This window comes from Homo sapiens, chromosome 14 (genome assembly GCF_000001405.40).
Source record: "Homo sapiens chromosome 14, GRCh38.p14 Primary Assembly".
NCBI lineage: Eukaryota > Metazoa > Chordata > Mammalia > Primates > Hominidae > Homo > Homo sapiens.
The window spans coordinates 19,864,173-20,008,351 of NC_000014.9; the positions used below are offsets into that span (position 1 = coordinate 19,864,173).

The following is a 144,179-nucleotide window of genomic DNA, read 5'->3' on the forward strand; positions in this document are numbered from 1 at the left end:
ATAGCTTTGATTAGACCAACAACTCTTGGAGTTTAAGACATAGCATCTTGAAATTATACTTAATAGTCCCTTAAAGTGTTTGCTAGGTACGTCTTTAACAATGAACCATGGACACTCAGTGTTAGGCTTTTCTGTGACTATGAGAATCAAAGATTAAAGAGCATGCTCAGATAAGTGATTGTCAATAGACAATATGAGGCAGGGAAAGAGAGGACTCCATCAATGGATGGATTAGAATGGGAACTGGAATACGCCTTTACTCAAATTTTCTTAGGTTGGTGATTATATGACCTATCTGTATTTTTTCCTTAGGGTTAATTTCCCAGGTTGCTTTCCTAAGGCTTAGAACTGATGGCTTTACTTTACAGCATATGCAAACTTTAATATAATGGAAACCATGACATTTATTTGGTTATAATTCCGGTAATGTATATATTAAGATGCTGAACAGGCACACAAAATTCATAGCCTGATAAGGAAACAATTATACTATATTCTCAACCTCAATCAGCCAACCATCGAACATTGACTAAAACAAAATATGAACAACCCAACTTAAGAGATTTGGTCTTATTACAAGGACTGAGAAGGCAGGTTTATAATGTTCCGAGAGCCATATAAATAAAGAACATTATTACTATTTTTTGTTTAACCTTTATTCATTATTAGATCTCTCCAGTAATCATTAAACACATTCATAAATTGAATTGGCTGTACTTCATCACAAGAAACACTTTTAAGATTACGTCTTTTTAACTATGCCAACTTCCTTAACTTTTACAGCAATTTTAAACAAGTAAGGCAGTTTACAGTTGGTACAGGCTCAATATAAACCCATAGAAACTATTGAGTCAGTATAGTAAGATGTATATTCATTTCTTTATCGTTGTTAAATTATCTATCCACCTATATTGCCATATGTATATATATGTATCCACCCATCCATCAACTTATTAATCTATCTGCCCATATACTTACCTATTGGCTATTTTATCTATTCGACTCCTTAAAATCTATTCATCAGTCATCTAAATATCCATCTGTATTTATACTCAGGCTAAGGAAATATTACTCAGAATATTATGTAAATTTTGACAATTCTAGGGAATTGGCTAATTATTAGTGATTACAATAGCTCAGTTTTATACATTAAACATTTCTTCTACATGTAGCTCTCAGAATGACAATGACCAAAATGCTCTTGGAGATAATCTGGCCCTAGTTCAATAGAGAGGAAAAGGAAGAGAGAGACAGAGAGAGAGAGAGCATCTTTTATGCTAGATTCTTTCATTGAATAGCTTACTTGGGAAAGTAACATCATTCCCTGGTTCTCAATTTCATCATCTGTAGAATAAATAGATTTGACTAGATGATTTGTATTTTCTAAAACCTCCACTTATTAGATATATATGTTGAGGAACCTCTGTTTAATGAAGTCCTTACATCAAATACTGTGTTTAACCATAGGGAGAATGGCTCAGATCCTTTAAACCCCACTATTTACAATGTGGCTTTGGATTAAAAAATGGTACAGTAGCGCCCTCACCCTCGCCCTCGCCCTCTTTGCACGGTCTCCCTCTGATGCCCAGCCGAGGCTGGACTGTACTGCCGCCATCTCGGCTCACTGCAACCTCCCTGCCTGATTCTCCTGCCTCAGCCTGCCGAGTGCCTGGGATTGCAGGCGCACGCCGCCACGCCTGACTGGTTTTTGTATTTTTTGGTGGAGACGGGGTTTCGCCGTGTTGGCCGGGCTGGTCTCCAGATCCTGACCGCGAGTGATCTGCCAGCCTCGGCCTCCCGAGGTGCCGGGATTGCAGACGGAGTCTCACTCACTCAGTGCTCAATGTTGCCCAGGCTGGAGTGCAGTGGCGTGATCTCGGCTCGCTACAACCTCCACCTCCCAGCCGCCTGCCTTGGCCTCCCAAAGTGCCGAGATTGCAGCATCTGCCCGGCCGCCACCCCGTCTGGGATGTGAGGAGCGTCTCTGCCTGGCCGCCCATCGTCTGGGAAGTGAGGAGCATCTCTGCCCGGCAGCCATCCCGTCTAGGAAGTGAGGAGCGCCTCTTCCCGGCCGCCATCCTGTCTAGGAAGTGAGGAGCGTCTCTGCCTGGCCACCCATCGTCTGGGATGTGAGGAGCCCCTCTGCCTGGCCGCCCAGTCTGGGAAGTGAGGAGCGCCTCTGCCCAGCCGCCACCCCGTCTAGGAAGTGAGGAGCGTCTCTTCCATGCCGCCCATCGTCGGGGATGTGAGGAGCCCCTCTGCCTGGCCGCCCAGTCTGGGAAGTGAGGAGCACCTTTGCCCGGCTGCGACCCCGTCTGGGAACTGAGGAGTGTCTCTGCCCCGCCGCCACCCCGTCTGGGAGGTGAGGAGCGTCTCTGACCAGCCGCCCAGTCTGGGAAGTGAGGAGCCCCTCCGCCTGGCAGCCGCCCTATCTGGGAAGTGAGGAGCGTCTCCACCCGGCAGCCGCCCCGTCCAGGAGGTGGGGGGCAGCCCCCGCCCGGCCAGCCGCCCCGTCCGGGAGGTGGGGGGCGCCTCTGCCTGGCCGCCCCATCTGAAAAGTGAGGAGCCCCTCTGCCCGGCCGCCGCCCCGTCTGGGAGGTGCACCCAACAGCTCATTGAGAACGGGCCATGATGACGATGGCGGTTTTGTCAAATAGAAAAGGGAGAAATGTGGGGAAAAGAAAGAGAGATCAGATTGTTACTGTGTTTGCTACAAAGAAGTAGACATAGGAGACTCCATTTTGTTCTATACTAAGAAAAATTCTTCTGCCTTGGGATGCTGTTAATCTATAACCTTACCCCCAACCCCGTGCTCTCTGAAACATGTGCTGTGTCCACTCAGGGTTAAATGGATTAAGGGAGGTGCAAGATGTGCTTTGTTAAACAGATGCTTGAAGGCAGCAAGCTCGTTAAGAGTCATCACCACTCCCTAATCTCAAGTACCCAGCGACACAAACACTGCGGAAGGCGGCAGGGCCCTCTTCCTAGGAAAACCAGAGACCTTTGTTCACATGTTTATCTGCTGACTTTCCCTCCACTATTGTCCTATGACCCTGCCAAATCCCCCTCTCCGAGAAACACCCAAGAATGATCAATAAATACTAAAAAAATTTTTAAAAAAATGGTACAGTAAACATCATGACACCAAAACAATTTGTTACTGCTTAGGAAATAAATATCTATATTTTTAAGTGAATGATGTAGATTTTGTCTCTAATTAGCATGATTTTGAAAAACCTAGTGTATCATTGGGTCTTATTTTTATCTTTTGTAGAACAGGGCTATGGATGAGATTTGTTGTATAGTACTCTAGGTTCCTTTTAATCTTTTAGATAGATAGATAGATAGACAGATAGCTAGATGTGATAGATACACATAGATATAGATATGACTATAAGAATTTGCATGGAGTTTCCTATACTGTTTTAAAACTATGAAGTCCACTCTAGGGAACGTAGGGACTAAAGATAAGTAAGATACATTCCTATTCTTACCCACAATGGGTTACAAACATATTAAATGGCAAATATTTTTACTTACCAAAAACCCTCTATTGCCTTCTGAATTTTGAGCTACAAAAAACCCACATTCATTAGCTTCTTGTCAGCAATAAACATTCTATTGCTACTTTAGTGTATAGGGTACTATACTAGGTGCTGCTGCTTTTATACTTGTCTTTTTTATTAGAGACTATTGCTAGAGATAGGGAGGAAATCTACTCTTTCTTAAAACATGTGAAAGTCTCAAAGGAAATTATATTCAGATAGATCTGAAAAAAATAAATATTAGACATTGTGGGTCCTTTCACACTAAAATGTTAAGTATACATTTTATAATGCTCTATAGTAAATGTTAGGTTGTGTAAGAAACAATTAATATGACCAGAACTTCATGACAGCTGAGGCTGATTACAGAAACAGTTCTACCATGAACTAATTGAGTTCTTGCAATAGCATCAATATGTTGACCAACTGAATGAGGGGGATAAATGCTGAACAGGTATTTTATTTTCCTATGAGGAAAATTAAGGAGTATGATCAGTCTTCCTAGATTTAAAGATATGGCTGCTTAGTTTCCTCATGGAATACTTGACATCTTTATTCCTAACGGTATAGATCACTGGATTCAAGAGGGGAGTGTATATGGTATAAAATACTGAGAGTACTTTGTCTATTGGGAAATTTGTGAAAGGCCACACATAAATGAAAGTGCATGGGCCAAAGAAAAGGGTCACAACAGTAAAGTGGGCACTGCACGTGGAGAGGGCTTTGGAGGATCCACCAGAGGAACGCTGCCGAACGGTGACCAGGATGATAGTGTAAGAGATCACCAAGAGGATGAAGCACACCAGGCAATCATGCCACTGGTTGAGATCATGAACACCCCCAGAATATATGTGTCAACACAAGCAAGTTTAATCACCAAAGGGAGGTCACAAAAGAAACTGTCTACTTCATTGGGTCCACAGAAGGGCAGATTCACTGTAAATGCTAACTGACTCAGAGCATGGAAGATGCCGACAATCCAGGAAAGTATCACAAGCCCAACACACATTCTTCGGCTCATGATTGTTAGGTAATGTAGAGGCTTACAGATAGCCACGTACCTATCAAAGGACATGGAGATCAGCAGTACAATCTCAGCACCCCCTAAGAGATGTAGGAAGAACATCTGGGTCATGCAGCCTTCAAAAGAGATGGCTTTGTGTTCTCTAAGGAAGTCTGCAATCATTTTGGGGGTGGCAAATGAGGCCAGGGACATGTCAATGAAGGAGAGATTGCCCAGCAGAAAGTACATAGGGGAATGAAGGTGTGGCTCTGATGCAATGGTGACCACAATAAGAAGGTTCCCCAGCACAGTGGCTGCATAGACTATGGAGAAAAACAGGAAGTAGAAAATCTGGAGTTCTAAAGAACTGGACAGACCCCGTAGTATGAATTCGGTTACCGCAGACTGATTGCTCCAGGCCATTTGCTCTGATTTCTGGAAGGACTCTAGCATTTCCAGTTGGGAGGAGAACTAGGAAAAAATATAGCAATCAAACTCAAAGTGGGATTTTTGCACAGACTAATTTAGTGGCAGCCTACCATCAGATAGTTCCCTATTGTCTCTTTTCCAGACTCACAGTGGCCAAAAATTTTTCCCAATGGCCTTCCTAGATATTTCAAATGATTCAATTACATATTATTTTTTATGACTTAGCAATTTGTTTTACAAGTAAAATACAAATATTCATAAAAGAAGTAAAAATTAATGGTTTCAAATATTTACTCCTCAGTTTGTGAAATACTTTTTAAATTTCACAGCTTGCTGACAGCAGCCTTTTGTAAGAAAAGGGAGTAAAAACCTTTTTCAAACATCATGAAGGGTGAAAGACGGAGGAGGAATATTTGAGGATCAAAGCTTATTATTAGTGGGAAGGATATGGGCACTGGTCTCTTGCAGTGGCTAGGAAAAAGGAATCAAACATGAGGGAAGGAGGATGGCTACAGAGAAACATCATCTGTTTCAATTTTCCAGTGGAGATTGTCTAGAATAAAAGTGAAATGGCTGGGCTCGGTGGCTCACACCTGTAATCCCAGCACTTTGGGAGGTCGAGGTGTGCAGATCACGAGGTCAGTAGTTCGAGACGAGCCTGACCAACATGGCGAAACCCTGTCTCTACTAAAAATACAAAAATTAGCTGGGCAGGGTGACATGCGCCTGTAATCCCAGCTACTCAGGAGGCTGAGGTAGGAGAATCGCTTGAACCCGGGAGGCAGAGGATGCAGTGAGCCAAGATCGTGCCACTGCACTCCAGCCTGGTGACAGAGTGAGACTCTGCCTCAAAAAAAAAAAAAAAAAAAAAAGTGAAATCACCTCTAATTATTTGTCCTTTATTTTAGTTATGCAGATATTATGAATGACACTTGATGTATGTCACCAATGCCATACATTTTTCAGAGGCTAATGAACATGTTCTGGTTAAAGCCTGAAGTACTCATACATTTCTAAGTACATTTTAAATAGAAAGACTGTTAAATACCATGCTGCCAGAAGCCAGGCAATTTTTAAATGCTAGAAATTATTGATTTCACAGAAGCTGTTTGAAACAAAAAACACTCTTCCTGTTTCCAGAGTTTACATGGAGCAACTGTTGAGACAAGTTTACATCAGACAGAAGAGAGTAATGAATTTATAAGTTATGTAATATAACGCACCTCAAAAGTTGTAACTTGGCTGATTAAGGAAATCTCTGTCTCACTGAGATCTGAGATTTACAAAGTGCACTGAAAGCCAATTGAAATGATGTGTACTCAAAATTCATAACAAAACTTTTTCATCTTTCTACTAATCCAAGCATTTGTTTTTCTTTTCTTCTCAAACCTCTGTTACAACTATATATTCTAAACAAATTGTTCTAAGACCAAACCCAATTTACTCATTCAACTACCTATTGTTCTTTCGCTTTCTATTAAAAATGCTGTGGCCTTTGAAAAACAAATAAACAAAAAACCTTCACATTGTTCTTCTAGCTTTACCCATCCCAGAAACTTTTAAATTTCTTTTGTACTCACCTACCTGATTTTTAAATAGAAGTCTCTAGCACAGCACTCATTTAAATTGGTGTACCAGAAATAACAGTGACCTGAGAGTCAGAAAATGGGAATTGAAATCTTGTCCTAGGAGTGTGGGATCAAGTAATTTACTGAGTCAACCGATGCTTCCAAGTCTTCATATGTAAAATAGGGGTGTTGATCTAGATAATTTTAAGATCCTTTCCACACATGTAATATAATAACCAACTCCTGAAAGCAGGGACAACTGCGTCACAGTGAAGTTAGGTGAATCCCTTGCCTAATTTCTGGGGAAAGGAGGCTCACAGTCCTTGAGACCTTTGTATTTATGACAGTTGTATTGATATGAAATAATTTTGTGAATTACATGGCAAGAAAAAGACCAGCTGCTGCTTGGGGAATAAACAAATGTTCAAGTTGCAGTGGGAGTTATTAAAACTTTCTAGTTGGTTTGGCCATATTTAAAGGTGAATTACAGAATGCATGATTGCTCGTAAATGTTTCATGTACAGGACATGGATGTGATTGGCTGGGAAAATATAAAGAATAACGCGTATCTTGGACCACAGCAAAGACAAGACAAATAGTATCTATTATTTGACTTATGAGACTACAAGTGTTATCTCCCAGTTCCTCCATTAACAAATGAGTATAAGGCCTGTGTATCCCCATTTGGAAAAAAACTGATACAGAAAATAATAAAATGAATGTTCGAGAATTTAAATTTTGTACTATTCACTTGAATCATTATGGAGTAATGGAAGAAAAAAGTGAAAAGTGAAAAAATTCTGGTTTATAAATTCTAACTATGTAAAGAATGTGAAGTAATCATCAAAATTTTAATATCTGCTAAAAATCAGAATAACAATCAATAAAATTTAAATGCCACCCATACTTAAATATTTCTCTATTAACAAGAAAGTTTTGACTATATTTCACAGAGCTTGTATTCATAAGATGAAAAGAAATAACTTGATGAAACTGCATTATATGCCTCTAGTGTAATATAAAGAACATTGAATCTCAGATTTGGAGGCCTGAGTTTACATCACAGTACAAGACTTTATTATATTATACTGAGTACATCACCACATTATCATAAATCTCAATCTCCTCATTTGCACTGAGAGATAAAAAAACAAAGCACTGGTATATCAGTACATAAAAAGCTATTAAATTAGACAATAAAAAGACCAAGAACCCTGCATAAAATGGGAAAAAAGCGCAAATAGCTATTTTCTATAGAAAAGATGCTCAAACTCTTTTTTATATGAACATATGTTGAAATTCATTGAGATACCACATATCAACTATCATATGGTAAATGTTTCTATCAGGCAGCAAAATTCTAGCAGCTTGAACACCTGCTCTAGATGACACTACAGTGAGGTAATGCCAGAAGGAATATAAAATAATAAAATCCCATGGAGGAACATTTAAATATATTAAATATACACATATATATTTAAATAGGTATATATATGTGTGTGTGTGTGTGTGTATATATATATAAATACACATATATATACCTATCTATATATATACACATATATATACCTATTTATATATATATACATATATATACCTATTTATATATATATACACATATATATACCTATTTATATATATATACACATATATATACCTATTTATATATATATACACATATATATACCTATTTATATATATATACACATATATATACCTATTTATATATATATACACATATATATACCTATTTATATATATATATACACATATATATACCTATTTATATATATATACACATATATATACCTATTTATATATATATATACACATATATATACCTATTTATATATATATACACATATATATACCTATTTATATATATATACACATATATATACCTATTTATATATATATACACATATATATACCTATTTATATATATATACACATATATATACCTATTTTTATATATATACACATATATATACCTATTTATATATATATATATATATATATATTTACCTCTAAGGAGAGGGAGATGATAGGGGACAATAGGATTGACATGTTGGAATGTCAGGGATAAAATCAAAACATCTCTGATTTTATCTACATTGTTAGTTTTGACTTAGGTTAAGAAATAGAGTTCAACTTAGAAAGCAGAGCTACCATGCACTGTAGGATAAGGCATTTACCATAGGAATTAGACCTTAAACAATTCTGGAAGGACTTAGGAAAGCAAAGACATGAAACAGGGAGCTGCAGAATCAGAGGCAGCAATAGCCAGTCAATCGAGAAACCAAGCCCATCTAGCCAATGAAGTAGAGGTCATGAAAGGAGCAAAATTTAGAAAATTTTGCTGGTAGAAAAATTTTTGTTCAGTTGCTGCTTCTGAGGATCTGCAGGCAGGCAGCCTGAGGCTTCTGTTGATCCTCCAATTCAGAAGTTGGGAAAAAGGTGGACGCAGAGTGAAGTGGCTGAGAACAAAACAAGCTAGAAGCTGTTGGCACCTCTGCATCTGTATAGCCACAAAGATCAGAGAGTAATGGCTGGTGCTTTGGGCTGCTTTTCAAATTCCAAACACATTTATTTTTAGACAACTCCAATACGGAAAGACGTGTAGAAAAGAATTCTGGGAACTGTAGTTCTCAGCTTAACCACTTTGACAATAGAAAGATGTAAGGTGCCACTCTCCGGTCTGTAGGAAAGACTCATGCACTTGCATTATTTACCTGGGAGCTCCGCTGGTACTGGAACTTTCAGAACGGATTTCCTAACATATCTTGTGCCTCACCTGGAGTGTATCAGATGGCTAGGGTCTGGCTGGTACTCCATATTTACATATAATATCTCATCATTCTGTATTCCTCCCGTGTGTGTGTGTGTGTGTGTGTGTGTGTGTGTGCGCGCGCGCGCGCGCGCACATGTGTGTCTATCTCTCAATGTTTCTTTGTATTTATTCTATTTATCCTAAGACCCTGATGAGTTAAAAAATAAAATATATAAACAGTGCTGGAGTCACGCATTGACTTTTAAAACTTCTGCTCATGTGTGGCATATGATACTTCTAGTCACATTACATTGAACAAAGTCATGTATCCAAGGTTCTGGTAGATAAAGTGAGGGTTATACTCCTTCCACAGCATGTGAAGGTCCCTGAAGGGATGAGCCATATACAAAAAGGTAATCAATTTTGATTTTCTAAAATTCAGTCGGCTGGGTATGGTGGCTCACTGTTCATCCCAGCACTTTGCGAGGTGGAGGTGGGCTGATCACTTGAGGTCAGGAGTTCGAGACCAGCCTGGCCAACACGGTGAAACCCCGCCTCTACTGAAAATATAATTAGCAGGGCATGGTGGCACATGCCTGTAATCTCAGCTACTCTGGAGGCTGAGACAGGAGAATCGCTTCAACCAGGTGGCGGAGGTTGCTGTGAGCCAAGATTGTACCATTGCACTCCTGGCTGGGTGACAAGAGTGAAACTCTGTCTGAAAAAAAAAAAAAATTCAGTCTACTACATAGACTGCACAGGAGAATAATCATATTATTAGTATTCAATAAATAAAAATATTCATAATGACAGTTACTTGGATGTCTCATTTAATTAATTACAATCACATTCACATTTCTGGTAACTTAGTCAAAATTATCTCCTTATATCCATTTCATTAAATGATCTGTATTAAATTTCTCCCTTCTCCAAACTATCTAAATAAATGCTTACATAATACTGCTTTCAAATAATCATAATTCTGCCCCTGACATTAAAATGACCCGTTATCTTTTATATCAAGTTAAATTTTTAGAAAGGCAGTCTTGCTCTTCTAAACTGCTAACTAAATATCCTGTTTCATGGCAAATAAGCTGCACTGTTTTCCTTCCCCGTGCATTTTTTTTCTTCTGCCAATTAATATTTTAGTTTTCATTCTAAGTCAAGTTCATGACATGTCTCCTGCAAGAACACTTGCTTGATTGATTCTGCACATTACCAGTTTTGTTTGTTTGTTTGTTTTTGTTTTTAACTAAAGTCTAGTTCATCCATGGTCTCTGAGAATTGACTGAACATGAGGTTTATTTGGTGGTATTTTTCACCAATTGTTTTATTTATAGGTGTTTAATATTTCCAAATAACTGTAAATTACTTGAAGCAGAGATGAATGTTTGGATTTTGTTCTCCGTTGCTTCTAATATAGCATTAGAGAACCAAGAGTGCTTATTAGAATTAGTTGATTTGATATTTCCTGCTGCTTTTTGAAATTAGGACTTTCCCAACTTCTAGTCCCTGACTCTCTCAGGTCCAGGTGAAAACAATCTTTGTAAATTCCCATAAGATTCTTGAAATATCTTTCCTTTGTCAACTCAATAATGCCATCTTTGTTGTTTAATAAATCCCATTGCAAGGTGATTTCTTGTTCAATTCCCATGTCCCTACAACATCCATTTTATCCACAGCTGATACACAACTAATGATTCAACTAGGTCATTTATTTATATTTTAAATTGCCTTCGATGCTCTGTCAGAAGCCTACTTAACACTGAATAATCTAAAGCCCTGGTTCTTCTATAGATCTGATAAGTAAAAGTGTTTTACAAATGAGTTCTACTGAAATATTTTAAATGTTTGCCCTTCCCACTCCCATTTCCTAATCCCTATTCCATGAAGCTTAGGTCAATACAACAGTTTACATATGTTAACATTTACAGAAGAAGAATTCAAACAGAGGTGAAATGAAAGAGACTGATCTTTGAGCACTTTCCCATGAAAATGTTGTTATATATCCTTTGTGATATAAAATTTTAAATCATAGAATTATAAATATTTATAAGGAACACAGTCATATTTTAATTAAAAAGAAAGGACCAAAAGAAGTTAAATGCCTTTCCTTTGTCTGTATGACTGTATTGTAATAAATTAGTCTCTCTGGATGAATATCAGCAAAACTAACTTTCTATGTATTTCTTTTGAGTTTCAAACAGGAAACTTTATCTGGGAATACTTTAACAGTTCATCTCTGGAAATTTACAAGAGCTCTACAACTGTCCATCGAAACTTCACTATAATGTGCTTAAGAGCCCTTATATGTGATATAATTTTTATATGTTTTCATCAGTAAGGATATCTTTATGGACAAATTCCAAATGACTAAACATGTATGTGTATGTGTGTTTCACACATTGTCAGCATAAAGTAAGTTCTTACTGTTATCGTTAGACTTACACAGATGAATAGATGGACAAATAGGTAGGTATGTCTGTTCAGAATGATATTATCTTGGTTGGATTGCCATTAGTATCAGAAAAGAAAGTGTTCTTTTCAATACCTATGATTTAAGGAACATTTTGCTATAAGCTCTAATATTTCATAATTTCCATTCAAAACAATATACCAAATGAGAAGGATGGAAAGAATAGTCAAGGTAAGTTTTATGAGAAGATAAAATTTCTGAAAGTAGATAATTGGAAATGAATCTTTTGCTTCTATTGAATCTGACTTTCCTTTTTTTTTTTTTTTTTTTTCGTGATACAGGCTTCTGCCTATGAATCAAGACAATGGATGTGGGCAATAAGTCTACCATGTCTGAATTTGTTTTGCTGGGGCTCTCTAATTCCTGGGAACTACAGATGTTTTTCTTTATGGTGTTTTCATTGCTTTATGTGGCAACAATGGTGGGTAACAGCCTCATAGTCATCACAGTTATAGTGGACCCTCACCTACACTCTCCTATGTATTTCCTGCTTACCAATCTTTCAATCATTGATATGTCTCTTGCTTCTTTCGCCACCCCAAAGATGATTACAGATTACCTAACAGGTCACAAAACCATCTCTTTTGATGGCTGCCTTACCCAGATATTCTTTCTCCACCTTTTCACTGGAACTGAGATCATCTTACTCATGGCCATGTCCTTTGATAGGTATATTGCAATATGCAAGCCCCTGCACTATGCTTCTGTCATTAGTCCCCAGGTGTGTGTTGCTCTCGTGGTGGCTTCCTGGATTATGGGAGTTATGCATTCAATGAGTCAGGTCATATTTGCCCTCACGTTACCATTCTGTGGTCCCTATGAGGTAGACAGCTTTTTCTGTGACCTTCCTGTGGTGTTCCAGTTGGCTTGTGTGGATACTTATGTTCTGGGCCTCTTTATGATCTCAACAAGTGGCATAATTGCGTTGTCCTGTTTTATTGTTTTATTTAATTCATATGTTATTGTCCTGGTTACTGTGAAGCATCATTCTTCCAGAGGATCATCTAAGGCCCTTTCTACTTGTACAGCTCATTTCATTGTTGTCTTCTTGTTCTTTGGGCCATGCATCTTCATCTACATGTGGCCACTAAGCAGCTTTCTCACAGACAAGATTCTGTCTGTGTTTTATACCATCTTTACTCCCACTCTGAACCCAATAATCTATACTTTGAGGAATCAAGAAGTAAAGATAGCCATGAGGAAACTGAAAAATAGGTTTCTAAATTTTAATAAGGCAATGCCTTCATAGTTTTTGTGACACAGAACATTAGACACAATGCTGTGTTAGGCTTTTCTTTCTAGAGGGTTCTTACCAAATTGTAATTGCCAAGAATTTGTGAGGGCTCAAGTTCAGTGCATTTTGAAACTATTCTCATGAATGTGAATGTGTTCAAAATACATTTGAAATTTCAGAAAAGCAAGTTAAAAGAAATAAAGACTATAAAAATGTCAGGAGTGACAGTTCCAGTTAGGACATTCAATATCAATAATCAATTTATTGGAAAAGAGGACCAAGGAATGAGGAGAAGAAATATAGATTAAAGCAGAACTAGGAGATAATGACAATTACCCACAGTGAGCAACTGAGTCACTTAGTGAGATGCTCCTAAAGTATGACAAGCTAGCAAGATTCCTATAATCCTTAGGAACTCCATACTGCTGTAGGATCTTAGCCTCTGACAGAGAAGCAATGATTTTCCACATACGTTCCCAAGCCACTCCTACTTAACATTTAAACCAATTTGTGATCTCTTCTATTAAAGAAAACTCTAGATATATTTTATTTCGAATGTTAATGACGTCCATAAAATTGCCGTAAGTGTAGCAATCTTTACCAACCACTTTTAGTTCATCATCAAAGCAATACAGTCATGATATTTCTTTCTGATAATGCGGAATGAGTAGGGAGGCTGGAGAATTCTGCAAATCAGAAAATATGAAATGAGTTGCAGATCAGTACACTTTGTTTTGTGCAGACACGATGGTTGCTTAGTTCCTAAGAAGTTAAAACTAGAATTGAGAGACACAGTTTATAACAGTTGAATTTATGGGGAGTCCATGCTTTCATTTTAAAGTGTTATATTGCTTTCCATTTTGGTTATTTTTTTCTTGAAATATTTGGATGTAAAAATAATGAATCTGCATTTAGTAATACATTGTCAATGTAATAAGTATGTTTTTGTACACAAATAGGTTTTATTACTGTTATAAATAAATCTGGTAGGTTCAATATTAGCTTTAATGTATACAAAGTATTACTACCACCTGCTGGTACTAACTGGAATTGCAAGTATTGAAAGAGGAAAAATAATTGTGTATACCCTACTTTGCAAATCATCTTTAAATGATGGCAAACATTCATGAGTTAACTCTTATTTAGAATTTTCTAAATGATATTGATAAAATATAGTGTCTTATATATGATCCAACATGTATCCACAAAGGGAAAGATATGTTGCAACCACAGTATTTGATAATATCAAGTTGTTATTTTCTGGTATGATTGAGTAAATGGAGAAAACAAATGAAATGCATTAATTATCATTTATGAAAGATAATTAAAACAGAAAATCCTTAGATGTTCATATTAAACCAAGTTATAAAAGGAATTTATTTTTTCTTCATCAGTTTGTGTTTTATTTCTTCATTAATGTACTAAGCAAATAAGGAAAAAACTTACAGCTTGAAAGTCTGTGATACTGTGTTTAAAGCCTGAGCAGTTTTGAAATTATTAGATAATAACGTCTACAGTATTAACATAAAATAAAACATGCTTCTGTAAGCACAAGATTAGCATAATTCTATTTTAAATAGGGATACAAATAGGCCAATTTAGGTTTTGAGTGTGAACTTTCTCTTGGTTGCAGTTATATGTACAAATATGTTCATATTCAAGGACTTCGTTTATGTAGAATGTTTTAGCTGGTGCTTAAAAATGCTAGAAATAATTCTTTTACTTGACATATTTCTTTGTCCAGGGAATATTTTCAAAACTGTGCTGCTTTTTGCAATATAAAACTGTGGAATCTTTTGGAAGAGACGCTATTGATTTTCTGTGCTTTTGTGGAGAATTCTAAAACTCAAGAACATTTGCCAAAATACCCTCAAAGGTGTAGCTGATCAGCAGACAACTCTATAAGGCAAGTCAATAATGAGATTAAGTAGTTGGATTGATAGTAAAATTCTGTGGCTGATAATAAAAAGGATTACAGAAAGCCTTTGGAGGGCTTACATATATAAATGGAACTATCACATTTCTCGGTGGCTTAGTGTGAGGAGTCAATATTCATGGTACCTCTGCATGTTATATAAACACTTAAAAATCTTAGTTAGGACTTTAGGACTCATGGTGGTTGGTTTTATCGATATATCTCTTAGACAAGATGCTGACACTCTTTCACCAAGGATAACTGCAGTGACATGGCCATGGACTCGTTAAGCAATAGTAAGGATGGTGCCAGCTGCCACCAGAGTTTCCAGAGACAGAGATAATGTTCTGCAGAGAATACAAGATAAGCAGGCAAGTATAATTTTAAGTGATCTGCACTATCTGCAATAACACAACTGAGGGAGTTCTGGAGCATTTATAAGAAGAGTGTGTTGACAAGCAACTTCATCTTCCTCTACGTGTTTAGGAAGCTGTGAAGCTTGACAACAATTGAATGCAGATGGAAAAACTGTTAAAAATCAGGTATAGATAAAAACAGATAAAGTGTAAATTTTAATATGTGAAGGAACTGGATATATGTAATAGCAATAAAAACTACAAATTATGTTTGTTTCTAAAAATGCTTAAGAAAACTTTTAGAATACTATATGGTATAATGATGGTGGATTTACCATAAAGCTTGTAAAGCTTAGGTTTTATAACTCCTCCTTTGCATGGATTTCCTCGAAGGCCCTAGAATGGAAACTAACAACCTTTTATTAGTTATTTCGATTTTTTTTTCCTGAAACAGGTGTCCTCAAACTGTATAAGCTTTAAGCCTAGCTTGTCCAACCCATGACCTGCAGGTTGCATGCGGCTCAGGAGATGGCTTTAAATTCAGCCCAACACAAATTCATAAGCTTTCTTGAAACATTATAAGATTTTCTTGTGATTTTTTTGTAAAGCTCATCAGCTATCTTTAGTATCAGTGTATTTTATGTGTGGCCCAACACAATTCTTCTTCCAATGTGGCCCAGAGAAGCCAAAACTTTGGACACCCCTGCATTAAAAGGCTCTGCAGAATCTGAAGTCTAATGTGTAGTTTTAAAAGTCTTAGACTCTGGTATCTTTTTTTTTTTTAAACAGTGTTTAATACTACTTCTACTACTAGTGGTGTAAACTTAAGCTAAGTACTTAATACCTCTTAGCCTCAGTTTCTACATATGTTAAAGGAGATAATAGTGGTCTCTACACCACAGAGTTATTTGAGGCATAAAAGAAGCAAATAATATGAAGCATATGGTTGTCAATAAATGTTAGTCATTGTATCATTCTGGGTGATAACCTCTGGATATCTTTGTTTATGGGACTTGATAGTCTCTTGAGCTAACACTTGACTTGTTTAATTTAAAAGGTAAATTTTCATTTATATGTTTTAAATATTCATGTCTGTATATGTGTGTCAGTATTAATTTGAAAAATTAAAAGTAACTTCCACTAGAAAATTACACTGGTTCTTACATTAATTAAAGCTTCTGGAAACTTGTTTTTCTGTCTGTTCACAACTGTCATTAATCAAGAGAAGTATCAAGTTGTTGCTTAATCATTATGCTATTGCTTCTTTACAATGAATAAATATTAAATTGGTTTATTGATTTTAGGATGAATTCACATTACAATTGTTGTCAGAATAAGAATGATGTTTGACTCATATTATTAAGGTGAAGAGATAGGCAGATGGATAGATTAGTAGATAGATGAAGTTTTGTATTATATGAGCTGTCTTATGTGAAGTATTTTTCTGCATTGATAAGGGTTTAGGATAATGTGATCACTGGATTATGCTGCTATATAGAAGTTCTTGGTAAAATGCTGTTATTTGTGCATATCCAGACTCCTTATGAAAGTATTTTCAAATTTAAAAAACTACCAGTGAATCTATTCTCTACATGTGAGTTTTTAAACAACTCAGTTATAGCAAAATTTGTTGAGAGAGTTGGAGTAATCCTCCTATTTCCCTATTCTTTCCCTGATATTATTTTGCATGATTTTTGGATGTATATGTCAATTGAAAAACGGGGAGAAGAAAACAGCCAGGGAAATCTAATTCATGTGAACTTCTTGCATGTACTCTCAGATGCCAATGAAATCCGCTAAGCAACTTGATAGTTTTTTGGTTTATAAGTTTCTGTTGTGCTTTGTTGTTTGGAATTATTTTTAATGCTCTTGGTTACACCATGAGGTAAATATGCACAAATTATTCTGGAGCGTGTAGGACCAACACTCAAATGAGACTGGAAATGTGACTGGGATCATTGATTCATGTATTCTGTCTCTATTGTTGCTAATATAACTCAATTGACATGTTATTTTTTCTCTTTGATTTTTGTAAAACAAACAAATAAATTCCAATATCTAGTATGCACTAAAATACTATAGTTTCATTTTTATTTTTTACTCTGATAATTTACACTGCCAATATAAGGAGATGAATACCTATTTTTTAAATTAAAAAATGTTCTCGGGCTGGAGGCTCCAGGTTTTTTTCCCCCATTAGCCTTTTTATGACTACTAAATGCAAGACCACTGTTAATTCGCCTTTTTTCTTTGTGTTTTAACTGTACTAGGAATCTGAAGCCATCAACAAAAGCCAGATTTTTCTCCCTTTGCTCACTTGCCACCTGTTAAAGAAAATTTAAAGGAGAGATTTTTTTTTTTAGTTTGAGACTAGAAATAGCAATTTAATTAGTAATTTGTTTTTATATAATAATATATTTATATCAATTTTTTCTTCTTGTTTGAGTGTACTTATATTGGTTGTCCTACAGTTAAGAAAACGGAAACCATTGGGTAAATTAAGCAGATTTAATACAATGTATTAAATGCTTGTGAATAATTCAAAGACTTACAGGAACATGCATTGGAGGCTGCAACTGGAGCTATTGTGTTCCAGAGCACATTACCCCAGTAATGTGATGTAAGGGCAAAAGGCAAAAAGCCTTGGTGTCATTGCCACTCCTTCATCACCCTCAGCACTCTTGAAGGTGGTGAATAGTCACTGGACACAGGTATGGCTGCCACAGTTGCTTTCCCTCACATCTCATCATCATCTTGCTCACCAGCGGCAATTATATCAGTAGATCCCTCTGCCTCACTTGTGCTTTCTAAAGCTCATTTGGTGCATCTAATTGGTGGAATCTATTTTGCACAGAGAAACTTGGCTTCAAAAATCAATTTGTAGATTTCAAGATTCTTATGCAACAGAAAACATGCTAATAGAGGGTGGATTGGAGGGAGACTCCGTCAATCAATCAATATCCATTACTTTAATTTTTTTATTATAACCTTTTTATTGCAGTGTAAAAGCAAGGTAAAGAAAAATACACAAACATGTTTAGCTTAATGAAATATTACAAGGCAAACACCATTATAATCACATTTCAAGTCACAAAATAGAACTTCGCCAGCCACCCCTGAAGTCCTCAAGTTTGTTCATCTCGATGACAACTCTCTCCTCCAAAATTAACCATTACCCTGACTTAATAAATTATTTGCATTTCTTTTCAGTTTCATGAATACATATATACTCAAATATACATCCATACACACTCAAACTTGGCCTCACCAACTTTGTTTCCTTTTCTTGTAGCCTACAAGTCTCACTATCACTATCTCTTCAATTTCTGTATAATTTATCTTTCTTTTTCTTTTTTTTTTCTTTTTTTTTTTTTTTTGAGACGGAGTCTTGCTCTGTCGCCCAGGCTGGAGTGCAGTAGCGTGATCTCCGCTCATTGCAAACTCTGCCTTCCGGATTCACGCCATTCTCCTGCCTCAGCCTCCTGAGTAGCTGGGACTACAGGCGCCCGCCACCACGCCCAGCTAATTTTTTGTATTTTTAGTAGAGAAGGGGTTATAATTTATCTTTTGAAAAACCTGAGTTATTTACCATCTAGGGTCTCCCAGAGTCTGAAATATGCTGATTGCATGCTCATGGTACAGTTCAACATGGACTTCTGTCACTGCATTTTCTGCAAATTGCCTATCCAGCAGCTTAATCATATTTAGTTTGATACTTTTTGCAAGACAAATGACAGATGATGTTATATTTTTTCATCCAAAAGATCTTGATGTCTTGCTTTATCTCTTTGGGAATGATAGTGCTGTTGTTGCTGTAGTAGTTGATATCTCTAACCATTTTTGTTGGCTGAAGCTTATTCTCTACTATATTCCTCAGGAAGTCTTCTTGAAGACCCTATTCTCTGAATTCTGGCGTGTTGGCAAGTTTCTTTGAAACATTTATGTACTGTAATTTCATTGGCTATTCCTTTATTTTCTTGATTATCTTAAATTGAAATAATGACTCTCTTTGTAAGCACTTTGTCTGGAGTCTGCAAAGCCTGTATTTTTCTTCACTCACCCTAGCATACCATATAATTAGAAGTTTGGAACTGATCTTTTAATTTTTGGAGGGAGGTATTAATAATCCTTCTGATATTTATATTAGTAGTTAAATAATTAAATAGTAGTTAAAGTAATTAAATAGGACTCTATTGCACTCAAGAGATTTTAAAACGTTTAAATTTCTAAATTTCCTTTAAGTATATTAAAATGTACCTAAATAAAATTGTTCTTCAAGAGTAACATGTAATTGAATCATCAACATCTTTATATAACTTTTCCAATTTTTTAAAGAAAGATACCTCTCTTGCAGCTCAATTGCTTTTTAAATAAAATAAATTTGAATCCCTGTTTGTACCTGGAGACCGTTTTGATCTGCCCTCCTCACCTCACATTTCACACATGGAGAAAAAAAGTCTGCACTTATAAAGCAATTATGCTACAAAACATGAAATGACTTCTTATCCTAAAGGAAAAGAACAAATTATGAATATATTGTAAAGTAGCTCAAATAAGATTGAGGCTGGTCTTTCTGTGTGTCTGTTTCACTTAAAACTCATGTAACATTTACAAAAACACATTAACATGTAGGCCATAACGTCTTGATAAATACCAGAAAGTCGGTAATTACGGAAGACATTATCTAATCACAAAGCAATGAAAATAATGAAATGATAAATAGTCCTTCCTTACCCACCCACTGCACCCCAAAAATAAACCCTATACCTTTGGAAATTTTAAAAAAATGCTTTGCAAGTAAGTCCATCAGTCAAAAAGATAATTCGACAAAATATGTCACTCTTGTAATCCCAGTACTTTGGGAGGCCGAGGCGGGCAGATCACGAGGTCAGGAGATCGAGATCATCCTAGCCAACAAGGTAAAACCCTGTTTCTACCAAAAATACAAAAATTAGCTGGGCATGGTGGCGCGTACCTGTAATCCCAGCTACTCAGGAGGCTGAGGCAGGAGAATCGCTTGAACCAGGGAGTCGGAGGTTGCAGTGAGCCGAGATCATGCCACTGCACTCCAGCCTGGCAGCAGAGCGAGACTCTGTTTCAAAAAAATATATATATATGGTGCAGTGCATATTGCTCAGGTGATAGGTGCACCAGGCTCTCACAAATCTCTACTGAAGAACTTACTCATGTAACAAAATACCACCTGTGCCCCAATAACTTATGGAAAAATAAAATTTAAAAATAACATTTCGAACTGAGTAATACAAATAGACTTAATATCAACACTTGTGAAGCAAATGTCTATTCATAAATGTGCAAGTTAAAACATAAGAGAAAAAACAGTAAGCTTAGTGTTCTATATACGAAATTAGAAAAAATTACTAAACAGGAATAAGGGAAGAGAAGGAGAAAAATCATAAACATAAAGCAGAATATAATGACATTTTCTCCAGCTGTCTTTATGGGCGTAGCTTAAGCTTAATGTCAAAACCCTGTGAAGATGCTAGAATAAGGAGAGTTTTTAGACAATTTTGTTTTTGAATGTAGTACACGTATCTGTTAGGATTTGATTAGGAAAGCTGAACCACTAAGGGTGACACGTAATAAAGAATTGATTATACGGATTAGACATTACACAATAATAAGAATCAGTGGAGAACTCTAGGCAAAGCTGTTGCTTCTGAAGCTGGTGGTGTACCTGAAGTTGCTTATAGGTTAGCAAGGTAGTGGCTGAAAGAAAAACTAGATATGAAATCTGAAGTTTATCTAGTTGATATTTTCTAGTGAACAAGTCTAATTTCTTTCTTGGTTTTTAACTGTAATTTTTTGAGTTATTTTGTTTTGTGGCAGCTCCAGGGATCACAACCTGCATGCTGACTTATCACAATTTACTTCATATTAATACTAATTTAGTCCCAGTAAAATATAGAAACTTTGTTTCAGTATACCTTCATTTCCTCCCACTTCTTTGTGCTGGTATTGTCACACACATTACATCTCATATTTATAAGTAGAAAATAAAGCTTTATAATTATTTTATACAATTGATTTTCAAATCAGGTTGTAGAAAAAAAGAAAAAAGCCCATTTATATAGGATTTAATATTTACCTACATAGTTCGCTTTACTTGTGCACTTTAATTCTTTATATTGAATGAGGTTACTCCCTGGTGTCTTTTTATTTCAGCTTGAAGAATTTCCTTTCATATTCCTTGTAGAGAAGATCTAGTAATTGCTTATCATTCTCTTTGTTTGAATCCAGGACTATCTTTATTTCACCTTTATTTTTGAAGGATTTTTTTCTTTGTTGCTATTTTTCTTTCAGTAATTTCAATATGCTATCTTACTGTTTTTCAACCTCCATTGTCTTTTCCAGTGAAAAGTCACTTGTTAATTTTAATGAGGTTTCCTTATCCTATGTGTTGGCTTTCTCTTACTGACTTCAGAATTTTCTCTCTGTCTTCCAACAGTTTGAGTATGATAGTCTATAATAGGTATGGATCTTTTTGTGTTTATCTTCTTTAAAGTTTGTTAAGGTTTTCGGATCTGAAAATTAAGGTTCATCAATTTTGGGATGTCTTCAGGTATGTTTTTCAGGTATCACATGTTTTTCTGCACCTTTCTCTTTGGTCCTTCTGGGACTTCCATTTTGGTCATTTTGCTATAATTTTATTGTGTCCTGCAAGTCTGTGAAGCTCTGTTCATTATTCTTCATACTTTTTTTCTTGTTTTTTTCAGATTTCATAATTTCTATTGATCTATCTTCAGGTTTGCTGATTCTTTCTTATGGCACCTAAAATTTGGTATCAAATCCCTCTAGTGAATTTTCATTTTACATATTTTATTTTTTCTCTTTAGAATTTCTATTGTTTCTTATTTATAATTTATATTTCTTTATTTTCATTCTCTTTTTGGTGAATATTGTTATTATTCTTTCCTTTTAATTATTGTTTTCTGATCCAGTCATGTCTTTCTTCTTTTTATTTTTTTTTCCAATTTTTAAAATATTTTTATTATAGATTCAGGGGGTACATGTGCTTGTTTGTTACATAGGTATTACATGTGTAATGGTGGGGTTTGTGCTTCTAGTGTACCCATTACCCATATATTGGAAATTTTCAAACCTACCCCCTGCATGCCCCCATTTGGAATTCTGAGAGTCTATTTTCCCCATCTTTATGTCCATGTGTACCCTTTCTTTAGTCCCAACTTATAAGTGAGAACATGCAATATTATTTTATGCTTCTGTGTTAGTTTACTTAGGATAATGGCCTCCAGCTTCATCCATGTTACCGCAAATGACATTTTATTCTTTTTTTATGGCTATGTAGTAATCCATGGTGTATATATATCACATTTTCTTTATCCAGTCAGCTGTTGGTAGACACTTAGTTTGGTTCTGTGACTTTGTTGTTGTAAACAGTGCTTCCATAAATATATGAATGCAAATATATTTTTGATATAATGATTTATTTTCTTTTGGGTAGACAGCTGGTAGCTGGATTGCAGGGTTGAATGGTAGTTCTACTTTCATTTCTTTGAGATATCTCCATATTGTATTCCACAGAGATTGAAATTACATTCACACCAACAGTGTATGAGCATTCCCTTTTCTCTGCATCCACACCAACATCTGTTTTATGACTTTTAATGAAAGCCATTCTGACTAGTGTAAGATGGTATCTCTTGTGGCTTTAATTTGCATTTCTCTGATAATTGGTGTTGGGCATTTTTTCATGTGTTTGTTGGCTACTTGTGTTTCTTCTTTTGAGAATTGTTTATTCCTGTCTTTTGCCCAGTTTTTGATAAGGTTGTTTGCTTTTTTCTTGTTGAGGTGCTTGAGTTCCTGGTAGATTCTAGATATAAATCTCTGGTTAGAGGCATAATTTGTAAATATATTTTTCCCATTCTGTGGGTTGTCTGTTTATTCTGTTGATTATTTCTTTTGCTGTGCAGAAGCTTTTTAGTTTGTTTAAGTCCCATTTGCCTATTTTTGTCTTTATTGCAATTGCTTTTGGGTCTTCATCACAAACTCTTTGCTTAGGCCAATATTAAAAAGAGTTTTTCTAGGTTTTCTTCTAATATTTGTATAGTTTCAGGTCTTACATGTAGGTCTTTAATCCGTCTTGGGGTAATTTTTGTATATGGTGGGAGGTAGGGGTCTAGTTTTGTTCTTTCATATATGGCTAGCCAGTTTTCCAAGCACCATTTATTGAATATTTATTGATTAGAGTGTCCTTTCTCCATTGCTTGTCTTTGTTGACTTTACTAAAGAACAGCTGGTTACAGGTACGTGGCTTTGTTTTTGGGTTCTGTATTCTGTTCTATTGTCTATCTTTGTATCAGTACCACGCTTCTTTAGTTATTATATCCTCGTAGTATAATTTGAAGTCAGACAATGTAATACCTCCAAATTAGAACTTTTTGCTTAGGATTGCTTTGGCTCTTTGGGATTTTTTGTTTTTGTTTTTGTTTTTGTTTTTGGGTCCATATGAACTTTAGGACTTTTTTTTTCTAAATCTGTGAAAAATGACATTGGTAGTTTGATAGGAATTGCATTGAATATGTAGATTGCTTTGGTTGGATAATGAGGTCATTTTAATGATAGTTATTCTTCTAATTCATGAGCATGGAAAGTTTTTCCATTTTTTGTGGGTCATCTTCAATTTCTTTCATCAGTGTTTTGTAGTTCTCCTTGTAAAGATATTTCACCACCTTGATTAAGTGTATTTCTAGGTATTTTATTTTTGTGTGTGGCTATTGTAAATGTAATTGAGTTATTAATTTGGTTCTCAGCTTGAAGATTATTGGTGTATAGAAATGGTACTAGTTTTTGTACATTGATTTTGTATCCTGAGACTCTTCTGAAGTTGCTTATCAAGTCTAGGAATCTTCTAGAGGAGTCTTTAGGGTTTTCTAAGTATACAATCATGTTGTCAGCAAACAGAGACAATTTAACTTCCTCTTTTCCAATTTGAATGCCTTTATTTCTTTTTCTTCCCTGATAGCTCTGGAGAGGACTGCCAGTGCTATGTTGAATAAGAGTGTATGTTTATATGCATTAATTCCTTTCTTCTAGGTTTCTAGTTTGTGTGCATAGAGGTGTTCATAGTAGTCTCTTATTTTTTGTATTTCTTTGGTGTCAGTTGTAATGTCATTTTTATCATTTCTGATTGTACTTATTTGAATTTTCTCTTTTTTTCTTAGTCTAGCTAGTGGTCTGTCAATTTTGTTTATTCTTTCAAAGAAACAATTTTTTGTTGCATTGATTACACTGTGTTTTTTTGTCTCAATTTCACTTATTTCTGCTTGGATTTCAGGTATGTATTTTATTCTACTAACTTTGGGTTTGGTTTTTTATTGTTTTTTCTAGTTCCTTCAGGTGCAACATTATATTGTGAACTTTAGATATTTCCATCTTTTTGATGTAAGCATTTAACACTGTAAACTTTCCTTCTAGCACTGCCTTTGTTGTATCCCAGAGACTTTAGTATGTTGTGTTTCTATTTCATTTATTTTAAAGAATTTTTACAATTTCTGTCCTGATTTCGTTTTTTACCCAAAAGTTGTTCAGGAGCAAGTTTTTAGTTTCCATGTACTGGTGTAGTTTTGAGAGTATTTTTGGTATTAATTTCTAATTTTATTCCAGTGTGGTCCAGAAGGTACTGGATATAATCTCAGTTTTTAAAAATGTATTGAGACTTGCCTTATGCCTGAGCATATGCTTGATTTTGAAGGGTAGTCTTTGTGCAGATAAGAGAAATGTATATTCTGCAGTTGTTGGGTAAAATGTTCTGTAGATGTCTATTAGGTCCATTTGGTATATTTTTCAGTTTAAGTCCAGAGTTTCTTTGTTGATTCTCTTCTTCAATGATCTATTTAGTGATTTCAGTGAGGTATTAAAGTCCCCCACTATTATTATTATTATTTTATTATTATTATTATTTTGAGACAGAGTCTTCCTCTGTCACCCAGGCTGGAGTGCAATGGTGCGATCTTGGCTCACTGCAACCTTTGCCTCCTGGGTTCAAGTGATTTGTGTACCTCAGCCTCCTGAGTAGCTGGGATTACAGGTGCACACCACCATGCTCGGCTAGTTTTTTGTATTCTTAGTAGAGATGGGGTTTCACCATGTTGGCCAGGCTGGTCTTGAACCCCTGGCCTCAAGTGATCCACCCACCTCAGCTTCCTAAAGTTCTGGGATTACAGGCATGAGCCACTGCACCTAGCTCCCCACTATTATTTTATTTTATTTTTGAGACAGAGTCTTGCTTTGTTGCCCAGGCTGGAGTGTAGTGGAATGATCATGGCTCATTGCAGCCTTACCCTCCTGGGCTCAAACAATCCTCCCACCTCAGCCTCCCAAGTAGCCAGAACTATAGGCGTAACCACCATGCCCAGCTAATTTCTTTTTTTATGTGTAGAGGTGAGGTATTAGTTCATTCTTGCATTGCTATAAAGAAATATCTGATACTGTGTAATTTATCAAGAAAAGAGGTTTAATTGTCTCAAGATTCTGCAAGCTGTACAGACAGCATGATGCTGGCATCTGCTAAGCTTCTTGGGAGGCCTCAGGAATTTTACAATAATGGCAGAAGGCTAAAAGGGAGGTTGCATGTCACATGGCAAAAGCAGGAGCAAGAGAGAAAAGAAGGGAAGCGCTACACCCTTTTAAATAATCAGATCTCATGAAAACTCACTATCATGAGGCCAGTACCAAGAGGAATGGTGCTAAGCCATTAATGAGAAATTCACCCCCATGATCCAATCACCTCCCACCAGGCCTCACCTCTAACATTGAGAATTAGATTTCAATATGAGATTTGTGTGGGGACATACATCCAAACTATGTTATATCAAATCTCACTATGTTGCCTAGGCTGGTGTCAAACTCCTGGACTCAAGCAATCTCCCACCTTCGCCTCCTAAAGTGCTGGAATTACAGGCAAGAGGCACTGTGCCTGCCCCTTCCAACCCCCAACTATTATTGTTTTGCTATCAATTTATTTTCTTAGGCCTAATAGTATTTGTTTCATGAATCTGAGTGTTCCAGTGTTGGGTGCATATATATTTAGGATAGTTAAATCTTCTGGTTTTCAATCTTTTTCTTATAATCAATAATGCCTTTTTTTGTTACCTGTTTTTAAACTTTTTTTTTTGGTGTAAAGTGTCTTTTGTCTGATATGAGAATGGATTTTTCTGCTTGCTTTTCTTTTCCATTTGTGCAAAATATATTTTTTCCATCCTTTTAGTTTAAGGTTGAATGTGTCTTTAGTTGGTAAGTGGGTTTCTTTTATATAGAAGATGGTTGAGTTGTCTTTTTAAAATCTGATTTGTCACCATGTATCTTTTAAGCAGGGCCTTTAGGCCATTTATATTCAAGGTTAATATTGATATGTGAGATTTTGATCCTGACATAGTATTGTTAGCTAACTGTTTTGGAGTTTCAATTGTATAGTTGCTTTCTAGGATCTGGGAGCTTTGTATTTATATATCCTTTTTCTGATTATTAGTATCATCCTTTTGTTTCCATATTTAGAGCTCTTCTGAGCATTTCTTCTAAGACCAGTCTAGTGGTGACAAATTATCTTAGCTAATGCTTGTCTGGGAAAGACTTTATTTCTCCTTCATTTATGAAGTTTAGTGGCATGATATAAAATTCTTGGATAATTTTTTTTCTTTATGGAGGCTAAAAATAGGTCCTTAATATGTTTTGGCTTGTAGGGCTTCTGCTGAGAAATTTGCTTTTAGTATGATCAGTTTTTCCTTGAAGGTAACTTGTTCCTTTTTCCTAGCTGCCTTTAAGATTTGTTCTTTAGCATTGACCTTGGATAGTCTAGTGACTATATGCCTTGGTGATGTTCATTTTATATGGTATTTTGCAAGTGTTCTCTGTATTTCTTTTCTTTTCTTTTTTTCTTTTTCTTTCCTTCTTTCTTTCTTTTTTTTTTTTTTTTTTGACAGAGTCTTACTCTGTCACCCAGGCTGGAGTGCAGTGGTGCAATCTCGGCTCACTGTTACCTCCATCTCCTGGGTTCAAGCAATTCTCCTGCCTCAGTCTCCCAAGTAGCTGGGATTACAGGCACACACCACCATGCCCAGCTAATTTTTGTATTTTAGTGCAGATGGGGTTTCACCATGTTGACCAGGCTGACCTCGAACTCCTGACCTCAAGTGATCTGCCTGCCTCGGCCTCCCAAAGTGCTGGGATTACAGGCATGAGCCACTGCATCCAGCCTCTCTGTATTTCGTTATCTGGATGTCTACCTCTTTAGCAAGATTAGGACATTTTCTTAAATTATTTCTTCAAATATGTTTTCCACATTGTTTACTTTTTCTTCTTCTCTCTCAGGAAGGCCAATAATTTGTAGGCTTGGTCACTTTACATAATCCCATATTTCTTGAAGGCTTTGTTCATTTTTCTAAATTTCTTTTTCTTTATTGTTGTCTGACAGAGTTAGTTCAAAAGATCAGTCTTTATACCCTAAAATTCTTTCTTCTGCTTGGTCTAGTCTATTGATAAAGCTTTTACTTGTATTTTGCAATTCCTTTAGTGTTTTTTTTAACTCCACTAGTTCTGGTTAATTTTTTTAAAAATTCTTATCCTTTTTTTAATTTCCTGGATTGCTTTAGTATTTGGTTAGTGTTGATTTTCAACCTTTTCTTGGATCTTTTTAAGTTTCCTTGTAATTCATACTTTGAATTCTTTATCTGTCATTTCTGAGTATCCATTTTCATTAGGGCCCATTGCTGGAGAGCTATTGTGGTCCCTTGGTGGTGTCACAACATTCAGATTTTTTATGGTGCCAGAATTTTTACACTGGTTCCTTCTCATCAGGAGAGACTGCCACTTCTGATTTTTAAATTTATTTTCATATAGATAAGATTTTTTTTCTTGCCCTATTTTTCTCTCTCTCCTTTCCCCCCACCTCCCTGCAGGGTGAGACTGTAGAATATGTTGTGTGAGGTCTTTTGGCTTTGCTTCTATAGCCCTATGCACTTCTGTTGGCTCATTTTATATTGGGTTGTGCAGTTTGACCTATAGGAGCTTACAGGTAAGAGACAGCTGTGGCACAAACAAAAGAGTACATATTTATGTTAGTCCATTTTCACATTACTATAAATAACTATCATAGACAGAGTAACTTATGAAGAAAAGAGGTTTAATTGACTCACAGTTCTGCAGGCTTAACAGGAAGAATGGGAGATCTCAGGAAACTTACAATCATGACAGAAGGCAAAGGGGAAGCAAGGACCTTCTTCATATGGTAGCAGGTGAGAGACAGAGAAAGAGAGAGAGAGAGGAGGGATATGCTGTAACCAACCAATGGGTTCATGTTGCCTGCTGCCTAGACACAGCCAATTTCTGAAGACAGGGGAATTGCAATAGAGAAGGAGTAATTCATGCAGAGTTAGTTGTGTGGGAGACTGGAGTTTTATTATTACTCAAATCAGTCTCCCCAGGCATTCAGGGAGCAGAGTTTTTAAGGGCAACTTAGTGGATTGAGGGGAGTCAGTGATCCAGGAGTGCTGACCCGTTCAGTATAAAATCATAGTGAGTCGAAGCTGTCTTCTTACACTGAGTCAGTTCCTGGGTGAGGGCCACAAGATCAGATGAGCCAGTTTATCAATCCAGGTGGTGCCAGCTGATCTATCAAGTGCAGGGTCTGCAAAATATCTCAAGCAATGACCTTAGGAACAGTTTAGGGAGGGTCAGAAACTTGTAGCCTCCAGCTGCATAACTCCTAAACCTCCAATTTTTAATCTTGTGTCCTACAAAGGCAATCTAGTCCCCGGCCAAGAAGGTCTAATCTGGGAGAGGACTGTTATCATCTTTGTTTTAAACTATAAACTGCAAACTAGTTTCTCCAAAAGTTAGCTCTGCCTATGCCCAGGAATGAACAAGGACATTTTGGAGGTTAGAAGCAAGATGCAGTCAGTTAAGTTAGATCTCTTTCACTGTCTAAGTCACAATTTTGCAATGGCAGTTTCAATGCCACACTTTTAAACCATCAGATCTTGTGAGAACTCACTCACTATCATGAGAACAACATGGGGGAAATCTGCCCCCATGATTGAATCACCTCCCACCTGGTCCCTCCCCTGACACATGGGGATTATAATTTGACATGAGATTTGGGTGGGGACACAGAGCAAAACCACATCAGTACTTGATCTTCATTTATTGTGAGGTGCTCTGTGTTGTTTCTAGTGACAGGCTAGACAGTGGAGGGCTAGGCACCCTGAGCTTTCTTTTCCATGGGGTCAGGGGCCACACCTTGGCAGAGCTGGACCCCCCTGCTTGCCCACAAATACACCAATGGCAATTATGGGCACCAGCCCTGGTGAAGGTGGCTGAGGGGAGCTTCTGATAAAATGCTCTGTCTGTGTGGGGGCTGAGGGGGATTGCACCATCTCCATGTCCTAGATAGAAGGAACATTATCTGTTTCCCTATCATGCCCTTTCCTGGGGCTTGTGATTCCCAGTTCAGATGCACACTGTAGTCTATCCCCAGAATACAATGTGGTGGAGAGCCATGGGAAATACCTATCTTGTAACTCTCTATGGGAGTGGTTTGGGGGTGGAACTTCTTCACTCTGCCCAATACAGATAGCTTTATGGCTCACCTGTTCTCTTATATAGTAATGCTGCTGCTTCATGGGGATGGGGCAGGGCTCCACCTTTGGGCACATGTGGGTGGGTGTTGGTTGTGGTGATGTTGACTGGTTGGATCAGCCTGACCTCAGACCCTGGGGAAATGGTCAGGTGCCAGTAGTGTTGGAATGGGCTAAGTAATTCCCTAGTTCCCAGGCCTCTAGGTGGCCCACTGGATAGTGTGTACGAGTCCTGAAGGGGCTGGACCTAAGTCAGGTTAACCCAGAGTTCAGGTGCTGGCTGTGATGGGGAGAGGCAGGCTAGTCCCTTGATCACTGGCAGAACTCTCAGGTGAGGGCAGGTGGAACCTTTAGGCAGTGGAAGCCCAAGGGAAGATCATGTGCCTGTGGGGTTGGGTTTTCTGAAGTGATCTGGGCCACAGCTGAAATGCTCAGGAGGGGTGGGCATCTGTGCTGTGGGCATTTCACTGGTGAGGGCAGGATTCTTCAGCTGGGACAATGGAGATCGGCAGCTGTGGGGAGCATGGCACACTTGCATTTTCCTCTCACACAAGTGGCACTGGATTTCACTGTTAGGGACAAGCAAAAGTGCCAAACCTCCTTGATCCCATGCTGGCCTAGGGGTGGAAGAGGTGGAGGCAGTGGTAGGGGTGAAGGCAGTGGTAGTGACAACTGTGAAAAGCTTGTTGCTGACCTCAGAGGAACTGAGGGCTTTCAGAGGAACTGAGATGTGGCCTTAGTGTTCAGGTGGGGGCAGGGTGGGTGTGTTGGGGGCTGGAAGCCAGTGAGTCCTATTCTCCAGGGAGCAGCAGAGGCAGGGGTTTATGGACCATGCAGCAGCCCACTGCTCATCCATATCTCAGCTGTGCTGTTCATGCTGGAGGTGTAGGAAGGTACTCTGCTTCCTTGTTCCCTCCTTGACCTGGGGTTGGTAGAGACAGAGGCAGTAGTGATCACAAAAGGCCTGCCAACCACCTGTGAGAACTCCTGTGGGAGTTATGTAATCAGGAACAGAGAGCTGTGGCTACAGTGATCAGGTGTGGGTGGGGTGGGTGTGCTGGAGGCTGGAAGGTGGAAACCCCATTTGGCAGAGAGCAGTGGAGGCAGCAAGTTGTTGGGGCATAGTATGCCCACTGCTTCTTTACATCTCCATTATGGTGTCTAGTGCTAGAGGTCTGCAAATGTGCCCTACCTCCTTGATCCCCCCATAGGGGGTGGGGAAAGTGCCAGCAGAGATTGTAAAAGGCTTGTCAGCTACCTCTGGGAGTTTTGCTCCCAGAGGAATGCAGAGATGTGACCACAGTGTTCAAGTGGGGGCGGGGCAGCTGTGCTGGGGGCCTAAACCTGTGAGCACCCCCTGGTGAGAAGCAGTGGAGGGGAAGTGTCACATGGTATGCAGTCTCGCTGCTCCTCAGTACCTGGGCTATAACATCTATCCAATGGACATGCAAAAGTACCTTGCTTCCCTTCTTGGCAGGGCAGTGGCAGCTGGCACCAGGCTGTTCAGGGATCAAAGGCCAGTGAAATTCCATGTGGGCTTGAGCAGTGACTCTGCATAGACTCCAGGTGGCTCTCTGTGTTGGTCTGGAGGGTGGGGTAAGGGTGTATAGGGGACTTTCCTGTGCTCAGGATTACAAATGTCAATGGCAGAAGTGTGGATCCCCAGGGGACTCTCACTCACTCACTCTTTTCCTTTGTTAGGGAGATTCCCCCAGCTCTGCATGGTCCTGGGTGGGCAGTTACTTGGCTTCATGGCTTCACTCCTCTCTGTTCTCCATGTGTCCACTTGCTTCTCTGGTGAATCTCAGCAAGATCTCTTAGGTGATCCTAAGACTTAGTATTCACTTGCCACTTTGTTTATTCTCCATGAGATGGAATGCACTAGGTGCTTCTAGTCAGCCATCTTGAACCAGAACCTCCTTTAATTCCAAAACACGTTTTTCTTTAGTTATTTCAATATATTTTAGTATTTACTTTGAAGTGTTTGTTTGATAAATCTGTCATTTGTGACATTTTATCAATAATTTCTATCGATTATTTTTCTTCCTGTGTCTGAGTCAGTTTCCTTTTTTGGGCGGGTGGGACATTGTGGAGGCCTGTCCTGCAGATCTTGACTCAGTGATGGATGAATAACGTACACTGGCACAGATATTCTGCTTTGCCAGTCCGGCTGAGTGTCCGGGCCACTTACAGACTCCAAGAAGAGTGCTGTAAAGAGTCAGCAGCCAGCAAGACTTGCATTTATTTAGTAAAGATTAATTGACAAAGGCTTGAGTCAACACCACTAGAGGGTAATTGACATTGCAGACTTCTCAAGTAGAAAGGAATTAAGCACCCATGGTAGAACAAGTGTTAGTCTTAGGACCACATGAGTAAACAAGCTAGTTAGACAAAATCCCCCACATTCCCTTGTATTTACTTTTGTTTATCTAATTAAAGGTAAAGGGACTAGGCTGCCTTCAGCCAGATCTGTTACCAAAGTTTTGCAAACTCTCAGACCTTTCAAGAGGGTTTGTAGCTATTATAACTAAAATTTTTCCCACCAGCCTGACTGAATCCTCACAGGACATCTCTTTTTTGTTGTTTAAAGTTATACATTTTAGACAATATATTATAGCAACTCCTGATTCTTTTCTCTTTCTCTCTGAGAAGTTATTGTTGCTGCTATTACTGTTTGTATTATTTTTATTTGTTTAGTGACCTAACAAGGCTAATTCTGTAAAATCTGTTTCCCTGAAATATACGGCTGCCAGTGACTCTGTTAGGGTTTTTCTTGTTGCTAGTTCTTCTTCTTATATTTAATCTTGGTGTACTAGAGGTCACTTCTGGTTGAACATGGTTAATGGTCACTCAATGATTAGAGAGGTTATGCTGCATTATCTTGAGCCACTCAGTTTTTCATCTTTTGTCAATGACAGGCAGTTTAGAAGTTGTTCCAGCTTTTACTTTCATCCACACATCCTTGTGTCTATGCTGCTTATGTGCAAGGCTTTGTATTCATCCAGGGACAAGTAGATACTTATGGGTTTCCCTGACTTCTGAGCATTCATGCAGTCTTGTGCATGTGCATAACTGTTTGAACTTTCAGGGATATGTGGAAACTTATCAAGGCTCAGCATCACTATTTCATTTCTCCAACCTCTCTAGTAAATATCTCATAAGTGTGCCAGTTTCCTGCTTGTTCTATCCAATATGTCAATATTAGGCTAACCCCAATGCTGAATTTCATGACATTTTGACACTAAGATCATTATTATTTTAGACAATACCCCAGGCATGTGCTTTTCTGTTTCCAGCTCTAAATTACATCAGCCACCTCTGGCAGAAAAGCAGCTGACTTCCACCACTTTCCCCACCCTGCTGGAACTATTATGCTGAAGGAGTTTGTTGGGGTAGTGATAATGCAAGAAGCCATAGGCTAAGATAAGATACTGCTGTTCTTATCTGATATTCATTAGGTTTTCACAAATACAGGTTTCCCTTTCTTTTTGTCTTAATGTCAATTTGGACAGCCATCACAAAGTAGCATAGACTAGGTGGTTTATAAGCAACAGAAATTATTTCTCATAGTTTTGAAGGCTGGAAGCCTGAGATCAGACTGCCAGTCTGGATGGGTTCTGGTGAGTGCCCTCTTTCAGGTTGCAAGCCATCAACTTCTCCTTATATCCTCATGTGGCAGAAAGAGAGCTAGAAATCTCTCTAAAGTATTTTTTACAAAGGCACTGATCCCATCCATGAGGGGTCCACCCTCATGACCTGATTTATCTCCAAAAGTCTCCATTTCCTAATACCACCTCATTGGAGGTTAGGATTTCAACATATAGATTGTAGGTTGGTAGGGGGGACACAAACATTCAGTTCCTAACAGTCAATATCCAGGATTCTGAAATAGTTGTTTCCAACCACTTTTTTTTTCCAGTTTATTATTACTTTTGTTAGGAAAGACTTGATTGAATTCCTTACTCTTTCATTTCAAAATTAGGTCTTGCCTTTCTATAAATTATGTACACTCCAGATGGAGGCACACTTCAAAGATAAAAATCTTAAAATGGTACTTCCTTTAATAATGCAATGTTTCTCCCTCTGGATGGCTTTCTCTATTATTAAGATAAATTCCAAATTATGTAATTTTTTTTTTTTAAGATTTTAACCTTTTTTTTTCTCTTTTTTTTTTAATTATACTTTAAGTTTTAGGGTACATGTGCACATTGTGCAGGTTAGTTACCTATGTATACATGTGCCATGCTGGTGCGCTGCACCCACTAACTCATCATCTAGCATTAGGTATATCTCCCGATGCTATCCCTCCCCCCTCCCCCCACCCCACAACAGTCCCCAGAGTGTGATATTCCCCTTCTTGTGTCCATGTGATCTCATTGTTCAATTCCCACCTATGAGTGAGAATATGCGGTGTTTGGTTTTTTGTTCTTGCGATAGTTTACTGAGAATGATGATTTCCAATTTCATCCATGTCCCTATAAAGGACATGAACTCATCATTTTTTATGGCTGCATAGTATTCCATGGTGTATATGTGCCACATTTTCTTAATCCAGTCTATCATTGTTGGACATTTGGGTTGGTTCCAAGTCTTTGCTATTGTGAATAATGCCGCAATAAACATACGTGTGCATGTGTCTTTATAGCAACATGATTTATAGTCCTTTGGGTATATATGTAATATTTTTAAGCTAGATAAATCTTATGTACTCTAGATTTAAGCTATATTTGTTCTAGTTTTTAAACTTTGCACCTCTCACCAAATAACTTTTACCTCTTGACATACAGATACTGTTTTTTTTTTTCCCTCTGCTTAAAACTTCCTTGTCTAGAAACATAATCATACATTTAACCTGGCTAAATCTGACTCTCTTTATGTATAAGCAGAGACCTTCCACACATTTTTAAAATATAATAAAACCTTCCATACCACCCTCTACTTCCCCTATGAAAAAAAACAAGTATAATTTTACTTTAATTATTTGTCAAGGTATGTGCTTTCTGCCTTAGAATATAAATTCTATAAAGTCAGGACCTGCTATCTTGTACCTCAATGAATTTCCAACTCCTAGTTTAGTATATGTAAACTAGAGTTCCTTGATCATTCAATGAAGAAATGCAGTTATGTGCTGTTACAAAGTGATTTCAAATTAACCAGGCATTGAACACAAAAAGCTTGTAACAGGACAAGTAAGCCATGACAGAAGGCATAATTGTAGTTAAGAATAAAAGTTATTTTTTAAGCTTCCTAATTTGAACGTTTAAAATATATACAAAAGATGATAATGTGCTCACATGCTCCCATCTGTGTATTTATACCCAGGTTTCATAGTTATCAACATATGTCTAGTCTTTTCTTTTTTCCTATGGTTTCAAGTAAAATTGCTAAGTACAAGGGTCAATTGCACACATATTTTGTAGACATTGCCAAATACACTTCCTTTTTATTGCATTCTCATTTATATGAGAGTACCTCATATATATGAGTACCTCATAGACTTCTCAAGAGAGTACATTGAAATTTTAGATTTTTGTCAATGTAATATATGAAAAATTATATTTCAGTGTAGTTCTACTTTTAAACCAGAAGTTCTTAAAATTCCCCATCAAAACCCTCACAAAATTGCTCTTGGTTCCTGAGAAGAATGAGTAAGAGGATTGGCATGGTGAAGAAAGACTCTCTGTTCAGGCTTTCCTGTGCATTTTGCTGCTAAAGCATGGCTTTCTCAAAACACTGTTATAATAAACAGATGTTACCATTCTTTGCCCCCCCCCCTCAGAAAGTCAACAAACAAAATTCCTTGAGAATCCAAAAATTCTGTTGCCATAACCTTTGTTTTTGACTGGACAACTTTGATTGTACCAATACTATCTCTTGGTAGTCATTCTTTTGATTGTGCTGTGTCTTTGGGATCATACTGGTAAAGCCATGTTTCATGTTCTGTTACAATTCTTCAAAGAAATATTTCAGGATCTTGATCCCACTTGATATAGTTTGGATGTTTGTCCCCTCCAAATCTCATGTCTAAATGTGATTTCCAATGTTGGAGGTAGGGCTTGGTTGGAGGTGATTGAATCAGGAGGTGAGTCCCTCATGAATGTCTTAGTAGCATCCCCTTGATGATAAGTGAGTTTTCGTTCAGTGAGATCTGGTTGTTTAAGAATCTGAGACTCCTCTTTCTCTTTCTTGCTCCTGTTTTTGCCATGTGATGCACTTTCTCCCCACTTGTCCTCTGTCATGATTGTAAGCTCCTGAGGCCCTCATCAGAAGCAGATGCTGGCACCATTCTTCCTACCAGTTAAGGAACTGTGATCAATTAAGCCCCTTTTCTTTATAAATTACCCAGTCTCAGGTATTTCCTTATAGCAATTCAAGAATGACCTAATACAAAATTGGTAATGAGGAGTGGGACGTTGCTATAAGGATACTTGAAAATGTAGAAGTAGCTTTGGAACTGGATAATGGGCAAAGTTTGAAAAAGTTTGGAGGGCTCTGAAGAAGACAGGAAGATGAAGGAAAGTTTGGAACTTCTTAGAGACTGGTTAAATAGTTGTGACCAAGATACTAATAGAAATATGGACAGTGAAGACCACACTGATGAGGTCTCAGATAGAAATGAGAGTTTTGGGGAACTGGAGTAAAGGTCACTCATGTTACACCATAGCAAAGAACTTGTTTGCATTGTGTTCATGTTCTAGGGATCTGTGGAAGTTTTAACTTAAGAGTGATTACTTAGGGTATCTAATGGAAGAAATTTCTAAGTAGTAAAACATTCAAGATGTGGCCTGGTTGCTTATAACAGCCTATGGTCAGATATGAGAAAAAAGAAATAAATTTAGATGTATTTAAAAGGGAAGCAGAGTGTAAAACTCTGAAATATTTTTAGCCTGGACATGTGGCAGAGAAAGAATCCAATCCAAGCAGGCTGTAGGGCAATCACTTGCTAGAGAGACTAGCATGACTAAAGGGCAGCCAAGTGCCAATACTCAAGACAATGGGAAAAAGGCTCCAAATGTATTTATTTCAGAGATCTTGGAGACAGCCCCTCCCATCATAGGGACAGAGGCTTAGGAGGAAAGAACGATTTCAGGGGCCAGGCCCAAGATGGCACTGCTCTGCTCAGCCTCAAGACACTGCTCCCACATTCCGGCTGCTTCAGTTCCAGCCGCAGTTCAAAGGGTCCCAGGTACAGCTTGGGCTGCTCCTTCACAGGGTGCAAGCTGTAATCCTTGGTGCCTTCTATGTGGTGTTAATCCTGCATGTACACAGAAGAATACTGTGGCAAGGGTGAAAAAGGTTTGGCAGCTTCCACCTGTGTTTCAGGGGGTATATGAGGAAGCCTCTATTCCCAGGCAGAAGCTTGCCACAGGGGAGGAGACTTCACAGGGAACCTTTACCGGGGCAATGCTGAGGGGGCAATGTGGGGTTGGAGTCCCCACACAGAGTCCCCACTGGGGCACTGCCTAGTGGAGCTGTGGGAGGGGGGACACCACTCTCTAGACCCCAGAATGGTCAATTCACCTGCAGCTTGCACACTGTGCCTGGAAAAACCACAGGCACTTAACTCCAACTTGTGAGAGCAGCCATGGGGACTGCAACCTGCAAGGCTACATAGGCAGAGTTTCTCAAGGCCTTAAGAGTCCACCCTTTGCATCAATATGTTCTGGATGTGGGAAATGGAGTCAAAGGAGATTATTTTGGAGCTTTCATATTTAATGACTGCCCTGCTGGTTTTCAGACTTGCATGGGACCTATTATCCTTTTCTTTTAGCCAATTTTTCTCTTTCAGAATAGTAATGTTTACCTAATGCTTGTACTACTATTAGAGCTTGGGAGTAAATAACTTCTTTTGATTTTAGAGGCTCATAGGTGAAAGGAGATGAGTCTCAGATGAGACTTAAGACTTTGGATTTGATATTGGAACGAGTTAAGACGTTGGGGGACTGTTAGTAAGAGATGATTATTTTGTGATGTGAAAAAGACATGAGATTGGGAGGGCCAGGGGTAGAATGATATGGTTTACATATTTTTCCCCCCCAGATCTCATGTCGAAATGTGATCCCCAGTGTCGGAGGTGGTGCTTGGTGGGAGGTGTTTAGATCATGGGGGCGGGTCCCTTATGCATGGCTTTAGCACCATCCATTTGGTAATGAGTCGGTTCCCACGAGAACTGGTTGTTCAAAAGCATGTGGCATCTTCCTGCTCCCCTTGCTTCTGCTCTCACAATGCGATGTGCCTGCTTCCCCTTTACCTTTTGCCGTGGTTGTAAGCTTCCTGAAGTTCTTACTAGAAGCTGAGCAGATGCTTATGCTATGTTTGTACAGCCTGCAGAACCATGAGCCAATTAAACTTCTTTTTAAAATTAATTACCCAGTCTCAGGTATTGCTTTACAGTAATGCAATAACCTACTAATATATACTTGTTTAAAATTGCCATTGAAAGCTCTGCTCTCATCTGCAGCTGATCTGGGCACAATGGTTTTGACACCCATTGGGCAATATGATTGCTCAACTTTAATTTTTCAGTCGGAGTTGTGTAAGCTGAACCACTTGAGATGCTTACAGTGTTGACTATTGTTTGTGCGGTTAATAATCAGTCCACTTCAATTAGGGCTGAACAACATGAATTTTTTGCTCACAAATTGATATGGATGGTCTGCCATTGCGGGCGTCTTCTTCAACATCATCTAATTCCTTCTTGAAACAAGTTATCCATTTGCAAATACTTGATTTCTTTGGGCCATTGTACCTATAAGTTTTTAGTAAAGTTTCAATTATTTCACCATTCTTCCATTTTAGCTTCATCATAAATTTGATGTGTATTTTTGCTTCAATTTTAGCAGAATTCTTGTTGCTCTCATAGGACTTCTTTTCAAATTGATGTCTTATCCTTCTTAGTGCCTCAAACTAGATCCTGTTCAGATATATTATAAAAAAGTTATTATTAATTTATTTTGGTGCAAAAATTTGAAATACATCCATAGTCATTTTATATTTATTTTACATGAATCTTTTGAAGACCCTTCATATACATACAATGAAATACTATTCATCCTTAAAAAAGAAGAAAATACTGTCATTTGAAAAAACATGGATGAAACTGGAGGGCATTATGTTAAGTAAAATAAAGTAGGCACAAAATGACAAACACTGCATGATTTCACTTATATATGAACTGTAAAATTTGAACTCAGAGTAACGAAGTAAAATGGTGGTCACCAGAGGATGGGGGGGTGGGACAATTGGGGAGATGTTGGTCAAAGAACATAAAATTTAACTAGACAGGAGGACTATATTTAAGAGATCCATTATACTTCATAGTGACTACCGTTAATGACAGTATATTGCATATTTGAAAATTTCTAAGAAAGTAGATTTTAAGTGGTACTCATCATAGAAAACAAATGCTAAGTATGTGAGGTAATGCCCGTGATAAATAGCTTGATTTAGCCATTATGCATTGTACACAAATATCAAAACATCATGTTGTACAATAAAAATATATAGAATTTTTATTTGTCAATTAAAAAATAAGTTCTTGAAATAAAAAAACACAAATAATCTAGTGCAGCTCCTTGTGAAATCAAAAATATGGCTCTTGGAAAAGCAAAAATAACAGAAGAATAAGAAAAAAGAAAAGATCAGTACTGATGAAAATTAAAGTTAAAAAGAGACTGTACAATTAATTATTATAGATCAGAAAAGTGTTCATAAATTTATATGTTTAGGAAGCTAAACAACTTAAATAATGTAAAAGCATAAGACAACATTCATTGACATGAATTTTTAATTTTTTCAGAAATCATACATTGTCAAATTTTCTAAGGAGGAGAAAATTCAAGCTGTAATCATCATGGATTACATTAAAAGAAGCTAAAAGTATCATCCTATAAAACTCACAAGCTCTCAAAGACTTGGAACCAACCCAAATGTCCATCAATGATAGACTGGATTAAGAAAATGTGGCACATATACACCATGGAATACTATGCAGCCATAATAAAGGATGAGTTCATGTCCTTTGTAGGGACATGGATGAAGCTGGAAACCATTATTCTCAGCAAACTATTGCAAGGACAAAAAACCAAACATCACATGTTCCCACTCATAGGTGGGAATTGAACGAGAACACTTGGACACAGGAAGGGGAACATCACACACGGAGGCCTGTTGTGAGGTGGGGGGAGGGGGGAGGGATAGCATTAGGAGATATACCTAATGTAAATGATGAGTTAATGGGTGCAGCACACCAACATGGCACATGTATACATATGTAACAAACTTGCACGTTGTGCACATGTACCCTAGAACTTAAAGTATAATAATAATAATTAAAAAAAACTCGCAAGCTACATTCATGTTTATGTACAATCTTTCCCAAACCATCAAAGTACAGATAATGCTAGGATATAGAAACACTTTTCTGAGCAACCCCACTAATTTTGTGAGCCTATCATTGTCTTACTACCAAAATAGGAAGTGGATAGCCCAACAAGTTAAAACTACTATAATTGTAAACCTATACGAAAAATCCTAAATAAATAATTAGCACATCAAACCAAAGTTATAATATTCTCATATAACACACCATAATTAAGTGGAGTGTATGCTAAGAATACAAATATGTTTCTATGGGATATCCTATCAATAATTTTTAACATTTAAAATTAAAACAGGAATTCATTTAACATTCGTATTGCAGTGCATCAGCTGTTCTTTGCTGAGTTTCTTCTCACTGATGTGTGGAATATCACTGAAGATTCAGTTCAATTCAATTCTTCGTATAGTGTCGCAGAAATCTCTCCATGTAAAACTCTTCCTAAATCTATTAGAAACATAGTGCGTGTAATTGGTTATAAGTAAGACAAGGGAAAGAGCTCTGGAGTTGAAAGAAAGTTGAAAGTGGTTTGGCTGTCTGGACTTGAACCCTTTTCCCTATTCAACAAGCCAGCAAATATTTAATGGCAAGGAATCATCATGGGACACATTCATACTCCCGTGGTTCCTGTTCAATCCCAAGTCCTAAATGAAATAGATAAATGATAAAATGGGAAAAGGGTGAAATAGAGTGTCAAGAAGAGGAGGTTTACCTAAGTCAATATTTATGATAGTTATAACACCTTAACTCTAAAGTATGTGCACATTTGGTGCAGGTCCCCTTCAAGAACATTTGATCTGAAAGAAGCCAAAACTTGTTTGAACTTTCTCAAAATCTGTAGATAATTGAATCAGGTAAGTCTTTTTTTAAAAAAAAATTTATGTCGACAACTTGCTTGATCCAATTGCTTGAGATTTTTTTTTTGGAAAATGGAAGTAAGACCTTTAACTAGAGAATGAAACTTGGAGCAATGGCTTATGATTCTTGGACTTACAGTTTTGTGCAAAGTCCTTTGACTCAACCACAAAATAATTATATCAATTTTAGTCCAGAGCATAAAATTTGAATTTGGGTATGATAGAAAATGACTTAAAGATCAATTTCTGTAATATTTGAGGGTTTTTTTGGTTCTATGGGTCTTTTTCTGAAATATTGAATAGAAAAGACTCTACAGAAGCATATTAACATCATTCTATACTCATCTCAGTTCAAACCAGCCCACTCTGACATCTAGACAAAAGTGGCATTCAGTAGAGGATATGGTGCCATTCTCTATGAGGATTTCTGGCATTTTTCAAATCTTCATTTTACGGCTATCATCACCTTATCTACTAATATTCTGTACTGACATGTGTACCATTTCAGTTTACATATTCTCATATAGTAAAATGTTAACTGCAAGGGAATTTACCTCAAACCCAAACCATTAACGTAACTTCAGAGACAATATGGATTAAGATTATCCATGATTTCCTTCATGAACCCAAGACTATCTCCTTTGAGGGCTGCATGGCCCAGATATTCTTGTTCCATGTCTTTGCTGGTGGTGAGATGGTGCTCCTTGTAGCCATGGCATATGACATATATGTAGCCATATGCAAACCTCTCCATTATGCAACCATCATGAACTTGTGCACATGTACAGGCCTAGTGGTAGGATCTTGGGTCACTGGAGTTATGCACTCCCTGAGCCAGTTAGCTTTCACTGTAAGTTTGCCCTTCTGTGGCCCAAACATAGTGGACAGTTATTATTGTGACCTTACTTTGGTCATCAAACTTGCCTGTACAGATACTTATATCCCTGAAGCGTTGATGCTTTTGGACAGTGGTCTTATGGGGGTGACTTCATTTTGCTTTTGCTGATCTCCTACACGGTCATTCTGATTACTGTGCAGCGACCTTCCTCAGCAGGTATGGCCAAGGCTCGCAGCACTCTGACTGCCCACGTGACTGTGGTGACCCTGTTCTTTGGGCCTTGTATCTTCATCTATGCCTGGCCTTTCAGCAACTTACCAGTGGATAACCTTTTGTCTGTATTCTCTACAGTTTTCACACCTATATTAAACCCCCTTATCTACACACTGAGAAACAAAGAGGTAAAATCAGCAATTCATAACCTGAAGACCCAGTATGTAACTTCCAGGCTGTCTTCCCAGCTCTCTCTCATAGGACCAGATTTGTTGAATTGAGTAGACAAGTGGGAACTTGAGACACAGACTTTGCCTTTTTCTTCTCACCATCAATGTTTTTAACAGTTAATTTGTTTGCTTGAAATTATAAATGTGTGCTCTTTGTTAAATACTTGTAAAGAAGCCTATACACAATTATGCATTCTTCAATCATACTTGCTATAGTTTTGTAGTTAATTTGCTTATATTTGCTAACTGAAATCAATGACAGAGTGTTTCACAAACTATTGCACAATTTAAAATATTTTGATAAGATAGGAAATTGTTTGATAAAAATTTAGGTGCATATTCATACTTGCTAAACTAAAAATGCTATGTTTCAATTATGGTTAAGATATTCTAAGTAATTTGTGAGATTTACCTTTAGCAGTAAAAACTAATTCCATTAACATTCTTTTCTTCATACATTCATTGTACATCAAAAAGTTCATGCTGTGTATTAAAAAGATCCATAGATTAATTAAGCATGTAAAAACTAATTTTACAAAAATTTAAGATAACACTTTTCAAATCTACTTTTATTTTGTTTTTTCCTCCTCACATACAAAATTTGAGGGATGTAAGAGATCACATTTTTTTTGAAGCTATATAAAATCACTTGATGTTACCAAGGTACCATTTATTCTTATCATTTTGTCACCAAAATTGTGTTAACATCAAAATATGACAGTTAACCAGTTTTAAGTCCATTCAACAGTTACATAACATAGCATATAAAGCTTTAGACACTTGGCAATAAAACCACATACAAAATAGAACAAGAAGCAAAAACAGTTCCTTCAGAACAATAAACACTATAATCTAAAAGCACATTATGATGCTGCCCCAGAGCTGTGGGCTGAATCTTTATGTCCCCCACCCCCTGTAGTGCTATAGTCTGAACATTTTATGTCCTTTTCACATATTGAAATTCTTACCACCAAGTTGATGGTATCAGGAAGTAAAACCTTTGAGAAGTGATTAGGTATTTAGGATGGAGCTCTCATGAATGTCATTAGTGGCCTCAGAGAGCTCCTTCTTTTTGGCATGTGAAGTTAGAGCAACTGCTGTCTGTGATCTAGGTAGTGGGTACTTACAGGCCACTTAATTTACCAATTTCTTTATCTTGAACTTCCTAGCCTCCAGAACTGAATTCCTATTGTTTATAAGCCACTCAGTTTGTGGCATTTTGTTATAACAGCCAGTATGAACTAAGACATCCAGTGTTAGGTAACACCCCAACTTCCTTCAAGGTGATTTCACTCTATTATATACTGTCCAGTCCCTTTGACACAAAATAAAAACAAAAAACATTTATCCAGTGGAGCTACCCTATTCATGTTATGCATTCACTGTGCTTTTAAACACATTGGTTTTATAAGTTGGGTGATTCATCAAACCATTGTAGTGTTGCTTCTTGCCTGGTATCAGCATTATGATCAAAGATTACTTAGAACTGCTATAGATACTCCACATGCATATTTTTTTCCATAATGTGCTAAATATTTTCAGTCTATAAATCCATGGTGAGAGGTTATCAGACTTATCTTGTGTTTTTTTAAACCCATTAACCTTGGTTCCACTTGAGGATTTAATCTAATTACTCTGCTAATTTTTACAAGAATAAAATGGTTTCCTTTGAAACCACAAATATCAGGATCCTCCATACCACTGCATGCTTAAAGTAAGGTAGCAGGAAATTTACACGCGTTATAAACTAGTCCCTTCTTTCAAAAAGTACTTCATCAGGATGGATTGTGAGATTCTTCTCTTCATCTAATACAGCTTTAGAAAATTATTAAAATCTACAAAGTACCTATTCTAGGAAGCTGAATCAGACATACTGAATACATATTTTAATGCCATCACTGACTCTGGAGAAATTTTAAGTCCTGAACTAGGAAGCTGCTGTTTTGGAACCCTATCTTTCAGCACCTGAAGCATAGTCCACATTGTGAACAAGAAGAGTGCAGCTAGGAACCCACAGAAGACTAGGTAGAAGAGCAGGAGCAAACCTCTTTTCCTCTCTCTCACTAGTGGTCCATGAAGTACTGTCTCCTGCTTGGTGACAGGTCAGTGTGCCTCTGCTGCTGCCGCCAACACTCATGTCACTAACATTCATCTATAGCCCTCTCTTCTATAGACAATCACTATGGGATGGAGAGTCTCACTTCCCAGAACATTTACTAAGTCATGACTCAGAATGGGAACAGGCGATTCTAAGAAAATGGCACCTCAGGGCCCCTCTGGCACTTGGTGATGTGCCCCAAATGTTCTTCACTGGCCAGGAGGTCAAGGAACTTCCACTCAGCCTGATTTGGGTTGAAGAATTTCTCCTTCTTTGTTATAGTGGGTGTGGGGAAAATGAGATGACTGGTGGCAGCAGCAATTCATGGGCAGTTACCCAGGGGATGGAGGTTTCAAGGATTGTGGAGGCCATGGCCCTGCTCAGGCAACAGCAGCTGAGAGTGGGAAACAGGCCAAGGATGCCTGATCTCTCCAGCACACACTCAGTCAACTGCAGATGCTTGGATATCATATTGTAAATATACTCATGTATTTTATGTGTCATATCATAAATATTTTCTTAAATACTAAAAATGCCTAATAATGAATTTGTATCATTGAGCATAAAATTTTAATCTGCTAATTTAATGAGAAAATAAATATAAATAAAACCATTGTTTTATTTTGTGTTACCTTAGTTTCTCATGAAGCTTAAAAAATATATTTTGTCAATTGCCCTAACACTTCATTCTCTATTACAGCGTTAATACTGTTTTAATTACCGTTTGTACTTTTGCCAGGTCGAAGAAGAGTAAAGCTGTTTCTATATTTGTGATTATCCTTAAACATATTTTAGGGTAAAATTCACTTTTAGTTCTGTATATTTCTATGGGTTTTGATATGGGTTTTGAAATGCATAGAGTTATATGTCCACCACTGCAGTTCCACACAGAATAGTTCCATCACCCAAACTTTCCTGGTGCTAGTCCCATATAGACAACTTCTTACCACCTCCTACACCTCTGGAAACCATGGATTTCTTTTTTTCTCTGTAGTTTTGCTTTTTTTCAGATATTCATATAATCCTGCAGTGTGTAGCTTTTTGGAATCTGGTTTCCTGCTGGCACTTTAGCAAAAGGCATGTGAAATTTATCCATGTTGTTTTGAGAGTCATCGTTTATTCCATTTATTGATGAAGAATGTATGGGTGGTTTGGAAATTAATAGTGAAGTTGCTACAGACGTCTCTGTATAAGGTTTTGTGTGAACCTAAGTTTTCATTTCTTGTGAGTAGATAGCTAGGAATGAGACGATTGAGTCGCATGGTAGTCATGTTTTTTTAAGATGGCTTTATTAAGGTATAATTGATATGCAATAAGCTGAATGTATTACAGAGCACAATTTGATGTTTTGATGTATGCCCATAAAACTATCTCTACAATCAAACTAATGAATGTATCCATGGTCCCCAAAATTTTCTCCCACCTCTCCCCAATCCACTACTTGTTCTATTGTTTTTCCTTGGTCTGGCTTCTTTAACTCAGTATATTTATTTGAATTTATCCATTTTTATATATGTATCAATATTATGTTCCCTTTATATTGCTTAGAAGTAGTTCATTGTATGGGAATACTACAGTTTATTGATTCGTTCACTGTTGATAGACATTTTTATTGTGCCTCTGTTTTGCCTATTACCAATATAGTTGCTTATTTGTATATAAGTCTTTATATGGCTATATATTTTATTTTTCCATTTTTAGGCAAATAATAAATTGGAATGTCTGCATCATATTGTAGGTGTACGTTTAACTTTTTAAAAGAAACTGAGAGACCCTTTTTTAAGTGCTTACATTATTTTATGTTCCTATATTCCCATGAAAATTTCACTTCCTCTACATATTTGCTAAACTTGTTATTATTTGTCATTTTAATTTTAGCTTCCTCACAAGTGTGGAGTTGCAACTAATTGTATTTTAAATTTACATTTCCCTAATGACTAATTATATTGAACATATCAGACATAATTTAAGTGAGACTATATTGCTAAAGGAAATGTTTTCCAGGATTATACTATCTTCCTAAACTTGTGCAATCCTAACGTCAGCCTCAAAATGTATAAGGTGCAAAATTACAAGGAACAAGAGAGAAACTTCATGACCATCATTAAAGATTTCAATAAAATCTTCACTTCATTCAGTGCTTGTAGAAATATGTAGCAGTCTGTGTCCAGTCAGGAGACAGAAACCATACAACAGATTAAATAGTTTGGTATAAAGAATGAACTATAATGGAAAAGTAACTATAAGATATAAGGAAACTCTACGTGGTGCCCTATAGCAAAAAGAAAGTACCCAAGGAACCACAATCTTAACAGAGGTTGTTAAGTTTCATTGGGAAATGAATGGTTCATCTCATTGGTGAGTAAAAAAGCTCACTGATTTGGCTAGGTCAGAGCTGGTCTCCCAACCACTGGGCAACTAATAGCCCACCTCTTATGCAAGCTGGGGAGGAGGTGATCAGAAACCAGTGGACTGGATGCACAAAGGAAATCAAGGTGCTGGTATGGGTAGAAACTCTTCCAAGTTGTGGGGGGACCCCGGTTTCTGTGTGAAAAGACTCCTGAAAGGTTATCACAAGACCACTGCCTTGAGGTTGTAGAGAGATCAGGTTTCAGGCCTGTGGCTGGGGCTGTCTCCATTCGTTTTCCTCACACCTGTGTTGCTGACCCCAGCGGAGGCCTGAACTGGTAAGAGGGATTCTTCCTCCTGCAATGTGCTTCTAGCACCTTTCTCTGAGAAAGCTAAATATTGTTCTCACTTTAAAGGGAGAAATACTTAAAGAAGACCAAAGGTAGATAAAACCACAAAGATGAGGAAAAAACAGAGAAGAAAAACTGGAAATTCTAAAAATCAGAGCACCTCTCCTCCTCCAAAGGAACACAGCTCCTCACCAGCAACGGAACAAAGCTGGATGGAGAATGACTTTGATGACTTGAGAGAAGAAGGCTTCAGACGATCAAACTACTCCGAGCTAAAGGAGGAAGTTCGAACCAATGGCAAAGAAGTTAAAAACCTTGGAAAAAAACTAGATGAATGGCTAACTGGAATAACCAATGCAGAGAAGTCCTTAAAGGACCTGATGGAGCTGAAAACCATGACACTAGAACTATGTGATGAATGCACAAGCCTCAGTAGCTGATTCAATCAACTGGAAGAAAGGGATCAGTGATTGAAGATCAAATGAATGAAATGAAGCGAGAAGAGAAGTTTAGAGAAAAAAGAATAAAAAGAAAGAAACAAAGCCTCCAAGAAATATGGGACTATGGGAAAAGACCAAATCTACGTCTGATTGGTGTACCTGGAAGTGACGGGGAGAATGGAACCAAGTTGGAAAACACTCTGCAGGATATTATGCAGGAGAACTTCCCCAACCTAGCAAGACGGGCCAATATTCAAATTCAGGAAATACAGAGAACACCGCAAAGATACTACTCGAGAAGAGCAACTCCAAGACACATAATTGTCAGATTCAACAAAGTTGAAATGAAGGAAAAAATGTTAAGGGCAGCCAGAGAGAAAGCTCGGGTTACCCACAAAGGGAAGCCCATCAGACTAACAGCGGATCTCTCAGCAGAAACTCTACAAGCCAGAAGAGAGTGAGGGCCAATATTCAACATTCTTAAAGAAAATAATTTTCAACCCAGAATTTCATATCCAGACAAACTAAGCTTCATAAGTGAAGGAGAAATAAAATACTTTACAGACAAGCAAATGCTGAGAGATTTTGTCACCACCAGGCCTGCCCTAAAAGAGCTCCTGAAGGAAGCACTAAACATGGAAAGGAAAAACCAGTACCAGGCACTGCAAAAACATGCCACATTGTAAAGACCGTCAAGGCTAGGAAGAAACTGCATCAACTAACAAGCAAAATAACCAGCTAACATCATAATGACAGGATCAAATTCACACATAATAATAGTAACCTTAAATGTAAATGGGCTAAATGCTCCAATTAAAAGACACAGACTGGCAAATTATCAACAGAATATACTTTCTTTTCAGCACCACACCACACCTATTCCAAAATTGACCACATACTTGGAAGTAAAGCACTCCTCAGCAAATGTAAAAGAACAGAAATTATAACAAACTGTCTCTCAGACCACAGTGCAATCAAACTAGAACTCAGGATTAAGAAACTCACTCAAAACTGCTCAACTACATGGAAACTGAACAACCTGCTACTGAATGACTACTGGGTACATAATGAAATGAAGACAGAAATAAAGATATTCTTTGAAACCAACAAGAACAAAGACACAACATACCAGAATCTCTGGGACACATTCAAAGCAGTGTGTAGAGGGAAATTTATAGCACTAAATGCCCACAAGAGAAAGCAGGAAAGATCTAAAATTGACACCCTAACATCACAATTAAAAGAACTAGAGAAGCAAGAGCAAACACATTCAAAAGCTAGCAGAAGGCAAGAAATAACTAAGATCAGAGCAGAACTGAAGGAAATAGAGACACAAAAAATCCTTCAAAAAATCAATGAATCCAGGAGCTAGTTTTTTGAAAAGATCAATAAAGTTGATAGTCTGCTAGCAAGACTAATAAAGAAGAAAAGAGAGAAGAATCAAATAGACGCAGTAAAAAATGCTAAAGGGGATATCACCACCGATCCCACAGAAATACAAACTACCATCGGAGAATATTATAAACACCTCTATGCAAGTAAACTAGAAAATCTAGAAGAAATGGATAAATTCCTCAACACATACACCCTCCCAAGACTAAACCAGGAAGAAGCTGATTCTTTGAATAGACCAATAACAGGCTCTGAAATTGAGGCAATAATTAATAGATTACCAACCAATAAAAGTCCAGGACCCGATGGATTCACAGCCAAATTCTACCAGAGGTACAAGGAGAAGCTGGTACCATTCCTTCTGAAACTATTCCAATCAATAGAAAAAGAGGGAATCCTCCCTAACTCATTTTATGAGGCCAGGATCATCCTGATACCAAAGCCGGGCAGAGACACAACCAAAAAAGAGAATTTTAGACCAATATCCCTGATGAACATCGATGCAAAAATCCTCAATAAAATACTGGCAAACCGAACCTAGCAGCACATCAAAAAGCTTATCCACCATGATCAAGTGGGCTTCCTCCCTGGGATGCAAGGCTGGTTCAGCATACACAAATAAATAAACATAATCCAGCATATAAACAGAACCAAAGACAAAAACCACATGATTATCTCAATAGATGCAGAAAAGGCCTTTGACAAAATTCAACAACGCTTCATGCTAAAAACTCTCAATAAATTAGGTATTGATGGGACGTATCTCAAAATAATAAGAGTTATCTATGACAAACCCACAGCCAATATCATACTGAATGGGCAAAAACTGGAAGCATTCCCTTTGAAAACTGGCACAAGACAGGGATGCCCTCTCTCAACCACTCCTATTCAACATAGTGTTGGAAGTTCTGGCAAGGGTAATCAGGCAGGAGAAAGAAATAAAGGGTATTCAATTAGGAAAAGAGGAAGTCAAATTGTCCCTGCTTGCCATGATTGTATATCTAGAAAACCCCATCAACTCAGCCCAAAATCTCCTTAAGTTGATAGGCAACTTCAGCAAAATCTCAGGATACAAAATCAATGTACAAAAATCACAAGCATTCATTCTTATACACCAATAACAGACAAACAGAGAGCCAAATCATGAGTGAACTCCCATTCACAATTGCTTCAAAGAGAATAAACTACCTAGGAATCCAACTTACAAGGGATGTGAAGGACCTCTTCAAGGAGAACTACAAACCACTGCTCAATGAAATAAAAGAGGATACAAACAAATGGAAGAACATTCCATGCTCATGGGTAGGAAGAATCAATATCGTGAAAAAGGCCATACTGCCCAAGGTGATTTATAGATTGAATGTCATCCCCATCAAGCTACCAATGACTTTCTTCACAGAATTGGAAAAAACTACTTTAAAGTTCACATGGAACCAAAAAAGAGCCCACATTGCCAAGTCAATGCTAAGCCAAAAGAACAAAGCTGGAGGCATCACGCTACCTGACTTCAAACTATACTACAAGCCTACAGTAACCAAAACAGCATGATACTGGTACCAAAACAGAGATATAGACCAATGAAACAGAACAGAGCCCTCAGAAATAATGCCGCATATCTACCTTGCTTGAATGAGAATATCTGGTGAAACATATTAATTTCCATTGGAAGATGAACCTTGGCTATTTAATACTAAATCTTAAAAGCTGCAATTGGTCACTTAGATAAATTCATGGTACTCTTACAATTTGACAAAAGAAAAAGGTACTAACCACCTGTACCCTGATAACTTATGGAAAAAATAAATAATTAATTTAAAAAAGATTAGGATGTTCATGTGTCTGTGTCTGAGCGTGCTAGGGATAACTTGTGAGAAATTATGTACAGAGATGAAGTATACTTGGGGAGACACTTGGGAAAATTATGAAAAACTCTGACTGCACCTAGGAAAATCCATCATGACACTCTTACCTATTACCTAAAGAAATTAAATAGGCATGCAAATCAAGGCTATATATTACTTTGTAGAGTAAAACTACACAAAAAAGTTATGAGAATGTTAAATACAAAACTCATGTTATAGGTCTGTAGTTATAGTATAATCCATAATTTATTTTTATTTGCACTTAAAGTATATAACAGGATTTATTTAACCCTACACAATAAAATGCAAATTTATTCTTCTTAAAGCATCTCGTTATTTCTATAACTTTAAAAAGTTGGTAACTAAAGTATGGTTTACTTCCAATATAACAGATAAACTATTTTCTCTATGCTTCAACTCAAACCAGTTATGTCATTCTTTTTGCATTAGCTGGTTGATTGTTGGCACTTGTTTTTATTACTTAATTAGGACATTGTATTACCAATTAGATGAAATATTTTTGCTCCATGTAAAGATGGAGTTTATGTAGGTGGTATATGGTTTGCAGAGTTCTAGGCCATTCACTGGGAAGGAGTCTATGCACAGGAAAGTAAGAAGGTAAAACTATTCAGTGAAAGACAAATACAGGGTGAAATATATTTCCATTAATACTATAACACATTTATGGACAAAGTACTTTTGGCATGTCTCTCTACCAAATCCTGTGAATCATTCATAAGGAGCACAATAATTCAAGAAGTTTCAGTGTGGAAGAGAAATAATAGAGTTAGCTATCATAATAATATTTCTCTTCCACACTGGGAGTCTTACCTTATGTTTTGAGAGTCCCCAGCTAAATTGGGGTTCCATACCAGAGTGGCTAGCAATCCTGTCCTAATGAGAAATGAAAATGAGCTTGTTCTGGGTGTTTCCAGTGTGTCTTTATGGGATATGTCTTTTACCTGGTGAAAGGCTTAATGCCTAGTTGTCATGACCAGGGAGTTCCTCACACAGGAAATTTTATACTGGCAGATGCCCCTGCAGCTTTTGTCTGACCTATGTCTAGCTGATGTCTACCAGACCAGCACTCTGGAGGCTGGAAGCCTGATCTTGTGTTCTCCCAAGCATTCCAGGGAAAACTCAGCCTGGGCCAGCCCCTGATTCTTCAGGTGGGTGATGCAAATTCAATACATCACTGCAATAGAAAAAAAGTTCAATGATTTTTATTTAGCGATCAGGCAGGGAGAGTGCAATAAGTTGGGAGGGCAGTCCTTCATCTCAGTGTCATGTAGGACAGGAATGAAGAGTCAAGCAAAGGGATGGTGAGAAAGCCTGGCATTTAGCAGTACACCTGAGGGAACAGGGTATGGGTTACTTTAAGTTCACCAGAAAATGACTGAAGGGTCCATTTAAAGAAAGCTACAGGAAAGCAGGGAGCCCAGTTGGCCAGGTGGGAGAGATGCCTCTAGTTTTTATCTCTGGCCAACAGCTTGAACCATTTGAATGTACTGTAGAACTGGAAACTGTGTCAAGGGTAACTGAGCTCGGCTTCTGGTATGAGAAAGTGGAATTTGTATTCAAAATGTATGCCAAGCCAACATAATTCACTATACCTTGGGAGAAGATATAACGCATATGCAAGCAAAGTGCTACAGAAACATTAGGACATAGAAATTTCAACTTAAGCCTCTAGGAAGGCTTTTAGAGGTGGTAACATTTGTGTTGGAATAGACATCTGTGAAGGACACGAAAAAATGGATAAGGAATTGTTTATCAGCTTAATAAATGTTGAGTAGTCTGTTATTTTTTGCTAGAGAGCAGTGTATGGCATAGGTAAAAGCAGGTTCTATATTCTTGGCTCTCATGCTAAGGACATTCAATTTTATATATATATATGTGTGTATATATATATGTGTATATATATGTGTGTATATATGTGTATATATATGTGTGTATATATATGTATATATATGTGTGTATATATATGTGTATATATATGTGTGTATATATATATGTATATATATATGTGTGTGTATATATATGTATATATATATGTGTGTGTATATATATGTATATATATATATATATATATATGCTTAAGGAATGATAAGATGTTTCAAGTGGAAGAGTGAGGTCCAGGAGAAAGGTAGGTTTTCCCTTACAGTTAATTCAGACAAGTTTGAAGGAAAAGAGTTGAGTTGAGTTGGGAAATTGTGAGAGCTGAGCTTTGAGATGGCTATGTATAGTCACATTCAAAAACTGTCAGAAACAGATTGGAATATTGGAATGTGGGGGCGGCGGGGGGAACAGTACTGCAAAATTAGAGATCATAATACAGAGGAAATGACTGATGCCAAGGAGATGAATGGAATGCCGAAGAAAGGGAGATAACAAGGAGCAGAAATAGATTAATAAGGACATAAAGAGATAAAGAAGAGTTCAAGAAATGCAGAGGGAAAAGGAAAAAAAATTGGAATGCCAGAGGCTAAGACCTCTTGGAATCTACTTTTAAGGGGCAGTAGCATGGATAAAGGAAGCTAACATTAAAAATTATGAAAGGAAAACCAAGAGGCATTCTGTTTAAGAATTAGCTATCATTACCAGGTCTTTGGGGACATTTGATAAAGTAGTTTTCCTGACTGTGGCAGCAAAAGGCATAGTTAAGCATGTTAAAAGTCTGAGTAGTAAAAAAGATTTGGAGAGAAACATGTAGACACTACTACACAAAATTTCTTTTTTTAAAAAAAAGAAAAATTAAGAGAAAAAACAATCAAAGATAATAGAAGAGTTTAGGAGAGTTCTTTTTCTTATTTCTTTGATGAGTGAATCCGAGCAACTGTCAGTAGATGAAAAGATTAAATGAAAAGTTAAATGAAACAGGGAGAGACTAAAAAGGCAAGCCAAAGACAACTTAACACAGTAGCACAGTGGTTCTCAACTGGGAGTCATTTTTCACCTCCTCAAGTGGACATTTTGTAATGTTTGGAGACATTTTTGTTGGCATAACTGGGGGGAAAGTGTAGCTGGCATCTAATGGGTAATGCCAGAGATGCTCCTGAACACCCTACAGTAGTCACATGACAGTCTGTTTCAACAAAGTAATTCAACCCCAAATGTCAATAATGCCAAAGTTGGGAAACTCTGGCTCAACTGATGAATGAATGCCTCATAGCAGGTGAAAAGATTAGAATCATGAGCATATATTGAGGGAATTTCCAGTTGTAACATAGTGTCAATGGCATGAGTTTTATATTCAGATCTGAAACAGGATGTTGTAATGTGGCAAGACCTGGCCTTGGAGTCAAATACCAGGGTTCAGATTCTAGTTTAATGGCTCTCCAGCTATGGAACTTCAGGGAAACTGCTTATCATCTCCGTATCTCTGACTTCTTATTGTAAGATAGAATTAGTAAGTGCATTTACCATGCAGTGTTATGGGAAGATTCAATTACTATACATTAAGAGCTCAGAACAGTGCCTAACACTTTGATGCTTAGTAAATGTTAAATATTATTTTTATTATCTGATTTCAAATCCCCACTGAGATGTTCTGACCCTTACTAGATGTCTGACCACAGATTAGTAAACATGTCTAATCTTTGTTTTTCTCTTCTGCAGTTTAGTAACCCCTTTTCCAAAGGTCTGTTGTAAAGATCACCTGATAAAACATGTATACACAGTAGATGCTATCTAGCAGCGTCTGAACAAATGCAAGCTCTCTTTGCCCTTCATTTGTAAATTTTAAAATTATGATTCATCATTCACTATATTTAAATCTGCCTCAATTTTTAGCTTAATACATTACATTCATACAATAAACATTTTCGTTAGGTAGAGTTAATCATTTTATGTAATAAATACATGAACTTGAGCAAGGACACTTTTATTTTAGAAATGGGGGAACAAAATGAGTCACACATGGCATAAAGTGATTACATCATATTTCAGAATCCTCTTAGTTATTGCCTTCTTGTATATTATAGACACTGATTTGTTGTTACTAATGCTTTAAACAATTATAATGAGTCATCTTTTTGTTTGCCGTAGTTCCAGAGTTTACAATAATGTATATCCAAAATGTGGCCCAGTGGAATGCTTCTCTGAACCTTCTTCCAATAGAGTACACAATATGATTGTTTACTGTGGGGCTTCCCGGTGTGGATTGCAACTGCATTCATCTAAATGAGAGACTAGGTCTGTAGCCTAGAGACAAAGGAAAGACTCTGGCTTCTTGTATGAAATAAATTAGCAGAAAAAGATGTTCATGTTCTCACATGGGACTAGAATTAGATCATTACTCTCTCAGGCCTCTTACTATGACTGTTGTCAACAGTTAATTGTCAGAACTAATATGGTTTCCTAAAACAGCACTTCTTTAAAGTTTTTCCAGTTCAACTGAACTAGATTTATACAGTAGGGGTATGTCTTTACAGGGTGAAAAACATACGATGCAAATTTTTAGATATTTTCAAGAGCATGAGAGGTTTATAATCATTTTTACTTCTCTATCCAGAAATTTTTTTTAAACTTCATTTTCCAGCATTAATTATAAAGATGTTTTAAGAAGATCATGGAGAACTCTAGCAGGGAGAATGTAAGTGGGCTGAAATCTAATTCTGATAGGCAAAGAAAATGAAAAATTTAGGTTCCACTCTTGGATAATCAACAGAAAATAGGATTTAGATAATTCAGGTAAGCCATAATATGTGTTTTAAGAAATTATTGGATAACTAATTGACAAACTCAGTTGGAACTATAGGCCAGTATAATATACATTCAATAGTATCTGTTTAGCAGGAATTGCCTAATTGTAAATGACTCCTGCAGGAGCACGAAGGTAAATTTCTATTAATATAGGGTGTTTAATGTATTAAGATCATATGTTGCAATACAATTACTTTGATGGTAGAATGTCATGAGTTATTCTGCTTAAACTCTAAAGTTTTCTGTAAAGTAGGTATTTTTATACCTCCCATCTTTTTTAAGGTGTGGAATTAAAGCTCAGATAAAATAATTGGCCAAAAGTTAATCTGTGTGACTTTACATCATGTAATAATAATCAAGCCATGAATATCTCTTCAAAAGTTAAGAATGTTGTATAATTGATGATGTAAGATGACCACAAGACAAGCAAATGTAAACACTTTTTGTCAACCTATGAGGCTTGTGGAGCTGGACTCTAGGTCACTCCTCTAGTCTTGTTGTCATGAGTCAGCTCCTGGGTAAGCTCATTTCCTACTGTATAAAAGACAAGGACTATCCAAAAACTCAAGGGGTTCTAATTATACTGATTAAATTATTAAGCATTATTTAGACATTTACATAAGTTCTTTCCTATTATCCACCTATCCAGACATACTATTATGGCCTCTTCAAAATTTTTGCATTCAGCAAATGCACATTATATCTGAGATCTCAGAATCCCTCACCTTAAAAGTATTCTTAATTCAAATTCTGATTCCTTTCTATTTATCCTCCTTTAGAGTTGTTTCAGAACAAGTTTGCAGCTTGGAACCATGGATAAGTCCAATTCTTCAGTGGTGTCTGAATTTGTACTGTTGGGACTCTGTAGTTCTCAAAAACTCCAGCTTTTCTATTTTTGTTTCTTCTCTGTGTTGTATACAGTCATTGTGCTGGGAAATCTTCTCATTATCCTCACAGTGACTTCTGATACCAGCCTGCACTCCCCTATGTACTTTCTCTTGGGAAACCTTTCCTTTGTTGACATTTGTCAGGCTTCTTTTGCTACCCCTAAAATGATTGCAGATTTTCTGAGTGCACACGAGACCATATCTTTCAGTGGCTGCATAGCCCAAATTTTCTTTATTCACCTTTTTACTGGAGGGGAGATGGTGCTACTTGTTTCGATGGCCTATGACAGGTATGTAGCCATATGCAAACCCTTATACTATGTGGTCATCATGAGCCGAAGGACATGCACTGTCTTGGTAATGATCTCCTGGGCTGTGAGCTTGGTGCACACATTAAGCCAGTTATCATTTACTGTGAACCTGCCTTTTTGTGGACCTAATGTAGTAGACAGCTTTTTTTGTGATCTTCCTCGAGTCACCAAACTTGCCTGCCTGGACTCTTACATCATTGAAATACTAATTGTGGTCAATAGTGGAATTCTTTCCCTAAGCACTTTCTCTCTCTTGGTCAGCTCCTACATCATTATTCTTGTTACAGTTTGGCTCAAGTCTTCAGCTGCAATGGCAAAGGCATTTTCTACGCTGGCTTCCCATATTGCAGTAGTAATATTATTCTTTGGACCTTGCATCTTCATCTATGTGTGGCCCTTTACCATCTCTCCTTTGGATAAATTTCTTGCCATATTTTACACTGTTTTCACCCCCGTCCTAAACCCCATTATTTATACACTAAGGAATAGGGATATGAAGGCTGCCGTAAGGAAAATTGTGAACCATTACCTGAGGCCAAGGAGAATTTCTGAAATGTCACTAGTAGTGAGAACTTCCTTTCATTAAGACAAAACTCCTTCAAATTCCTCAGGTCAATACACTGTTTAATATTTTAATGTATTTTTGTGGTGTATCTCAATTGTGGGGAAAGTAGTGAAGAAGATAATATAGAGAACATTTAATGAATATTAACAAGTCTTTTTCTAGGTATCAAGTGAAAGTTAAATATAAAAACATGGAAAAATCTCTGTTTAGATTACTGGTTCTAGAAATAAAATATGGGCACTAGATGGATAATATGTATGCATTTACTGCTTTTGTTACGGGGTAAATGTAAATATCAAGAAAAAAATCAATGAGAACCTAATTCTCTGGTGGGCATACATTCAAACATTTGTCAGGTTTTAAGAGTTTTCTTAACAACATGCCTAAAACTTCTATGTGGATGAATAGTATTTAAGAATCTGAAACTGAATTTTGCCAACTTCAGGGAATAGCCAAACTACAATTTAATATAACTGCTTAAGTTCAAGTGGAGATTATTAGGTTATGAGACTCCCCCCCCCAAAAATCAATTATGCCTATCCCATACGGTTTTCAAATAGCTAAAATGCTTTAAAATATGGAATGATACATACTCAGAAGCTTCCATTTTAAACCTTTCATTTAAAGGGCTGCCTCTGATTGGCTAGATAATTCCAATTTCCTTTTAGATTATGAGTTGCAGAAAAGAGAGGAGAATCTAGAAAGCTGAACTATTTCAACACCAAGATTTTCGTTTGTGCCACTTCTCTTCTTGTTCCTACAGTGCAGCTGCCAGTGGCTTATGTTCAGGCACCCAGTGGTACTCATCCTCCAGCAAGTTTTATTGCCAGCCTTGGCCTTAAATTCTCTGATCCCCATCTTCACTTCACCTTCTGTGGACTAGATCTGGTCCAGTGCAACCCAGAGAACCTCTCTCCATCTAGGGGGCCTCACTCATATTCTCTCCAAAGAGTTCTGAAACTCAACCTTGGGCAGGGCATCACCCTTCCACATTTATTTCTTCTTTGGTTTCTCTCCTTTAGGCCTATGGTATTTTTTTTTTTCAAAGTAAACTGAAGACGATTCAGATTCAGATTTAATCAGTTTTTACATGTACTCTTTTTTTTTTTACTATTGCTTTATAGTATTATGAAATATCATTGCATAAATAGATTCATGTAGTCACAACAGCCACAATAAGGACATAGACCTCTTCCGTCACTTCAAAGAAACTTTCCTGTGCTGTCTCCCCTGTGATCTTAACCCTGGCAACCAATGATCTGTTCCCCATCACTCTATTTTATTTTTTCATTTCAAGAGTGTTGTAAAATTTATCAGCTGTTCAAATGGCCTTTGTAATAATTTTTAGAAAATTTAATGTGGTTGGATTTGTGAATCATTTTTGGTATCTTTTTTTGTGTGTATGTGTCTGATTTAAGAAATCCTTCTCTCTGTCAAGATCATAAAGACATTATTTAGATTTTCTTCTGTAAATTAAAACATATATTGCTTTTTATACTTAAGAATTTCATCGCTTTGTAACTCATTTTGTACATTTTGGGAGCTAGGCATCTATTTTTATATATTTGTAAATATGTAGAAATCAGACTTGGTGTCATTTATTTAATTGTTCATTATTTCCCTCAATTTGCAATACTACCTCTCTTACATTTTCAGCTTCAGTGTATGTATGGATTTGTTACTAGACTCTATTCTGTTTCGTTAATGCATGTGTTTAGCCCTGCACCCATATTACGCTGTTTTAATTTACTACAGTTTTAAAATAAATCTTGATGTCTGATAGATTAAGTTCTCTCATCTCTTATTTTTCAGTGTCTTTGTTAGTTTATCCCCTTTATGTTCTATAAACATTTTACAACCAGCTCGTCAGATTTCTTAAAATATTATTTCAGGATTTTGTTGTAATTGCATTGGATTCATGTGTTAATTGACATACAAAGATATTTATTATATTCATTGTATATAACATATTTATTAACTTATAGAGAATGACATCTTTTACAAATAAATGTTGAAAAAGAAAAAATATGTCAACAAAAAATTACAATTATTTATGTAAAAAATGTAACTTGCAAAACAACAAATACTCTAAGCTTATGTACAAATTTAAAGATGTGCATTTAGAGAAAATTATAAAATTTAACAAAAGGTAGTAATGAAGAGTGTATTAGTAAATCAAACTTAAATAAGTGAAGATAGACACTATATTAATAAATAGAAAAACAGTATGGTAAAAGATGTCAGTTCTCTCTTAGGGTATTTTTTTAGAGTTACTTTTTATTCTCCTTGTAGTAGCTAATTCCTATTACCAGTTGCTAATTCTTTATATTAAGTATTCTCTGTTCAAATTACTCATGTGGGTTCTGTCTCCTGACTAGACTCTGACAGATACAGATACTTTTAAGTATTTTGAAGGTATCGAAAAATCAGAAGCATCTCATCAAATATGTTAATGAGAGAAATCAGGAGCCAGTTGAATAAAAAAAAGTCAGTAGCTTCATCTATTTATGCACTAAAGTGAAATTCATCTATGACATGCTTGAAAATATAAAAAATGATAGGGCTGGGTGCGGTGGCTCACGCCTGTAATCCTAGCACTTTGGGAGGCCGAAGTGGGCGGATAACCTGAGGTCAGGAATTCAAGACCAGCCTGACCAACATAGAGAAAACCCCTCTCTACTAAAAATACAAAATTAGCCGGGCATGGTGGCACATGCCTATAGTCCCAGCTACTCGGGAGGCTGAGGCAGGAGAATCGCTTGAACTTGGGAGGCGGAGGTTGTGGTGAGCCGAGATCGCGCCATTGCACTCCAGCCTGGGCAACAAGAGCAAAACTCCGTATCAAAAAAAAAAAAAAAAAAAAAAAAAAAGATAGCATTTATAAAGTGAATGCTATCATTTGGTAAACTCAAATTTATTTCTTGACTTTTTAATAATCGCCATCCTGACTGGTGTGAGATGGTATTTCATTGTGGTTTTGATTTGCATTAGATGCTGGTGAAACTGTGGAGAAATAGGAATGCTTTTACACTGTTGGTGAGAGTGTAAATTAGTTCAATCATCGTGGAAGACGGTGTAGCTATTCCTCAAAGATCTAGAGCCAGAAATACCATTTGACCCAGCAAACCCATTACTGGTTATATACCCAAAGGAATATAAATCATTCTATTCTAAAGACACATGCACATGTATGTTTATTGCAGCACTATTTCCACAAATTTTTCAAATTACTCTAGTTCCAATAAAAACAAGGGACATTCCTAATGCTAAGAGCAATGAATTTCTAATTTAATTAATTCTTATTTAAGGGAAACTATTAAAGGCACATAGCATCGTATTTCGGTTAGGATTGTGATATTATGTACTGTAGAATCCCACCTTAAATTTTGTTTAAAATATAAAAAATAGAAAAATAAATAAAAAAATAAAGCAACTATTAATATAACTTGGTAATCAACTTTTTAATACACACATTTCAAAGTAATAGGATAGTATTAAAAATTCTTTTTTTTTCCTCTGGTTTACAGATCCTATAGACTTTCCCTGCACTGCTGACAAATTGACAGAGAAATATCATTAACTGAATAAAATGGCAGAAGAAGTGAACATTTTAGTAAATGTGGAAATAACTCTAGTCAATTGAAAAAGTGTAAAGGAAAGTGTCTTGAGTTGGCTGTCAAAAACTGGGATTTGAACATTGATTATATTACTATTTTTGACATTGAACAGATTACTTAGCTTTTGATCAAGTCACCAATCTCTTCAGTCTTTTAATTTTCAGCTATTTCTCTCAGAATAAAGAAAAGAAAAAAAAAACTACCTTTTTGGTTCACACAGGCTCTGTATTATATGGCTTCTTCTTCACGATAACCCATACAATGAGTTAATTAACATATTTCTCCCTGGCTAAGCCAAACTCTACCTTATTAGGGGATTTGTTTATGGTAGATGAATATATTCCTAAATTGCTTTTGATAATCTGAATATTTTAAAAAGTAAGAAGGGATGCTACCAAACCCAGGGCAGACTTTTATTTGTTTCCTGAGATCTCACAATTTAAGCTACTTCTGCTATGCTTATGAACTAAGTTGATGAGCAGTCCTTCTGACAAGGAACAGTCCTTCAGACAATGCCCAGCACAGAAGCTGTTCGAAAGAGCTGATGTGATGCCTCAGACTTTACAGAGAGACGGTGTCATGGCTCGTGGGGAGAGTACCCCAAAAGGCCAACGGGATAAAGGATGAAGAAGCTTTAGTTCCATTGACTAAATAGAGACAACTGGCAATAGTATGAGTCAAGTTAGTCACAGGACAAGGAGGAAAGTATCAGAGGTACACTTTCCAGGAATGCAGAGTAACAGAGTCCTCCAGGAAAAAACAGAGTAGGTGATTGCAAAGGCACTTCAGGGTGGTCTTTAGAGGAACATAAAGGTGGGGTGTGGGTGGAATGGATCTGTCAGCAGAGCCAAGATCCAGTATTTCACCATAGGTGTTTTACTTTTTAAACAAATCTACATTTCATCATAAATACTTTTCCATGGAGAAGATCCTTGCCATATTATATGTTGTATTTGCAATATCTTGAAATTCAAATAGATTTAACCTCATATTGAGTACATGAAGGATATAATAAAACTACCAACATGTCAACAAAAAGTTGTAGAAAACCTCTCGTCTTTGTCTTGTGATGGAGTTCTCACCCTTAAAAAGTCACATTTCTTACACCATAACTTTCTGAACATTTATAGTTTGTTCAGCTTTTTCAAACTCTTTTACTCTCTGTCATAATATTGTCCTGAGGGAACTTAATGGTCATGATAATCTATAGAACATCATTTTAGTCACACATTGAAGGCATGCACTGATTAGACCTGTGAGTAGGAAGTGACATACAAGAAGGTTAGCAATAACCCTTAGATATTTTCAGAATTCTGCTAAATCATTTAGGTGTTGAGTCCAATACGCTAGGGCAGGCTAGACTATCCTCTCATTACATAAAATACACATTATTTTGTTTTATATTCTTTACCACTGAGAAAGAGGCACAGTTCTCTCAAGATCATTGAATGTTATAGGCAGCATAAAAACTGCTTCATAAATACTACTTTAGATCAATTTTAGGTTGATTCATAGTATTTCCAGTTTTCAGTGGGTCCCCGTACTAACTCTGGTCTTCAGTGCAAACTGCCCAGCCATTCAGGCTATGTCGACCAGAAATCCAATGAAATGGAGATATCCATGATAAATAAGGACATTGTGTAGATTATTTACAAAAGTCAATTAGATAAATAACAATACTTTTAGGATTCCAGAAAAAAAGCTCTGCAGAAGCCAACTGCTTACTATTTAAAAATAGATCTTAGTATGCTGTTGGGTCTTATCAGGGACTAAGTACCTGACCATTGATTTCCAAGTGACTGCCTACATGAAAAGCACTGCTCATCATGAACTGTTATCAGATTTATTAAATCATAATTTCTAGCTGCCACAGCAGCAAGCCATCACACATTGGAAATGGCATGTGTAGGACCACGCTGAAGCAGGTATAAAGGCACTAGGAATTGGTATGAACAGATAGTCTAAATCCCTTATCAAGTATTTCTGTGGCATTAATATATTTTCTTAAGCTCAATATTATGGCCTCATGAGAGAGTTTCTACGGATGACTTCATTCTATGCCTTGGTGCAAGCCAAAAAATGGGACTGCTGCTGCATTACTACTCACTCAGATGACCTTCATGGACACTCAGGAGGAAGAATTCTCTCATTGGCCAGAGCCATAAACATTGCACTTAGTTATCAGATTTAGATGGAGAATTGGTCATAAGTAAAAATAAACATGAATTTGTGGGCTTTGAAAAATGGCTTTGCTAGCTTGTTAGGGGTCTTGAAGATCAAAATTGAAAATTGGAGGAAAGTAGTCTGGGAGGGAAGAATGAGGATGAACGTATGTGAGTGGGCTCTAAGTGTGTAGATTTTTGTACTTTACAACAATGCCTATCAGGGACCAAAAACATGGACTCTCTTTTATCAAGGTTAGTCTCATACCACTGCTACAGCTCCTGAATGCTTGGTCTGTTGGCAGAAGGGAGTCATGCTGCAACCTTGTTATGGTGCCATTCTGCAGAAAGACCACATCCATTTGGTGGCAAATCAACTGTATCACACCCCTTCCTCTGAAGGGGGGGTAGTGATTTGTCTTTATTGGAATTCATTCCTATTCCTGATGTGAGTTTTCCCTCTCTACCTGTAGTCCTTCTCCCCAGACACAATTCCAGGGCACACAGAGTGTTTGACATATGGATATAGGATTCCACAGAGATTGTCTCTGGAATTATAGACAAAAGTATTTACAGTGAAGAAACTGGAATTTATTGAATTTACAGTGAAGAGGTGTGACAATAGAGACATATCATGGATCCATTTTTCTGGGAAGCTTCCAGCCACAAACAAGATTGGAATGACCTTTAAAAGCCTCAGATAAAAGTCTGTTGTTGAGATTATACTCACATTTTTTGAGATGGTGAACTCCAAAATGTAATATATTTGTTGAAATGACAGTTAATTTGCAATTTTGTGTCACCAGTAGCTAAAATACTCACAATCAGATAACAAGGAATAGACAAGGCATAGATTGGACTCTCTCTGCATCATTCCCATTGATCCACTTATGGATTTTGTGGTTCCTGTCCCAACAATTCTAGGATTTACTATGATCTTGCTTATTTATTTATTTTATTTATTTATTTATTTATTGCTAGTGGTTTATTGAATGTCTTGCTTCTATGGCTAGAACTATACTTCAGTTATGGAAAGCTTTTAGCCAGGATCTCTTCAGCTATTGTTTTAGTCTTGTGCTCTCTTCTTCTGTGACTTCAATTATGTTTATCTTTCTCCAATGTGTCGCTAATTCATGTCTTGTCTTTGCCACCTTTGCCAATTTAACTGACAATAGAAAGCTTTTTTTTAAAATTCCTATTTGTTTATTTTACATTTCTCTAAATAATAAATAGGGTTTTTATTTTTAATTGGGCATATTTTTTGCCTCTTAAATTAAAATGTTACCTGTTTTCTACTTTAAGTATGTTTACTAAGTATAAAATGTATGTTTCTATTTAGATTTTCATTGACAAATAATTAACATATTTTCTCCCCAAATTACTCCAAATTATGTTGACATTTTTTCAATCTGTAAGGTAAAGATGTCTTATTATTGTCATAGAGTTGCAGAGTATTTCTGTTCTTTTGAACTCCTTGTGCATCTGCTCATTTTTCTACTTATTGATATTTCTTTATTTTAATTACTAATAATATTTTGATTTACAAGGAATTAGTCTCATTGGTCATATATGTTGCACATATTTTATAGTTTGCTTTTTTATTTAATGTTGATTGTGGGTTTTTTTGATATATCAAATCTAAAAATGATTAAGTCAATCAATTCTATCCATTACATAGCCATATATTTATGGCTTCTTTAACATCATGCTTTAGAGGCCTTACCAACTCCAAGATTATAAAAAAATCTTCACGTGCTTTTTTCTAATTTTTAAAACTTAATCTTTGATCCAATTAAAATTTATTTTGCTTTTATAACTGTATGCAGATAGAAATTTACTTTTTCCCATGAATTTCATTTATATAGTAATCTACATTTCTTTAAATTATTATAAATATTATTATATAGTTTATACATATATATTTGGTTATATTTCTGGATACTATTCTGTTTCATTTATTTTTTATATATAGATATATATAATTAAAATAATATAATATGTGCATTTTATACATATCACACTCTGTGTGTGTGTGTGTGTGTGTGTGTGTGTGTGTGTGTGTGTGTGTGCGTATGGGGGGAGAGAGAGAGAGACAGAGACAGAGAGCATGGACCAAAATATTTCACCTTGGAGCTTTTCTTATTTTTTTTGGTAAAGTTACTTCTGGTTATTTTTCTCTTGCAAATATTTCTTGTCTACTGTCACACAATTTATCTCCTAGTAATCTTTGTAGGCTATTTTAATAATGGTTATTTTATGCAATCAAAAGAAATGATTTCTAATCATCCTGAGCAAAATGGAATTATTAGGAGGATTTGGCATTATCTGCATATTTGATAGTACATTTAGAGAAGCAGCCTCATAAAATGAGCAGAACCATTAGAAGCCAGACAGCACGAAAAACAGTCAAGATTATGCTTGTCTGGTAAAAACAAATGCTTGTTGACACTGGGTCTTCCCTGAATCATTGCTGCTGAAATCTAACATTATTTTACTATTGTGATAGTCCCTTAACTGTCTGTTTGTCATTGTATATCTCCCTTAAGATGCTAAATTAGGCTTTATGCTTTTGAATTTTTCTTTGTAGTCTGGATATTTTAAAACTTTAATTCATAAGTGTGTCCATTGATTTGGTTTATAAAAGTTCGAACATAATTTTACAATCTTTAACTTTTTTTCCCTCAACATTATGTTTTTAACCATACATATTCATGTACAAAATATTATTTAACAATTTTAATTATTGAATGTATTTCATCACACTAAAATATTATATTTCCCCACTCTCAAATTTATATATATATATGTACTTAGGTTTTTTCCAGTATCTCTCCTTCAGCCAGTGCTGCAATATGTGCCATTGTGCTCAAATGCTTATATATGTGAATGTTTTACTAAGGTGTACACATGCACACAGGATAGATAGGAAGATAGAAACACTAAGTAATAGGGAATCTTACCTTCAATTTTTTTACTTAAAGATGACCACTTGAAACTTACATCAGAACCTGTGGAGATCTAGAAAACTTATATAAAATATAGTTGAAAAAGACTGTTGATGTATTTTGGGAAAGAAATTTATATAGGGAATAAATGAGAGCCTCTTTAAATATTTGAAGAAACATAATACTGAAGTGCTAATAGATTTACTCTTTAAATTACAAATGGTAGAAACAGTGGAGCACAGACTGAACTGTCTTATGAAGCAGTGGGCTCCTTGTGATTGGAGGAAACACCCTGAGGCGAGGTGATAATTTTTAAGATTGTGTGATTGTTTTATTAACAGAGAGTTAGGAGTTGAATACCTGAATACTTCCTTTGCTGACTGATACTCAGTTAAAATCAAGTAATCTTTTGCTTTCATATGTATACACTAGTTGGCGAACAAACAAACAAACCTTTTTTTCTTTTCCATTTCTGGAAAATTATTTTGTAAAACATAATTACTCCCACTGGAAAGTGACCTCAGATCTCTAAAGGGTGTTTTCTTGCTTCACCAATGAAATCAGTTTTCTAGAATGAGGTTGAAAGGCTTTATATTGTATTGCCTTAAGTTATTGTAATTGCTCGGTTGAGTGCAAGGTGATCAGAGCCCTCACTACATCAGGACAGGACCTGAGGACCTGAGAGGCTTCCTTCCATACGGCATAGTGTAGGGAACCAAGTTAAAATGCATCAAGTTAAGATTATATTACAAATATTTTCAGTATGAAGACTCATAGCAGAAAGTGGGAAATGGAAACAAACCAGAGGACACCAAACTGGGAAAATAAGGAAGAAGTGAAAGACTTGGACAACTTTTTCAAAGTGTAAGTATTATACATTCATTGTGAACATATTGTTGCACTGGAGAAATAATTAATGAGATCTCTTATAGATGCAAAAACAGCAACTAGAAGATAGCAAAGTGGAAGTTATTGCTGTCTCAGACAAATTGAAAACTCCCTCTGGAAGAAGAATATTCCTGTTCTCCACTTCTCTGTCTATATCATTCTTCCACTGCACTGCTTCTGGGCAACCCTGGTAAGAAGAGGATCAGAATCTGATAAACAGAGGAACATATGTTACAACCATTATCTGTCCCTTCTCTGACCCATTTATGCTTTCTGTTCAGTGACTCTGTAGCCATTAGTTTAACAAATGTTTATTGACTACCAAAATTTGCCTCAAATGAAGAAAAGTGTAGCTATACACAGTAGAGTAATGGTCAGTAGTATATCCTTTATTGTTTGCTTCTAGGCTTATAGGTAATCAAGTATTATACATTAAAATAAAAACAAGAAAAAATTATTCATGCTTATGATTTCAGAGTTCCATTGACACATTGTATAGTAGATATTAATGCAACAGCAACCCTTTCATATCCAACTTGGCTTTACACCAAGAATAGGGAAATTTTCTTATGGTGTATTTTGGGATCTGAAAACACTCCTATCTCTGAGGTATAGTGGCAATGACAGAATGAATGATTCAATAATGAAGAAGCTTCTGGGTGCTCTGTGGACTGCTGAAGGAATGCTAACTTTTATAAACTCCATGTGTTTCCATAACTGCCTCTGCACTTAGAATTTTAGAGATGAAACTAGCTTTAGAGATAATCCAGTTCTATCTTTTAAGTTCAGTCACACAGCCAGCAAGTAGCAAATGTTATTTGTCTATACTATTGGGTAACTACCTTAATTATTAAGAAGAAAATGAGATATAATGTTGAACCTGATCTGTTCTACTTGCATTTAAAAAATCATAGGAAGTTAGTTTGGAGAGGAATTTCTAGTTGTTTCCTATATTTTGAAAAATTAAGACTAAAAACCTTATCATTTATTAGATATTGAAAAGATATAATTTGTGGGAAATTTGGATATTTTCAAAAGTATATTTTTCAAAGATAAGATGATTTTTGAAAAAGGAATAATTCCACTAACATTATTTAACAATTTTTTGTTAATCATGTTTCATTCTCTTTCTTCTTCCTTCTCCTTCTCCTTTTCCTTTTTTCTTCCTCCTCCTCCTCCTCCTCCTCTTGCTCCTTCTCTTCTCCCTCTTTCTCCCCCTTTGTCTTCTTGAGCACCCTTTTTCATCTCTTTCAATCTCCACTCCCGTGTAAATGCCTATTACGTTCCACTCTGAAATGTAACAAGTGACATCGCCATTTCACATGTTAGAAAAGGAGTTGAGAAAAGTCAAGGAACTGTTCATTCCATTAGAAATTTTAGGAGCTGAGACTAAATCCAAGACTGTCCCACTTTAGAGCCCCACCACTGTTCTATCACTCATAAGATTTAGCTTTGTTTGTCCAAAAGCATCTCCTAGTCTACTGTAGGAGTCATTACTACAAGTATACAACTTACTAGTAGTATAAACTTGGGCAATTTACTTAGCCTAAGCTTCTCTGTGCCTGAGTTCCTTCAATTATAAAATGCATATTTGAATGGTAGCTACTTTGTAAGATTATTTTGAGCATTAAATGAGTACAAATGCATGCCATATGCTTAGGGGACTGCTTAAAACATAGAAAAATGTCATTTGTGATAAGATTTGCCACTTAAATGAATCACACAGTATTTTGCACATACATCTATTATAGCAAATATTAGAAAATGTGCTTTATATAAAAATAATAATATTTATAACACTTATAAATATATATTTATAGCACTTATAAATATTATTATTTTTATATAAAGCATGTATTCTAATATTTGCTGTAATAGATGTATGTACAAAATACTGTGTGATTCATTTAAGTGGCAAATCTTATCACAAATGACATTTCAATTATGGAGTTTTTTTACTGTAATTATAATGGTTCATTATTATTACAGTATAATGAACTGGTATATATTCTATACCAATAGAAGTATAATCTAAATTTATTTGCATGCTCTGTGTAAAGGATTTTTTTTTTGCTTAATAACCTATGAAAATAAATAATTTTTTATTCCATTAAATAACTGCATTTAATAGGCTTTCCACAATGAGTCAAATGCTATAAGCAGTTCCTCATGGTGTCAAATTTTATCTTTTTAAATTCATAACTATAGCTCTTTAGGAATTTTTTTACTCTTAGGAATGGGAATATCTTTCTTTTTCAATGTTTCTTTGCTTCCTCGTTTCCCCTGCTCATGTACACACATGATTAGAGATGCCAGCATTGCCCCAAATCTTCCACATGGAAATGAGATCCCATCATGGAAACTTGTAGTTAGGTCAGTTCATGCCTCGTTGATCTGTTTACATTCTTGAGTAACTTAGGTTTCTGCATTCTTTTTTTTTTGAGATGGAGTCTCACTCCATCACCCAGGCTGGAGTGCAGTGGAATGATCTTGGCTCACTGCAACCTCCACCCCTCAGGTTCAAGCGATTCTCCTGCCTCAGCCTCCCGAGTAGCTGGGACTACAAGTGTGTGCCACCACACTAATTTTGTATTTTTAGTAGAGACGGGGTTTCACCATGATTGCCAGGCAGGTCTTGAACTCCTGACCTCGTGATCTGCCCACCTCGGCCTCCCAAAGTGCTGGGATTACAGGCATGAGCCACCATGCCCGGCCTGCATTCTTCTTAAAACCAATTCAATTCTTCATAACCAATGCAAACACGGAAAGCCCTGAAAGTGTAGGATATAGTGCTCCAACATCCAGGTTAAAACTACATAATGAAAGCTTGAAAACAGTTTAAACACTTTTTAATTTGGTTTACCATTACCTATACAATTTTAACTTTTAAAATATAAAATATTTATTATTTTGGTCATGTCTAAATAACCTGGTTCTAACAAACCACTGAAGAACATGGAGGGGTGCAGAGCTTCAGTTAGTATAAGGACAAATAAATATCTGTTGTGTACTGTTGGATACACAGAGCTAAGGTCAAAAATGTTTCCTGAACCACTTCAGGAAGGGTGTGTAGGGTTTTCTCTGTGACCAAGTGGCCACATGTATTAAGCAAAATGTCAAAAAACATTTAAGAGCAAATTTACTTACTAGTTAACTTTTCTGAGAATGTCTTATGCCTTTGAAATGAACTATATGAGATATTTCTTAAAGGACCATTCCTGAAAGGTGTTAGAGATTTTGACAAATTCAAGTTTGTCAGGTGTGTATAGAAAGATAAAACACAGTCAGAAGAAAGAGACTGAAAACATGTTGTTGGTTATTGTTTCATTTATTGTTAATTGCTTTCTATGTGACAGAAGGTGAACTTTGATTAACTATTTGTTAAAAGGTTGAAAGGAAGTGTTCTTGACCTTCAGAGAAATTTTCAGAGTGTAACCATTGGCTCTTCCTTCTCTATTATAGCAAATTGTTTCTATCATTTTCTTTTCTTTTTTCTTCTTTTAACATTTTTTTTTTTTGAGACAGAGTTTCACTCTTGTTGCCCAGGCAGGAGTGCAGTGGTGTGATCTCGGCTCACTGCAACCTCCGCCTCCCAGGTTCAAGCAATTCTCCTGCCTCAGCCTCCCAAGTAGGGGGGAATACAGGTGCCCACCACCACGCCCGGCTAATTTTTTTGTATTTTTAGTAGAGACGGGGTTTCACCATGTTGGTCAGGCTGATCTTGAACTCCTGACCTCAGGTGATCCACCTGCCTTGGCCTCTCAAAGTGCTGGGATTACAGGCATGACCCACCGTGCCTGGCCGCTTCTTTTGTTTCTTAAAATACTTCCAAGAACATTATGACTCTCAGTTCCATTTAGTCTTGTGCTTAAGGCTAATTGCATTCACGATTTGCTCCTGATCTACCATTCGTTAATTTAATTTTTATTGTTTCTTAGCACACTCTCCAGCCAGGCCACTCAACTAACAGTTTCCTGAATGAAGTACATCTTTATATTTTTACCTTTGATTCTTTATTCATGTTATTCATTTCACTTGAAATAAAAGACTTTTCCTTCACTTTTGGCTAGCAAATTTCAAACTTTAGAGAAGTTTTAGCACAAATAGAAATTATTCGAGCTAAAACTTATCTTACCACTTTGGCATAATCTCTTTAATCTTATTAACATTTATACTATTCATGTATTTCACTTATACTTTCCTGTTTCTGATTTTATATTTTCATTTCTTTAGTATGTGTAGTTTTTTCTAATTATGACAGGGATTCATATCTAATCCTCTTTTTCACACTCTTTCAACTTTCATAGCAGTCATGGATGTTAAATATTAGTCAACTGAGTATTTACATACGTAAATATATGTAACCTAATTAAATTGACTATTTCTTTTGTTTAGAATTGACTATATTTCTTTTGTTTATAAACTAGAGGTATTGTAATGCCAATCATTGTGACATTTTTCTGATTTCTTTTTTTTAGGTAACTGAATATTGGATACATGGCTCACACAAATGAATCGATGGTGTCTGAGTTTGTACTTTTGGGACTCTCTAATTCCTGGGGACTTCAACTTTTCTTTTTTGCCATCTTCTCTATAGTCTATGTGACATCAGTGCTAGGCAATGTCTTAATTATTGTCATTATTTCTTTTGACTCCCATTTGAACTCTCCTATGTACTTCTTGCTCAGTAATCTTTCTTTCATTGATATCTGTCAGTCTAACTTTGCCACCCCCAAGATGCTTGTAGACTTTTTTATTGAGCGCAAGACTATCTCCTTTGAGGGTTGCATGGCCCAGATATTCGTTCTTCACAGTTTTGTTGGGAGTGAGATGATGTTGCTTGTAGCTATGGCATATGACAGATTTATAGCCATATGTAAGCCTCTGCACTACAGTACAATTATGAACCGGAGGCTCTGTGTAATTTTTGTGTCTATTTCCTGGGCGGTGGGCGTTCTTCATTCTGTGAGCCACTTGGCTTTTACAGTGGACCTGCCATTCTGTGGTCCCAATGAGGTGGATAGCTTCTTTTGTGACCTTCCCTTGGTGATAGAGCTGGCTTGCATGGATACATATGAAATGGAAATTATGACCCTAACGAACAGTGGCCTGATATCATTGAGCTGTTTCCTGGCTTTAATTATTTCCTACACCATCATTTTGATCGGTGTCCGATGCAGGTCCTCCAGTGGGTCATCTAAGGCTCTTTCTACATTAACTGCCCACATCACAGTGGTCATTCTTTTCTTCGGGCCTTGCATTTATTTCTATATATGGCCTTTTAGCAGACTTCCTGTGGACAAATTTCTTTCTGTGTTCTACACTGTTTGTACTCCCTTGTTGAACCCCATCATCTACTCTCTGAGGAATGAAGATGTTAAAGCAGCCATGTGGAAGCTGAGAAACCGTCATGTGAACTCCTGGAAAAACTAGGGATCATTACGAAGGAGCATAATCCTGAATTAGAATGAAGACCCTCCAGTGTATCATAGTGTCATGCCAACCATCTTTGCCAGACATATGGGTTATTGAGTTACAGAATTGGCTTTTTGTTTTAAGTGCAAGGGAATTGCATCAAGTCAGTCTCTGGTTCTATTTAAATATAATGTTAACTATTTTTTCATTGTTTATAATTCAAAAGTACAAATTGTCTTGAAAATATTTAGTAATATTTTAAAATATTTTATAAAGATTTAGAGATTCCAATGTGCATAAAATGTTATTCATGTTACTAAGCTTGTGATTCTCTTCAATTGAATACATCATAAATTTAGACCTGACAATCAAAATGTACAGTCATACTGAATTTCTGATATCTTTACCCAATTTATTCATAACATTACAACATACATTGACATAGTAGAAAAAGTATCACATTTTACAACATGGATTTCACCTTACTGTTATATATTTTTAGCTTTTCTTTATCTTATGTATTATTTTAGTAATTTATAATTTGGTTATTATATATTTGTGTATTTATAGTTTTCCCTATTTACTATTTTATTCCTATTTTTTTCTGTTTTCCTTTAGATTATTTGACATAAATTTTTGCTTTTTACAAAATTTTCTAGGTATTTGGTGCCATCAACAACATATATATATATGTGTGTGTGTATATATATATATAAAATATATATAATATATATAAAAAATATATAATATATATAAAAATATATAATATATATTTGTCAGAAGCCTACTTATTTTTAAAGTAGAATAAATTGGCTATAATGAATTCCACATTATTCACAGAAAATTTCAAATATCTTTGAAACTGTTTGCAAATATGGCAGATGTTGAATATTTAAGTTCAAAGAAAAAGTAAAGTATCTAACGCATACAAATGTACAGAATGACACAAATCATTTGCTACTGAAAATCCAAAGTGAAATTTGTTCTTTCATATTTGTTTGAAAACAGAAGAGAGAAAAGTAAAATTTATGTACCTCTAATACTAGTGATTAAAAGCATCTGTTAAGTATTGTTTCATTTTCCAGCTAAAAGTTTTCTTATGTACTTCTCCCTGAGATTTGCATTACGAAAAGTCCTTGTAATAGGAAGACTAATTGTATTCTATAATAACAATGAGATAAAGAACTACTTAATGGAAAATATAAAGCCTGTGATTGTCATCACTCTAGATTCCTATTTTAATTATAAGAGTTATGTTAGTGGCTATGTGTACAGATATTAACTCTGCATGCTAAATCCTAGTGGAAGTAAAATTTTAGATATAGGCACACAGTCCTGTTAAATCATCATATTATTTAGCTGGTTTTTTATTTTTTTGAGCTTCAGATTATTTTTGGTTAACTTCATTTGTACACTGTCAAACATAATGACCTGTTAAACTTGACTACCTGTTATATTTTTTATATGGTGCCAAAACATTTTGGACACACAATAAACATGAAAGCATTGATGATATTTTTGGTAGTATTATTTTCTCCTCACTACAGTGGAAGTGAAAAGGTGTTGAATGTATACTTCACCAATGAGGTCATTTCACTGCTCTAATTCTCATATGTAAAATAAAGTTGTTAAAAATAGCTATTTTGCAGGAACTATGTGACACAAGAGGATATAATGGAAATAAAGGCACTTTATGAAGCATGAAACATACAAATAGCTTTAGTGTTATTACTTTTGAAAAGGTAATTCTGCAGGCACCTGGATGAGTATGAATTCTGTGAAGGCAGCCTTTTGCTCCTTCTGCCTGTCAGGTAAACAAAACTGATGATGCTTGGGCGCACTCTTTGTTTTCCCTTATTAAAATGTGCAAGTCTAAATTTAGAATTTTGCAGTGATCATTTATTAGCACCAACTTAGAAACCAAATTAAATATATTCAATAACAAATAAATGTATGCTGTGTACAAAATACACTATTAGAATTATACAAATATTAATCCTTTCCATCAAAATCTTAGCATCAGATACGGCAGAAATTAATTAAACATGAATAATTAAAATACAATCTAGGTTTTGATGAATGTCATAGTGGAGAAAATGTACTATGGAAATGAGAAAGAAAATTGATTTCTTACTCCCGAAGTAAAAAAGACATGGAAAGAATAGATTTGGATTTCAATGTTTGGATGTTGTATTAGTTTCCTAGGGCAGCCATAACAAATTTCTACAAAATGGGTGGCTAAAAAAAAGATTTATTATGTCACAATTCTGGAGACTATATATATCACAATTAAAATATATTTCCTTTAAGATTGAGAATGAGACAGAAAATGTTATTATCATGATTTCTATTCAATGTGCTGAAGATTCCAGACAATTTGAGACAAAATAGCAATAAAGTATGTGCTTAGAAAAAACATATTTTTAGAAAAATATTTTTTCTGTATATATGTAGAAAATATTTTAAGCTATTAAAGTTAACTAGTGCATTTAGCAATGTTGTTTGATAATGGTTAATTTTTCCCAAATTGATCCATAGATTTAATGCAATCTCAATCAAATTTCTAATAATATATTTGAGCAAATTGACATGCTGATTCTAAAATTTATATGGAAATACAAAGAGGCAAGAATATCCAAAGATATTTTGAAGGAAGACATACATTACGTATATCAAGACTTTCTTCAAATTTGAAAGAAGACACAAGAAGTCTTCATATATGGTAGAGTATGTCGTCCATTGAAACTTCCTTGACTATTCTTGCCTCTTTGCATTTCCAAAGACATGAAATTAACCTAGATGCCCATAAATGGCAGACTGGATGAAGAAAACATGGTACATATACACAATGGAATACAATGCAGCCATAAAAAGAATGAGATCATGCCCTTTTCAGCAACAGAGATGAAGCTGAAGGCCATTATCCTAAGCAAAGTAACACAGAAACAAAAAACCAAATACCACATGTAGTCACAAGTGGGAGCTAAACACTGAGTATGAATGGACACAAAAAAGAAAATAATAGACACTGGGGCCTACTACAGAGAGAAAGGTGGGAGAAGAGGGAAAATCCAAAAACCACCTGTTGAGTACTATGGTTATTACCTGGGTAACAGAATTATCTGTATAACAAACATCTGTGACATGTAATTTACCTATAAAACAAACCTGCACATATGCCCGTGAAATAAAAATAAAAGTTAAACAAAAGACTACATATTGAAATCTTGTATTGGTAAAGAAAAAAGAAACATGTTAGTGAAACACACTAGAGATTCTGGGAACAAAAAGCAAGTACATAGTCACCTGATCTATGAGAAATAGGATAATGAAGAGAAGAAACAAAAATATGAAGCTTGGCAATTGTACTCTTACCTTTAACAAACAACAACAAAAAAGCTTGGCTCTAAATTCACAAAAATAATTCAAAATAATATATATTTCTATATAAATAAAAATAAAGCTTTTAGAATATGATATAGGAGAATGTTTTCATGACTTTTATATATGCAAGGATTTCTTAAATATGACACAAATAACTTTAAACTTAACAGAGTCTATATTGGACATACAAAGACTTGAAATTAAAGCTCTTAAAAGCAGACATCTGGTAAATCTATGATTGGTAATAGTGCGTGTGTGTGTGTGAGTGTGTGTGGAGAGAGAGAGAGAAAGAGAGCAGAGGGAGAGTGCACGCACATACAACAGCTCTGTGGCTTGGATGGTCTGGGCACTTGGAGGATATACAAAGTATGAACCTACATTTTAAGAACCCTCTACCAAACTGGGAAACAAGACTCATGCAAAGAAACAATAAAGTAATACAAGAAAAAAAAGAAAAAATGACAAACTAGACTTCATTAAAATACACTATCAATCACCATTAAAGACGAGAGTGAAAATGCAGGTCCTCACAGACACCAGAAGCTGGAAATGGCAAGAAACAGATTTTTCTCCAGAGTTTCTAAAAGGAGTGTGGCTCTGTTAACATCTTGATTTTGATCCAGTGATACTGATTTTGAATTTCTGTCCTCCATAACTAAGAGAAAATAAACTTCTTTTCTTATGAGCCACCAATTGTGTAGTAATTTGTTACTATAGGAAAGAAATACATATGGTAATTCATCAATTCATCAAACTATACATTCACTTATGATTTGTGATTTTTTTATGTTTCTGTTACACCTCAGTAAAGAGTTTGCTAAACATTAAATGCATAAAGAACAGGCTTAAATGAGGTATGAATTTCTTCAACAAATATTAATAAAGTTTTTATTCTATCCAGAATTTCTGCTAACTACTGGGAATTTAATGATGAGAAAAATGAAAAATATCCCAGTCCTAGTGGAAAAGGCAGGTTAAACAAATAGCTATAGAGTCTAAATTGCTTTGATAAAGACTTAAGAGCAGGTAAGAAAAATCTGAGGTCTGAAGTATGTTAGTAGACAAAGAAGAAACGTGAAGTTCTCCCTAGTACAGAAATCTACTTACAAAGGCAACTATCTGCAAAGGATGATGAGATAACCACTACACTGGAGAAATTAAAAGCTCAGATTATAGGAGACAGGGTAAATTAAAGGGAACTAAGTATCCATCAATTTTCTTACTTCCTTTTCTAGAGTTTAGAGCTGTTACTGGAAAACAGCTCCCCTTCCGGAACTATAATTCTTAGTTACCTTTCTTCTAAGTAAGTCCATATGTCCTATTCTTACCAATAAAATATCATATTCTTACCACAAAAAGAAATAATTTGACTAAGTTCGTAATAATTAAGTCTGCCTTAACTCTTTAGTCCTTTGTCTGCCAAGAGGATGCAGAAGACTCTGGGATCCTAAAGAAATCTTAAATCAAGAAGATGCAAGAGGAAGCGACGCCAACAATATAGCTGACTAGAAGTGCCTAACACTCAACCTCCTCCCCGGCCACCACACAAAAGGACCAAAACAACAAACAAATAACCACTTTTCAACTAAAATATATGAAGGAGAGCCCTGGAGTAAAACAGGGAAATGGCAGAGACCCTGTGGATCATGGAGACTCAGGATGGCCATATAAAAAAGGGAATGGAACACTCTGCCTTTACCATCTTGTCTCTCCTAGTGGGATGAGGTCAGAGCCAGGGCGGACTCTCCTTACAGAGAAAAGGTATGCAGGAGGCCCTCAGCAATACAAATTAAAATGTGGACACCCACAATCTTTGCTCATGGAGATCACTGTAGTCCTCACAGGTCCTAGGCCCAGCCTGAGGAGTTGCCTGGAGTTCACATGACTATGTTACTCCAAACAAGGAGCCCACATTGTGTCTCCTCCTGCCCTATTATCCAAGCTGCTGCTGTGTAATGGCATCTTGAGACTGAAGCCACTGCTAGGGTGCCTTCTCATTTGGGGGTCTATAGCCACTGTATCTTCCCATACCCTAGGCTTCACTGCCACTACACCACACCTACTAATGGCAGCACACCATTCTGCAGCTGAGCAGCTACAACTTCTAACCCCATGGAAACAAACTGCCAAGGAGGCACTCCATCTTTCCATCCCAGTGACTGCAGTATCTTGGCTCTGTCTACTCAGAGCCTAGGACCAACAGAACAGCTGTAACCTTAGTACCTGAGCCCATGTGGCACCCTGTTCCCCAAGGAACAGGCACTCATGCCCAGTGATTGTACCCAAGCTAACAGAGCAGCATCACAAACTCCTGCAGCCTAAGACATTTTCTTATGAGGAAATCCCCCCGTATGGGACATCATGGCTGTATCTTGCTGCTTTAGACTATCAGCATATTTCTCAGCATATTTCTTAACCTTGCAGGCCAGGAGAGAATGGAACAATATACTCAAAGTGCCGAGAGAAAAAAATAAAACTTCTAGTCAAGAACAGTATACTCATCAAAGTTATTCTTTTTTTTAAATTTTATTATTATTATACTTTAAGTTTTAGGGTACCAGAATCTACAACGAACTCAAATTTACAAGAAAAAAGCAAAAAACCCCATCAAAGAGTGGGCGAAGGATATGAACAGACACTTCTCAAAAGTTATTCTTTAAATATGAAGGAGAAGTAAAGTCTTTCCCAGACAAGCAAAAGCTGAGGGAATTCATCACCACTAGAACAGCCGTACAAGAAATGCTTAAAAGACGGTTTCAAAGGATGTTAATTGCCACCATGAGGTGAAAGGATGTTAATTACTACCATGAAAGTATTTAAACTCACGGGTAGAAGTAAACTCATAATTAAATTCAGAGTGCTACATTATTGTAGTGGTGTATACAGTATGAAGGTTAAAAGTCAAAATGGTCAACAATAACCATAGCTACAATAAGTTTTTAAGAAATAAGCCATACAAAAGATGTGAATTAAGACAACAAAATTATAAATTGGGTTGGAGGGTCAAAGTCTAGAATATTTGCAGGCAATCAAAGTTAAATTGTTATTAGCTTAAAATAAACCTTTAGAACTATAAGATTTTTTATGTAAGCCCCAGAGTAACAACAAAGAAAAAAGTTACAGCATATATGCAAATGAAAAAAAGAATGGAATAAAACCATGAAACCACAAAAGTAAACACAAGAGAGGAAGAAAGAAACAAAGACCTACAAAATAACCAGAAAACAATGAACAAAATGGCAATAGTAAATCCGTACCTATCAATATAACTTTCAATATAAATGTATTAAATTCTGTAATTAAAAGATGGCTGAATGCATTTTAAAAACATACAACTATATCTGCTTACAGGAGACTCACTTCACCTGTAAGGACACATACTGACTAAAAATAAAGAAGAAAAAATTATATGCCATGCAAATGGAAGTCAAAAGAGAGCAAGAGTAGCTATACTTAGATCAGATAAAATGGACTTTAAGTCAAAAACTGTAAAATGAGACAAAGATGGTCATGATATAATGATGAAGGGGTCAATTCAGTAAGGGGATATACAACTACAAATATATATGAATCTCAAACCAGAATACCCAGACATATAAAGCAAATACTATTAGATGTAAAGGGAGAGATAGACTCCAATGCAATAATAATAGAGGACTTCAATATCTCACTTTCGGCAAAGGACAGATCATCTAGACAAAAATTCAGCCAAAAAAACAACAAATACAAAGCGCACTCTAGATCATGTGGACCTACCAGATAGTCACAGAACATCCCACTCAACAGCTGAAGAGTATGCATTCTCCTCATCAGCACATGGAAGTGTCTTCAGGGTAGATCAGATGTTAGGCCACAAAACAAACCTCAGCAAATCTGCAAAAATCAAAATCAAGTATCTCTTTTGACCATGATGGAATAAAACTAGAAATCACTAACAGTAAAACTTTAGAAACCATTTAAATACATGTAAATTTAACAACATGCTCCTGTATAACAAATGGATTAATGAATAAGTTAAAAAGAAAATTCAAACACTTCATGAGACAAATGAAATTGGAAACACAGTATATGAAAACTTATGGAATACAGCAAAAGCAGTTCCAAGAGGGAAGTTTATAGCAATAAACACCTACACCATAAAAGACAAAAAATCTCAAATAAACAGTATAACATCATACCTCAAGGAACTAGAACAACAAGAACAAACACAAAATTAGTAGAAAAAAGAAATAAATGAGAGTGGATATAAGTGGAATAGTGACTAAAACAATACAGAAATCCTTGAACAGAAACAAACCTTTAGTTAGATTAACTTAGAAAAATGGAGGGAAAGTTCAAATAAAATCAGACATAAAAAAGTATACATTAAAACTGATGTAACAGCAATACAAAGGATTATAAGAGACTATTATGAACAACTACATGCCAACGTATACATATACAACCTACCAAAATTGAATTATGAAAAAGTAGAAAATCTGAAGAGACCAATAGTGAGTAACAACATAGAATCTATAATAAAAAGTCTCCCATCAAAGAAAACCTCCAGATATGATGGCTTCACTGCTGAAATCTACCAAACATTTAAAAGATGTTATCAATACTTTTCAAACTATTTCAAAATAATTGAAGATGAGAGAATTTGTCCAATCTCATTCTACAATGCTGGCATAACTCTGATACAAAAACCAGTCAAGGACACAACAAAATATGAACTACGGGACAATATCTCTGATAAAAATAGATGCAAAAATCCTTAAGAAAATACTAGCAAACCAAATTCAACAGCACATTAAAAAGAGCATTCACCATGATCAAATGGGATTCATTCTAGATAATACAACCTACATTATACAATAAATGTGATATATCACATTAACAGGATCAAGGACAAAAGCTAATCTATCACTTTGATAAACAGAAAAAGTATTTGACAATATTCAATGCTGTTTGATTAAAACTCTCAACAAAATGTACCTCAACACAATAAAGGCCAAAAATGACAAATTACGCTAACTGGAGAAAAGTTGAAAGCTTTTCCTCTAAGATCTGAAACAAGACACAGATGCCAATTTTCACCACTTTTATTCAACATAGTACTAAATTCCTAGCCAGAGAAAGTAGGCAAGAGAAATAAATAAAAGGGATCTAAATTGGAAAGAAGGAAGTCAAATTGTTTCTATTTGCAGTTGACATGATTTTATACATAGATTTTATATAAAGGTTCAACCAAAAAGCTCTAAGAAGTGATAAATAAATTCAGTAAAGTTGCAGGATACAGCATCAACCAAAAATATCGGTAGCATTTCTTTTTTTTAGTAACTTTTATTTTAAGCTCAGAGGTACATGTGCAAGTTTGTTACATAGATAAACTTGTGTCATGGGAGTTTATTGCACAAAATAATTTCATCACCCAAGTACTTATTTGTTCTATTGGCTGCAGGGTGACTATAGTTAATATTGCATATCTCAAAATAATTAGAGGAGAGGATTTTAAAAGTCCTTACCACAAACTAATGATCAATGTTTTAGATAATGAATATGCTGAATACCCTGATTCTATCATCACTGAATATATGCATGTATTGAAACATCACATTGTGCCCCATAAATATGTGCAATTATGTGACAATTAAAAGCAAAATAAAACTTCAAAAATAAAGATGGAAGAAACCTGGGTTGCTCAATCTCTGACAGGTGACCAGTCACCAACCATAACACTACTGAGCATAGTTACATGAGCAGATATATCATTTCATGTGGCTAAGTACCTAAAATTTTATGATATTTTGTTACATTAGCTAGAATTACTCAAACCAATCACAAAGAGAGTGAGATATAAGCCTGGGTAGAAAAATCAATTTTAGAATGATGTTGTAAGTCTTACTAAGAAATCTCAACTTTGCTAAAAGGACAATGGAAAGATTGAGGTATTTTAGGAGGTTTAATGTTATATATTTAGACTAAGCAATTTGATAGGTTACAGAAAATGCATTACAGATAAAAAATCTTAAAGATAATGAGATAAGTTGATGACACCTACTGCATCAATCCAGTGTGTAATGAGTATCATAATAAAACAGAATTGAACAGACTCAGAAATATTTAAAGTTTATACAGATAATGCCTATTACTTGACTACATTTGACGGTAAGGGAGAAACAAAATTGGTGCAAAATTTTCTTGCTTGAGGAGCTAGCAAGACAATACACAACTCCAGGAGTTCATTCATTTAAAAAATGTCTTTATTATTTGTCATATAAGGGAAAGATAAGTTGACTATTGTCCATAATGAATTTGAAGTGTGTATATAAAAACAAGTGGAGATTCTCAGTAGGTAATTGAATATATAGAAAAATATACAGAAAAAAACATGCTATTTAAAAAAATAACTACCTTTAGCACCTTCTCACAGGAGAATGACAAAATTCCCCCTAAAACCAGAAGCCATTTATTTAGTGAAATAGCTTGGTAGGTCACATTTTTGTAAGTGTTGAGCAAGAAGCGGATCCATTACAATGGGTCAAGAAGTGTATTAGCCAAGGTCACCGAAGAAAACACAAAACATATTTGGCAAAGATTTTCAATATAATATGAGAATCAACTATCCATAAAAATCTTGGCAGGATTAAATGAGGCATCCTAACACCAGAACCAGCAGGAAGCTTTATTACTCTTGGCCTGAAGAGACAAGAAGAGGGTTAGAAATTGTTGAGAGCTAGAGCCATAAAGGGACCTACAAGGTATAAATACTCAGGGATAGATTACTAGAAGAATTCTAGCGAAGTGGCAGGGAGGAGAAACAGAAGTAAAATCCAGACCTTTCTCTCCTTTTTCCCTCTAATCTCCTGCCAGCTCCTTTTATTCTCCAATCTCAATAAAGGCTAGAGGCAGAAAAGCCCAGATAATGTAGCCATGCTAGTGAGCCAACAGGGGCCTAGAATAGAAAAGGGTGGAGAATGAAACAAACAACTAAAGAAAACTTCAAGAGAAATCAATAGGAAATGATGACCTGGGGACAACTGACATGATGTAATAGCTGATTTCAAGAATTTAGGGTACAAATGGGAAGAGATGAGTTTATAGTTGGGAGATGATGTGTTAAGAAAGTTAGATACGGCCGGGCGCGGTGGCTCACGCCTGTAATCCCAGCACTTTGAGAGGCCGAGGCGGGCGGATCACGAGGTCAGGAGATCGAGACCATCCCGGCTAAAACGGTGAAACCCCGTCTCTACTAAAAATACAAAAAATTAGCCGGGCGTAGTGGCGGGCGCCTGTAGTCCTAGCTACTTGGGAGGCTGAGCCAGGAGAATGGCGTGAACCCAGGAGGCGGAGCTTGCAGTGAGCCGAGATCCCGCCACTGCACTCCAGCCTGGGCGACAGAGCGAGACTCCGTCTCAAAAAAAAAAAAAAAAAAAAAAAGAAAGTTAGATACTTAAGAGAGAAAGTTGAAGGAATTCATACTAATGGTAATGGATTTGGTTTACAAAGTAGGAAATGAGTTTATAGAGTACATATATACATATGCTAAGAGCCCATGTAAAGAAGAAAATCCAAATATCTTGTTCTAGGGTGTGAGAATGATGATCAAGGCTGTCTTCTGTGCTTTCTTTCCCTTATCATTACATAGGACCATAATGGTTAAATCTCTTCACTGTCCAACTGTACAAGAAGGGACCTAATTCTGAGCGGTCTATTTCAGTTCATTTATATGCAAATTATCCGGCATTAAAATTCAATTTAAAAAATTAGCTCAGCTCCTATTGTGCCACCAGGATGATTTAAATTCTGTCTTTTCTTAAAAGAAAAGGAGCAGAATATCTCTAAATCTTTGTGTTTCAAATATTTGGTTTCGGTTTTGGGTCTGGTTCTCAACACTGACCACTAGTGTTAACATACAGTTTATTACAGGAAACTTGTGTGAAATGTTCTATAACAATTGTCATAACAACACATAATGAAAAGAAAAAAATGCAACATCAACTAGGATGGGATGCCAATGTCAACAGTTCATTTTTACTCCTGGTATTACAACCCATATTTTCATTGTTTAAAAAAAAAATTCATGTTCCACATGAACCTAGCAGTACACTAGCAATATGACAACAATGTAGCCACTTATCTCAGCAAAACAAAAATTTTACTACTTTTCATGTGCCGTGCAGACTCATTTTTTTCAGAAACTGCTTATCATTTGTTTATTTATAATATTCAAGATACCCATTGGTGATAAGGAATGAAATGATAGCCAATTGTATTCATTAGATTTTGCTCCATATTAAGCCACCTCAAAATTTATTGAATTAAACTAGGAACCATTTTATATTTGTTCACAAACCAGGCGAGTACCTTTTCTGGTCTGGGCCAATACGTTTGACCTCTACTAGGATGTCTGGTAAGTCTGGGTGAGCTGGACAATCTATACTGACCACACTCATATGTCTGGTAGTTGCCAGGTTAGCAACATGAGCTGGTTTACTGTCAGCCAGGCCCCAAATTCTCTCCACATGGTTTCTCATCTGTCATCAGCTGGAGCTGACTTATACCTGAATGAGAGCTTGTTTTATATTATCAGGGGTTTTGTGAGGTAGTTATTATACACTTGGTGGCTTGAAATCTGCCATAGTGGGAGTATTTTTACCACAGACATTGGAAAATACTACAAATCAGAGCCTTCTCTTCCCCCTTTACCCCATGAACCAGCTCCTAAACATTTACCAGGACATCATTGCTTCTTGTCTTCCAAAAGACTGGCTTAGGCTCGATTCCATGGTGGCCTCAGTATTCCCATAGTAACAATAGAGGGCAGTCCCAATGCAAAATTCTCTTGTGCTATTATTCCTTTCGGCAGAACAAGACACATGGCCAAGTCCAGAGTCAGTGCAGAATACCACTCATCAATTTAAAAGAACCAACTATTGATTCACAGAGTAACTGGGGTGAATCTCAAAGGCATTATGTTGAGTAAAAGAAGCCAGTGTCAGTAAAAACATATGTATGACCCCATTATAACATTCTCATTTTTTAAAAAAAGAGTTTTATGGTATTTTTGAAAAGTAAAAAGTAACCACCACATGGCCACTTGTACACTCATTTATTCAGTGAATCAATAATATTCTGTGGGTATCTACTATTTGCTAGGTTCTGGGCCAGGTGTTGGGGAGATGATAGTGATCCTAAGACACTCAGTTTTTACCCACATGAGTCCCACAGTCTTGGAGTGGAGATGCAGAAAGGAGAGAGAAACAAAGACATGTAAGAAAATCAAATGAGCAAATTAAAAGTTTAATGAGTGTTATGAAGGTAGTAAATAATGTTGCGAGATGAGAAAAAACAAAGGAGTGAAGAGGGGGGAATGGTACTCAGAAAAAGCCTCTCTGTGCTCTGTGTAATGAATAACCTTCTATTTAGTTTCTGTGGGAAGGATATACAATAGAAGAGCCAAAAGAAACAATATTCAAGCAGACAAAAGAGAAATGGAAACTCCCTAAAGTGGAAAGGGATTGTGTGTTCCAGAAAATGAAAGCAGGAATTTAGTGAATGACCAATGAGTGAGACGAAATGAAGCTGAAGGTTAATATGTAAAATACAGGATAGGAAGGGCTCATTATGGATATTGGATTATATTTCTAGAGCAATGGGGACTATGATGGTCCCTTGGTGTCTACGGGGAATTGGTTCCAAGACCCCCGCAGATACCAAAACCCATGGATGCTTCAGTCCCTTGTATAAAGTGGTGTAGCATTTGCATATAACCTATGCACATTCTCCCGTATACTTTTAAATCATCTCTAAATTACTTATAATATCTAATACGATGTCTACATATCACTTCTTTTAAGTGAATTCAATGTAGTACTTGATGTGTTGCAAATTTCAGTTTTGATTTTGAAGATCTGTGGAATTGTTTTTTTCTAAATACTTTTGATCCGTGATTGATTGAATCCATAGACACAGAACCCACATATACAGAGGAATGACTGCATGTTTATCATTTTAAAGTTGTTTGACTTATTTATCTTATTTTTAAAGATTTATCTTATTTTTAAAGACTGCTCTGAGCATTCAGGAGAAATTGACTGGAAAAAAAAATCAGTGCAGAGAGTTGGAGATTATTAGAAGGCCTTTGAAACATTTAAGGAGAAAGAAAGGGATGGTTTAGACAAGGGAAATTGTAATAGAAAGCTTTGATGGATTGGGCATATTTTAGAGAAAGGTACAGCAGGACTGGAAGTGGGAGTGAGAAAATAGAAGAAGTGAAGTTTCTGGCTGAAACCACTGGGGCAATAGAAATGCCATTACCTGGGTTAAGGGAGACTAAAGGAGGACTAGATTTGGAAACAGAAGAATTGAAATGACTGTGAAAATTAAAGAGAAGATGTGAAGAAGAAACGTGATCTATCAGTCTGGGCTGATGACTGGGCTCCTCTCCTCAATTAAGCTCATCAAACTTCCTGGGCACTCACTCTGTGTCACAACATTTACTTTTGTCTTTGTCCCCTGCTCTTCTCTGTAGATTTCCTAAGTCCTTCTACAGCTCTAATGGGATATGTTTCCACAATATCCAAAAGCAAGCTATTTTTATATCTGGGCAGTTTTACCCACTTATGTCTAAGATTCTTTTCTGATTCTGTTATATGGTCAAGTACTGTGTAGTGATAATTAAAATATTGGATAATTTTGGCAAAATATTGTGTGGTATGGAATTTGAAAACCTTTGACATAAAAATTTTCAAGAAAAGGAAGAAATATAAGATTAGAGAAAGCAAAATTCTAATTTTCTTAGACCCATTGCCAGATTTATATTTCTTTGGATCTAATTTTCTTTAGGCCCTGTGCATGTGTGCTAGTGCTTACTGGCACAGTCACTTTAGATAAGGACAAAGAAAGCACATGGATAGAGGCAGAACATTAAATGAGGGCAAATATAGTTGTTGCAAACTTTGAGGTCACTACATTTCTCTCTCATGACATATGTTCTCATTTGCAATTATAGGCAAACAATTTAAAAGTTCTTACCATCTTGATATGGGGGAGAAGCAACCAAAATATTGTTAATAACTCCCATAGCAAGATGAATTCACTTAACAAAGTTCATTTTTTAATTGGCTTTCGCAATTCATGGGATTGGTTATCTGAGACTTTTGGGAGTGTCATGATATTTAAATAGTTCCTTTATAGGCTCCTGTGATTCTCTTTTTAAAATTATTTTTTAAAAAGTTTTGGAAGCATCTTCTCTTCACCCTGTTGTTACTTTCCTGAGATTTATCTCAAAATTGGTATGTGGAATTTAATCGCATCAAGCTTAAAAGCAACTGTACATGTTGCCATTCAGAGAGATAAAGGGATTCTGGGCTAAAGTTATTACCACAGTCAAGGCAACCTGTGTTTTTGAGCATGAGGACTTGGGGTTTGGGCGTGAGAGCCTAATATAAAACAAAACAGCGAATTATTGCTGTTTTGACTGATTATTGTCACTGCTAACACAAGCATGGGATTGAAGTAGCAAGATAAAAGTGAGCATGTTGATGTATAGTTCAGAAAGAGCAGAGAATATAATTGGGCACTACTTTGTTATCTTAGAGGTGGGAGGATCACTTGAGGCCAGGAGGTCCAGGCTGCCGTGAGCCATGATCACATAGTTGCACTACAGCCTGAGTGACAGCGCAAGACCCTGTCTCTTAAAATAATAATAATACTGATAAATTATTTTAGTGACCAGGTAGACATCCTTAGATAGATGTTTTCAGTAATCAGATCCTTAATTGAGCAATATGTAGCAGTTAAACATATGTTCTTTGCACATTCAAATCTTCAGACTACCAGTGTGCCTTGTGACACTAACTTTAGCACTAAATTGTAGCTGCTTCTAACACAAAGTTAGGATTATAGTAATATTTACTTTATAGCATTGTAAGGATAATAAGGTAATTATTGGTCACATATCACTGTAAGATAACTAAATCAATCTCGTCATACCCAAAAGCCTTTATTCAACTTAATTATCTACATAGTAAGAAGCCGGTTTCTTCCCATAAATGATTATCTTCATTACCAAACTATCTTCTTTCTCTTCTACAACTTTGATTGATTCTTTTCATGTCTGACATCTGTACCACTAAGACCTTTACATGTACCTATTTGTTAATCTGGGCTGTGCAATCTAGAGTTTGAGCCACAGAAGATTCTACAATTTGACCTCTTGCCTTATAACCTTTGCTTCTTCCTTCCTGTTTGACCAGAATGCTTTTAGTTAAAGCTCCTTGCTCAAATTAATTTCTGAGTCCAGAAAGTACTTCATACAAATTTCACATTTCTCCTTTAAATGGAAGTTTTATTTCACATTCGGTTTATCATTACCTTAGGCAGAGACCTGCAATTAATTTCCAAATCAGGTACTAAGGATGGGGTGTTAATCCCATTAGAGAAGTTTATTTCCAGTATAACCTGATGTCCAAGACAAGGCATTATTTAACTCTGTATTTGAAATCTGAAGTAGAGTTAATAATGAAACATCAAAGAATGTCTTCCCCTATTTCACAATGATATCCATTTGTAACCTAATTCTAGCTCTAGTTTACTGCATTTACTTTTTTTAAATAAGTTAGAGGTGAAGAATGCTAAAGGTTGGAAGTAGCTAACTGGTGAATGGAGAATTGTAAAGAACGCTATGTGGTTTTTCTTCAGTGTCTACTTTCCTTTTTGTCAGATTTGTATTCCAATGTTTTAATAAATGATAGGTTTATTCTAGAAAATAATGACTTTATTCTAATATTTCATTTTAATCTTATTTGGTCTTTTAAAGTCTCTTAGTTTGTTAATCTTCTCAGAAGCAAATATTTTTCTATTCAGATTGGCTTTACTTGTAAGAAAGTAAAACTATATTATGTAATTTTCAATTAGAATATACTTTATAGTTTACACAGCTCTTTGAAATGTGCACTATCACAAATAAGGACTCAAAAGTTTAGAGAATTCCAGTAAATTGCACAAGGACATTAATCCTATCTGTTTTGGGCATCATTATCTCTCTGGGCCTGCAGAGTTTTTGGCCCATAATCACCAAAGGTACTCAAGAAGTTGGAATGAATGAACAAACACTATCACAGAGTAAGTAGTGAAGCCAGAAATTAAACCCAGATCTGATCTCAAATTCTGTGTTCTTATATTAAGGCATCTTGAGGAAATTCACACTCTGCCTTTCCAAGAAGACTGACTAATCCACAACTGTTAATATGGAATATGATCATCTCTTACTATGGAAAAATATTTTTAGAATGATTTTAGAGAAATTCTGCCTGTACTTGTAGAACCAAGTTGCAGACAAACTGAAATGGTTTTAGACAATTTTGACTCAACACACATCAGTTTGCACATTTTTGTCAGGCTTTGTATACATATATCAGATACTTTAAAAGGCATCTGATTCTGTGAGGTAATACCAAAAAATCAATTACTAATTTTTATAGTTTTAATGATCTCAATATTTGAAAGTCATTCCATGAGTATCTGTCTCAACTAACTATTGACTATGACTGTAGACACACAGGGAGCTCCATGTAGCTTCGGGGATCTGGCTATGAATTTCATTTTCAAGGGCTCTTTTTTGAGAAAACAGATTGTTTCAATTTTATTTTGAATACAATTAGATAAAATTAGCATCATGCACTTAAAATTATAAAATTGTTTTCAAATTCTGTACATGGACATATATACATATGGATACAAATGTCAATACATAATTTGAAAAACAATTTTATATCCATATTTCGTTCTAGAAAAAAAACGAAAATGTTAGTATGTATCTATATGTTGAGACTAAATTTATGGTTCCCTAAAATTACAAACATGCCTAAGCCTATGAAGAGAATATTATTCAAAAAAGCCAATTTTGCATGTCAAGTCCATAATAAGGTTAAAAACTAAATTTTCATTTAATTAATTTCTAATAAACTTGCAAAATTACAATGATGTTTCCCAAGGGAATGTTTATTTTTCACAAATAAGGTATTGCATATACTTGCTATGTTATTGGTCTGAAGTGGAATTCCTCAAGGCTTGCTCCTCATTTTTCTTTAGTCTTTCTGAAATGTAACCTGCCTAGTGAGGCTGTTACTGATCACCTGGTTATAGTCCATATTCCTTTGTTCTGCTTTATTTGCTCCATGGCACTATTCCATAAATATTTTCCTTTGACAAAGGTAGTTATCTTCATTACCAAACTATCTTTTTTTCTCTTTTTGCTGTCTCTCAACTTCTCCCCTCTTAATTCATAAATATATATATCATGTCAGTTAGATGTCACTAACTGATATAATACATATTTTACTTATTTATTTTTAATTGCTTGTGCCAACACCACCCACCCCCACAGCTTTAGGATGCAAGTTACATGAGGATGGGACAGTTTTTATTATTTTTTTCTCCCATTGCTTTGTCTCCAGGGTCTATAAAACTGTGTGGTGCAGAAAAGACAATCTATAATTATTTGTTGAATGAATTAATTACATCAGAGATGCTATTCAATAGGCCTTGGAAAACTCTTCTGTTATTGTGATATTAGCTCAATTACAGAAAGAAGAGGCTGTGAAATCATTAGCAAAGGTAAGTAGTTCAAATATAAATTTAATTAGAAAATCTATTATGCTATCTGAAATTGCATTTAGTGTTGTGGGAAGTCAGCAACCCCAAACGGAGGGACTGGCTGAAGCCATGGCAGAAGAACGTGGATTGTGAAGATTTCATGGACATTTATTAGTTCCCCAAATTAATACTTTTATAATTTCTTATGCCTGTCTTTACTGCAATCTCTAAACATAAATTGTGAAGATTTCATGGACACTTATCACTTCCACAATCAATACCCTTGTGATTTCCTATGCCTGTCTTTACTTTAATCTCTTAATCCTGTCATCTCGTAAGCCGAGGAGGATGTATGTCGCCTCAGGACCCTGTGATAATTGCATTAACTGCACAAATCATAGAGCATGTGTGTTTGAACAATATGAAATCTGGGCACCTTGAAAAAATAACAGGATAACAGCAATGTTTAGGGAATAAGAGAGATAACCTTAAACTCTGACCGCCGGTGAGCCAGGGGGAACAGAGCCATATTTCTCTTCTTTCAAAAGCAAATGGGAGAAATATCGCTGAATTTTTTTTTTCAGCAAGGAACATCCCTGGGAAAGAGAATACGCCCCTGAGGGTGGGTCTCTGAAATGGCCCCCATGGGTGTGGCTGTTTTCTATGGTTGAAACTGTAGGGATGAAATAAACCCCAGTCTCCCATAGCACTCCCAGGCTTATTAGGAAGCGGAAATTCCTGCCTAATAAATTGTGGTCAGACCAGTTGCTCTCAAACCCTGTCTCCTGATAAGATGTTATCAATGACAATGGTGCCCGAAACTTCATTAGCAATTTTAATTTCACCCCAGTCCTGTCGTCCTGTGATCTCGCCCTGCCTCCATTTGCCTTGTGATATTCTATTACCTTGTGAAGTACGTGATCTCTGTGACCCACACCTATTCACACTCTCCCTCCCCTTTTGAAAGTCCCTAATAAAAACTTGCTGGTTTTGTGGTTTGTGGGGCATCACATAGCCTACCGACATGTGATGTCTCCCCCGGACACCCAGCTTTAAAATTTCTGTCTTTTGTACTCTGTCCCTTTATTTCTCAAACCGGTCAATGCTTAGGGAATATAGAAAAAGAACCTACGTGACTATCGGGGCAGGTTCTCAGATAATTTAGTCCCATCTTTGAAGAGCAGGTAGCCAATCATATTAAATAATATTAAATTTAGCTTCTGTAAAAGAGGAATCATATGGTAAGGGTAAAGAGTACAACTGTGATACTAAAAGAATCACTTTTGATTAAAGAGGATGTATGCTTCTGAGATTCTAGGAAGATACATCTGTCATTGCTAAATTATTTAACTCACTGTTGTATACTTTACATTTTTTGATACAGAAAAGCAAATGCAATATCTCACTCACACTAGTTCAATTGTTACAAATTAATTTCAATCTATTCTTATTGCTGCAGACACCTCAAATACATGGCCTCATGCCATTCCTTTATTTGTTGTCATTTATCAAAGTAACTGGACTGATTTCCATATCTTTACACCTGGCCTAAATTGCCTGTCCCTTCAAGATTCTGTAAATGGTGCTAGACTCCTCATTTTCAACTATTAATAATCTGAATGTGTAAGTACAGTATGTATGATTTTCAAAGTTCTATTAAGGTATTGCACATTTCTACAAAAACATTTTAGAATTCAATGGCAAATATTGCTGTCTCTCAATTTCTCTCTTTCTATATAGGTTTATCTGTTAGATAAAAACTCTCTCTCTCTCTGTCTCTCTCTCTCTCTCTCTCTATCCATCTATCTATCTTGCAAAGCATAAAGGCAAAAGTAAATAATAATTCATATAATTATCTAAGTGAGCCCAGGGAAAATATTAATTCCTAACAATCATGTGAATACTCTTTGTCTTATAGCCTCACCATTTTATTTTTATATTAGAATCAAAGCATCTATTTGATTTGCAAAATGGTAAAAAGCTTATTCTTAATCCATCTTAATTATCTTTTCTTCCCTCTAGATAACTTCAGCAGCTCAGATTCAGTTAATGGATGGAGTAATAAATCAGTGGTTACTGAATTCAATTTGTTGGGGCTGTCTAGCTCTTGGGAACTCCAAGTCTTCTTTTTCTTTATCTTCTCTGTGTTTTATGGAGCTGCAGTGTTGGGAAACATCCTTATCATCATCACAGTAATTATAGACTCTCATTTGCATTCCCCAATGTACTTTCTTCTTAGCAATCTCTCTTCCATCGATGTGTGTCAGGCTACATTTGCCACTCCCAAGATGATTGCAGACTTCCTCAACGAACACAAGACCACCACTTTCCAGGGATGCATGTCACAAATCTTTTTCTTGCATGTTTTTGGGGGTAGTGAGATGGTGCTTCTTGTTGCCATGGCCTATGATAGATACATTGCTATATGCAAACCTCTGCACTACATGACCATCATGAACCGGAGGGTGTGAACTGTTCTGGTGGGGGTTTCCTGGGCCATTGGCATCTCACACTCAGCCACCCACCTGGCATTCAAAGTCAATCTGCCTTTCTGTGGACCCAACAGGGTAGACAATTTTTTCTGTGACCTCCTCCTAGTGATCAAGCTTGCCTGCTTAGACACCTATGGTTTTGAGATACTGGTGCTCACTAACAGTGGTCTGCTCTCACTTATGTGTTTCCTCCTTTTGCTCATTTCTGACACTATCATCCTTGCTACTGTGCATCGCCAAGCCTCTGATGGGATGTCCAAGGCCCTTTCCACTCTGTCTGCCCACATTACTGTTGTGCTTCTCTTCTTTGGCCCATTAATATTCATCTATATTTGGCCCTTTGAAAGCTTCCCAATTGATAAATTTATCTCTGTGTTTTTTTACTGTCTTCACTCCTCTCCTTAACCCCATGATTTATACTCTGAGGAATAAAGATATAAAGGAAGCCATGAGGAAGCTAAGGAGATGACATGTGGGTTCCAAGCAGGGTTTTTAGACAACTACAAAGAAGTAATACAAATTCCTACTTTTGGGCTTTGAAATTAACATATGTGATTATTATTATTGTGTTTGTATCACAAATAGTTTTTTTACTAGACTAAATTAGAGGGCCTGAATATGGTGATCTGGAGTTGGCAAACACAGTGCAGAATCTTATGATGCCAGTTCCTATATTCTGTGTCTCACATCATCCTCCCTAAAGCTGCATCTACAAGTATTAAAACCCATAAGCAGTTTTTCCTCTTAAACAGGCACCATAAAAAATTATCTCTGAGAGGTAGAGGTAAGAGGATCACTCAAGCCCAGGAGGTCGAGGCTGCAGTGAGCCGAGATTGTGCCACTGTACTCCAGCCTGGGCAACACAGTGAGACCCTGTCAAAAAAAAATCTCTTGCAACATTTAAAAATCAGCTCTATATTAAAGAAGATTAGCTAGTTCATGTGATTCACTCTGGGTAACATAGAGAATAATTTAGCATTATTTGAGTTAAAACAGAATTTGCTTTGAAATAAAAGGCGATATGAAGATTCTAAAAAGTGCTGCTTTACCTCATCAGTTACAGTTCATAATTATTCTGGCTAATACCTTATTGTTATAAAGGTAAAATTTTATATTCACAAATAAGGCATTAATGCTTATCAAACATGTCTTTTGTCATACTTATTATTTGTGCTAGAATTTAAATATATAAAATGCTACAGTATCAATTACAGGACTATAAATATAACCAAGTTCATAGTTAAAATTACAAGACTACTCTTACACTCTCTGGAAGAAAGAGCAATTACAAACCTCATTATATCACTAATAATAACCTGTCATCAATTGACAATGACTGCAAGGTATCTGAATAGCCAGTGATTTTCTTTAGTTAATTTCATTTGGGAGTGTAATTTTCAAAGTAGTTGCAGAAAATATATATATTGCTAATTAGAAAATATATCACATGCTTCTCTTCTTCTCAAACTTTAATTGAAACTTCAGAAATTGCTCATCAAACGTTGGAAAGAATAAGAGAAAGAGGGTCATCGCATGATTGATTCAGTCTTTTATCAGCCACAGAATCTGGCACTGTCATCACTGCACCATATAATTCGAGCTTGAAGAGTTTATTCTGTTTATGATAGCTTTCAATTCAAACTTGTAATTTTTGAACTAAAGATGTGATTATGTGTTTTATTTTTATTACTTAAAATAGATTGTGAGTCCCTAAGGCAAATATTGTCCTATATTTTACCATAGTTGTTAATGTATCAAAAGTTTAACATGCAAGCACATGCAGCAAGTGTCATAAAAAGGATATGCTACCCAGAGCAATTGATATTCAGGTGATTTCTACACTTGGCTTTTTACAAATGTGGCATTTGGAGTGATGAGGTTGGAAGCCAGTGAAAAACTAGATTGTCCATCTCTAAGTCTTAGCTTATGTGGGTCATTGCACTCTGTAACAATCTGATCTTGTTTTTGCATTTAGTTTTCCACATGTGGAATTACTTCATTGGGTGCTACTTTACTAAACTGACATCGATTAAAGGTCTCTGTCAATAGAATTATAATGGGCAGTACCAGCTATCTAAGTAAAGAGGCAAAAGTCATAGGCCCTTGTTCCATAAAAGCTTTTAAGCTTATCAGGACAGCAATAAAATGTTTATTAACAGATAATAAAAGCAAGTAGAACATATAATAAAACACACACTGAATTTTTAGGTTAGTGCAAAAGTAATTGCAGTTTTCACAACTAAAAGTAGTTGCAAAAACCTCAATTTGTTTGCACCAACCTAATAATCCCAGTGTGTTAATGCTCAGTTTTGTCCAAAGCAACTCAATGCATGTGAGCAATTTTTAAAATTTAACTTATATCAGAATATGTGTACACATAAAAGAGATGAAGAAAGACCTTTGGCCTTGTAGAAGTGATTGTATATTAAAGAGCAGAAAATCACAGAAATGTATAATGAAAAAGGACTTGATCTTTATAAGGGTTGCAGAATTACATGGCCAGGAGAAGACATTTACTGGCAAACCACCAGAAAATCAGATAAGTGACATTAACTTAATGAATTGTGCCAGTTTAAGTTTTGACCCCATACTTACAGTCATACTAGAAACCCCAAATTGTTAATTGCAAGAAATTTGAAGAAGAAATTTGTCAAATTACATTAAAAAATGTTTGTGAAATTAATTAACCAAAGCATCATGATTAGAACAGAAGTCAGATTACTTGGGAGTGGTTTGATAAATCTGTGTTAAATTGAAAAGTTTTGGTTATTTGATTGGCATGTGTGAGATTACCAGACTCTGAAAGCTTGTTAGAAAAATATCTACCTTGGCCGGGCGCGGTGGCTCACGCCTGTAATCCCAGCACTTTGGGAGGCCGAGGCGGGTGGATCATGAAGTCAGGAGATCGAGACCATCCTGGCTAACAAGGTGAAACCCTGTCTCTACTAAAAATACAAAAAATTAGCCGGGTGCGGTGGCGGGCGCCTGTAGTCCCAGCTACTCGGGAGGCTGAGGCAGGAGAATGGCGTGAACCCGGGAAGCGGAGCTTGCAGTGAGCCGAGATTGCGCCACTGCAGTCCGCAGTCCGGCCTGGGCGACAGAGCGAGACTCCGTCTCAAAAAAAAAAAAAAAAAAAAAAAAAAGAAAAATATCTACCTTAACAATGTTGAGATAGTCACTGTTATCCATTATCTTAATTACTCCCACTGTTATTTATCCATGTAATTGGGGCTGAATATAGTCTTTCTTTAAGTGTGTTAATATCTCTTAACAGGTTAAAATCAAGACACATAGCCAAGACTCATACCAAGAGAACATTCGCATATGTTCTCTTACTCATTATATGTTTTTAGAATTTAACCTTCTCTCTCAGACTTATTTTATTACTTATAAAGTTTTGTGAGTCAAATGTTATGAGTAGAATATTTTTTAAAGATATACAAATAGAAAACAAAAGTAGCCAAAAATTTATCTAATAGATATAAAAATGGACCCCTATTAGATTAATAAAGAGTAAAACAAAAGGATATTACTGAATAAGATGGAAACTTTGAAAACATGGAAGCTCTATTTGGTCAAAAATTACTGAACAACTTTTAGAAAGCAATTTGCTGTATTTATCAAATTATGTCCATATTCATGAGCTGATAATTGTATTTCTAGGAGTCTATCTTGAATAATTTCTTCCCTAATTCTGTAATATAAAATTAAATGCATATATATATATGTATATTGGACATGATGAACTGTAGAAAATATAACCTCATGAAGAAATGGGTAAAGCAAGTCATAAGGAGAAAAGAAACTGTTGATTTTCTCAGTGCAAGAGTGTCATCTGAACACCTACTATCTACCCACAAAAATTGAAAATTAAAATTAAGAAATTAATAAAATGTCATCTGAAACAGACCGACATTGTTTCCTCTTTCTGAGAAAATGCTGCTCCACTCACATTAATGAGCTAGAATAATTCTGACTTCAAAATTTGAAAAGGGTCATATAAGAAGGAAAAATTATAGGCCAATCTCACTCAAAAACAAAAATACAAAATTCCTTTAAAAACAGAGCAATACAAATTCAGGAAAATGGAATAATAAAATAGTATCCATTTGAGATTACAAGCAATGCAATGTTTATGATGAACTGAATGAATGAACATTTGATTATAATTTAATACAATTCACTGTATTAACAGAATAAAAGAAAAACTGTATATATAATATATACATATATATATACAGTTACTTCAATAGGGGCAAAAATGTTTAAAAATAATAATTATTGTTGTAAAGAAAACTTTCATAAATGAGAATATAAAAAGTATATATGGCTGAAAAGTTTAATATCAGCCATGAGCACACAATGCTATCTAGGAATGACACTGTTATCTACTCCACTAATTTGAAATATCAACTCAGAAGGCAAAAATAATTTTAACATAAAAGCCAAAAATGTAAACATAAAGTAGAAGGAGGTGAGGTTCACAGCACATGAAGTGAGGAGGTGAGGTTCACAGCACATCTAATTCAAAAGGGCTTTAGAGGCCAACTAGTTGAGTGGTTATCAGATTTATCTGATCATCAAAATCCCTGGAAATTTTTTTTCTTTTCAACTTTTATTTTAGATACAGGGGATACATGTGTAGATTTGTTACAGGGGAATCTTGTGTGATGTTCACACATGTGATGAGATCCATACTCCAAACCTCACATACTGAGTATGGATCTCACAGGTAGTGAGCATAGTACCTGATAGGTGGTTTTTAAACCAAGCTTCCTTTTCACCCTCTAGTAGTCCACAGTGTCTACTGTTACCATATTTATATTTATATGAGCTCAATGTTTAACTCCTAGTTATAAGTAAGAACATGCAGTACTTGGTTTTCTGTTCCTGAGTTAATTTGCTTAGGATTATGGCCTTCAGCTCTATCCATGTTGCTGCAAACAACATGATTTTATTCTTTTTTATAGCTGCGAGGTATTCCATGGTGTATATTTACCATTTTTAAAAATCCAATCTATTATACCACTGATGGACACCTGGGTTGATTCCATGTCTTTGCTATTGTGAATAGGGCAGTGATGAACGTACAAGTCCATGTGTGTTTTTGTAGAATGATTTATTTTCTACTGAATATATATCCAGTAAAAGTGGTAAAAGAAAAAACACCCTACAAAATAGAGTGTTACGCCACCAAAAATGATAAAGTAAGGAGCTAAACTAAAATCTCTCTTCCATAAAGAAATGAAAAATTGACAAAAATGTACAGAGCCACTGTTTCCATGTCCTGGAGATTAAAGAAAGGCTTACAGCAACCCAGGGAACATTTATTAAAGAAAAGTAGTTTGGTTGTTAACAGTAAATACTAAAAAGAGCCCGTTAGGTTGAAGTAAAAGTCCTGGACAGGAACTTGAATACATATGAAGAAATAAAGAGGACTAATAAAGGTAAAGGCATATATAAATGTAAAATACATAAATATGGCCATTTTCACGATATTAATTCTTCCTACCCATGAGCATGGAATGTTCTTCCATTTGTTTGTATCCTCTTTTATTTCATTGAGCAGTGGTTTGTAGTTCTCCTTGAAGAGGTCCTTCACGTCCCTTGTAAGCTGGATTCCTAAGTAGTTGATTCTCTTTGAAGCAATTGTGAATGGGAGTTCACTCATGATTTGGCTCTCTGTCTGTCTGTTGTTGGTGTATTAGATTCAATGCCATCCCCATCAAGCTACCAATGACTTTCTTCACAGAATTGGAAAAAACTACTTTAAAGTTCATATGGAACCAAAAAAGAGCCCGCATCACCAAGTCAATCCTAAGCCAAAAGAACAAAGCTGGAGGCATCACACTACCTGACTTCAAACTATACTACAAGGCTACAGTAACCAAAACAGCATGGTACTGGTACCAAAACAGAGATAGAGATCAATGGAACAGAACAGAGCCCTCAGAAACAATGCCGCATATCTACAACTATCTGATCTTTGACAAACCTGATAAAAACAAGAAATGGGGAAAGGATTCCCTATTTAATAAATGCTGCTGGGAAGACTGGCTAGCCATACGTAGAAAGCTGAAACTGGATCCCTTCCTTACACCTTATACAAAAATTAATTCAAGATGGATTAAAGACTTAAATATTAGACCTAAAACCATAAAAACCCTAGAAGAAAACCTAGGCATTACCATTCAGGACATAGGCACGGGCAAGGACTTCATGTCTAAAACACCAAAAGCAATGGCAACAAAAGCCAAAATTGACAAATGGGATCTAATTAAATTCAAGAACTTCTGCACAGCAAAAGAAACTACCATCAGAGAGAACAGGCAACCTACAAAATGGGAGAAAATTTTCACAACCTACTCATCTGACAAAGGGCTAATATCCAGAATCTACGATGAACTCAAACAAATTTACAAGAAAAAAACAAACAACCCCATCAAAAAGTGGGCAAAGGATATGAACAGACATTTCTCAAAAGAAGACATTTATGCAGCCAAAAGACACATGAAAAAATGCTCACCATCACTGGCCATCAGAGAAATGCAAATCAAAACCACAATGAGATACCATCTCACACCAGTTAGAATGGCAATCATTAAAAAGTCAGGAAACAACAGGTGCTGGAGAGGATGTGGAGAAACAGGAACACTTTTACACTGTTGGTGGGACTGTAAACTAGTTCAACCATTGTGGAAGTCAGTGTGGTGATTCCTCAGGGATCTAGAACTAGAAATACCATTTGACCCAGCCATCCCATTACTGGGTATATACCCAAAGGACTATAAATCATGCTGCTATAAAGACACATGCACACGTATGTTTATTGCGGCACTATTCACAATAACAAAGACTTGGAACCAACCCAAATGTCCAACAATGATAGACTGGATTAAGAAAATGTGGCACATACACACCATGGAATACTCTGCAGCCATAAAAAATGATGAGTTCATGTCCTTTGTAGGGACATGGATGAAATTGGAAATCATCATTCTCAGTAAACTATCGCAAGGACAAAAAACCAAACACCACATGTTCTCACTCATAGGTGGGAATTGAAAAATGAGAACACATGGACACAGGAAGGGGAACATCACACTCTGGGGACTGTTGTGGGGTGGGGGTAGGGGGAGGGATAGCATTAGGAGATATACCTAATGCTAAATGATGAGTCAATGGGTGTGGCACACCAGCATGGCACATGTATACATATGTAACTAACCTGCACATTGTGCACATGTACCCTAAATCTTAAATTATAATAATAATAATAAAATAAAAATAAAAAGTCTTATAAAAAAATACATAAATATATATATTTTATTTGTAATACTTTTTTCTCTTACCTGATTTAGAAGATAACTTCAGAAAGAAACACCTACAAATCCACTTGTTGTTCAGCACAACATGTATAAAGATGTAATTTGTGTGATAATAACAGCCTGGAGAAAGGGGAAAAACAGAGCTATATGGAAGCAAAGTTTTAAAAATATTATTGAAATTAAATAGATATTAATCCAAACTTGATTGTTGTAAGTTAAGGTGATAATTGTAAGCCCCAGGGAAACCACTAATATGAGATAATTAAAACGGTATACCAGCAAACATATGTTTAACATGAAAGGAGACTATAATAAGAAATAGAGAAACATAAAAGATACAAGACATATAGAAACAAATAACAGAGTAGCAGATGCCCTACCTTATTATTAATGACTAAATGTAAATAGATTAAATACTTCAATTAAAAGGCAGATATAAGCAGAATGGATTGAAAGCTTGACTTATCTATATGATGCCTATAAAAAACTCACTTTTGATTCAAACATACAAATTGGTTGTCAGACGATTCATGAAAAAAATATATAGTATCCCAACAGCCATAAGCAAAAGAGTTGGAGTGTATATATCAACATCAGATAAAATGGACTTCATAACAAAACATCTTTATATATATATTTTTTATTATACTTTAAGTTTTAGGGTACATGTGCACAACGTACAGGTTAGTTACATATGTATACATGTGCCATGTTGGTGTGCTGCACCCATTAACTTGTCATTTAACATTAGGTATATCTCCTAATGCTATCCCTCCCCGCTTCCCCCACCCCACAACAGGCCCCGGTGTGTGATGTTCCCCACCCTGTGTCCAAGCGTTCTCATTGTTCAATTCCCACCTATGAGTGAGAACATGTGGTGTTTGGTTTTTTGTCCTTGCGATAGTTTAATAGAGAGAGAAGGACATTGTGTAATGATACAAGCATAAACCTATCAAGAAGATTAAACAATTTTGTACACATATGTTTATGTGTTTATTTATTTCATCAAATGGCAACAGAGTCCTAAAATACATAAAGAAAAACTTACGTAACTCAAGGGAGAAATAGAGAGTTTGACAGTAATAGACAAAAATTTTAATACTTTTTTTTTATTATACTTTAAGTTTTAGGGTACATGTGCACAATGTGCAGGTTAGTTACATATGTATACATGTGAAATTCTGGTGCGCTGCACCCACTAACTCGTCATCTAGCATTAGGTATATCTCCCAATGCTATCCCTCCCCCCTCCCCCCACCCCACAACAGTCCCCAGAGTGTGATGTTCCCCTTCCTGTGTCCATGTGTTCTCATTGTTCAATTCCCACCTATGAGTGAGAATATGCGGTGTTTGGTTTTTTCTTCTTGCGATAGTTTACTGAGAATGATGATTTCCAATTTCATCCATGTCCCTACAAAGGACATCAACTCACCAAAAAAATGTTAATACTTTTAAGTAGAGCACTAAGATAGAAGATCAGCAAGGAAATAAAAGACTTGAAAAACTCTGTAAGTCGCCTAGACTTAATGTATTTATAAAACACTCCACCAAACAACAATAGAATACATAGTTTCCTCAAGTGCACATAGAACATTCTCTAGGATAAACGATATATTAGGCCCTAAACCAAGTCTCACTAAATTTAAAAGGATTAAAATCATGCAAACTATGTTTTCTGATTACAATGGAATGAAATTAGAGATCAGTAACACAATAAAACTTGAAAAATAAACAAATAGTGGAAGTTCAACAACATATTCCTAATATCCATAGGACCAAAGAAAGAATTACAAGGGAAATTATAAAATGCTTTAAGATGAAAATGAAAATACAGCATACCAAAACATACCTAAATCTTTGTGACTTCGGATTAGGCAATAATTTCTCTGATTTGACACCTAAAACACAAGTAACCAAAGAAAAATAGATATTTAATTTTATCAAAATTAAAAACTGTTGAGGTTTAAGTGACACAATCTAGAAAGTTCAAAGAAAACTCACCAAATGAAAAAAATTGTGAACTTATGTCTGACATGGGTCTTGTATCCAGAATATGTAAAGAACTCTCAAAAATAACAACTAAAAAGACAAATAACCCACTTAAAAATGGGCAATGGATTTGAATAGACTTTTCTCCAAACAAGACATGCACATAACCGTAACCACATAATATTGCTCAACACCATTAGTCGTTAATAAAATGGAAATTTAAACTACAATGATATACCAATTCACAACCATTAGGATAGCTGAAAGTAATTTAAAAAATGGAAGATAACAAATGCTGTCAAAATTGTCAAGAAATTAAATTGCTTATCTATTGCTTGTAAGAATGTAAATTGGTGTAGCCACTCTGGAAATCTGTTTGGTAGTTCCCCAAAAAGTGAAACATATGCCCCAGAAATTCCAATTCTAGTCAGCGTTCATAGGTTTTTATTTCATTTCAGAGATATAAGATGTTTATCCAAAAACTTGTACACAAGTGTTCACAGCAGCAGTACTATTGACAATCAAAACTGGAAACAACCCAAATTCCCATCAACTGATGAATGAATAAACAAAATTTCTATATCCTTACAATGGAATATTACATAGCTATAAGAGGGAATACAGTATTGATACATGTCATAACATGGATGAAACTTAAAAACAATATGCCAAGTTAAGGAAGCCAGACACATTATTATTATGTCATATCACTTATTAGAAATGTCCCGAATAGACAATTCCAAAGAGTCAGAAAATAGTTTAATGGTATCCAAGGGCTGCATTTAGGGAGAATGGGAAGTAAATGCTAATGGTTATGGGGTTTCTTTTGGGGTTGTGGAAAATGTTTCAGAGATAGACAGTGGTGATAGCTGCATAACCTTGTTAACATGATAAAATTTACTGAATTGTACACTTTAAAAGGATAAATTTCAGGTAAATGAATTATAAATCATTTTAAAAGAGAAGTAAACAGTATTCATGAATTTTTTATTTAAAAAAACAGTATGAACTTCCACTTCCAGCCATGAGGTACTACTGGATTTAATTTCGCTTCATAATCAATAGGAAAACTGGATAAAATATATCACTACATTGTGTTTAAGCATTAGTCTACATGCAACACAAGACTAAGATCCTTGAGAGAATAAAACATAAGATTAATATTATGATCAACACATTTTCCTCCATGGAGGTACTTTCCACATCTCAGGGCAGCAAAGGTAATTCAAAGCAGAGCACAGTTGACTTCATGAGTTAGAATCCAGAAAACGGAGTTCAGAGAGTTGGCACTTAGAATCCAGAAAATGGAGTTCAGAGAGTTGGCGATGGCCAAAATCTACATCCAGGACAACAACAACAACAACAGAAAAATTACATAGAAAAAAACTCTCCAGAAGTTTCTATGGGGCCCACTTGAGTTGTTACTGAATAGTAAGCTGAGTACACAAAGGCTAAAGCGCGGTGGCTCATGCCTATAATCCTAGCACTTTGGGAGGCCGAGGCGGGTGGATCACCTGAGATCGGGAGTTTGAGACCAGCCTGACCAACATAAAGAAACCCCGTCTCTACTAAAAATACAAAATTAGCCAGGCTTGGTGGCAGTTGCCTGTAATCCCAGCTACGTGGGAGGCTGAAGCAGGAGAATGGGTTGAACCTGGGAGGCGAAGATTGCAGTGAGCCGAGATCACGCCATTGCACTCCAGCCTGGGCAACAAGAGTGAAAACTCCATCTCAATAAATAAATAAAATGAAATAAACCCAAGAACTTAGTCGATCCTGGGCAATGCCTTAAATATCAGATAATTCCTTAATACTAAGGCTAAAGTAGCTTAGAGAAGCCTACTCTAAACCCATCCTAAAATATTTAAAAATAAAATGACATAATTAGCCTAGCCCACAAGTAACTTTGCGACTGAACGAAGACTACTACTTTTGAATAGGAAAAGAAAGAATCCAGCACTCAGAAATATTTTTAGTGTCCATTAATAAATGTAATAAAGCATAAAAATATACATCATAATGAGTAGAATTGGAAACTGATTCAAATAAGCTCAGAAATTACCAAGATGTGGAAATTAGAATAAAATAACTTTAAGAGAGCTGTCATAAGTATGCTCAAGTATATAAATAAAAAATATAAACAGAATGAAGAGAGGAATGGAATATATTAACAACATCAAGATTTCATGAGGTGAAAAATGTTAGACACCACAAAGGAAATTATCAGTAAACTAGAAGACACAGCAATAGAAAATCTCTAAACCAAAGTACAGAGACAAAAATGTGAAAGGAAAAACTGAACAGTGTCACAGCAATATGCAAGAGAATGCCAACTGGCCTAACACGTATGTAACTGGAGTTCCAGAGGAAAGGATAAAATGGGGAACAAAATGTTCTGAATTTGATTGAAAGTTATAATAAAAAAAGTCAAGAAGTTCTACCAACCTCAAGCGAGATAAATCAAAAGAAAATCACAAGAAGACATATCACAATTCATATGGGAAACTTGTCATACAGAAAATATCTTACGGTAGCCATGGATAAAAGAACAACCATATACTGAAAAACCAGGATTTGGATAACTGAGTACTTATTATAAAACAGGATTAGAATTGTTAAAAAAAAAACAGAATGAAAACAACAGAGTCCACACAATCATTTAAGTATGAAAAATATCCTTCAAAATGAAAGTGAAATGAAGACTTTGTAAGTCAAACAAAAGCAAGACATATCATGGTTGATATAATTCTACTACAAAAATGGAAAGTAAAGGAAGTCCCAAATTAAAAAAAAGTAGCAAGGTAGTAGACATAAACCCAACATATCATTTACATTATATGTAAATAGTATAAGAAGTCTACTAAAAGGCAGACATTGCTAGAATGAACAATACAAGCAACAGCCAACTATTTGCTGCCTACCTTGAATCCACTTTAAATATAAAGACACAGACTACTTAAACATAAAAAGATGAACAAAGATATACAATACAATGCAAATAGTAATTATAAAGGAGCTAAAGCAGTCATATCAATATCTGACTCTGTAGATTTCAGAAGAAAAAATATAATCAAAAGTAAAGAGAAGCATGTCATATGATAACGGGCTTAATCAATCATGAATACATACCAATCCTAATCTTTTTGCACCTAATCTCAGAGTTTAAAATAGATAAAATCAAATATTTCTTCTTATCAAATCATATCTTCCACCTGACTTGAAAAATAACATAAACATAAAAACCTACAAAAAATGTTTATAGCAGTTTTATTCATAATCACCAAAAACAGAGAAAAAGCAACCAAGAGGTCCTTCAATATACAAATGGATACACAAACTGTGGTAGAAATACAATGGGATACTATTCCACATAAAAAAGAATGAGCTATTAATCCATGCAACAAGAAGAATGAATCTTGAATGTATATTGCTAAATGAAAGAAGACAGTTGAAAAGGCTACGTATTGTACAATTTCATTTGTCTCATGTTCCGGAAAAGGCACATCTGTAGGCATGGAAAACAGATGAATGGTTTCCAGGTGTTTGAGGAGGGGAAGTGGTTATCTGTAAAGGGGTGCACAGGGGAGTTTTGATCATGACACATCTAGACTGTATGGTACTAGAGTCTTGAGTTTTGTGTTATGAACCTAGAGTCCCACTAATGCTCAAATTCTTTATTTGAACTCAGAAGTATAAATGTTTGCAAAATTATTTGGAGTCTCTTTACTAGAATCTATAGATACAGCATTTCTATTGTATTAATAAAGCAGCTTTCACTTTTTTACTCTAGAATCCTTGCCCTAGAAACCAAGCACATGGCTTTTGTGAAGCTGTCAAAATGCCAAGGTGTTTGCCATGTAATATGCACAGTCACATGATGACTCCCCATCAATTTTTGACACTCCCAATAGTGCTTTTCTAAAGCTCTTCGGAAGCACAAAGAAGTAGCTAACAAAATTACTCATTGCTTTTTAAAAAAAGTGTTACATCTCTTACAGAACAAAGCATTTCCATTAGGCCTGCTGCTTCTTCCATTTGTGAGATCCTCAAGGTGATGCACTATAATTCTTGTGGGCAAACAAATTGTCTCACGTAATTATCCGTGATTAAGGTGATTTCTGCTATCACAATTCTCCTCTGGGTCTCTTGGTCACTACAGTCCAGTGATGTCAAATTCCTAATTAGCTTGTAATAATCGTGATGGCTTTTCTTGTATCAGTGTGCTGAGTATACTGATACTTCAGAGTGTAAAGGGTGAAGACTGAAGTCTGGAAAGACATGGATTCTCTATCTTTGTCCCTCATCCAATGGCTCCCGGTGAATTTTGTTTTCCTGGGTAGGTGCTGATATTTTAAGGCCAAGGACAGAGATTGAGTCAGAACACAGAACAGAGACCAGAGACAGTCAATTATCCTCCATATTGTTTTAAATTAATCTTTGAATATTCTGTGCCCATTTTACCTATTTACTGTTGTCCCAATACCTAACTCTGAAGAGCAATTGCTGCATTACTTTACTAAAACCAGGAGTTTTACCCTTTTGATTGGATATACTTTAATTTCAATATAATATTGTATAATTATTCTTATCTTTGAATTGACTTACTCATTTTGGATCATGTTTTTCAAAAACCGGAGACTGCATTTGGGAGAGGGAATTCTACTCTTTTTTGAGGAAACACAGAGCACCTGGGAGGGTATGTAATTTGCTTACAATTATAAAGTTATTTAGTGAAAGATAGAATTGGAAAATATATTTTCTATATCCTAGGCTAATATGTGTATTTAATTTTTAAAAATTACATATTCTTTTATCTCAATAACTTTTAGGATACAAGAGGTTTTTGGTTACATTGATAAATTATATAGTAGTGAAGTATAACATTTTTAATGTACCTATCACCCACAAACACAAGTAGTGTACATTGTACTCAATATGGCTAATACATTTTTGATAGTCCATAATGTCTTTGGACAGCTTCTATTGATTTGAACTTCAGGTTTTTAAAGCTTATAGTTTAGAATGGTCCTTGTTAATCTATGACTAGAAAGTAATAATATAAACCACTAATGAAATTCAACATTTCTTGCTGGATATATATTCTATTTGTGAACAAAAGCATATCCCATGTATAATTCCTTAAAATATACTTTAAAATATTACTACTATTATGGTAAATTCATTATATCACTACTGCACAAGATGTTTGATTTAGTTACATAATGATTATATGTATATATATATTACATCTGTGAGAAGCAAGTAAAAAGTCACCTACACTTTGAATCAAGGGAAAGTCAGATGAAAGGAAGAAAACCCAAAATTTTCCCTGATGAAATTTTTGATAAAATGATGCAATATTCCTACTACTTCAGAGTCTTTACAGATCCCAAATCATATAAAAATCACTATTATTGATGGTACTTCCTAAAACATTCTCCAGTTTTATAGATCCAGTGAGGCTGAATCCTTTGCAAAATTGTGAAGCAGAAGGTTTTGTTTTCAGCATTTCTTCTTTTCAGTCTACTCTTTTTCTCCTTTCAGATTTCTGACTGCTCCAAATGCTCCTCTAGTTGCCTAAGACTTAGATTAAGATACAGCATCCAGACCTGTCTCACCTCCTTGAAGACAACTCAGCTACAGAAACCCTGAATCCACTTCTGTCTTATTTAGAAGTAAATTCTTTACGACTTATCTCCTGAGGGATTGTTCTGTTTTCTTAGGAGATGTGGAAGTAACAACAAAATTATTCCCAAGCATTAATGCCTATAGATTACAGGATAGCTCCACACTTTCCATTTCACCTTAGGTAAGTGAAAGTGTTTTTTCAGCATCCTTCTGAAGACCATGAACCAGCATTTGTCTCCAATATAGTCTATAATAGAGAGACTGCTATTCCTCTGATCCACATTTGGAGTGGGAGGGTCAGAGGAACAGCAATATCAGCAAGTTTGTGAAAGATATCTATTTGAACTGGTAGAGTTTGGTGGCCCCTGTAAACGATACCTATTTATTTCACTTCATCTATAGTCATAATATCTGAGATAGAAATATTGAGGCAAGATTCATTTGACAGAATTTAAAATAGGAGGGAACTGAGGTTTGCCAAGCACAGCCCTGTATACATGCATTAATCCATCTTCAAATTTTCAAGAATTTTTTTTTAAAAAAAGGTCTTTACATAAACACATCTACTTATTGGAAACTCATTATTGTGTGAGTCAGACCACATAATGTAAAATTATGAGAAAATATTTACTTCTTCTGATCTAAAATAATACATTACTAAGAATGCATACATATACTTAGTCACTACAGTTGGTTAAAGAATTTTCATTTACATAATCTTTTAATAAATATTTTTAGTGTCTCTTTAAGGTTAATAGTCTCAAGATTTAATATTTGATGATAATAGTCCCTGAATGGCTAAAGGAACTGCTCAGTGTCACACAGTTACCCAATGATACAACATAGAACATTTTAAAATAATAGCTTTGTTTTCACTACAGTACAGTGATTTTATTGGGAACAAAAAGACAGTCCGTTTTATCTAATAGGGAATGTACTGGGGGTAAAGGGAAGTGAATTCATCAGCTTGTCTAAATAACAAAGGGTTATTAATATTAGCAAATGATTTTTAGGGAGATAAGTTATAAACCTAACTGCCTCATCACCAGTGCATAGCACAGTGTCTGGGGAAAAGCAGGTATTTAAATTTATATAAAGTAAATGAACTAAACATGAATGGATTTAGGTAAGAAACAGGTTCAGAGTTCATGTGTTCCACCAGTTTCATCTTATATACTAAGAAAGTTCTTGATTGAATCAATTTGCCCAATGTTTTTCTCCATGAAAAACAGGGTCTTTTCTTTTCTGAGCACCTGAAGAAGCCGATGAAAATGGAACAACAGAGTTCTGCAGAAGAGTCAGAAAAGCTATTGGGAGGATGATTCTTATGACTGTCTTTCACACAGTTGGATTATGTGTCTTAGCCTAAAGACACCAGGAAGTTTCTGTGCTCAGAAATGCCTCCTGATGCCCCTCTCTGCTGCAGCACCGGAGGGTCTCCGTAGGACACTCATTCCTTGTGCTTATGGCTTTGCTCTTTCTGATGGAGTACCTATGAACTCCTATTCACTGATTTTGTTAGATTTTACTTCCATTCATGCCTTAGGGATTCAATGCAGTATTTATGTCACAGGATTGAAGGGTCAGGACTTCTGGGAAGTGAGAAGAAAGAGAGATTTGTATAATTTTTTTCGGTAGCCTGCTTTACCTTCAAGCTCCACTTGTTAAACTCTTCCAAAAAGCCTAGAGCCATAGTTTTGATATAATCTGTGATAATACAAGAGTCCTCCCTTATCCATGGTTTTGTTTTCAGCAGTTTCAGTTACCTCAGGTCAACTGTGGTCCAAAAATATTAACCTATTTTGAGAGCGAGAGAAAGAAAAAAAAGAAACACATTCACATAAATGCTATTTCAGTATATTGTTATACTTTTTTATTTTATTGTTAGTTATTACTGTTCATCTCTCTCTGTGCCTAATTTATAAATTAAACTTTATCTTAGGTATGCATGTATAGGAAAAATATAGCTTATATAGGGTTCAGTACTATCAGTGGTTTCAAGCATCCACTGGGGTTCTTGGAACACATTATCTGCAAATAAGGGAGAAAATTTGTATTTTTGGGGGGAGAATTGGAGATTTGAAATACAGAGGTGACTCCAAATTTGGTTTCTGAGAGTTAAAATTATTTATCACGTGTTCTGTTCTTATAAATAAACCCTCCAATCTAACCCAAAGAGAGACTAAGCAATTTGCAGCTATGATCTAAGAAGACATTAATATCAAAAGTTGCAAGTGGTTAGAAATGATTAAAATAAAAGACATCCTCTCCCAAGACCTGATTAAGATGTAGAGAAAGATTCTTCAAAATCAGATAATGTAATGCTCCTTTAAAATTCACATTTTATTTTTTCCTATTTTCCATAAAACTTTTATAAGTTCTAAATAGCTTCTACAAATAAAAATAACAAAAGGAAGAAAGCTCTGATAACATAGAATATAGAGTAACTGAATAGAAAAGAAAAATCATTTTTTTCCTGGTCTGAATTCCTTAGTAATAAGTAATATAACTTATTAGTTATATTAGTATTTATAGTAAGCAATATAACTTATAAGTTTTTAAGCCACATCACATCAAATGAAATATCAATCATAGCTCAATAAAATGTCTATGGTTAGTAACACCAATGGCTAAGTTTAAAGAAGCTTCATACCTTCAGGGATTAATTGAAAGGAACCAGTGTGCTAGATTTCATGATAAAGTAGAACTCCATGAAGAGCTGAATCATAAAAGAGTTCCAATAATATTGGGGCCTTTCAATTTTGCCAGGGTTCTGTACTTTAGTTTATATAATTTTTAACTGTAGAGAAGAAATAAGGTATAATCACTTAAGGCAATGATTTCTCCTGTGAGCTCTCTTATGCAAATCTAATGCTGTCTCTCTTTCTCTCTTGTTTTAATTTTCATAATTATGCAACTTATGTATACAAAAGTGAAAAAAGCAAAAGTTCATATTTCAGTAAGTTTTCATAAAGTAAATACTCCCATGTAACTATCAACCACATCAAGAAAGAATATTACCAGCACTTCAGAAGCCCCTCCCATGACCACTTCCTGTCCCTTAAGGATAACTGCTAGGAGGTTTTTCTACACCTTAGTTTGCCATTTTTGAACTTCATTTAAATAGACCAATACAGTGTATACTCTTCCGTATCTAACTTTTTAAGTCATCAAGTTTGTGAAATTATCTTCCTCTGTGGCAGATGTTCAAAAAATTTTTATATCATTTACTTTAGAAAAAATTGGTTTAGATTTTGTCTCCGTAGATTTTTAGACTGATTTCTGTAGTGTCACAAAAACTTCAGATGCTCAAATTCATTTTTAGATTGTTGATTTTATTTCTTAAATTAATGTATTTAGATATCCCAGTTGGTTGAACATCTCCTTGACAACCCTCCCCTTTAACGCAATCTTCCATACTTAGCTGTACTAGCTGTATAACTTGTAATAACTCATGAAAACCCAGACACATACATAGCAATAGGAATTGGAATTCTGAAAAGTTTAAGTGTAATTGGAAAATCAAACCCATGCTCACTTCATTAACTGATCTCTGTTTCTCTCCTATTCAGGTAGCTGAAATTAAGTCCCTTCCAAAATCGATGAATGAGACAAATCATTCTCGGGTGACAGAATTTGTGTTGCTGGGACTGTCTAGTTCAAGGGAGCTCCAACCTTTCTTGTTTCTTACATTTTCACTACTTTATCTAGCAATTCTGTTGGGCAACTTTCTCATCATCCTCACTGTGACCTCAGATTCCCGCCTTCACACCCCCATGTACTTTCTGCTTGCAAACCTGTCATTTATAGACGTATGTGTTGCCTCTTTTGCTACCCCTAAAATGATTGCAGACTTTCTGGTTGAGCGCAAGACTATTTCTTTTGATGCCTGCCTGGCCCAGATTTTCTTTGTTCATCTCTTCACTGGCAGTGAAATGGTGCTCCTAGTTTCCATGGCCTATGACCGTTATGTTGCTATATGCAAACCTCTCCACTACATGACAGTCATGAGCCGTCGTGTATGTGTTGTGCTCGTCCTCATTTCATGGTTTGTGGGCTTCATCCATACTACCAGCCAGTTGGCATTCACTGTTAATCTGCCATTTTGTGGTCCTAATAAGGTAGACAGTTTTTTCTGTGACCTTCCTCTAGTGACCAAGTTAGCCTGCATAGACACTTATGTTGTCAGCTTACTAATAGTTGCAGATAGTGGCTTTCTTTCTCTGAGTTCCTTTCTCCTCTTGGTTGTCTCCTACACTGTAATACTTGTTACAGTTAGGAATCGCTCCTCTGCAAGCATGGCGAAGGCCCGCTCCACATTGACTGCTCACATCACTGTGGTCACTTTATTCTTTGGACCATGCATTTTCATCTATGTGTGGCCCTTCAGCAGTTACTCAGTTGACAAAGTCCTTGCTGTATTCTACACCATCTTCACGCTTATTTTAAACCCTGTAATCTACACGCTAAGAAACAAAGAAGTGAAGGCAGCTATGTCAAAACTGAAGAGTCGGTATCTGAAGCCTAGTCAGGTTTCTGTAGTCATAAGAAATGTTCTTTTCCTAGAAACAAAGTAAACTTATGAGACTGTTACCACTTTAGCCCTGTCTCCATACACTTACAAGTGGATTCACTGTAATCTTAAAGCAAATCAACTTGGCCTGTGGGAAAGCTCAGTTGATCGATTTGAAGCAAACTGTAATGATAATAAAAACTCATGAAATAAACTTTAGTGATTTTAAATATTCTTTCTCCATTGTATATTTTTTAATATCCTACTTTGTATTCTTTATTTTAAAATTTCTTAAGATACAGACTTTGATGACATTGAGAAAATGACATTACCTTATAAATGGTTAATATACTGTTGTCTCTCCCTTTGAAAACAGTACTACTCACACCAACTTTGGAGTAATGATAGGTGCATATCTCCAAGCCACAGATATAATAGATCTATTTATAAGTATATGATATGTGATATACAGTATGTGATAGATCTAGATACGAATGCATTTTATACTGCACTATATATCTGACAGCACATGAAGACACGTCTATGAATGGTGTGAAAGATACAGTAAAATGTAAAAGGGCATGACTACCCAGCAGAAGGCATTTACATTTCACACTTTCACAAAGCCTTCATCACAGTGGCTGTTTAATATATGTTGTTCATGAAAAACAACCACCTGAACAAATTTATTTACTGGTATGTTTTATATTGGCCTATGTCCACTTCTGTTTAGTACTGATAAAATAATCTGGGGGACCAGAGACGAGTTATAATTCTCTACCACTTATCTTCATGATAGTAGGAGTCTGAATCTTAGTATAAAATATTTTCCCCCTAGATTTTTATGATCTTATCTTCTTAGAGTATTTTTATATTAGTATTTGGTAGATATTATAACTTTTCTATGTGGACTTTTTAATTCAGTTGATATTTCATTTTTAAATTGCCCAGTGTAGGCTCTGAAAATGACAGAACCCTATTTCAAGACCTTAGAGTTCATCATAAATTTACCCCTCCTTGATCACTTACAAGACCAAGATTTTTGGGGATTCACCACTACAGGCTATTTTAGGCTTTTCCTCTTTTATAGCATTCAAGGCTATTTCTATATTTTTTTTACTGGGTTCTAGTCATAGTCTGATATAATGTTAACCGATTGTTTTCCAGACTCAGTCTTTACAGTCTCCTAAAGGGATTTAATAAGTCCTATTAGTGAAGGGAAAAAAAAGTTTCTGAGCCAAAGGATTCCGAGTTATTTAAGAAATAACAAAATGAAAATAAAACAAATGTGCATTAACATTTAAATATAAGAAAAAAATTAAATACAAAAAAGTGTAAGTAAAAAAAGTAAGTATAAAAAAGTAGTAAAACTTTTTACAATAATACAACACTTCCAAAATTTTACAATATTTTTGCATATTCTAATTTTATGCATAAAACAAATGATATATTGTGGTACCAGTACTAATTACAACTGAGTTAACATTGTACAACAAGAAATGTAGTAATAGTTTTACATCTTTTTAAGCTTTAAAATATCTCTAGGATATATTTATTCCTTTCATTTTACATATGATAAAAATAAGGTAAAGAAGCATTAAGAATATGGTGCAATATTATAAAGCTAGAAAATAGCAGAATGGATTTCCTACGCAGGTTTTGTGGTGTTTTGTTTTGTTTTTTTTTTGGTTTCTTTGACCCAGATGGCACACTTTTTAAGTGTATTGCTGCTTATAGTAATACATTTACTGTGTATTATAGTTGGAGTACAGTGTGCCCTGTCCAGAAAATATGATTTTCTGGTTATCCTCTCACACACATTTTCCTATTCCTAGTATGCAAAAAAGTTTCAGAATATTATGTTTTTCACTAAAGACGGTACCCAAGTTCCTTGCGAAGTTACTCAAACAACAAGAGCTCAGGCTGACTGGTACAGTTTTTCTGTAAACTGGACATTAAAATAAAAGCACAACGGGTTTTTCTTAAAGCACTAACCTGTTCTTTAACAAAAATTATAAAGGCTTAAAAAGAGTCTATAAAAATCTTACCTTATGGTCAGACATTAAAATTGGATAAATACACCTACAAGGTTTTATTAAAATTGAGTTTAACATTAATGGCACACATTAATATAATATAATATAATATAACATAACATTAATATAAAGGTGAAATTTAGCCTATCTGGTATAAAATCATACAGGAAGCATTGTCAAATATAAAGTGGTGTTTGGCTTTCTTTGGTCTAAAACCTAATAAAAATAGGTGCTAAAGAGAATTCAGAAGGAAAATGGATATTGCTAGACCAGAGAGAAATGTTATCCAAGTCCCTTATAAGGGAGATCTTGTTCCAACTGCATCAAGGGACCCATTGTGGGCCCCAAGCCATGTGTGACGCAGTCCTCAGAGTTTATGGGTGCATAGGAATTTATACCCTGGCCAAACAGGTTACAGACAGTTGCTTAGTAAAAGATTACCCCTTGGGGGAAGAAGTCCAGGCTTAAGGCCATTCCAAAGTATCCAGAATGATTACACACAGATGCCTCCAATTGGTCGTCTAAAATATTTATTAGTAATAGTAGATCACCTTACTCATTGGGTAGAAGCTATTCCCTTTTCAAGTACAACTGCTAATAATGTAGTCAAGGCATTAGTTGAAAATATTATACCCAGGTTTAAATTAATAGAAAACATTAATTCAGATAATGGGACTCATTTCACGGCACATGTCATTAAGAAATTATCCCAGGTACTGGATGTAACATGGGATTATCATACTCCCTGGCACCCATCTTCATTAGGGAAAGTAGAAAGGCCTATTACCCTGTTAAGAGTCTGAACTGCTCCCTGAAAAGACATAGGCCTATCCCCTTAAGAGATGCTTTATGGATCACCTTATCTACATTCTACTACTGATCTTCCTACATTTGAAACAAAAGATCAGTTTCTCAGAAATTATATACTTGGTTTATCTTCCATTTTATCTTCCCTCAGAACTAAAGGTCTTTTAGCACAGGTGCCACCTCTAGAGTTTCCAGTACACCAACATCAGCCTGGGGACCACGTCCCCATCAAAATTTGGAGAGAAGGAAAAGCTGGAACTGGCCTGGGAAGGACCTTACCTCATGCTCCTAACTACTGAAACTGCAGGCTGAATAGCAGAAAAAGGATGGGCCCATTACACCCGAGTCAAGAAAGCACCACCCCCTCCAGAGTCATGGGCCATAGTCCCAGGGGAAAACCCTACCAAACTAAAGCTAAGAAAAATTTAACTTTCTTTCATCTATTCTATGATTCCTTCTTTCCTCACTCTATTGCTGACCACCTAGTTATTAATGTAACCAAGTCCATTTCACCTCAAACTATTACATTTGATGCTTGCCTTGTTACATCCTGTGGAGACTTTTTAAGTCAAAGACAGATCTCCAGTTCAGAAAAGTACCTCTGCCCTTCCTGGCTTTTCTCAGACTGGACATTAGTGAATTGGGATCATTTAGTCTGGGAAGATTTCAACGAGGGCCCCAGCATCAGCTGGGAGTCTTGCCCCCCATAGACTGAGTTTTTATGCTGCAGTTGGTCCAACGTTCTGTGGACCACTAAAGAGAAAGAATGGGCTGCCTCAACCAGTAGTTGTAATTTCCTAAAGCCATACATTCATTTTACTAAAGGAACAGCTTCACCTAGCTGTCAGCTAAACCAGTGCAATCCAATACAGGTTATTATCCCAAACCCTCAAAGCTCTTCCCCTTCTCTAAGTCAGTTCTCTTCTTTAAGCCAGTTTTTATGGTATGGGGGATGAGGTTTCAGGAACAGACCCTTTCAGATACTTTGAAATATGTTTCATTGATCCCCCACCACCTACACCTTCCCCTAAGCCTTCTTCCAAAACCTCTCATAATGAAACGGTTGTTCCTCCTCCATCTAATGATAGGACCAAAGTAGACATTGTAGAAGTAAATGCTTAAAAACAAACTTTAGCAATAGAGACAGGATATCAAGATGCAAATGCCTGGTTTGAATGGATCAAATATTCCATCCGCAGGTTAAACAAAAGCAATTGTTATGCTTGAGCACACGGCAGGCCTAGATTGACCCCTTTCCACTAGGGTGGTCCTCCAGTGGGCCAGGCATGGGCTGCATGGTAGCTCTTTTCCAGGATTACACAGCCTGGGGTAACAAGCCATGTCAAGTTCTCTCTCTGCTGTATCCCGAAGTTCAACACTCTGCAGGTCAACCCCCGAAGGCCATCCAGCTTCCACCTACCCACATTAATTTCACTTCTTGTCTCTCATGACAGGGGGGAAACTTAGCATTTCTTGGAGACCTGAAAGGATGCAGTGAGCTTAAGACTTTCCAAGAGCTTACCAATCAGTCAGCCCTTGTTCATCCCCGAGCAGATGTATGGAGGTATTGTGGTGGACTCTCTGCCAAGTAACTGGAGTGGCACTTGTGCTCTAGTCCAGTTGGCTATCCCTTTCACCCTGGCATTTCATCAACTAGAAAGAGGAAAAATACAACATCGTAAAACAAGGGAAGCCCTTTATGGGTCTTCTGACTCTCACACTTATTTAGATGTAATTGGGGTCCCATGAGGAGTACCAGATAAATTTAAAGCCAGAGATCAAATAGCTGCAGGATTTGAGTCAATATTTTGGTGGGTGAAAATGAATAAAAACATAGATTGGATAAATTACATTTATTACAACCAACAGCGGTCTATTAACTGCACTAGAGATGCTGTTAAAGGAATAGCTGAGCAATTAGGGCCTACTAGCCAGATGGCTTGGGGAAATAGAATAGCCTTTGACATAATATTAGCAGAAAGAGGAGGAGTTTGCATCATGATTAAAACTCAATGTTGTACCTTCATCCCAAACAACACCACCCCTGATGGAAGTACAACAAAGGCATTGCAAGATCTAACTGCCCTGTCCAATGAGTTAGCCAAAAACTCAGGAGTGAATTATCCCTTCACAGGTGGCTAGAAAAAAGGTTCAGTAAATGGAAAGGAATCATAGCCTCAATTCTTACTTCTCTTGCAGCTGTAGTAGGTGTACTCATTCTTGTCAAGTGTTGTGTCATACCATGCATCCGTGGGCTAGTGCAAAGACTTATAGAAGCAGCATTTACTAAAACCTCCCTTAGCTCTCCTTCACCTTATTCAGATCAGCTTTTTCTTTTAGAGGATTAAGTCGAGCAGCAAAGCCAAGATATGTTAAAAAAAAAAAAAAAAAAAGTTTGAAGAGGAAATACTATGAAAACTGAAAGGGGGAAAATTGTAGGATATCATAAATTCCTCCTCAAAGGTTTTAGCCTGTAAATTGTTAAGTACAATGAGTTCTGAGACCCTCTCCAAAGAACCAATGTATCAATATGTTCAGCTCCCCATTCTTTCCTCTTCATTTTAAAGTTGAATTTCCTTGTTCTTTATGTCTCCTTGCCCCTAGTTTCAGTAAACAACCTCCTCCTACCCTCTATCACCTGCTCTGACCTTAGTCACCCTTGTTCACCTGCTCTGATCTTCATCATCCTTGGTCACCTGCTCTGTTCGGTCTTAGTCATCCTGAGTCACCTGTTCTGTAACTGTTCCCGCCAAACTACTCATCCTGCCACTCTGGCTCGTACCTCTGTTCTCTTTAAAATAGCCAATCTGAATTAGCTTAGATGTGCAGTCCAACCCTAGTCAATAGTGGAATGACACAGCAGCAGGGGCTACCTGTGTCAGGGATAAGAACCCCTTCCCCTCCCTTGTTCAGGTGTGCTCTCACCATTGCTCCATCCATGAGACACACCCTTCTATGGAAGTAAAATTGCCTTGCTGAGAAAATTCATGTTCAAGTGCTATTTCTTTTGCAGCACCAAAAATTTATTTCCAACACTCTCTTCTAGCTATTTTGTAATATACAGGCTACCACATATATGTGAATAGAATAGGAGATAATTGATCATATAGAATAGAGATTGGCAAATTTCTTCTGTAACAGGCCAGATATTAAATATTTAGACTTTATGAGGTGCATATAGTCTCTGTTGCATATTGTTCCTTACTGTTGCATTTTTTTCTTTTTTACATCCCTTTAAAAATATAAAAACTCTTCTTAGCTTGTGGGCCATACATACACAGACTATGACTGAGATTTGGCCCATGGAGCCATAATTTGCCAACCCTGGCTATAGATAATCAATTATAGTAGGGGACACAGAAAGCAAGTAAACAAGCAAGCAAACAATAAGTAAGTGTTAAACTAACATGAAAACATCACTACCTATAACATATAAATCACTCCCAAGGGATCCCCTGTAATACTATGGTGATCCTATCTACCCTCCTCCTCCCAGAGAACCACTGGCCTACTTTTTGTCACTTTAGATTAGTTTGAATTTTGTAGAGTTTTAGAAAATTGAAATCATACACTAAATACTAATTTTTAATCTGTTTTTCACCCTGTCTAATCATTTTTTCAATTCATACATGGTCGTTACAGGAAAGGTGTCTGGATCCAGGCTCCAAGAGAGGGTTCTTGGACCTCATGCAAGAGAGAATTCAGAGTACATAGAGTAAAGGGAAAGCAAGCTTATTAAGAAAGTAGAGGAATAAAAGAATGGCTACTCCATAGACATAGCCACCCCGAGGGCTGCTGGTTGCCCATTTTTATGGTTATTTCTTGAGTATATGCTAAACAAGGGGTGGATTATTCATGCCTCCCCTTTTTAGACCATATAAGGTAACCTCCTGATGTTGCCATGGCATTTGTAAAGTGTCATGGTGCTGGCAGAAGTGTAGTAGTGAGGACAACCAGAGGTCACTCTTGTCACCATCTTGATTTTGACGGGTTTTGGCTGACTTCTTTGCTGCAAACTGTTTTATCAGCAAGGTCTTTATGACTTGTATCTTGTGCCAACTTCCTATCTCATCCTGTGACTTAGAATGCCTTAACCTTCTGGAAATGCAGTCCAGTAGATCACAGCCTTATTTTACCTAGCTCCTGTTTAAGATGGAATTGCCCTGGTTCAAACACCTCTGACATTTCCCCCTCACTTTTATAAGAGAATCCTTAATACTAAGGGCTGCAAAGGGATGAAGATCCATCTTCTGAAACTTCTTCAGGCTGAATAGGGGTAATGATATTCCTGCCTAATTATTAGGGTCCCCTGTATTTGGGGTAGAGAGGGGCTCAGTCAGAAAGAATCAGTGTGGTGAGGGCCATTCCTAACTCTGAGTTCTGACAAAAGGTGATAACTGGGAGATTAATAAGTGTTTAATTTAAGGAAACATTGAATAAATTTATCCTACATTCCTACACAGAGAGTACAACAGCAATATATTCCACAAGAGTAAAGCAAAACAAGTAAAAATATCCAAAGTAAACTAAATTAGAAGGCTTTCCATGAACTGGGCAATTGTTGGAACCAAGCTAATATGAGATTACTAGCCAATTCCAATATGTGCCCAGAATTAGAAATATTGATTCAGATTTTTACATTATCCATCCCTCTTGCTTCTTCTGAACAGCAGTCAGAGATCACTGGTTGGCTTAGGAGGATTCTTGTTAAAGGCTGGCCAAGAACTTAGCTATCAAAGGTTGGCAATAAAAAAATGAATTTGATTTCAAGGTTGCAGGGATTCTTACCAAACTGACTTAACAGGATTTTTCACTGAAGCCTGGCTAGATAAGTCAAGAGAGTAGGGTGTTGTGTCAAAAGAGAACACGGGTGGCTATACTAATATCAGAAAAATTCGGCTTTAAATAAAAATGTTTGCAAGAGACATAGAAGGACATGATATACTGATGAAAGGTTAAATATAGTAAGAAGATACAACAATCATAAACACTTACAAACCATCAAAATATTTGAAGCAAAAACTGACATAATGGAAGGGAGAAATAAGCAATTCTACAATAACAGTTTAAGACTTCAATACCCTACTTTCAATATGGATAAAACAACCAGATAGAAGATAGGTAAGGAAAATAGAGGACTTAGAATAAACCAAATAGTTCTAACATATACAGAATATTTACTCAACAACAGCATACACATTCTTCTCAAGTGTATATGGGATATTTTCCAAGATAGAAAATATGTTAGGCCCAAATTAGGTCTCAGGAGATTTAAAAGATAGCTATCACAGAAAATATCTTTTCTGAACACAACTAAAGTTAGAAATCAATAACAGAAGTAAAACTGGAAAACTGACAAAATTGTGGAAATTAAATACACTCTTAAACCATCAATTAATTAAAGAAGAAACCACAGTGGAAATTAGAAAATATTTAGAGACTAATGAAAATGACAACACAACATACCAAAACTAATGGGATACAGCAAAAGCAGCACTAAGGAGAAAATTTATAGTGATAAATGTATACATTCTAAAAACAAAATGGTTTCTTTTTCAAGCTGATTAGGGAAATTACATGCCAGCTCTTCTCAGAAAGATCAAAGTTACCAGTGAATGAACAAGTTTTGAATGGAAAGTATAGAGAAGTGAGGACCTGTTGGAGTGCCCACGGGAAGAAGCTGCAGCACAGAAGAAGAATGCAGCAAGACTCTGGCTGATATCAACCTCTGAGCAACTCAGAGCTCAGCCAAAAGAGTAGGTGGAAGTTGCTTCTTTCTACACCCCTCTGAAGACCTGCCAAGTGCTAAACGGTTGGGGAGCCCCTTTGCTCTTGCTAGCCAGGGCAACACAATCAGTGATGATTAGAGAATTTCCTGAGAACACAGAACCAGTGGCCAGCTCACAAAGCCATACCCACTCTCGCCTTGGACCTGAACTGAGATGATGGGCACCATACGGGTTGTGCACCAGTGTGTCACTTTCCTTCCCAAGGATCCTCTGCCATTAAGTCACTGCACCACCAGACCACCTGAAAATATACTCCACAACCTGCTCTGACTTTGGCAAGCACAGGGGACCAGTGGGTGCCTGGGGTATTGTAGGTTCTCTGGAGATCTTACTCTCAGCACGGAGCCACCCTTTAAGGAGCCTGGGAGCACAGCCTGCCAAAGTACTCCCTGGGACAAAGGAAATACAGATGTGGCACCAACTGAGGAACGAGACAGCATCAATATGCAGGAATAATTATGAAGAAGAGGATCGTCTCCCACCTTTCATCCACTGTACACTGTTATGAATGCAGCAGCAGTTCTTCCTGCAAGAGCTGGTGAGTGTGCACTGAAAGAAAGTGATTCTTTGTGCTTTCAGCAGGTGTGGTGGATCCACCCCTGCTGAAAATGAGACTGTGTATGCTCTGGCTTTCACAAGGGGTGGGGTCCAACTCCCCCTTCCAACACAGAGTGGCAGCACCCTGACAACAGAGGATAGACTACAAAGTTGTGTGTCCTGTACTGGAGGAAGAGGTTCTACCCTGACCCTCATTATAGTGGTAGCCATCAGAGAGGCAGATCCATGGCCCACAAAGGCACTGTGCTCGGAACTAAAGGATGAAGATTTTACAAACAAGGTCATGAGACCTGTGACAGGGATATGATAGGGAAGTAGACTGCATTTCTGCTAGTTCAGGATGAAGAGCTGGTGCACCCCTCCATCTCTTTCCTGGAGGCTTCAGGGCACTCCATCATGATCTCTTCCTGCTACCCTCATCAGTGAAAATTCATCCACCATCCACTGGGCAGCAGCTTACCTGCCATATCATACTCCTAAGTGCTATATACTGGACTACAGACTGAACTGCACCATCAAATAAAAAATACATGGCTATACCAAACAATATCTGATAAAGCCACCACACAAAACGTATCCACAACCAACATGTAGAGCCTTGTCCCCCAAGAAAAGCATTCAGAAACTAAGCCAAAAGATAATACATAACATCCACCACAGTTACACCCTCAAAGGAAAAAAAATAAAGAGCCCCATCCAAACAATGCAAATTCAAAAATAAGAAGCAACACTTTCCTCAGATGAGAAAAATCAGCATAAGAACTCCAGCAGCACAAAAAATCACAGTGTTTCAACATCTCCAAAGGATTGTACTAGCTCCTTAGCACTGAAACCTAACCAGATTGAAATGTCTGAAATGACAGATTAAAAATTCTAAGTATGGGTTGTAAGGAAACTCAAGATTCAAGAGGATGTTGAAATCCAATAGAAAAAGAAAACAGTAAAATGATTCAGTATATGAAAGATGACATAGGTATATTAACAAAAACCCAAACAGAACTTCTGAAATTGGAAAATTTACTACAGGAATTTCAAAATACAATCAGAAGACTTAATTGCAGACTAGACAAGCAGAATAGAGAAAGCCAGAGCTCAAAGACCATGTTTCAAATTAACTCAGTCAGACAAAAATAGAGGGAAAGAATTTAAAAAATGAACAAAGTCTTCAAGAAGTATTATATGATATTATGTTAAACAACAAAAACCTATGACTTACTGGCATTCCTGAGAAAGAAGAAGAAAGAGTAAGCAAATTGGAAAACATATTTCAGGAAATAATTAAATAAAATTTCCCCAATCTTGTTAGAGACATTGCCATCCAGATATAAGAAATTATATATAAGAAATAAAAACTACTGAGAGATACTAAACAATATGACCATTCCCAAGGCAAATAGTCATCAGACTATTCATGATTCATGTGAAATAAAAAAAAAATCTCAAAGGAAGCTAGAGAAAAGGGCCAAATTACCCATAAAGGGAATACCATCAGACTAATGGTGGACATCTCAGCAGAAACCTTATAAGCCAGAAGAGATTGGGGGTCTATTTTTAACATTTTGAAAGAAAACATAAATGCCAACCAAGAATTATACATCCCACCAAACTAAACTTTATAAACAAAGAAGAACTAATGTCTTTTCTAGACAAGCAAATGCTAAGGGAATTTGTTACCACCAAATCAGTCCTACAAAAATTTTTAAAAGAGTTCTAAAAATGGAAATGAAAGAATGATACTTGTTATCATAAAAGCACACATAAGTATAAAGCTAACAGACCCTATAAAGCAACTACACAATCAAGATTACAAAGAAACTACCTAACGACACTACAACAGAACAAACTCTTACATAAAAATATTAACCTTGAATGTAAACAGCTTAATTGCTGAATTTAAAAGATAGAGTGGCAAATCGGATAAGAAAACAAGACACAACCTTCTGTTGCCTTCAAAAGACCCATCACACATGTAATGACACCAGTAGGCTCAAAGTAAAGTGATGAAGAAAGATCTATCACCCAAATGGAAAAAGGGCAGATGTCACTATTCTTTTTTTTTTTTTCTTTTTTCTGAGATGGAGTTTCACTCTTGTTGCATAGGCTGGAGTACAATGGCGCGATCTCAGCTCACTGCAACCTCCGCCTCCAGGGTTCAAGTGATTCTCCTGCCGTAGGCTCCCAAGTGGCTGGGATTACAGGTGCCCACCACCACACCCAGCTAATATTTTTGTGTGTTTTTAGTAGAGATGGGGTTTCACCATGTTGGCCAGGCTGGTCTCAAACTCCTGACTTCAGGTGATCCACTCACCTTGGCCTCCCAAAGTGCTGAGATTACAGGCATGAGCCACCGTGCCCGGCCATGTCACTATTCTTGTATCACATAAAACAGACTTTAAACCAATAATAGTAACAGAGACAAAGAAGGGCATTATATAATAATAAAGGACTCAATTCAATAAGAAGATTTAAGTATCCTGCATACATATGCATCCAACATCAGAGCACCCAGATTTATTAAAAAACTACTACTAGATGTAAGAAAAGATACAGATAGCCATGCAATAATGGTGGAGGACTTCCACAGACCACTGACAATATTAGACATACCATCAAGGCAGAAAACTCACAAAGAAATTCTTGACTTAAACTGTACACTTGACCAAATGGACTGAATAGACATCTACAGATACTTCACCCCAAAACCACAGAGTATGCATTCTTCTCATCTATGCAGGGAACATTCTTTAAGATTGGCCACATGCTCAGTTATAAAGTAAGTCTTAATAAATTCAAAAAAAAATCAAAATCATGCAAAGCATCTTCTCAGACAACAATGGAATAAAATTAGAAATCAATACCAAGAGAAAATCTCAAAACCACACAAATACATGGAAACTAAACAACCTGCTCCTGAATGACTGTCAGATAAACTAGGAAATTAAGGTAGAAATCAAAAAGTTCTTTGAAATAAATAAAATTTGAGACACAACATACTAAAACCTCTAAGGAGTAGTGAAAGCAGTGATACAAGGAAAGTTTATAGTGGTAAACTTCTACCATCAAGAAGACAGAGGCCGGGCACAGTAGCTCATGCCTGTAATCCTAGCACTTTGGGAGGCTGAGGCAGACAGATCACCTGAAGTTAAGAGTTCCAGAGCAGCTTGGTCAACATGGTGAAACCCCATCTCTACTAAAAAAAAAAATACACAAAGTAGCCTGGCATGGTGGCGGGCACCTGTAATCCCAGCTACTCAGGAGGCTGAAGCTGGAGAATCACTTGAACCCAGGAGGTGGAGGTTGCAGTGAGCAGAGATCGCACCATTGCATTCCAGCCTGGGTGAGAAGGGTAAAACTCCGTCTCAAAAAAAAAAAAAATAGAAGATAGAAAGATCACAAATAAATAACCTTTCCTTGCCTCTAAAGGGACTAGAAAAATATGAGCAAGCTAAACAAAGTTAGCAGAAAAAAAAACTAAGATCAGAACAGAAGTCAATAAAATTCAGACCACAGGAAAATACAAAGAATCAATAAAACAAAAAGTTGGTTATTTGAAAGGCTAAACAAGAATGATAGAGGATTAGCTAGGTTAATAAAGAAAAGAGAGAGAAGATCCAAATAAGCAAAATCAGAAATGACAAAGATGACATTACAACTGATACTACAGAAATACAAAGGATCCCCAGAGATTACTATGAACATCTTTATGTGCACAAATTAGAAAATCTAGAGGAAATTGATACATTCCTGGAAATACACAGTGTTATAAGATTGAACCAAGAAGAAATGGAAACCCATAACAGACCAATAATGAGTTACAAAATTGAATCAGAAAAAAAAAAAAATCCCTACCAACCAAGAAAATCTCTGGACCAGATGGATTCACAGCCAAATTCTACCAGACATAAAAAGAAGAGATGGTACTAATCCTAATAAAACTATTATCCCAAATTGAGGAGGAGATATTCCTACCTAACTCCTTCTATGAAACCAATATTATTCTGATACCAAAATCTGGCAAGGACACAACAAAAAAAAAAGGAAAAGAAAACTATAGACCAATGTCCCTGATGAACACAGATGCAAAACTGCTCAACAAAATGCTAGCAAACTGAATATAGCAGCACATCAAAAAGATAATTTATTATGATCAGCTGGGCTTTATTCCTGGAATATAAGGAGAGTTCAACATATGAAAATCAATAGAGGTGATTTACCATATAAAAAGAATTAAAAACAAAAACCATACGATCATCCTAATAGACACAAATAAAGCACTTGATAACATTCAACATCCTTTCATGCTAAAAATCCTCAACAAACTAGGCATCAAAGAAATGTAATAAGAGCTGCCTATCAGAAAAGGAGAGCCAACATTATATTGAACAGGCAAAAGTTGAAAGAATTTTCCCAAAACTTGAAATAAGACAAGGATTTCCACTCTCATGATTCCTATTTAGTAGAGTACTAAAAGCCCTAACCAGAACAAACAGGAAAGAGAAAGAAATGAAAGTCATCCAAATTAGAAAAAAAAAGTCAAATTATCTTTGTTCGCTGATTACAATTCTACACCTAGAAAACACTGAAGATTTCTCCAAAATAATCCTAGATCTGATAAACAACTTTAGTAAAGTTCAGTCAACATACAAAAATAAGTAGCATTTATAAACACCAATAACATTCAAGCTGAGAAACAAAGCAAGAACATAATTTCATTTACTATAAGAAAAAATAAAATACCTAGGAATATATTTAATCAAAGAGATGAAAGATTTTTGCAAGGAGAACTTCCAAACACTGATGAAAGAAATTATAATTGACACAAACAAATGGAAAAACATTGCGTGCTCATAAATTGGAAGAATCAATATAATTTAAATAGCCATACTGCCCAAAGCAATCAACAGATTTAACACAATTCCTATCAAATTAACAACATCATTTTTTTCAGAATTAGAAAAAACAATCTTAAAATTCATACAGAATCAAAAAGAGCCCAAATAGCCAATGCAATTCTAAGCAAAAAAACAAGGCTGAAGACATCACATTACCTGACTTTAAACTGTAATACAAGGCTCTAGTAACCAATACAGCCTGGTATTGGTAAAAAATAGACATGTAGATCATGAGAACAAAAGAGAGAACCCAGAAATAAAGCCTCACACCTATAACCAACTGATATTCATCAAACTTGACAAAAATTAACAATGGGGAAAGGACACCCTATTCAATAAATTGTGCTGAAATAACAGGCTAACCATATACAGAAGAATGAACCAGGACGAGTACCTCTAACAATATACAAAAATCAACTCAATGTGGATTAAATACTTAAATGTAAGACCTCAAAGTATAAAAATTCTAGGAGAAAGCCTAGGAAAATATCTTTGGGATATTGGCCTAGGCAAATAATTTATAACTCAGACCTCAAAAGCATATGCAACAAAAATAAAAATTGGCATCCCAGCACTTTGGGAGGCCAAGGCTGGTGGATCATCTGAGGTCACGAGTTCAAGACCAGCCTGGCCAACATAGTGAAACCCCATCTCTACTAAAAATACAAAAGTTAGCCAGGTGTGGTGGTGGCCGCCTATAGTCCCAGCTACCCAGGAGGCCGAGGCAGGAGAATCGCTTGAACTTGGGGTCGGAGGTTGCAGTGAGCCAAGATCAGGCCACTGCACTCCAGCCTGGACAACAAGAGCAAAACTCTGTCTCTAAATAAATAAACAAATGGCAATTGTGACTTAATTATACTAAAGAGCTTCTGTACAGCAAAAGAAACTATCAAGAGTAAAAAGAAAGTATACAAAATTGGATAAAATATTTGCAAACTATTCATCCAACAAAGGACTAATATGTAGAATCTATAAGGAAATTAAACAAATCAACAAGAAAAAAACAAAACCCATTAAAAACTGGGCAAATAAAGAGACATTTCTCAAAAAGAGGAATACAAGTAGTCAACAAACATGAAAAATGCTGAACACCATGAATCACCAGAGAAATACAGTACAAAACCACAATGAGATTTCATCTCACACCAGTCACAATTGCTATTATTAAAAAGTCAAGAAACAACAGGTGTTGGCAAGAATGCAAACGAAAGGGAGCACTTATACAATGTTGGTGGGAATGTAAATTAGTTCAGCCGCTGTGAAAAGCAGCATGTAGATTTCTCAAAGAACTAAAAACAGAAATATCATTTGACCCAGCATTAGATATCATTATTGGGTATCTACTCAAAAGAAAAGATACTGTTCTACCAAAAAGACACTTGCATTCCTATGTTTATCACAGCACTATTCACAACAGTAAAGTCAGAAAAGTCATAGTGTCACCCTAGGTGCCCATCAATGGTAGACTGGATAAAGAAGATGTACACATACACCACCGAATATTATGTAGCCATGAAAAAGAATAAAATCCTGCCCTTTGCTGCAACATGTGTATTAGTCCATTTTCATACTGCTGTAATGAATTACCTGAGACTGGGTAATTTATAAACAAAAGAGGTTTAATTGACTCACAGTTTCACATACCCTCAGGAGACTTACAATTATGGTGGAAGGTGAAGGAGAAGTAAGCCACATTTTACATGGCATCAGGAGAGAGAAAGACGGAGAGGGAAATTACCAAACACTTTTAAACCATCAGATCTCGCAAGAACTCACTCACTATCACAAGAACAGCATGGGGGAAACTTCCCCCATGAACACATCACCTCCCACCAGGCTTTCCCTTGACATGTGGGGATTACAATTCAAGATGTGATTTGGGTGAATCAGCAAAGTCATGGTATCAACCTAAGTGCCCATCAATGGTAGATTGAATAAAGAAAATGTTTATTGTCACTGAATATTATATAACCAAAAAAAGAATAAAATTATGCTCTTTGCTGCAACATGGATGCAGCTGGAGGTCATTATCCTAAGCTCATTAATACAGAAACAGAAAATTAAATACCACATGTTCTTACATATAAGTGAGAGATAAAAAATGGCCACACACAGAGATAAAGATGGAAATAATAGACACTGCATTCTCCAAAATGGAGAAAGGAGGGAGAGGAGCAGGATCGAAAAACTACCTATTGGATATTCAGCAATCTCATTACTATGTGTTTACCCTGTATTAGTCCATTCTCACACTGCTATGGAAGAAATACTTGAGAAATACCCGGGTAATTTATAAAGAAAAGAGATTTAATTGACTCACAGTTCTACATGGGGAGGCTTTAGAAAACTTACAATCATGGCGGAAGGCACTTCTTCACAGGGCAGAAGGAGAGAGAGTGAGTGCCAGCAGGGCAAATGCCAGATGCTTATCAAACCATCAGATATTGTGAGAACTCACTCATTATCACGAGAATAGTAGGGGGAAAACTGCTCCCATGATTCAATCGCTTCCCACCAGGTCCCTTCCATGACACATGGGGATTAGGGGAACTATAATTCAAGATGAGATTTGGGTAGGGACACAGCCAAACAATATCATTCTGCCCCTGGCCCCTCCCAAATCTCAGGTCCTTTTTACATTTCAAAACCAGTCATGACTTTCTAACAGTCTCCCAAAGTCTTAGCTCATTCCAGCATTAACTAGAAAGGCCAAGTCCAAAGTCTCATCTGAGACAAAGCAAATTCCTTTTACCTATGAGCCTGTAAAATCAAAAGCAAGTTAGTTACTTCCTAGATACAATGGGGGTACAGGCATTGGGTAAACAAACCCATTCAAAATGGGAGAAATTGGCCGACACAAAGGGGCTACAGGCCCCATGAAAGTCCAAAATCCAATAGTGCAGTCATTAAACCTTAAAGTTTCAAAATCATCTCCTTTGACTCCATGTCTCACATCCAGGTCATGCTGATGCAATAGGTGGGCTTCCGTGGTCTTGGGTAGCTCTGCCCCTGTGGCTTTGCAGGGTACAGACTTCCTCCCAGCTGCTTTCATGGTTTGGCGTTGAGTGTCTGTAACTTCCAGGTGCATGGTGCAAACTGTCAGTGGAGTTACCATCCTGGGGTCTGGAGGATGGTGGCCCTCTTCTCACAGCTCCATTAGGCAGTGACACAGTGGGGTCTCTGTGTGGGTGCTCCCACCTCACATTTCCCTTCTGCATTGTCCTAGCAGAGGTTCTCTGTGAGGGCCCCACCCCTGCAGCAAACTTAGGCCTGGACATTCAGGTATTTCCATACATCCTCTGAAATCTAGGGGGAGGTGCCCAAACCTTAGTTCTTGACTTCTGTGCACCCACAGGCTCAACACCACATGGAAGCCACCCAGGCTTGAGGCTTATACCCTCTGAACCAATAGCCTGAGCTGTACCTTGGACCCTTTTAGCCACAGCTGGAGCTGAAGCAGCTGGAATGCAGGACACCATGTCCTGAGGCTGCATAGAGCAGGGAGGCCCTGGGCCCAGCTCACAAAACAATTTTTCCCTGGTAGGCCTCTGGGCCTGTGGTGGGAGAGTCTTCTGGGAAGGTCTCTGACATGCCCTGGAGACATTTTCCCCATTGTCTTGGTGATTAACATTCAGCTCATCATAACTTATCCAAATTTATGCAGCTGAGTTGAATTTCTCTCCTATCACATAATCAGGCTGCAAATTTTCCAAACTTTTATGCTCTGCTTTTTCTTGAACATCTTGCTGCTTAGAAATTTCTTCAGCCAGATACCTTAAATAATCTCTCTCTAGTTCAATGTTTCGCAGATCTCTAGGGCAAGGATGAAGTGCCACCAGTCTCTTTGCTAAAGCATAGCAGGAGTCACCTTTATTCCACCTCCCAAAAAATTCCTAATCTCTATCTGAGACCACCTCAGCCTGGCTTTCATTGTCCGTATCACTATCAGCATGTTGGTCAAAGCCATTCAATATGTCTCTAATGTGAAAGGAAAATAAATCTTGGGGCCCCAAAATCACTAAGCTAAAGGAAAAAGTCAAGCTGGGAACTGCTTAGGGACAACCTGCCTCCCATTCTGTTTAAAGTCACCCCTCTGCTCACTGAAATAAATGCATATCTGATTGCCTCCTTTGGAGAGGCTAATCAGAAACTCAAAAGAATGCAACCATTTGTCTCTTATCTACCTATGACCTGGAAGCCCCCTCCCCATTTCCAGTCTTCTTGCCCTTACTTCGAGTTGTCCCACCTTTCCAGAACAAACCGATGTTCATTTTGTATATTTTGATTAATGTCTCATGTCTCCCTAAAATGTATAAAACCAAACTGTGCCCTGACCACCTTGGGCACATGTTGTTAGGACCTACTGACACACGGGCACACATCCTCAACTTTGGCAAAATAAACTTTCTAAATTAACTGGGACTTGTCTCAGACTTTTGGGGTTCATACTAGGAAGTTCCAAACTTTACCACATCTTCCTGTCTTCTGAGCCCTCCAAGGCTCTAGAAAGTTCCATACTTTCCAATATTTTTCTCTTTTCTTCTGAGCCCTCCAAACTCTTCCAACCTCTGCCTGTTACCTAGTTCCAAAGTTGCTTCCACATTTTTGGGTATTTTTATAGAAGCACTCCATGCCTGGTACCAATTTACTATATTAGTTCATTTTCACGGTGCTATGAAGAAATAACCAAGACTGGGTAATTTATAAAGAAAAGAGGTTTAATTGACTCACAGTTCCACATGGCTGGGGAGACCTCAGGAAAACAGTCATGGTGGAAGGCACCTACCTCTTCACAGGGTGGCAGGAGAGAGAATGAGTACCAGTAGGGGAAATGTTAGATGCTTAGAAAACCATGAGATCTCAGGAGAACTCACTCACAGTCATGAGAACAGCATGGGGAAAACCGTTCCCATGATTCAATCACTCCCCACTGGGTCTCTTCCATGACACATGGGGGTTATGGGAACTCTAATTCAAGATGTGATTTGTTTGAGGACCCAGCCAAACCATATCATACCCAAAAGAATATAAATCATTCTACAATAAAGGCACATGCAAACATATGTTCATCACAGCATTATTCACAGCAAGGACATGGAATCAACCTAGATGTCCATCAATGGTGGATTGAAAGAAGGAAATGGGGTACATATGCACCATTGAAAACTATAAAGCCATAAGAAAGAATGAAGTCATGTCCTTTGCAGCAACATGGATGGAGCTTGAAGCCATTATCCTAAATGAATTAATGTAGGAACAGAAAGCCAAAATCTGCACATTCTCACCTATAAATAGGAGCTAAACATTGAGTACACATGGACACACAGAACAGAAATATAGACACTGGGCTTTACTTGAAGGTGGAGGGTGGGAGGAGAATGAGGATTAAAAAACTGCCTATATGGTTCTATACTCATTACCTGGGTGACAAAATAATCAGTCTACTGAACCCCCATGACATCCAATTTACCCATGTAATAAAGATGCACATATAACCCCAAACCCAAAATAAATGTTGGAAGGAAATTAAAACTACCTATTGGAGATTATGTTTACTATTTGGGTGGTGGTTTTTACAGAAGCCCAAACCCCAGCATTACACAATATATCCATGTAACAAACCTGTATATGTACTCCTTGAATCTAAAATTTAAAAATATTACATTAAAAAATAAAAGCTAGAAAGTTTTCAAATCAACAACTTAACTTTACAACTTAAAGAACTTGAAAAAAATAAAACAAACTACACCTGAACCTAGCAGGAAGCAGGAAATAATAAAAAGTAGAGATAACTGAAATAGAGAACATAAAACAATAGAAAAATTCAATGGAATCAAAAGTTGGTTATTTGAAAAGACAACAAAATTGGCAAACTTTAGCTAGATGAACTAACAAAAACAGAGAGAAATCTCAAATTACTAAAACCAGACATAAAAATGAGAACAGTACATTACTACCAACTCTAGGGAAACAAAAAGGATTATAAAAGAGTACTATGAATAATTGCATGCCAATAAAATGAATAACCTAGACAAAATGTACAAATTTCTAGGAGTACAAGACCCAGGAAGACTTAATAATGAAAAAATAAAAACTACGAAAATATCTATAACTAGTAAGGAGATTGAATTAGTGATCAAAGTCTCCCAACAAAGAGAAGACTGGACATTGTGGCTTCACTAGTGAATTTTACTAACATTTAAGGAAGAATTATTTTGCACCCATTCTCTTCAAAATTTTTTCAAAACATTTAAGAGGAGGGAATACTTCCTCCTCTTATTCTATGAGACCAGTATCACCTTGATACCAAAGCCAGACAAAAAAAACTACAGGAAAAGAAAACAATAGGCCAATGTCACTTCTGAACATTGTTGCAAAATTCTCAACAAAATACTAGCAAACTGAACTCAATAGCACATTAAAAAGATTATATACTATGACCAAGTGGTATTTATTCCTACGATACAAAGATGTTTTAACACAAAAAAAATCAATGTAATATATCACATTGCATTAACAGATGAAGGGGGAAAACAATTGATACAGAAAATCATCTGAAAAAATTCAACATCTTTTCATGACAAAAGCACTTAACACTAGGAATAGAAGGAAACTACCTCAATACCAATTAACAGGATACAAAAGTTATCACATAACAATTGTATTTCTATACACTAACAATGAACAGCCAAAAAAGAAAATTAAGAATATATATTATATATCTCTTTATATAGAGAGACAGAGAAAGAGAGAGGGAGATGAGAAAGATGAGAGAGAGAGAGAGAGGGAGAGAGAGGGAGAGAGAGAGGAGATGTATTAGGGGAAATTGGCTCACTGATTATGAAAGCTGAGAATTCCTCCACCTGGACCCTCAGCTTCTTGGAAGGTACCTGTTCACATTGAGGGAGGATATTCCCTACTCAGTCCCCTGACTCTCACAGCAATCTCCTACATAAACTCCTTTACAGACACACCTTGGGCAGCCCAATCATTCTAGTCAAGTGCCAAACCATCTGGATTTCCATTCCAGCAGAAGGAGGACAGGTTCAGTGCCTACTGAAGCATTGAGAATAACTAATACAATGATTGAGACTAAATAATGCTTTATCAAATATCTGGGTATAGAAATACAACTGTATTAATTGTGGTTAATTTGCATACCCTTGATAAGTAATGATGCTGAACTTCATTAGTGATATCATTTAGTAAACAGAAGTTCTTAATTTTCATGAAGCCTAGTGTGGTAGTTGATTTTTAGTTACAAATGGACTGCATGAGAACTTCTGTTTACTAAATGATATCACTAACAAAGTGAAAAGGTAAGCCGCAGATAATATTAGATAATTGTAATACATATATCAACAAAGGAGTTGTTTATATCATATATAACAGATTCCTATAGTTCAGTAAGAAAATGCAAGTGACTCAACAATTGAGAAAACAAATTGAATGGACACCTCATGAAAAAGATTTTCAAATAGAAAATAAACATATGAGATGTTCAGCATCATTACTTATCAAGGATATGCAAATTAACCACAATTAGTACCCAGCAGAGTAACTAAATTATTTTTCTTTTTAAAGGTAGATGTTGAGGAGAATATGGAGCGATGTAAACTCTGTTACAACAGTGGTGGTATTGTAAATTGATACAACTGTATCTGAAGAATGTTTTATAGTTTCTTATCAAATTAGATATACATCTACTTTAGGATTGAAAAGTTACACTCCTAGTGTACATCCATCAGAAATGAATACAATGTCCATCAAAATATGTACAGGAATGTTCATAAAAGCTTTTTTTGTATTAGCCAAAAATGAGAAACTACCCAAATATCCAGCAACAGTACAATGTATAAACAGTCGTATGCTTAAATAATGGAAGAAATAATAAAGATTGTTAGTAATAAAAATGTATAATGACACACGCAATAACTAGAATAAATTTCAGTCATAATGTCAAATCAAAGTAATCAACACACATAGAAAGGGTATATATTTTATAATCCCATTTATACAAAGTTCAAACACAGGCAAAATTAATCAAAGGCGATAGAGGTTATAAAAGAGGTTAGCTTTAGGCGTTTTGTTGGGAGGAGTGAGGAAGTCATCTGAGGCATTGTTAATGTTCTGTCTCCATCTGGTTGGAAGTTTACATAAGCAAAAATTCAATCAGCTGTAAATTTAGGTTTGCAATAAATGTTTCAAACATTTGTATTGTTTAATATTTTTGAAGTCTAGAGAACTTTCATACATTAATAAAGAAAATATGATAAACATTCAGAAATTAAAGTGATGAACATGCAATTTTTAGAATTAAAATATGTGTGACTAATAAAAATCTGAAAAGATGTTCATCCACAGTGCTGCTGAGGCAAATGCAAACTAAAATGTACTATCATTATTATACATCATATTTGAAAAATTATCATTAAAATTGAAGAATGATATTATCTAGTGTAGGAAAGAATATGAAAATAGCATCACATACATGGCTCATGGAAGTATACATTACTACAGTTTTTTGGGGGAGAAATACCTGTCCACATTTGTCTCAGAAATTTTACTTTCAGCCTCTGTCTCTTACATATACTGAATAGCAGTCTGAAGAAATATGAACAAATTGTTCACTGTAGAATCTTTTATTATAATGATAAAATAGATGATCTACAACCCCATTGATAGAATATTTTATTATAACATACCATATTTGATGGTTTTATTATCATATATCAGTTAAAAATAATTAGAACTATAGCCAGGAGTGGTGGCATGGGCCTGTAATCCCAGCTACTCAGGAGGCTGAGGCAGGAGAATTGCTTGAACCTGGGAGGTGGAGGTTGCAGTGAGCCAAGATGGGGCCACTGCACTCCAGCCTGGGGGACAGAGAAAGACTCCATCTAAAAAAAATTAGTAATAATAATTAGAGCTGAATATAGCACACGAAATCACATCCACGGTATATTACTGTATTGAGGAAAGCCTTTCTCGCTCTTTCTCTTCCCTCTCTTCCCCTCTCAGTGGTATAGAGGCAGAAAAAGAACAAAGTGGAAACTTTTATATTTACTTAAGACATTTTTGTAATATTAAACAAAATTAAATTAAATCTAACGTCAATAATTCTGATTAGAAAAGGTACTCCAGATAAAGCAGTACAAGCAAAGGTGTACTGGTAGAAGAAATGCAAGGCCCTTCAAGCCAAATTTTCCTTAATGTTTCATCACCCTTTCCACTAACCTCAGCCATGTGGGCCAGGGGGACCCTTACCTCTCTATAAAATCCAGCTGACATTATTACAACTCTCAGATCTTCTTTTCCTCTTCTATTAATTGCTTTCTACCCTCACATCCCATATATTTTTATGTTTCATAATTTCTGAAAAAGGATTGATTAAAAATTTTTAATGATTTCCTTTGTGATTTGACTGTGAGTAGCTGAATCTTGAAATCCCTAAACATCAAAATTTCGTAATGGTGGCCAGTGTAACCAGGGGTTTTCATCTTAATTCATTAATTTTCTTGGTCTATAATATCTAGGATGGTTGTATACTGTTAATGTGCCAGGAGTCCATGACTGCAGGACCTAAGAATTTACAGACAAGAAGGTATGTAATTTGACTTAAAATCTATTATACTGACAGCCTTTCTTCATGCTCCTGTCATCAGGGCCTACCTGCAGAAGTAGTATTCAATGCTAATTGTGCTCTTTTTCAATATAATATTGTCTATGCAATGTTATATTGTGTAAATCAAACAATGCATTTTTAAAAGGTTTTAAGAGTATATGGCTAGCAAAATTAACAATCTTTGCTTCTGAGAATTGGGAAGATAATTATTTTCTTCATGTTTTTCATGATTCTGAAAGTGAGATTATTTGATGTTATATCTAGACAACTTTTACTCTCAAAACAAGTTAAATGGATTATAATTAAGAGAAATTATTACCTGAAATGTTAAGTAATAATTAAGTTGCAGAAAGAGAAAAAATCCATTTTTTGGATTTTTGTATATAAGAATAAAATGTCATAAACCCTACAGATATGCATAGGAACTCTCAGTAGGTAAGAAGAAAGTCTCAATTGTTAAGGTGAATTTTTATAAATATTTTATTGCCTTTACATGTAGTCTAGTGTCTTATATAATTTAACTTTTCTGTATATATAGATTGTATCATATTTTAAGTATAGTTTTGTGTCCTGTTTTTTCTTTTATTATGTGACCATTTTCTAAAGTTAATAAATATTTTTTAAACACCAGTTCAACAAACTAATATTTAAATTTGGAAGTTTTACCTCATAGTGTCTTGATATTTTTAACTCTTACATATAATTGATGTAATCTTTATATTTACATCATTGCCTTAAATAAGGAATATGTAAATTTTATTATTTTTAAGCTAACTTTTGTTTAGTTTAAAATTATTTTTTTAATATTTTTATCCTCGTCGATTTGCCTAAATGAAAGTATACCGTTTATAGATTTAACAGTGGCATAAACTAAAATAAGGTGAATAAAATTCAATATTTAAACTATAAATTGCTATCTAACTATTATGTCTTAAGTCTTCAAAATGTTGCTCTGTGTATGGCACAACTTAACTATAGAATTTGAGTGAATAACAGCTATCACAAAACACCAAAAACACCCCTCCCCGCAGTTCTCCGTGGACCATCACCCATTTCAACTCATACAGTAGCATGTTCCAGCTATTGTTTATGTAAATGGAAAAAATATACACAACATACAAATTGCTATTTTTATCTCAGAGAAATAGTTGATTTTTATTTGATTTGATAGACTAGTCAAAGGAGAGTCATTTCAATGCATGAATAACCATTTTATAATTATATTTAGATCATTATAAGCATAATGTGTACCTATATGCCCACAGGTATGATTTAAGATAAGAAATATATCATTTACAATAATAAACTGGAAATAAGTGTATTATAGAATATGGTAAGCTGAAGAGGCATATCAAAGAAAATATACTAAGAGGTCATTGAACTAGCAATAATCCCAAGTGGAATGTGATCTTTCCTGTAGCTATGTGCACAGGTTAGAGTCCTACAAGAGTTTTCTTGATGGCAAAGGGTACAGGGATTCCCTTTTCTCAAATAAAAGCTCTACAGATCTAATGTCCATTTACTGGAATCTGAAATTCTACCTTTGATTTTATTTTTTCCCCAAATATTCTTATTAAAAAAAAATTTCAGAAAAATATAACATTTCTTGAGACTGAATGTGGAAAAGGAGAGAGAAGTAATGTGTTGAATGTTGGAAGACAGAAATGCATCATGTGGAAGTTAGTAGCTTGGAGCCAGGTAACTTCATGTTCTAATCAACCTTGGCCATGTCATCAGTGTCTTGAGGTTGCAGCTGGTGAAATAATATACATTTATATTAGGTAAGGAGAAAATAATTTCTTCCAGCTAATTAATCAGGATGTATCTTAGAGGATGAAAAATCTCTCTTTTGAAATGAGCAGAGTCTTGTATTTGATATGAATTACCTCATTCATTTTAAATGTCACTAATGCCCTATTGTTTAATCTCTTTGATCTAGGTAGAGCCAGATCAAATGGATAAAAACCAAACAGAAGTGATGAGAGAATTTTTCTTGTCAGGGTTCTCACAGACACCATCTATTGAAGCAGGGCTATTTGTACTATTTCTTTTCTTCTATATGTCCATTTGGGTTGGCAATGTCCTCATCATGGTCACAGTAGCATCTGATAAATACCTGAATTCATCACCCATGTATTTCCTTCTTGGCAACCTCTCATTTCTGGACCTATGTTATTCAACAGTAACGACCCCTAAGCTTCTGGCTGACTTCTTTAATCATGAAAAACTCATTTCCTATGACCAATGCATTGTGCAACTCTTCTTCCTGCATTTTGTAGGGGCAGCTGAGATGTTCCTGCTCACAGTGATGGCGTACGATCGCTATGTTGCAATCTGTCGCCCGCTGCACTACACCACTGTCATGAGTCGGGGGTTATGCTGTGTGTTGGTTGCTGCCTCCTGGATGGGAGGATTTGTGCACTCCACTGTCCAGACCATTCTCACTGTCCATCTACCCTTTTGTGGGCCAAATCAGGTGGAAAACTTTTTTTTGTGATGTTCCCCCTGTCATCAAACTTGCTTGTGCTGACACTTTTGTCATTGAATTGCTCATGGTATCTAACAGTGGGTTGATCTCCACCATCTCCTTTGTGGTGCTGATTTCCTCCTACACCACTATCCTAGTCAAGATTCGCTCCAAGGAAGGAAGGCGAAAGGCACTCTCCACGTGTGCCTCTCACCTCATGGTGGTAACACTGTTTTTTGGACCCTGTATTTTCATCTACGCTCGTCCTTTCTCTACATTTTCTGTGGACAAGATGGTGTCTGTACTCTACAATGTTATTACCCCAATGCTAAACCCCCTCATCTACACACTTCGGAACAAAGAGGTAAAGTCAGCCATGCAGAAGCTCTGGGTCAGAAATGGGCTTACTTGGAAAAAGCAGGAGACATGAGACATTGATATGAATTTTTGAAAGTAGAAAATCTGAGGTTAAAATAATAACTTTTCAAATAATGAGTTAGAAGGTGGTTGCCTAGTTTTTAAATTTATTTCATTAAATCAAAATAGCCCTATTATTGACTTTATCATTCAACTGTACACTATAACTAATCTGTTTACTTTTTTATTCAATCAAATCTGATTTTTCTATCAGATTGTCTTTTTCCTCTTATGTATTCACCTCATCAAATTTTATTCCATCCAGTATTTCCATTTAGTTTGTCATTTGGCACTGGTACAAACCACTTTTTCTAAGCCTTCACTGCCTTCTCTACCTTGCTTTATTTGTTTTTCTTCAATTTTAACTTATTACAACTACAGATGGTCCCTGAGTTATGATGATTCACCTTATAATTTTTTGTCTTTAAGATGGTGTACAAACCATACTTTGATTACTCATGTAACCATTTTGTTTTTCACTTTCCGCACAGCATTCCATAAATTACATTCAACTCTTTATTATTATAAAATTTGCTTTGTGTTAGATGATTTTGTCTAACTGTAGACCAGTGTCAATGTTCTGGGCATGTTTGAGGGAGGCTAGGCTAAGCTATCATGTTCAGTAGGTTAGGTTTATTAAATACATTCTTGACTTACAGTATTTTCAACTTACGGTGGGTTTATTCAGACATAAGCCCATCATAAGTTGAGGAGCATCTGTAGATATCTGCAGTCAATTTACAGGTATTTCTTTCTGTACATATTTAAGAGATATCAGTTAGATGTATTAGAGTGAATTCAATTTATGACTATATAACAACAAGCTAATGGAATATATTAGTTTCATCACCTTATCACATGTAGTAGAGAAAGCAGTTGCCTAATATTGTGGGTTCAAATATCCCTCTTTGAATCACAATTCATGTAAACCTCAAAATTTTTTTACGCCTTGAAGCCCGCATTTCCTCATACATAGCATGCATAAAATGATGTGTACCTCTCAGTGCTGATGTGAAGACGAAAAATGAAAACAGACATGAATATGTCTACTATGGTGCCTGCCTCATACATAACACAGTTCAAAAATAATTTATTCATTAAAGATGATTTTTTCAATGATATAGGGTATAGAAGGTTAAGTTCTACACTGGCTGACTTACCACATTGCAACAACAGTTTGATCTGCCAGTTTGTGCAGGATACTCGAAAGTGTATATAAATGAGTTCATGACATTTTCACATTTGTCAATTATTGGAAAGTTTATTTTATATTACTGTCATCATCATCAACAATAAACCCCTCGACATTAGTTGTATCCTTAAGTTGTATTAAGACAAATTCATAGGCCTGTTTACTGTTTACCAAATCTTTATAACTAAAGATAAAAAATTAAATCGACATTCAAGTTTACAACAAACTGAACAAAAATAAAATATAAAATACAAATGAACCGTGAAGTATTTTCATTCTTACAGCTTTTTTAGTCTTTGGATTTTAAAGCAATCATAGTAACAAATCTGTGTGACAAAGACAGAAGCCAAAGAGGTTTGGTAAATTTATTACTGACTGAGCTTTTATCTTTATTATCTTTATACTCCCCAAACTAACTTAAATACCTAAAATAAATAAAATGGGACAAAAATGTGTTAAATAAATGCAGGAGGCTTCTATATTTTTTCTCATCAATGTGGCATTGACAACAAAAGAAATATTTTAGAGAGGTTTTCTTATTTCATACTTAGTAAAAATAACTTGTAAAATTTTCATTGAGACATAGAAACACTTTCAGAGATGTTAAAGATGCAAGAATTCATCAAACTTGTATTTTATTTTATAAATTATTGGATATATGTGCAGAACGTGCAGGTTTGTTACACAGGTATACATGTGCCATGGTGTTTTGTTGCACCTATCAACCCATCATCTAGGTTTTAAGCCCCGCAGGCATTAGGTATTTGTCCTAATGCACTCCTTCCCCTTTCCCCTCACCCCCCGACAGGCCCTGGTGTGTGGTTTTCTCCTCCCTGTGTCCATGTGTTCTCACTGTTCAGCTCCCACTTATAAGTGGGAACATGTGGTGTTTGGTTTTCTGTTCCTGACTTAGTTAGCTGAGGATAATGGTTTCTGGCTCCATCCATGTCCCTGCAAAGAACATGATCTCGTTCCTTTTTATGGCTGCATAGTATTCCATAGTGTATATGCAACACATTTTCTTTGTCCAGTCTATCATTGATTGGCATTTGGGTTCATTCCATGTCTTTGCTATTGTGAATAGTGCTGCAATGAACATATGTGTGCATGTATCTTTATAATAGAATGACTTGTATTTTGGGGGGTATATACCCAGTAATGGGATTGCTGGGTCAAATGGTATTTCTGGTTCTAGGTCTTTGAGGAATCACTGCACTATCTTCCACAATGGTTGAACTAAACAAATTTTAAAAATGTATAGGAACACATCTAATGATTGATACATTTACATCTAAAATCCAATATACAATGTTCCTGTTCAAATAAAACATGAAGCTCAGATTTTTTAAAAAAAAAAATTACTAATTTTGACAGTGTGGGGTCAGCTTATAATGAAATAACAATCCCTAAAATATTATTCACTTAACACAACAAATATTTATTTTATATTCATGCAACAATAATAACATGGGATGCATGTCAGTCATTGATCTCTGCTTATTGTAGTCACCAACAGATTCATGCTGATGAAGGATTTACCTCAACATGTAATTTCATTACTGCTTGGGTAGGAAAACAGCCACATGGTGAATCTCACCCTGGCTCTTGAATCTTCTCATATTGCATTGACCAAATGTATTATACCAATAAGTTTAATAATTTGAAAAACATGGAAAAACTTCTTTAAAATATGACTATTCAAGGCACTCTGCAGAAGACTTGGAAAATCTATAATGGGCTGGGATTTATTAAAAATATATTAAATCTGTTCTTAAATTCCTTCCCACAAAGAAAACTCACATTAGCGAATTCTTTAAACACACAAGAAAAACATAGCACCAATGTTGTACAAACTCTTCCTGTAAGTAAATAAATAGAGAATACTTTTTATTTCTTTTTGTCACCAGCATGTCTTAAATTTCAAAATCTGACCATAATGTCATAATAATAATAAATTAATTATAAATTAATATCACCTATGAACATAAATGTAATGATCATTTAAATAATTAGCAAATTGTATCTATTGATATGTAGAAAGATAATACAATATGAACCACTTGTCTTACTCCAGATTTGTAAGACTAGTTGAAAATTAAAAAATCAATCCATGTAATTAACTATGTTTACAAATTGATAGATGTAGTAAATTATTGCAAAGTTCAATACCAATTTATTAAAAAAGATATCAAATTTGTAAACTACTAATCACAAGTAAACTTATGCTAGGGAATCCTTAATCTGATAAAGAGTATCCACAAAATAATTCTAAAATAAATATTATGCTCACTGTTGAAATATTAAAGACTTTCACCTTGAAACTAAGAAACAAATAATACTTGATATTGTCACCATAATTCAACATTATTCTGGAGGCTTAGGCAGTGTAATGAGACAAGAAAAAAAATAGAATGGTATAAGAAATGGAGAGGAAGGAATCACATATTCATTATTAACAAATGTCACAGTATGTGTATATAGATAATTGAAGAGAATGTACAGAAAGTCAAATTAATAAATGAAGTTAGCATAATCACTGAATATGACAAAGTCAATAGTCTGAAAATAAATTGTAGACTCCCAGTTCTGGGGTAAAATGGAATAGATATACTTTCCCCTATTCATGCTACTATGCACAACCAAAAACTCTGGATATTATATAATGCAAACATTAAAAAAAAGAAGAAACTCTGAAAGATCGAGGCAGCAAATTAGGTAGAAACTTCAAGACCCAATACATGGCATGATAATTTCCCTTTTTGCAATTTTTATTTCTTTTAATTTGCCTCATATAAGTCCAATTGGGTGTTGGAGAAACCAGCAGCCCAGAAACACCAACAGATGCAGACATAAATAGCCCCCCAAGCCCCCCAGCCAAAAAAAAAAAAGCCCACTATCTTTAACCAGAGGACAAGAAAAGGAGAAGCCTGGAAAGATAGAAAACTTCAAGACAATAACTGCTCTCCATCCACAAAAGGCCACAAATAAATGATGGCCTATCTTCCCCCAAAATAAAGTAAGGAGTCCAGATTTCTAACCTTTCTGGTAGTAATAACCTTCTTCCCATTGGTGTCATTAGAGACCACGTGAAGAGCCGGTAATTCTACTCCATCAAGTGAGGTAAATTTCTCCTCACTGCCAAGGTGATATCAAAGAAGGTTGAGTTGGAAGCCAAGCTGCCAAAACCTTCCAGCAGTAAAGAGTACCCCCTCACCACAGTGTCAGTTGAGGTCATACAGGGAGTAATAAGAAGATGACCTTTTCCCTGACAGCCAGCAGAGACCTAGTAAGGAGATTGGACCCTCACCTCTGCCCAGCAGTAATGAAGCACCCTGCTGGGCCTTCTCTATAGAATCAACAGAGGCCAAGAAGGGAATCTAATTTCTACTTCCATTTTGCAGATGGCACAGTGCCAGATGAAGCCTGCTGAAACAAAAGATTTAAATAGTATCCAGAGTCTCATTACATTGAAATATCTAAGATTAATTTAAAAAACAGAAACAGAAACTCTCACCATACAAACCAGAAAAATCTCAGCTCGAATGAAAAAATAGTGAATAGATGCCAATTCTAAGATAAAACAGATACTAAAATTATCATAAAATTCTTCAATGAGAAATTACAAGCATGTTTGAAGAAAATACAAAATAAAAAGTCTCAGGAAATAAATAGAAGACATAAAAAAGAAACAAATGGAAGTGGAGGTTTTATTATAGAACTGAAAAATGCCATAACAGAAAGAAAGAAAAAGAGAGGGAGACAGAAGGAAGGGAGGTAGGGAGGGAGGAAAAGAAGGAAGGAGGGAGGGAGGGAGGGAGGGAGGGAGGAAGGGAGGGAGGGAGGGAGGGAGGAAGGAAGGAAGGGAGGGAGGGAGGGAGGGAGGGAGGAAGGGAGGGAGGGAGGGAGGGAGGGAGGAAGGGAGGGAGGGAGGGAGGGAGGAAAAGAAGGAAGGAAGGAGGGAGGGAGGGAGGGAGGGAGGGAGGGAGGGAGGGAAGGAGGGAGGAAAGGAGGGAGGGAGGGAGGGAGGGAGGGAGGAATGGAGGGAAGGAAAAAGGAAGAAGAAATAC

The 144,179-nt window shown here is 36.1% G+C and overlaps 4 protein-coding genes, 1 long non-coding RNA gene and 5 pseudogenes across 8 annotated transcripts; 7 read left to right on the forward strand and 3 right to left on the reverse strand.

Annotated features, from left to right (window-relative positions):
* Positions 1–4,024: 4,024 nt before the first annotated feature.
* On the reverse strand, positions 4,025–5,001 carry OR4K3 (olfactory receptor family 4 subfamily K member 3 (gene/pseudogene); annotated as a pseudogene). The gene has a single exon (NR_145507.2). The product of NR_145507.2 is annotated as an olfactory receptor family 4 subfamily K member 3 (gene/pseudogene), transcript variant 1, non-coding (transcript).
* Positions 5,002–10,969: 5,968 nt separating this feature from the next.
* Positions 10,970–19,760, forward strand: OR4K2 (olfactory receptor family 4 subfamily K member 2). The gene is made up of 2 exons (NM_001005501.2): positions 10,970–11,962; positions 12,073–19,760. Exon 2 carries the CDS (start codon positions 12,096–12,098, stop codon positions 13,038–13,040), a length of 945 nt encoding a protein of 314 aa, NP_001005501.1. The 5' UTR covers positions 10,970–11,962; positions 12,073–12,095; the 3' UTR covers positions 13,041–19,760.
* Positions 19,761–38,288: 18,528 nt separating this feature from the next.
* LOC124903278 (uncharacterized) lies at positions 38,289–84,562 on the reverse strand. Its single transcript, XR_007064055.1, has 4 exons — positions 84,515–84,562; positions 79,553–79,669; positions 42,840–42,910; positions 38,289–38,825 (listed from the first exon to the last, which is right to left on the reverse strand). It is a non-coding gene; the product is annotated as an uncharacterized LOC124903278 (long non-coding RNA).
* OR4K4P (olfactory receptor family 4 subfamily K member 4 pseudogene) lies at positions 41,540–42,472 on the forward strand (annotated as a pseudogene).
* On the reverse strand, positions 43,827–44,473 carry LOC100421751 (ATPase Na+/K+ transporting subunit beta 3 pseudogene; annotated as a pseudogene).
* On the forward strand, positions 56,091–72,585 carry OR4K1 (olfactory receptor family 4 subfamily K member 1). Of its 2 annotated transcripts, XM_011537153.3 has the most exons (3): positions 56,091–56,140; positions 66,872–66,973; positions 71,476–72,585. In XM_011537153.3, the coding sequence occupies exon 3, from the start codon at positions 71,495–71,497 to the stop codon at positions 72,428–72,430; it is 936 nt and encodes a 311-aa protein (XP_011535455.1). In that variant the 5' UTR covers positions 56,091–56,140; positions 66,872–66,973; positions 71,476–71,494; the 3' UTR covers positions 72,431–72,585. The 2 variants fall into 2 exon arrangements, with proteins under 2 accessions (XP_011535455.1, NP_001004063.2); NM_001004063.3 differs by lacking the exon at positions 56,091–56,140 and having other exon boundaries at positions 66,745–66,973.
* Positions 56,435–57,406, forward strand: OR4K5 (olfactory receptor family 4 subfamily K member 5). Its single transcript, NM_001005483.1, has one exon. The coding sequence runs from the start codon at positions 56,435–56,437 to the stop codon at positions 57,404–57,406; it is 972 nt and encodes a 323-aa protein (NP_001005483.1).
* OR4K16P (olfactory receptor family 4 subfamily K member 16 pseudogene) lies at positions 92,375–93,382 on the forward strand (annotated as a pseudogene).
* OR4K15 (olfactory receptor family 4 subfamily K member 15) lies at positions 111,419–112,393 on the forward strand. Its single transcript, NM_001005486.2, has one exon. It carries the CDS (start codon positions 111,419–111,421, stop codon positions 112,391–112,393), a length of 975 nt encoding a protein of 324 aa, NP_001005486.2.
* Positions 112,394–137,990: 25,597 nt separating this feature from the next.
* OR4Q2 (olfactory receptor family 4 subfamily Q member 2 (gene/pseudogene)) lies at positions 137,991–138,933 on the forward strand (annotated as a pseudogene). The gene has a single exon (NR_145508.2). The product of NR_145508.2 is annotated as an olfactory receptor family 4 subfamily Q member 2 (gene/pseudogene), transcript variant 1, noncoding (transcript).
* The last annotated feature ends 5,246 nt before the right edge of the window (positions 138,934–144,179 follow it).

What these genes read in the sequence shown, in the direction of transcription:
- OR4K2 (NM_001005501.2), top strand. Translation starts at nt 12,096, where the DNA reads ATGGATGTGGGCAATAAGTCTACCATGTCTGAATTTGTTTTGCTGGGG.
- OR4K5 (NM_001005483.1), top strand. Translation starts at nt 56,435, where the DNA reads ATGGATAAGTCCAATTCTTCAGTGGTGTCTGAATTTGTACTGTTGGGA.
- OR4K1 (XM_011537153.3), top strand. Translation starts at nt 71,495, where the DNA reads ATGGCTCACACAAATGAATCGATGGTGTCTGAGTTTGTACTTTTGGGA.
- OR4K15 (NM_001005486.2), top strand. Translation starts at nt 111,419, where the DNA reads ATGAATGAGACAAATCATTCTCGGGTGACAGAATTTGTGTTGCTGGGA.